The 121896-nt window shown below is 41.0% G+C and overlaps 7 protein-coding genes across 11 annotated transcripts; 5 read left to right on the forward strand and 2 right to left on the reverse strand.

Annotated features, from left to right (window-relative positions):
- The first annotated feature begins 27400 nt into the window (after positions 1–27400).
- LOC121606194 (natterin-3-like) lies at positions 27401–28808 on the forward strand. The gene is made up of 2 exons (XM_041936383.1): positions 27401–27494; positions 27721–28808. Exons 1-2 carry the CDS (start codon positions 27401–27403, stop codon positions 28806–28808), a joined length of 1182 nt encoding a protein of 393 aa, XP_041792317.1.
- A 3851-nt stretch (positions 28809–32659) lies between these two features.
- Positions 32660–33989, forward strand: LOC121607257 (natterin-3-like). Its single transcript, XM_041937980.1, has 2 exons — positions 32660–32771; positions 32899–33989. The coding sequence occupies exons 1-2, from the start codon at positions 32660–32662 to the stop codon at positions 33987–33989; spliced, it is 1203 nt and encodes a 400-aa protein (XP_041793914.1).
- Positions 33990–34863: 874 nt separating this feature from the next.
- On the forward strand, positions 34864–40680 carry ptrh1 (peptidyl-tRNA hydrolase 1 homolog). Of its 4 annotated transcripts, none has more exons than XM_041937361.1 (6): positions 34864–35045; positions 35411–35539; positions 37346–37565; positions 38204–38303; positions 38588–38633; positions 38996–40680. In XM_041937361.1, exons 2-6 carry the CDS (start codon positions 35432–35434, stop codon positions 39275–39277), a joined length of 756 nt encoding a protein of 251 aa, XP_041793295.1. In that variant the 5' UTR covers positions 34864–35045; positions 35411–35431; the 3' UTR covers positions 39278–40680. The 4 variants fall into 4 exon arrangements, with proteins under 4 accessions (XP_041793295.1, XP_041793297.1, XP_041793298.1 ...); XM_041937363.1 differs by having other exon boundaries at positions 35414–35539; XM_041937364.1 differs by having other exon boundaries at positions 35452–35539.
- Positions 40681–61205: 20525 nt separating this feature from the next.
- On the reverse strand, positions 61206–69295 carry tor2a (torsin family 2, member A). The gene is made up of 5 exons (XM_041936561.1): positions 69135–69295; positions 67906–68171; positions 67433–67608; positions 66374–66501; positions 61206–65113 (listed from the first exon to the last, which is right to left on the reverse strand). Exons 1-5 carry the CDS (start codon positions 69253–69255, stop codon positions 64869–64871), a joined length of 936 nt encoding a protein of 311 aa, XP_041792495.1. The 5' UTR covers positions 69256–69295; the 3' UTR covers positions 61206–64868.
- Positions 69296–76324: 7029 nt separating this feature from the next.
- On the forward strand, positions 76325–78025 carry LOC121606323 (UDP-glucuronosyltransferase 2A2-like). The gene has a single exon (XM_041936560.1). The coding sequence runs from the start codon at positions 76340–76342 to the stop codon at positions 77810–77812; it is 1473 nt and encodes a 490-aa protein (XP_041792494.1). The 5' UTR covers positions 76325–76339; the 3' UTR covers positions 77813–78025.
- Positions 78026–82408: 4383 nt separating this feature from the next.
- Positions 82409–117655, reverse strand: sh2d3cb (SH2 domain containing 3Cb). Of its 2 annotated transcripts, XM_041938103.1 has the most exons (12): positions 117528–117655; positions 113762–114509; positions 105786–105825; positions 104401–104529; positions 102573–102964; positions 101726–101829; positions 92185–92651; positions 91226–91341; positions 89826–89997; positions 88670–88781; positions 88314–88517; positions 82409–83929 (listed from the first exon to the last, which is right to left on the reverse strand). In XM_041938103.1, the coding sequence occupies exons 1-12, from the start codon at positions 117544–117546 to the stop codon at positions 83760–83762; spliced, it is 2673 nt and encodes an 890-aa protein (XP_041794037.1). In that variant the 5' UTR covers positions 117547–117655; the 3' UTR covers positions 82409–83759. The 2 variants fall into 2 exon arrangements, with proteins under 2 accessions (XP_041794037.1, XP_041794039.1); XM_041938105.1 differs by lacking the exons at positions 113762–114509; positions 117528–117655 and adding an exon at positions 112699–113740.
- Positions 97969–99997, forward strand: LOC121607321 (UDP-glucuronosyltransferase 2A2-like). The gene has a single exon (XM_041938106.1). It carries the CDS (start codon positions 97984–97986, stop codon positions 99454–99456), a length of 1473 nt encoding a protein of 490 aa, XP_041794040.1. The 5' UTR covers positions 97969–97983; the 3' UTR covers positions 99457–99997.
- Positions 117656–121896: the final 4241 nt, after the last annotated feature.

Genomic DNA, 121896 nt, shown 5'->3' on the forward strand with positions numbered 1-121896 from the left:
AAGTTGCGCCTCGTTCCGGAGCCGGAGATGTTTGAAACGCAGCGAGAAATCTGACAAAACTTTTACTTCACGAGGAACTGTCACCTTCCTTATCTTCCATTCATTTAAGTGCAGTTGTCTGCTTCAGAAGAGAAGGCAGATTTTTCTTTTTAAACTGTCCAAATCAATAAAAAAAAATCCCAGATTCTGAAATATTTCCTCTCCAGGTCCCCAGGTTTTCTTTGTCCCAACAAAATCTCGAAAAAAGAAACCAGATAAGCCGCTGATCCAAACACACATAGGGTGACCGCAGCAGGAGTTGTTAGGAGAAAAGCTTGGGTCCGCTTGTAATTAATTGGGTGATGTTCCGCACGGATCCGGTCTCATCCTGAATGAGATGCAGCGCGTGCACTTCCGATGCTGACCTGACTGAATGTGCCCGTGCGTCACAGCAGCGCGGCAAAAACACCTGAAGGATGCAACTAGGACGCTTCAAAGACCCGTTTTTTTACCCTCTCTTCAATCAAATGACATCTCCTAGATAACTAGAATGATCCGTGTGATTTGAACTTGTTTTCAGGGGAAAATGTAAAGTGTATCTGTGACTCTCCAGTTTCTTTTCGTTGCTTTTCAGTGCAACCTTCAGAGCTGCAGAGGGTGACATGACTGAAGTGCGACCTTCAGTCATGTCACCCTCTGCAGGCCAGAAGATCTGGTCTAGGATCCAGAGCTTTATGAACATTTTTGTGAATTACAGGGAATTTCAACATGTTTTACTGGTTAACTAATCATCACATATGGACATTAGTAACTGACTCAGCTTGTACTTTTTTTGTGCTGATTGTGTGAAATTTGAGGTCTTTCCACTACATGCTGCTGGTGCCCTTCTTATTTATTCACCCCTGCCCCTCAGACAGCCTGCCACTGCCAGCAGGCATGCCTTTTGCTTATTTCTGCCCCCCCACCCCATCTGTGTCCCATGCCCAACCCAACCAGCACAAACTGCTAGTGCAGCAAAGCAAGGCCTTGATCCCTCACTGGCCTCCCATCTGCAAACACAGCCAGGTGTGTCTTTTGTAAAGACAAGCTGGAGGTACTGCTGGAATCAAAGCGCTGATCTCTATAGTGGGCAAACATTCCTAAAGAGGATGGAAGGATGCATGAGAGCGTTCATGCATTATTCCAGAATGGTCCCTCCTAATTCTAGCCTTGTAGTCACACCATGACATAGCCAGGAGCCAGAGCTAAGAGCTTCTTTTATTGTGTTACAAATAATTTTTTAACAGTTTGTTAACAAATTAAACACAATTCTGTTGAGTCAAGACAGAACATTATATCTACTTTACCATGATAACTGTCTCTGGTCCATGTTGTCAGTAATAGAAACTGTAACTTACAGGACCACTGTGTAGGATTTAATAGCACTGAAGTTGCAGACTACAACCAACTAACCAGACTTCAACCTCCATTTCCAAGTGTTAAGGAGAACCTACGGTAAAAATGTGTAAGGCCCTCTGTAGAGCCAGTGTTTGGTTTGTTCATCCTGGGCAATGAAAACACACTCTAATAAATGTTATTTCTGAATATTATGTTCAATTTCTGCCAACAGACCCCCCTAAATCCTATACAACGAAAAAGTAACTCTCCTTTGTTTTCTTCAGAGTTGCCTTGGTTTCTGTTTTGAAACCGTCATTAAAGCTGAAGCCAAATCAAACTGATTAGTTCCTGGACAAATAAATAGAGAGAAAAAATTCTACACCCTGAAACAAAGTTTACAAGAAACAGAACTCTGGGAAAAGTGGAAAATGTGCAATATTTCACAGGATTTCAGACTGTGTTCCTTGCTAAGAGGAAACCTCTGACTGGATGAAATCTGAATCAATGAAATGACTACTGACTAGTGCTGTGTTGTCCAGCCTGCTCACAGTCTACCTCTCTATGCCGCCTCTCTCTCGTCCATCGCTGCGCTTTGAGCAGGGAGGCAGAGAAAGAAAGGATTTTATTGTGTGAATTATTTAGAGGTTAAAGCAGGCTGAGATTCCTCTGTATTGTACGGACAAGGGCGTGTAATATTAATGAGCAGAGACGTTAAAGGTTATTTCTTCTCTTTTCTGCTGCTCCTGCTGTGCTTCAACACTTCAGCATCCCGCCGCTCCCACAGGAAGCAGCAGGAACAGACGTTTGGGTCAAACCTGGACTCAGACTGCAGAACTTCACCTACACGATCAAATATTTGGTGTAGAAGGAGACTCTCCATGACAGCATCTAAAGACAAAGAATATCTTGTCCTGTGTCTTGTCAGTTGGATACCGCAACACCTGCCAGGGAGGAGGCCGGAGACTGGTGTCTGTCTTCCATTTCCTACCAACTTCTGTTTCTTTCAGTCTTGACCATGATCTTTCCCTAACCAAACCTTTATCATAGCACTGGCACATCAGAAACTGCTCATGAATCTTTTGGGGAGGCACTGAGAAGCTGTCCTACCTGCAGGGGCGACAGATCAGATGGCTCATTTTGGAATGGAATTATGAATGAAAGTATTTTGTTGTTTCATTTGGAGGATTTGTTGCTCTTTGATTTGAGAGATTGCTGTTCACATCTCGTCTACAACCACCAGTATATCTTCTTTTATGATCTTGAGCTTTCAATAATCTTAACCAAGCAGTTTGTGCCTAAACCTAAAAGACAGAGATAGTGGATCAGAAAATCATTTTTATAGCAACATGCGTGTGGAGGGCCCTGACAAACTACTTGTTTTGTTTTGTTTTGTCATTTAGGTTAGAGGACTTGTTGGTAAAAATGTTCACAGCTGATTCAATGGTCAGATAAGATTTAAAGTGTGTGAGGGACCCTATTGGATGAAGAACTGCTCACTGTTAATAGAGTAATCTGCTGATTTAGCACTGCACTTCTGTGACATCATCAAAATTAAACCAGATATCTCATTTAATTTCTCCCATTCTTCTTCCTTGTCAAAACCTGCTGCCTACATTACCCACAATGCATCCGTCGACAGTTCAGTCGATGCCAGTAGCGGGTAACGTAGCCTGTATCCTCTTGCCTGCAGCTCCACACCCTCAGACATGTTCATTCAAACATGTAAATCAGCTCCCCTTTCAACACTGCCCAAGCTCCTCATTAACCAAATCTATTCTGTTCTCACAGGAACATCATATTTATTTATGATAATTAATGTTGATCATATGTTTGAAAAAGAGCTGACAAACTCCTCTCCCTAAACCTTTAAGCCCAATTTTCCCTTTCAACTCCCGCAGAAAGCCCCACAGAAACATGACCAAACAGGAGTCACTGTTTGAAGATATGATTAAATTGGTGTCTTTTGCACACAATGTTATTAAATGACACTATTTGTTGGGCATCTGCATAATTTGATCTCTATTCAAACTTTCCACTTTATGTCAGTGTTTCTGTGATCAACTCCAACAATAAACTCAACTTACTTAGTTCCATTTTAAATGTAAATTTAAAACGATGAGCCTGTGATCCTCACATTTTTCAAATGGTTTAAACATTTAATAAATGAATGTGCAAACAACACTGTTAAGGAAGAATCAGCATCTCTTTCTGTCTTTGTCACCCCTCCACCTCTCTCCTCTCACTGCCTGTCCAATGACATCGCTCAATAAGACAAACAGGGTCTCAGTGTAAGTCATCCACTTAGCATTGATTCCCACATCAGGGCGATGGATTAGCTTACAGTGGAGACTGTCCACATGTGCCAAGGTCAGGTAACATGTCAGCACTGATGGGCAAAGTCCAATGCAGACAATGCATTCACTGTGTTACACAGAGCTTTCAGACAGACAGATGGATGCAACCAATTTCAAATAATAAAAGAATAGTTAGTTCTGACAGTGAAATGAGAGGATCCATATCAAAACTTGACCCCACAGATGCATCACCAAACAAAGGCCGGTCCAAAATAAACAGACTGACTGTCATGAAATGTGGTAGAGACGTTCATGGTCCCGAGAGAATAAATCTGTTTGCACAAACCTTTATTGAGCTGCTGACTTTTCATGTACTGCCATCGTCAGGTCAAAAATGTTTAATTTGTCCAAAACTAATGACATCAGCTTCAGTTTTGAATTAACTAAGATGATGACTCTAAGATAATGAACACTGTAAACATTAAATCCGCTTCACATCAGCATGTTAGCATTGTTACCGACCAACATTTTCCTCTGCGTCTAGGCCACTCGTTCACACACAGACAATGTTTTAAACATATAGAGGGGAAAGTCAGACTCTGCAGCAGGGTTTCTTTTTCTGTTGTCACTGAGTGTAAATGTAAAGTATGTATGTGTGTAGTTTCTCTCCTCTTTGGTCTGTTTTTCTGCTTTGCTTCTCTTTCTTCTCAAGCAGGCGAGGATCAGTGTCCTGAAGCCTATTTGTTTCACTCCAGTTCATAAGCCTGACTGGCACAGAGGAGCTGCAGAATCTTTAATGTGACACGTCATGATACCCACCAGATGCCATCGTCCTCCTTTGTATCTCTCACATCCTGACAAGCCCCGTGTTCAACAAACTCTGACTGATCTGAGCTCTTGTTCTCTCAGTCACAACATCGTTCAGGACATTGAGCGAGCCCGCGAGCTGACGGGATGTTTCCACCTCCCTCCGGCTTTCCACACACACTCTGTTTGCAGCCGCAGCGTGACTACAACAAGCTACAGGGCTGGATACCAACTGAAACATACAGTACATGCAAATGATCCGACTTTAGATTTTCACTATATCAAAGTCCAGTTTTTAACTTTTTTTTTTTTTTTTTTAAAAAGCTTGAGCTCCCTCTGGAGTGGACGGTCCTCTGTCCTCAGAAGCATTAGCCCTCCTAAAGATCTGCCCTCCATTGTTTTATTTTATTTTTTTGCAAGAGCGATTCAGTGTTTCGGTATTCTGTAATTTCCTGCTATACATTTATTTACTTATTTCTAATATTATTAATGGATATATAGATATTTAATTTTTACTGGTAGAGTCCACTGTTCCTGCACAGGATTAAAATTTAAAGCTTTAATAGTGTTAAAGCTGAAATTTGAACTGTCCTTATTGTTGGTGCAATGAAGCAAATAACTAAGGAAAAGCTAAGGCAGTTATTCTGTGTATATTTGGAGACTGTGACCAAACCTTGAGCCTCTGATAGCAACCGCTGACTGACAACTGAGAGGTGGCATCGTTAAATGGCACAAAACAGTTTTTCTCTTTTTTGACCAGTCTGCATAATGTTAGGTATCGACCATTGGCATCAATCCCTTCCCTCCATCCCAATATTCAACATTTGGAAGAACTTCATTCAAGTACAGTCTGATGTGGTGAGCAACAATGGACACTCCTTTGAGCTGACATTTTCATCTTTAATCAATGGCTACAGCTGTCGGACTGCCATCTATGCATGCTGGCATGGCACTTTTGATCTCTGAGAAACATTATAAGTACTACGAGGAAATGTTGTCTTGTGATAATGGGTTGATTATCTGATTATCTCAAGATAATATTACTTTTCATCCGCGTTATTTGAACACCTGCTGAGTCATGGGCAACTCCTGCACACTCTTGTGGGGGGTCTAGGCAGTGTCAGCTGTCTTTTTGTTATGGGACCAGTTGTGGTGATGGCAAATAACCACAATGTGAGTCTTGATACATGGCGCCTGCTCTAGCAGATGAGCTACCAGGGAGCCACACGAGACTGACGGCTTGTTTGTTGCAGGGCGGCACAGCTGCAGTGACCAGCGCAGAAGCCTCTGGTGGTTGCTTCAGGGGTCTTCTCCCATAATTACAGCAATAACCGCGATCCATCACAAGAGACAGCCAGGGAAAAAATAGTGGCTCAATATGCATTGATAGACCACTAAACTCTCTGGCCGGAGTGGCCATTGATTTGTGGTGCTGCAGGGCTGAGGTCCTGGACGCTGGGGAGTCGTAACATTTTTTACTAGGGCTTCAGATTGCTGAGGGACGGCTTCACTTCCATCAGAAAGATGAGCTGCTGCCTCTGATTCAGAAGATGACAGGCTTCTTTAAACACCATCACTGCTGTAATCTAAACTTTCCCTACTAATCATCTCCATGTTTGTGTATTTATTGATCTATAAAATGTCCTTTAGATACTACTTGATTCATATATTGGTAATCACATTAAAAGGGTTTTTTCAAACACAACTATAGTTAGTGATTTCATCCAAAAGGCAAGATCGTCCATATTTGGTTTCCCAAGATAACAGTTACATTATTGCAGATATTGAACTAAAATATTTCCTCACAGCTCATCAAAATACAGAATGCAAAACAGCTTCATGCGTTTACAAAATGTAAACTCCATAAGATCCAATTCCAATCACACAAACTCGTTAACTACCCCATATCTATGGTGATCATTTTATAGTGAGCTTGTAAACCAGGAGACTTAAAACCCACATCCGCCCCTCTTCACTTTAATTAAAAATGTCTGACCCAAACATTTCCCATGTAATCATCAAGTTTTCTAACAAGGCAGCAAAATCAGACAATGAAAATGGCTAAAAGTCTAAAATTCATCGAGCTGCACATAATTTTGCACCTTGTGTACACACTTGAGCAGGGACCAACAGCAGTCTGACTCATTCTAAACATAAACAAAAGGTGGACACGAAAGCTGGATCACCGATTATTCAGCCTGTTCTCACTCCCAAAGCGTCACATACTTCTTCAGGACCCCTTGGCATGAAACAATAAACAATCTTAAAGTCTTTTAATGCGATGTGTGTTGATGAGTACTGTGTCTGGTAATGTGGGTGTTTTAACCCTATAATGCCGTGGGTATCATATTTGATACATGCATTTCTGAAACGTTTTGCATTACCATATGGTAAAAACTTTGCTCAAAACGATACAAACAAAAAAACATATTTGCAATTTTTTTTTAATTAAAAAAAATGTTAAAGGGCCAAATAAAGTCTTCAAATTAAAAAAAAAAAGATTTCTCTAGTTTTCAATTAAAAATCTTTAGATTTGATTGTTTTTAAAGCAAAAATACAAAATTAGATTAAAACATAATAAAATGTTTTAGCGTTTCTCCCCATTGAATCATGGGAGTGAGGAGGATGCCTTTGTGAGAAAGTACTTAGGGGCAGTGGGTGATTTGTTAATCATTAACACACACACACACACACACACACACACCTACACTTCCAGTTATAATGTTGAAATTCATTGCTGGAAAAGTAATTTAGTCTTCAATAGGTGTTGAAGCAAGTGTATTAAATGGAAGATAAAGCCAGAGGTTTCCTCTGTGGAGTTCATTATTACCTGATTGTGGACACCTCCACCACCCGAGGACATTGTCCCTCTTGACAAACTGACCAAGTTATAAGCAAGGACCATGCGGCAGTTTAACTCAGTTATACTTCAGTTCCTTATATCTTGTTTTGTTGACTAAAATCCCTTTTTTGTAGCCTGTAAAATTATTGTTGTTTTGGCAGTGTGGTATTTAAAATGTTGTCCTCATTATTCCTGATCTAAGAATCTCAAGAAACCCTTTCTTCAACGTCACTTGATCAGAGCTCAACACTGGAATCACTTAATTCGGTTTAATTTCAAGTACTTACAGACACAACTGTCTTGGAGGTCTTTGTGCAGAAACTTCAACATGCAGAAATGAACTCACACTGGCCAGAAAAAGCCAAAACATGACAGACAGCAGACGAAATATATCAGATATTTGAACATGAAGCTCTCAGTCTCCTCTGTGCAGTGAGTCAGAGTGACAAAGAGTGATAAAGCATAAAGAACAACACAGATAAGTCTGTGTGGCAGTTATCTACCCTGACAGGACTGCAGCCCTCATTAAAACTGCCTCTGTTTTTAGCAGAGATGACTCCTCCAGCTTCTGGCAGTCAGTCTCAGTGAAGTCAGTCCCGACAAACTGGCCTGCAGATTTGAATCGCTGCAAAATACTGGAAGTGGCACTTCCTGTCCCAACAAACCTCCTCACCTGTGAAGAGGAGTCACCAATTATCAATCAACCCACCTGAGGAGACCAAAGACGATGCAACTTAATTGCATTAAACTTAACCTTAGGAGAATTGAGAGCAATCTGTGCTTATGTGTCGATGTCTTAGGAACTTAGATGTCTCTTAAAGGAGCAGTTTGACATTTTGGTAAATACACTTATTTGCACTCTTGCCGAGAGAAGATTGATACCACTCTACCATGTCCGCACAACAAGTATGAAGCTACATACTGCAGCTAACTTAACTGGATACAGGAAGGAACAGTTAGCTTGGCTCTGTAAAAGGTAACAAAATCCACCTTCCAGCACCTCTGAGGCTCAGTTTCAATATGGTATCCTTTTTTTTCAGGAGCTGTTGCCAGACAACCAGAAAACACTCCAGCAAATTAGTGGTTGCGATGAAGAAACTGTGTAATAATGCATATAGACATATTTTGAGAATGTACTGTGTTCACACTGGGAAAGTGACTAAATGAGGCATCATCAAGCAGACAGAATGCCTACTAAATTTATACATGTGAGCCCCTGTAAAACAGCAGTGGTCGTTAACATACAAACAAGATATGGTACATTAATTAGTGATATTTAGAGGGGCTGGTAGTCAGATTTTTTAACCTTAACAGAGTTAGGCCAGCTGTTCACCCCTATTTCCAGTCTCTGTACGAATCTATGCTAACCAGCTAGCGTCATGTTCAGGACTTTTTTCGTACTATACCACTCTATTACTGATCCCTACGGTCTTTGTATCAGTTTTGGTGGAAAAGAAAGTCCACATTTGACAAACTGCTGCTGGCAGCAGCTCTTGATGCCTGCAGATATCGTCTGATCTTAAGTGCTTGCCGTGTGTTTCCTCCAGCGGCGTGAATGTCAGAGCAGACCTCCTCCTTTGATCTGGTCTTTCAGCTTACAGGTGTCTACTGTTTCCTCTGTTATTTAGTCTAGAGATTCCAGTGTGAGAGGTGCCTGTGGCACCCAGCAGCTTTGTTATCATTTCATCAGCCTGCAGGTTGTCTGTGAAAGGTCACACTCCTGGACGGCTACCCGCTGTGGTGTGAAGGCCCTCAGTGTTGTGGTGAACTACAAGGCTTAGCATGATCCGCTGAATGAGGCCTCCCTGGCTTTCCCACTAAACCTCAATGTTTATAAAATATATAGAGTTATCCTCATGTTACGGCCCGTGATGTCAGGCCGCCGCTCCGCGCCCTCTCCCTGCGTCATCGGCTGGCCCGGGCGGCAGAGGTCCGAGTCTGGATCCATTCAGACAGCCGTCTGATCCTGAACACTGCACAAACAGGCCCTCACCTTCAGACAAAACAGAGGAAAGAACATGTATTTCTCTTGTCTTCAGACACGAGCTTCTGTTCTTACTTTGTTTGATTTGTTTGCAGTGGTTAAAGGTGTGTAATATAATTTTTAAAGCTACATAAACCCCCTCAGGGTGTTCACTTTGTAGGCGTTTAGCTGACAAGCCAGGCTTTAGAGCAATTCCAAGTTTCTATCAAATTTTTCATTAATTTAATGTTGAGTCTGACTCTTTTATTCATGTTTGAAGAGACACTACGCTGCATTAGAAATAATAATTCTCTTTACTAAAATAACTTCCACTGCAAAATATTGTACCGAGCAGTTTTCTTGGGATTTGTAATAAATCATGTCTAATTTTTCAGACATTTGTCACTTACAAAAGGCAAATGTATAAACCACATACTAGATCTGTTGTTTTTCTACTTTATGTGGTGGTCACATATTGTGAAACAATACTGCAGTCGTCTTCTACACAGCTAATATTTGGAGTAAGACAACAACCTTCCACATCGTTTCTGTTTGTGGGATCAAAGCCAGAAAACAACCTTTGCAACGTAAAGAGGGAAAAGACCCTTTACTCGTGCTGTAGCAGGCAATCACCCCTGTGACCTTCACAGTTTTCTCGACTCTGCTTCAACACTGTGGTCTTATGATCAAACTCAAATTTTGGATGTATTGGGTGAAAAAAACAAACAAAAATAACTAAATCACTGCAACCAATGGATTTATTTGCTGGGGCGAATTCAATTTGTGTTCAAGTAACGACGATGTTGATGTTGATGTTGATGTTGATCTCTAGAGGAAGCTATCATAGCATCACTTTTAAATAACCCTCCTCTGCTGGTGTATAAGAGGCCAGACCTGTGTTGACTTGTAGTCCAGGTTGTGACCTAGCCATCTAGACTGGAGAGCTACTGCAGCATGTTCCCACTGCTGCCAGCTGACCAGCATCTTAGCATTTAGTTCGCCAGCTACTAGCTTTTGCTAGGTGCTACTAGCTTCTAGCACCGCGTGTTTCATTGGGTTGTGTGGATGAACTTCTCTCTGCCTCGGTGGGTGAAATTCAGTGGGGTTTTATTACATCTTAAACTTTCCTCACAGTTCACACAGTGAGGTCTTTTACTAAGGATATAAAACAGTGAAATGTGATCGTTTCCTCGCAGGATGCAACAGTTTGTGCACAAAATGCTAATGTAAGAGAGCAGCTAAGTGCTCCTGCATGTATTTTTCAAAGAGTAAACAGTTACATTGCAAAATAAGATGAGAAACATTTCAACAATGACTGCTGAGACAAAAGAACAACTAGCTTCAGCTTATTACTGAAATTCACATGTGCACAAAACCTGTAACAGAACAATTGTTTTGTCTTTTTATATTCTTTTTGTCTTTCTTGGGTGGTCGAGTGTACCAGTGTTTAGAAACTCGAAATTGATGAAATGAATGAGTCACTGACACAAAATGAAGGTATGTTTTAGTTGTTGGTCAGAGTAAGGTTACCTTGATTAATTTACAAAAATAAAAATAATCAAAAAATATTGACTGCAACATGAAAACATGTACTGCAGTTTCCTCTGTCTAAGCCAGTAGAACATATCACAACTGGTTACCAAGACACCTCCTCCCCCTCCTGCAGTGCCAACAGCATTATTAATAATGAAACACTAAGATTTCTATTTGATGGTTGGGTCCTCTATCAGACGCTCTGACCCCACTTTAAGAAAAAGAAAAAGCCTTTTTTCAAAGAATATTCCAGCTCATCTCCACTGAAGCGCATGGAGAGCATCTCTGTTTGAGGCTTTTATTGGATATGGAGCGCCTGACTGTTCTTGTCTCCCTACGCCATCTTAGCCTCTTCTATCCCACTAACTGCTGCAGGAGACAGCACTCACCTTTCAGAGGCTGGGATAATTACTTGTTCTGCTCAAACAAAATCTCTTCAGGTGCATTGAGTTTATTTGTCTTAGTGAAAAAGTGAGGTAAGCACTTGGTTGATGAGGTGACATGTGGTAAATCAACAGGATGAAACGGCACACTAATACCTCAACAAGGCTGCATCACCAGGTTTTACAGATGGCACATATACCTGCACAGCTTACCATCACAGGTGAGGCCTTAAGTCCTTAAAGTTGACATAAAAATGCTGCGTCTAGAATCGCATCAAAGACAAGCAATCAGAGAGAAGAGCAGAGTGTGTTCATCGAGGCTGACAACTGTTTTCATCTCTGTTGGATCTACCTCCAGGTCCTCACGCCATTAAAGGATAACTTTCGTTTTTTACAACCTGGACTTTATTTGTAGCATTAAATACGACCATTTAGACACCCAGACAACTTTGGTGGCATTTGGAGTCGTTCTGAAGAAATTAGCCCCAGAAGAGCGGCGCGTATATCCGTATAATGCGAGTAATTGGGGCACCTGCGCGTAGCCTCTATAAACGCATAATCTGCGGCGAAACTTGTTCATATTCCAATATTTTGTTATGATATGCTGACGCTATTCCCCTCTGAGCCCGTGGTGGCATGTTATCAACATCCAGTGTCTCTAGACAACTACCACGTTCTGACGTGGATGACGTCATTTTCGAGCGCCGCGCGCTGCGAGCAACCAGCCACAACACGGCTAACTCTGCGGCGGTCGGCTAGTTCAGCTGTAGTTTGCGACTGTTATTTTTCGCAAAATGGATGAATATTTTTCCGACTCTGAGGTGGTGGACAATGACTTTGTTTACGATGGACGTCCTCACCGTTTTGAGCCTGAGTACGCGGAAGAGGAGCTCGTTGAAAGGAGGATGCAGAGGCAGAGAGAGGAACGGCCAAACAACCACAAACGGCTGCGCGTCCACGAGTAGACGGTAACTGGTGGTGTTCTTGTGGACAATGTTCATCGATGACAACAGAGGATATGTTCATCGATGATAACAGAGGAGGATGTGACAATAAACGTCTGTATCACAACACTGGAGGATTTCCGCGTAATGATAAACCGGGCTGTGGTGGAGACGTTTTTTCGTGTCCCTAAAGTGAACTGGAAGACCCAGCCAAAGCCTGCTGGACCAAATGGGCAACTTTCGATTGAGTAAGTAGCTTACACACATGTATAGATTGTTTATTTGCCTTGGTTTTGTTTGACAGAAGTTTATCATTGCGCGGAAATCCTCCAGTGTTGTGACACAGACATTTATTGACACATCCAGACGCGTATCTCCTGGCCGCAAGTCCTACTCTGAGCAACAGAGGCATTCCTCCTCTGTTGTCATCGATGAACATTGTCCACAAGAGCACCACCAGTTACCGTCTACTCGTGGACGCGCAGCCGTTTGTTGTTTGGCGAGCTGTTCCTCTCTCTGCCTCCTCGTCCTCCTTTCAACGAGCTCCTCGTCCGTGTACTCTGGCTCAAAACGGTGAGGACGTCCATCGTAAACAAAGTCATCGTCCACCACCTCAGAGTCGGAAAAATATTCATCCATTTTGTGAAAAATAACAGCCGCAAACTACAGCTAAACTAGCCGACCGCCGCAGAGTTAGCCATGTTGTGGCTGGTTGCTCGCAGCGCGCGGCGCTCGAAAATGACGTCATCACGTCAGAAGTAGTTGTCTAGAGACGCTGGATGTTGATAACATGCCATCACGGGCTCAGAGGGGAATAGCGTCAGCATATCATAACAAAATATTGGAATATGAACGAGTTTCGCCGCAGATTATGCGTTTATAGAGGCTACGCGCGGGTGCCCCAATTACTCGCATTATACGGATATATGCGCCGCTCTTCTGGGGCTAATTTCTTCAGAACGACTCCAAATGCCACCAAAGTTGTCTGGGTGTCTAAATGGTCGTATTTAATGCTACAAATAAAGTCCAGGTTGTAAAAAACGAAAGTTATCCTTTAAGGACTTTTTAAGACATCTATTTAATTTTTATTAAGGGAAGCAAAGGTTGAGATCAAAAAGCTCTTGTCTCTCTTTTGACTTGCGACCACTTAAAACCATACAAATTCAACTCATGACCCCTTTTCAAAGGCTGCATATTTCTACGAGCTGTGAGCAAATATTGATTTTTCCCACCTCAGATTGTTTGATTTGAACTACAACTCTGAAATAGTAAAACTATCCAGTATCTTAAAAAAGCAAAAGCAAAGACAAATGTCTTAAAAATATGTAGAATATCAAGGAGCAGAAAAATACCTTCCGAACTGGTTGATAATCTTAACTACTTAAAAGACATCTTAAAGACAACCGGAAATCTGTCAACCCATCAGGTAAAATACGTAAGACCAATCTGATACTATCAAACAATGAACCGAGACAAAACATATCAGTTTCAGATTCAAGTTCACTTCAAAGCGTCAGTAGACAGGAGACAAAGCTCCTGCAGCAATGATTGATATAATAAATGAAAGAGTCCATGTCGATATGCTGTATGTTCTAGATGCAGTGTGCTGTGATGCAGTGTGTTGTGTTGTGAAACCTAATGGGATGCTGATTGGTCTGAACCACCTCACTCTGCTTCTCACACATCTGTGAAAGTTGCATCTTTTTCAAAACCAAGGTTAAGATTCCAAATAGGACATGTCGCTCCTCACCAGCTGGACAAATGTTTGTGGAAAGTGAACACTGTCACTTCATTAATACCTGCACTTTCTGCTCTGTTCCACAAAAACCAGCAGGAGCAGACTGGCTGTACTGGAAAGCTCCCAGCACTTTGGCTCCAAGACATTATGAAGTATGACAATGCTGGAAAAGTCTACCATGACTAAATGAAGGTTAGAAACTTTATCACAGCCAAGGTCAGTCTATTAAGATATGCAGATGGGGTCCAGGTGAAAGAAAATCAAGTGTGCAATCACTTTAATAAACCGTGCATAAAACTGAAGCCTGCATAAAAATAAAGGTCAAAACAACAAGTGTCACTTGCTGAGCATGTAAGCTCTTGAACAACAACACATACACATTCCCACTGTTAGCTGAGCACAACATTGTTAGCACTCATTGTTTTTTGTTCTTAATGCTAAAAAAGAAAACGTGTCAGTTTATTTTGAAAAAAAACTTGTGAAAATCAGAATCAAAAACTTGTTAAAATGCAAATCAGAACAACAATTTGCTACATACACATTTTTTTATTGTTTAAAAGACAAATGAGCACTATGAGCATAAAACACACAACAGTATCCTACTGTTGATTGAATCAATGTCAAATTAACTAATGTGAATCATCATAATACGTAGGTGATTACATATATTATGTAATCACATGTATAATTTTCTGTTTTAGTCTATTGTCATTTACTTTTACTGAGGATGGTGGGATAAAAAGGAAGGTAGTGCTGAGTTAGTGCCCTTTAGAAGGATAACAACAAACAGACAAATATGTGCAATTCTAAATATTTACTCGTTTTAAACATTTGAAAGTCATTTAAAGGCCCTGCACAGCTACTGTTAATCCACACAAGTGATATTAATGTAATGGTAATAGGACAAGATGCATCTGAGGATTTCAGAAATGATCAACAACAAAAACATTTTTCTGTGTCTAAAAATTATATTTTTGTTGTTAGGACATTTAGCTTTACTCCTCTCTTAAGCTTTACTTTGTCTGGCCTCTAAAAAAAAATTCAGTTTAACAATGTGAGAAGGTTAAAAAGGCACAAAGGGACTCAGGCACAGTGGTGCTTTTGAGCTAAATGGCAACATCAGCATGCTAACATGTTCACAAAGATGTTACTAACAAATGGACGTTTAGCAGGTAAAATATTTACCTTGTTTGTCATTTTAGTTTAGTGTGTTTGCATGCATGCTAACATTTGCTGATTAGCACTAATGGCAAAGTACATCTGAGGCTGATGGGAATGTCATACATATTGCAGGTAATTGGTCATAAACCAAAGTGTTGGACTAAATGACATTTTAAGCTGCTGATGGCAGGGTATTTACAGATGAAATACCACAAGAAAATTGTAATAAAAGCTTCCTGTTGTTGTCCTAGCTGAGCTTTTCGACCATTCCAGCGCTTTGCATTGTGGGACCCAGAAGATGAGATAGACTGGTGCTATGCATACTGATGATTTTTGCTTAATCAGTATGAGATCTGAGTATTTTTTACACACTGCTGATGCATACTGCATGGCACATGCACCATTTTGAGCTCTAAGCTCATATACATCTGAAACCTTTGATAAGAGCTTGTGAGTTGACTTTGTAACACTTGGAAAGGTCACAAGCTAAAAAGCTTGGAAACCGGCATCGTTGGGAACACATCATTCTGCTAACTCACCGGCCCCGTGTGCCCAGCCTCTCTGGAAATCAAACCAGCAACCTCATCATCAGCCTCCGGCCGCCTGGTGAGTCATGCTGACCGGAAGTTTAGACAGAGCTCTCACAAAGTTTGGATGTACCTTTCCTCCAATGACATTGAGTCTCAGCTCCCAACTGTCATCCTGAATATAGTCCAATAAGTTAATGAATATTCATTGACCCTTATTAGCATGTTGCTCAGAATATTAGCATAGCCAGTGACATAGACATCAGTGTGAGGGGAGCAGATGAACCAGAGGGCACGCAGACAAAGAGCGGGAAGATCGGGCCCGGAGGGCACAGCAGGTCAGCATTCATTACTTTCATGAACTGGACAGGTCACGAAAGACACAGGAAGTCATGACAGGGAGAGGTAGCAGCAAAGGAGACAATTCACAACACTGAGGTTGAAGTAAAGTTGGGTGAGTGGAGCTCAGGAACCACAGCTTTCCTGAACAATATCCAGACTGTGGCTTAACTGTGACAACTACAGAGATCAGACTCAGTTAAATAGAAATTTTCTGTTGGTAGCAAAATACGGGCCTCATAGTCTTAGTTTCAGGTGTGTTTGTTTGTTTTACTGTGTACACAAGATAATTACTTTCTTTTTACTTTGGTTGCAGAAGATTTGGTTGCCTTTATTGTCCCTTTTGTGTATATTAGGATACAACATTTGATGTTTTATGAAAATATAATTGAAGAAATTGTTACGTACTGAATGTCTGGCCCTCATGTATGATCATTTCCAGAGAAGGCTATTGTTCTGTTATATCTGTAGTCATGGTTATTTCAGGGAATCCTTGTTAAAAACAAACAAACAAAAGTATGTTATGTGGCTATGTAAAAAAATAATAAAGGACAACAAATGTATTGTCATCAGATTTATGAAACACTCAGATAACAGCTGACACTTTCCCAGATCTGGAGAGAGGACTGGCTGTGTGAGATTACCTTCAACCAATGCAGAGCAGCTCCTTTTCTGAGAGTTAAAGATGGAAAGGTGCATCTTTCCATCGCTTTGACAGGACTAATGACACTTAATGGGCACACTGTGATGTGGAAAGCACTTGTGACCCTTCAGTTGCAGTTATACCACACACCCACACAGAGACACAGGCAAACGCCATCATGCCGCAGTTGGATGCCAGGTAAGATGAGGCTCTGAAATGCAAATGTACTCAAAGAAAAAGCCCATGCATTTTTCATGGTTAACACGGCAGCTTCGCTCCTCTGATATGACAATGAGTGCCCATCGTCCTCTGTGCTCAGCTGGGCGTGCAACCGCGGGCACAAATGCAATCTGCACCCTGCACAGTGAACAGATTCAGCTCTGCAGTGCAGGAATTATGAAGTGTTGTGTGTTGTAAAGAAGATGATTCAAGATATAGACATGCGTGTTCTTAAAATACGTTGTGTTTTTTTTAATTATGACATCCACCATCTGTAAGTGCTGGGGTCCCACTGTTGCAGGGTCACAGTTCAAATTAGCTGAACTTTTTCTGCACAACCTGGTGGAAAATCAGTCAAGTTTGTGTCAGTGTAGCTCGCACAGATGCTCAGGTGAGCAGCCTCACTCTCCAATGAAAAGACTGCTTGTCTGCAGTCTTATGCAATCCGAATGAAAGCTCAGTTGTCAGCAGTGGTTACAAAGGTAACCTGCAGCTGCTGTCATAGCAAAGTTAATAGCAGCTTCACATTTGACAGTAATTCTTGAGAAATTACTGTTGTGTGTTTGCAGGTTAATCTGTATTACAGTGGCTGACAAGGGCAAACGCACTGCAAAAGCATTTCCATTAGGAGAAATCAAATACAACCGAAATGTTTCGCAAATGAAAAAAAGAAAAGAACACGCTTTGGAAAGCCAATAGAAATGCATTAAAAGCAATCATGCTGCAAATACAGAAACAATGCAAACAACACACAACCTCAGAAAACACATGTGAGAAAAGAGAAAACCGCTGCATTTCCAGTGTGTGTTTGTGTGAGAATGTTGCAGGGTTTCTGTGCCTATACAGCTACGATCCTCAGCTACTGACGAAGCAAACTGTGGGGCATGAGAGAACACAAGAAAGAGGCAGTATGTACACACACGCATGCACACAATTTACAGTGCCTTAGGCTGTTTCTTTGCATGTTAAATTAGCATGTACATGTTCGTGGAGATACAAGCTCTGCATGACTAATATTTCAAGGAAGCCACAAATTATCACAAGCAGACACATGTATAACACTGCAGGACCAACCCGAGCTCTACTGACTGTCGTGGATGGCCTGCAACAACCTTGACCAACCATGATGTTGCATGCAATATTATATGATAATGAAAATGACGTTGCATAATAATGATAGAATGATGCTGCTAAAACAAAGATGAACATAATGTTGGGTAACAGTAACACTGACAAGATCAACATCAACAACTAAAATAAATTAATAAAATGAAATGAAATAAATAAAAAGTAAACACAAATAAAACAAATAAAAACAAAACAATTATAAATATAGAAAAGGGACAGAAAAAAATATCATTATTATTAAAAATAAAAAGTAGTGATGCAATTAAAGTGATGGCTAATAATACAGATTAATGCATAATTGATATAATATTGGAATCTGTCCAAATATATATATTCCAAAATGTTGTAACCCATGTTGAGAATGTGGTAAAACAGTACCAGTATTTTAAATATTTATGTTTTATTTATGTCTTATATGTTTTGAACATATAAGTTTATCAATATACAAACCATGTAGTGCATTTCCCATATGCTTTATGTCTTCTTTTCAGGGAAAATTGGCTTCAGGCACAAAGCTACTCGTTACTGTCAGTATCTCATTAAAACAGGCACGGCCTGGTAGTTCAGCTGCTTTTAATGGGTTGTTTGCATGATCACTGTCACCCTGAGCACAGGCAGTCATCTATCCAACCTCCCCACTCAGAACAGCTCACTCAGCCGAAATGAAGCCTGACAGGACCTTGAAGGGCACAGCTAAGTGCAGGCTCGCCTAAAACTCACGACAGTCACTCTCTCTGACCTTCTGTCGGACACTCTGTGATGCCAGTCTGCAGAATCTGCAGCTGTGATGGGACCTCGCTCTGCAGCAAACTTACACAGCACATTAAGCATGACCTATGAACTTATGAACTTTTGAAAATTTTCTTCTCTTGATTTATCTGGCCATGTCACTAAAAACTATGTTTCCCCCAGAAACTACGCTGTACCTGCATCTGATTACCATTAGTATCCTTAAAAAGTCTCTTTAGCTGTGCCCGAATGCTCCACCTAATGCATGAATGCATGAATGCCTGAACGCGTAAAACGATGCAGACAAATGCATGCAGCAGAGCTGAAATGAGTCCTACAATTTACCTACCAGGCAGCCAGTACCAAAACTAATGACTTTCCCATCAGCCGTTTGTGTTTGCATTTAGTTGTGATTAGCTAATGTTAGCATGCTAGCATCATACTGACTTACTGATACTGATGATTATCTCTGCTGACTTTTGTTTAACTTTACTTTTCTTTTTATTTATTTATATTTTTGGTTGCCCATGTTTCTGTTTATTACTACATCTGAGACTTTTGTGGCAACAGTGATTTGGCCATCTCTCATGTTATTAAGAGTTCAGTAAGACAGTGACTGTATCTATCTATCTATCTATCTATCTATCTATCTATCTATCTATCTATCTATCTATCTATCTATCAGCAAAATGTACCTCAAGTGTCAAAGTAAAAACAATCAGTCTGTAGTAAAATGCTCTCTGAGATGTTTTTTTATATGGTTGAGCTCATTTGGCTACTTAATATGCTGTCGGATAGTTTAACAAAATCACCAAATTTGGAGATGATTTGGGTATGAAAAGTTGTAATCTGAAAAGTAACCAGTAACTGAAGCTGTCAGACAAAAGTAGTGGAGTCAAAAACACCACTGACGGGTTGTATTATTATCACTATTGCTTTGATCTATCAATAACATGCTGAGCATGCTGTGTGTAAAATGACAGTTCCATTTGATTCATGCAGTGAACATAATCCAGCTGAAAGCATGAACAGATAGAGCAGCTGTGTTTTATGTTATAGAAACACTAGAGCTGTGAGTGTATATGTGTGTGAGACAAAGAGACAGAGAGATATAGATAGATAGAGAGAGAGAGAGAGAAGGATGGGACTCTATGTTTTATTTATCTGGAGTTAAGTGCCAGTGAGAGCTGCAGTGAAACTGCTGGATGTTCACTGGAACAGACCGTCCTGTCACCCTCAGTTACCTGTTACTTACAACATGGACGGACTCTGTTTTGTTTTGGTTAAATTAAAACAGATAACTCCTATAATCACTATTGGATTTGTGATTTAGTGCTTTAATGCAATATGGGTCAAACGAATGTAATCAAATCAATAACCGAATAAAATCTTGTTATTGAAATTATAACTTCTTTGCTTTGATTACGAGGTTTTTTATTAATTTATTCACATTCATGACTGGCTAATAAATAATTTTGTTTTGAATTAACTTATATTTCAGGTTAAAGTGAAAGATTTGTTTGTAGTTTTTAACAGTGTTTTACATAGAACGACCTTGACAGAATGATTCATTGGTGTTTGTTTTGGTCTTTAAATTAAATTGATTGTTTCTAAAACATATGAAGTGAAACAAACACCTTAAATGTCAGTGAATAGAATTTATCCAAAATGTATGTATGTATGCCCTCATTTCTCTGTCTATCTATTGCTGCCCTCTGCTGACTATAAATGTAAATAGTGTCCTGAACAGCCCCACACCATCACACCACCACCACCATGTTTGACCATTGATATGATGCTCTTACTGTGGAATTCTGTTACGGATATAACTTTTCTCTGCTCTGTTGTTCCTGATGTCCAGAGGACTGGCTGAGGACAGAGCCGACAGGCCTAGCAGCAACAACACTGACAGCTTCATCTGCAGATGAAACACACAATTAATAATTAATAGCAATAATAATCCAATTTTGAATGATATTTAATTCTCTTGAAATGATGAAAACTAAAAAAATGTAATATTTTTTACATTTCAAGATACAGAAATTCAACTTTCCATGTCACCACTAATAGGGTTGAGTTCTTGAGAAATCTTGTGAAAACTGAGTCACAATTTTACCTGATTCAGATTCACACTGTGACAAATTTAACACTTAATGAACTTGAGGTGAAAATACGACACACAATAAAAAGTACTCACCATCCCAGTATAGGTTATATCACTTAATGCACCTCCAGTCTCCTTTAGGTTTATGTACTGTAGATGCTTCATGGCTGAGTTACTGTCAAGCCAAGTCAGATTTATTTCTATAGCACATTTAAAACAACGAGTTGACCAAAGTGCTTCACAGAAATAGGCAGAAGAAGAAAACAAGGTCAACAGACCAGACAACAGAAATATGAACATCCCCAATCAGAGATTGGGATAAAATCGATGAGTAATGAAATGCAATGTAACTAATAAAACAACCACAAGTCATTTTAATAGTAACAACTGAAGTATATTCAAAAGCCCAAGTAAAGGGGTGAGCTGTGCTTTGAATGACTCAATAGAGGAGACAGATCTGATGTGGAGAGGCGTTTTTTCCACAGGCTGGAGCTCGCAACTGAGAAAGCATGGTCACCCAGAAGTGACCGGTCAGAGGACCTGAGTGTTCGTCTTGGGGTATGAGGGATTAAAAGGTCAGATAGGTAAGAGGGAGCTGATCCATGAAGTCCTTTGAAGTCCTTTAAGAACAGGTAATAAGTGTTTAAAATAGACTCTAAAACCGGCTGGGAGCCGGGAGGTAAGGGAGGGAGGTAAGTATAGGCGAAATATGCTCTTGCTTGAGGGAACCAGTTTGAGACCAAGCTTGAAATGATAAGAAGGCTTATTTTTGCTAATGCTCACAGTTATAAAAAACTGACTCTCACCCCAGAATTTATCTCTGTGTCTTATTTAAAAGTACAAATAAAAACCATTGTAAGGTTTTTTGCATAGCATTTCACAAAGAAAGACAATGGGCTAAGCACAAAGAGTGCTGGTTGATTCAGGAAGGCCAAAGAGCGACCTCAGTTATCAGTTTGTTTAGCATCAAGAAATTCTGGGACACCCACTCTTTAATGTCCTGGAAGTAGTCAAGTAGAAGCTTCAGTGAGCGCGGGCTGTGGCATAGTGGGAGATATAGCCGGGTATATGGAAGGAGATGCCACGCTTCCTAATCAGGGCAACCAGTGGGAGTATACACAGAGAGAAGAGAATGGGTTCAAGAACTTAGCCCTGAGGAACCTCACAGGTTAAGGGGGCAGAGGAAGAAAAAAATTCCCCACACAGAGAGAAAATTTTTATTTCCCAGTTATGATTAAAGGCAATTTAGGCCCTGGGTCCCACCCCAATGTTCAATCTGGTGATAAGTGTCTTATGACTGTATCAGATGCCTTTACTATTTTGCAAAGGATTGCAACTAATGAAATTTTTCATTATTAATTAATCTACTGATTATTTTCTCCATTAATCATTGATGGTTTAGTTTGTAAAAATCTGAAAGTGACACCTTCACGATTCTTCTTTTGTTTAACCAATACTACAAACCTAAATGATTAAGACAATTAAAAGGAAAAGCAGCAACTTGTCACATCTAAGAAGCTGAAACCATGAAATGTTTTATATGCAAAGCAACTCAAACATTTTCTCTCATTTAGTTGATAATGTAATGCTTAATAAATTGACTGATCATTTCAGCTGTACTTGTATATACTGCTGGGTAGTTTAATTCATAGCAAAACAGATTTTATAAGACCTTCAAATATTTTGTATGCAAACATCTTTATTTCTTAAGTAACTAGTAACTACAGCCCAAGCTGAGCCGAAATTTCTAATATATCCAGCAGGTGGCACTGAAAGATCACTCATTTGCTTGCCACACATTGTAGCTGGCATTACAGTCCCCAGCTCATGCAGCCCTGCAGTAATGATGACATGTACGATAAATATAAATGAATTGTTACACATTAAATTACACATGTTCAATCTGAATCGATGTACTCTAATTTCAGTTATCCCCTCCAGGCTTATGCCCATAATAGTGTGTGTGTGTGTGTGTGTGTGTGTGTGTGTGTGTGTGTGTGTGTGTGTGTCTTTCCACAGCTAATCACACATACTGCTGGACCCATCAGCCAAATATTTTTGTGAGTGTATGCTCATGGACTTCTTGTGGTTGTAGTGATACATAATTTTAGAAAAACCCATTTGACTGACTGTTTGACTGTTGACTGTTTTCTATCACTATCGTCACCATTTTTATAGCACTACTGCTGACTCCTCACTCCTCTTAACCGGCCGGTAGGGGCCGCAAGTCTGCTTCAGTTTGGAATCGTGTTTCTGCAACGGATGCTACAGAGAACCAACAGAATTATATATTACTACCGAGTAACTATTCACATTAGATCAATCAGTGTCAAATTTAGAGCAGGTTGTGTCTTCAAATAAATATTGGTAAGATTCCATATGAGCTAATCGTAAAGCTAAGACTTTCAATTTTTCAGCAGTATTTTTCATTTTACGATGCACGCTATGACATAGCAAAAGGCATTTCATAACAAAATCTACATTACCAACCCACTGTCACTCCTGACTTGTCACATATGGATTCCTTGGTGTCATTTTTTCAACGTGCAGGGTAATTCAGTAAACATCTATAGACATCCCATTCTCACTCCCAGTGCGTCAAAGATAGATAGATAGATAGATAGATAGATAGATAGATAGATAGATAGATAGATAGATAGATAGATAGATAGATAGATAGATAGATATTTTATTAATCTCCAAAGAGAAATTTACTACAAATGACGTAGTATAAAGAGCAAGAAAAGTCCACCCATGGGGGAGGTTGGGCTGGTTGGATGGGTGAAGCACAGGAGACCAGGGGTCGCCTCCTGTGTGAATCCAGAGGTGGAGGGTTATTTCCTTTGTAAGTTATTTAATGTGACATACGTAACAATCTATGCTCTTTTCCTAAACCTAACCAAGTAGTTTTGGATCATAAATCTAGCCAAAGTGTGACCCTTTCACAACATCAACCACATGATAATTATGGTTCCAAGCAGGTTTATTTTGGCTGACTTGAAGGCCTGTGCATTGAAAAATGACGGTAAAGGGGTACCAAGTGCTTTAAAACGTGGTGCCATGTATGTGAAGAGTTGGGAGTGAGAATGTGTTGACATTGCAGGGGATTACTTTTTTATATGTTTTTGGTGGAGTATTCCTTTAAGGTTTGGGTCAAGAACTTACCAAAGAACTCACTAAATGTCAAGCTTGATGATAATGGCAAAGGAGTAGCACACTCAGCTTTTCATGGGTGATTACATCTTCATTTTATGATCTGGATTTCTCCGTTTATTAGATGTTGTATAGAAGGAGAGATGACATGTCACAAGAACTGTGCCCGATACACTTAAGGTCATTGATACCGTATGATAGGTTGGACAGAGCAGACTGATAAGTTACTGCCTTATCAGTCTGTTTTTTTACTCGTTAATAATCCTGAATCTTATCCTGGATTTATGTGCTTATTGTATAATGGGTCTTGGCATCAGCTCTAACAAAATAGCATGGTTGTTGTAAAATACGAAAAGTCCAAGTAGACTTCTTCAGATGTGCTTTTCATCACCATCAATTTAACTTCTAAATTTAAAAACTGCAGACATTCTATCCTGGAAGCGGATCAGGTAATATCAACCAACCTTGGTGCGATCTCCCTTATTTGCTGCTGCCTAGAACCTTAGATTGCTCTCAGTCTCAGCTAAAATGCTTTGTTCAGTGATACCTGCCCTAATATTACAAACCTGTTTGGGGATTCAGACCAGCACCCTTCCTACCACGAGTCCCTAATGTTACATATACACCCGCTTTATTTATAAAACTGAGAGCACCCCTATATTAAAAGTCAACATTTTTGGATTCAAACAAATGAAAAGGGTAAATAAGTGAAATAAGATAAAATAAGATACTTCTTTTTAATGTATTGGCTACACTTATTAGTTACAGAAGCAATGGGGATAGTGCACAAGTAAAAAGCATCAGTAAAAAAGCAAAGTATGATAAATAAGTAAACAATTTACTAAGTAAAACAGGTGGTTGAATTCACATTACTGCATATTGGAAATATTGACATTGCCCAGTTTAGTATACACTGATATTGCACATGAGTGAATTTGATAGTTTTAGTGTGTGGTCTGCGGGAGCAGTCTGACAGCAGCAGGAAGGAAGGACCTGCTGTATCTCTCCTTCACACACTGTGGGTGAAGCAGCATGTCATTGAGAGAGCGGCTCAGTGCTGTCAGACTGTCCTGCATGTGGTGAGACGTGTTCTCCATCAGGGATGATAACTTAGCCATCACCCTTCTTTCTCCCACCACCTCTGCTGCTCCCTGGATGTTCACTGGTGTAGGAGGAGAGTATTTGTAACCTCAGAAGTCCACCACCAGCTCTTTGGTTTTTCCTGCATTGTTCTAAAGATGGATCCCCTGGCACCTGCGATGAGGCCGATGATTGCAGAAACATCAGAGATCCTTTGCAGGTGGCAGTTAGCTGACTTGTATGTGAGTGAGTATGAAGGGAGCGAGGATGGTTCCCTGTGGGGCCCACATGCTGCAGTCAACCATGTCAGACCCACCGTCCTGCATGCTCACGTGGCAGTGGTCGGTTTTTGAGATAGTCCATGATCCATGCTGTGTGGTCCACCCCTGTATGTCCCTCAGAAATATGGGCTAAATGGTTTTGAAGGTGCTGGGGATATGGAAAACCTTTTTCCAGGTGAGAGTGGCATCTATGTAGGAGGTGGATGACACTGTCAGCTATGGAGTCTTTGGCACAGGTACGACCCAGGATGTTTTCCACAGCTATGGGGCTCTCTCCACCCTCAGGTAGAACATGCAGTTAATATACATTTACAGTACATATACATATAATGCATATATTTTGACACCTGGAGATTGGAAGCCTCCATATCAATTTTCTGAATTACTGTTACAGCCAAAGAGGTCATTCCTTTCTTTTAATTTGAATTTAAAATGATTTCTTATCAAAGGAAACATGACCCCCTTAAATCTGACTTCTTCTACCACTCCTATGCTGACTACACCCTTGTCATTCCGCCATCTAACACTGGAGGCGTACATAACTGCTTGCAATACCTTGTAGTGGACATAAAGGCACCAGCAAAAATTCAACATGGACAACACTGGGCTTATATTCCTTCAGGGGAAAGGATGCTTCACTGAGACTGGTCCATCTCCACTGATAATGCTGTGATGGTGCCTTGTTCCTGCAGAGGCTGAATGTACTTATTGCAAGTCTATTTGTAAAGCGCAAAGTGCTCAATTACTAATGGAATTGAAGTTTTTAAGTTTTTTAGTTACGGTAGAAAGGCTGAGACAGTAATTGTCTATTGACAGAAATCATAGATTTGGATGTGCCATTCTCATCTTCATATATTACCTGAAGTTCAATCCATGCACTAAATTTAATGGATATCCATCAGTATATCTTTAAGAGAAAAGGACAGGCAAACTAACAGGGGTGAAAAGACTTTTAGGGAAAATTAATCCCAAAGATACTGACGAGAAAATCACCAGACCTGCTCAGCTGGTAACAAACCCACTGCTCCACTTTCTGTCTATTGATCCATGTCATGACAGAAAGAAAGTGCACAGTCTGCTTTATGGTTCAGCCATAAACCAGTATATATAAAGGTGGAGGTGACTGGCTGTGGACTCTGCAGGGAGCGAGTGTAAGGGTGAGTGCTGTTCATTCTCTTTTCACCTTCAGTCAGTCAGACAGACAATCATTGATGATCATGATCAAGTAGCAGTGAATTGGTGATAGTGAATAATTTAATATTTCAAATTTTGTTTTGTCAAGATGTCAAGTAAAGTCTTGGCTGTACCCAATATCACCTAGACAGAATCTGCCATTTAAATGTCTCTTTGTGTGGTTATTTTAAAATATTTTAATATACTTAACTAATTATACATAATATAAGTATACTATATATACTAACTTAACTAAAGATAACTAATTATTGTCAATTATAAAGAAATGTGTGCTTTTAGACATACTTTCTAACTGACCAACTGGGAATAAATACAATCATTGATTTTAACTGAATGAATTGAAGTAATACATCAAACAGTATAAGAAGATATAAATAATGATAATGAAATAATGATTTTTTGTCAGAAGTCTAAATAATTTATGAAAAAAATAAGCACCTACTTAAGTTATTCTTATCATTATATATTCTTGTAATATTCAAAGAATTTAATGGTTTATTTCTCACATGAACAAGTAATATCTGTAGTGAAATGCACTGTAGCGAGCTACTAGGGCTGTGCCAAAATAAAAGTGTGGAAAATGGGTGTTGGAAGAAAGACATATAAAGAATAAAAATTCAAGCTAAAAAAGTACATTTAATATTGTTAAATGCACATACGTCACAAGTGCAAATATGCTAATATTCTGGTGAAAACAAGAGTATGTATTGATATATATTGATGTTACTATTGAAGTTGTGTGTCATCTTGACACCTTTTCGTAAAAAGGTACAGTTGAATGAAAATGGTTTTGTCTTGATGGAGATGGAATAATCCTCTCTAATGTCTAAAATTGAGATCACTTCATGACAAAATGGAAGAGATGTTTGGATCCTGTCTGTTACTGGTCTGCCTTTAAAAGAGTGAAATGTCCTGAAAAGAACAAAGTGTATTTCACATGTTGAGTTGAAAGTTTGAAGATTATTTTGTGTTTCATGTCCAGATGAAGCTGTCAGTGTTGTTGCTGCTGGCCCTGCTGGGTCTGTCCTCAGCCAGTCTGAAGGACATTGTGGAGAAGAGCTCAAAGCAAAAAAAAGGTAAACATAAACATAAAGAGGTATAAATACCAATAGTAGCTTTGTATTACACCTGGAGTACAGTATGTACCTAACCACGAAGGTTAAATTGAATCTGAAGCAGTGGTTTCCAGACAGTCAGGTAATTTTCAGTTTTATTTAGTATCTGGTTTTGCTTATAATCGCATTTGATGAAAAATGCACTGTGATTCAATATGGAAACTTTGTGTCTGTCTCTTTCACACAGCTTCCTTACTGAACCCAGAGCTGGAGGGTCTGGTCCCTGAACCCACTGGTAACAATGTGGTGTCGGCTCCTCGGACTCATAATGACTTGGAGCAGCAGGAGGCGCTACCTGTCTCCTCCATTTTCAGTGATAATGTTAACCTGGAGTGGCTGAAGTGGGACGGGTCTCTACCCAATGGAGCCGTTGCAATCTATAACAGTTACACTGAGCGCACCGACTACGTCTGCAAATACAAGTGCGAGGCTGGTTTCTACAACCCAAGCCTGGGTCCATACTGCCGTTACCCCTATGGAGACAGCGAATACTATGCCCCCGAGTTCGAGATCCTTGCCAACAAAGACAACTTTGAGTTCCTGGAGTGGAAGGAAGGTTCCTACGGTTCAGTGCCTCAACATTCAGTCAAGACCTGCGTGGGTGTTGGCATCTATGTTGGCAAGAATAAGTATGGTCTTGGGAAGGTTGTCCCTCAGTTTGAAGCTTTCTTCCTGCCTTGGGAAGGTGATGAGTATTGGTACAAGAGTTATCAGGTCCTGACCATCAACAGGGATGCCTACACCCAGCACATCTCTGATGTCAAGTACGCCATTGATGAGGTCGCCATCTTCCAGTATCCTCCTGAGACCATGCGAATCTCTGGGGTCACCAACAACGAATGCCAGACAGTGGTAAAGACAGTCACTATCTCAAAGACCACAGAGGTGGAGACCACCTGGAACATTGGCCGAGCCACCATGCTGGGTATCACAGGCAGCATCACAGCTGAAATCCCCTTCATTGGCTCTGGGGGCCTTGAGCTAGGTGGCGAGAAAACACTCCAGTTCTCCAGGGGAACCACCTTGGTGGAGGAACTCAGCCACTCTGTGTCTGTGGAGCTCACCGTTCCACCCAACCACTCCTGCAGAGTCCGTATGGAGGGACGCAAGATGAAAGCCGACATCCCCTACACTGCTCGCCTCAGCCGCACCTACCGAAATGGAGAGACCCAGTGGACATCTATCTTGGGGACATACGACGGGGTCCAGATCGGAGAAGTCCGGGCTGTGGTGGACCGTTGTGAACCTGTGGCCGACGCCAAGCCTTGCCCCTGAAGGACTGACGTAAAAGACACCAAAAGAGATTTTTGAATAACATCTGATGTTTGTAATACTGAAAGCAAATTATGTGTCACAATAAAAACTAATGCTGCATACATGTTGTGTGGTAAATCAAATATGTCTTGTGTTTGCCGGTGTCAAAAAGAAAACATTTAAAAATAACATATAACAATAAAAATGGTTGCTCTCTCCACTTCCATTCCCTCCACTTCCATTCCCCTTCACAGTCTCTCCTCCACTTTGCCAGCACATGAAACTGCTGAAATAGTATTATTTTTTAGATTACAAAACAGAACATACACAAACATCAGAGAAATTAAGCACATTTACCCAGCGCTCAGTTTCTGCTGATTTACTTGAGAAGTTTAATTAATCTTTGCAGATAAACACATTTTAAACATACAAAATAAACAGTGCATGTTAGTAGTTTGATCCCATGAAAGGGGTCATTTTTTAAGTTGAAATATTTTAGTTTGTAGTAGTGAAGAATACTTATTACTATATCATATACATATAATAATTAAGCAATATGTTATTACTTAATTTAATAATACAAGTGAATATTTGTGCAGAGGTGGCCTAGTAGCTGGAGTGCCAGTTCACCTCCAGGGAACTGCAGCGGTGCCCTTGAGCAAAGCACTTGCCACTAGGGGCGCTGTACTGTGGCGACCCATTCCTCTGACATCTCTCCACATCAGTTGCATGTATAGGTTTCTCTGTGTATGTGTGTCCGTAATAACGTACAGAGTGTAAAAATGAATTTAGATGATGAGTATGAGCCTGACTGATGGTATAAATATTCTTATTTATATATTTAATTCCATGTTTCATCCCCAATATATTCCCCAAAGTCGGATCTGCATGGGGATGGCAATGGTGGTCCTTGGTCCACCACTTTCAAGTCAAGTCACATTCAAGCAGCCTTGGCTGAAATTAGCTTAATTTTAGCATGCTAACACACTAACCTAAGATGGTGAACATGGTAAGCATTATGTCTGCTTGATTAACTTTCCGACATCAGCAGTTTGCTCAAAGCACCGCTGTGCCTACGTACAGCCTCACAGAGCTGCTGTCATAGCTGGACACTCTTGGTCTTGCTAATTTGTATAGTAGCACTAAATGTAGTAAATTCATAAAGAAAGAAAACACTGATCGCTTTCCCAGACTGGAATTTCAATATTCAGCTTTGACACTGAATACAGTAAATGTTTCCTTTAAAACTGCAAATCTCACGATCACATTTTGTATGAGAAAAACCTGCCTTGTTTTATGTATCCAGTCAGTGTGCGTTGTGTTTAAAATGAGATGGTCAGAGAACATAAACGACCTAAATTGTGAATCAGACTGAATCGCTGCTTGTCACACTCACTGTATTCCTCTGAATAAAACACTGGAACTGAATAACATAATATGAATTTCTCATCTTGCATGAATGACAAATTCTTTACAAGCATTCACATTCAGCTGAATGCTGACAGCTCAGTTTTGTCAGTGTTAATGACCTCTACACAGCCTCATTTGACACAGAGGCCTCATTCAGGTCCAAATAACTAAATTGATAATAACTTTCTGTCTCAAGGACACACACAGACGGCCATGACATCAGCGATTTTCAGTGATAGAACAATGTCCATGTTGAGCTGCTTCTCCTCTGGTTTAATCTTGGCAGCTAGCAGCATTACGCAACAAGGACCTTCTTAATAAGTGACCCACTATAACAGCGGATCTAATCACTGCGTTCCCTGCCTGCGCTTATCTAAACATACAGTATCTTGTTATTGATGGAGAAAGAGCACCACAGCACTTTGGACATCATGCAATCCTGTATCGCCCAGTAGATACGGGACATTAAATCCAGGCAAATGTATTTATGAAGCACTTTTAACAGTCTCATCAAAGACTAAATTTACAGAAATTCGAGGGGGGACGGCTGTTTTGTAAGCAAGGATCAATAAAGAATCCTGTTATCATTATCAGCACCAATACTCTTTTTACACTCCTGCAGCACTGCAGGCAGGTAGTTTCAAGTCAAGGACATAGTAGCTCAAAACAGCATGAAGATCCTTACCAGAGTACCTGTAGCTGGCTCTGGTTTAGCAGGAAGACGGGCGGTCACATCAAAAATAAGACTAGATGAAAATAGAGCTAAACACACTAATTAGCATGTGTGTTCAGCCAATGTAGCGTCTATAATTTATGTTAAGCAAGTTGATGAAATCTCCTATGACATCCTGTAGCAACACTGTTTAGGTGTACTTGCCAGCTTATAAATTCTCCTCTCAAAACAACAGAAACGCTAAAGATGTGTTAAAATAAAACAGCCTTATTTTAAACAGAATGCACTGAGTTTTGATTACGAGCCCAAGAAGACCCATAAAGCAACTAATATTGCTTAAAATCATGTGAAAGCACAAAAACCAGCCAATTTGGACAAAATTATTATTACTGGGTGGCAGCAACAAAAAAACATTAGCATGTACAACATGTATAAAAGGTGGATGCATATTGCAAAACATTTGCAGGTGTTGGGGTTTTATTCAAAAAGATATGTACATAGCTGTATGCTCCTATTAATCCCACCTGAACATGAATATAAAGCAGAGGCCTTTAGGTGTCTAATGGCATAAGAAATTAGGGACACGTGAATTAGGTCACTGTTTCTTTTGTGTCCTTGAACGAGGCAGTGAACCTGCCACTGACATCAATGTACAGTAGTTCTACCGATCAACTCCCAGTGAGAATACATGAAATTGAGTGAAATAGGTTGGTCAACCTTCCTCCCTCCCCTCCCCTAGTTTCCATCTTATTGATTGGGAGTAATTCATTTCAGAAGCCTAATGTGTGGTTACTTTCTGCTTTGAGCCTTTCCAGTAGCACATCAGATCCAAACTGAGCAGCAGGAGTGTGTAAACACTGGGTCAATGGGCGAGAAGCTGCTCTCTCCTGTTTATTGCAGGCAATAAGTCTGCAGGGAGGCTTTAAAACTCAGCACATACTGCAGGCAGCGTCACTGCAGGAGGACCCTGTCGAGGTAAAAGCTGCTTCTCTAAATCCGAATGAAGTGCTGGTTTGGGCTCATTTTTCTGATTAACAACAATCTGCATCATTTCACTCTGATTTGGAAATAAAATTGATTGACAATCATGATCAACCATAAATAAATCTGAAATATTTGAAACTGAGATCATTTAGTTCAGTTTTTTTTTCTGTTGAGATATTATTGTTGCTATTATTTATACTTGAAAAGCTATTTGGTTATGCTCTCTTAAAGCTACTCTTACAATAATGATCTGACATACATGGAGGGGCATCCAATTAATATTACTGCCTCCTTAATCATAGATTGGCCCTATGATTATTATTATTATTATTATTATTATTTCTGAAGAAACTGGTGCCAAATTTTCTTCTAAACAGCCAACCTCTCAACCATAAATTCAGATGATTTGACATGAACTCATGTTTCACAGTTAAAAAGGTCTTTTTCACCTCCTATTAAAAACAGAAACTCAAAAGTCATTATAGTCTTTAATGCCTGTGATCACAGAACATGAGAGTTTACTTGCATCTTTCACTTCAAACCAGAAATGAATGAGAAAAATGTATGAAAAGAAACATGAAGTAATTCAATACAATTTAACTTTGCTCTCTGTGCTACTAGTTAATATTGACCAACGAAAACTGCCAAGTGCTTCCAAAGAAGGGCGTGACAGAAAAAATAGGAACCAATGGGGTTAACGGTTTAACGCTTATTACTTTTAAAGGTTTTATGAGTTTGCTTTTTTGCTTCATACTAAATTCCCACTGATGTTGACGTGCCATTTGTTTTTTCCCTGTGTGTCCAGATGAGGTGGTGTGTCGCCGTTGTGTTAGCAGTGCTGCAGCTCTGCAGCCCAGCGCTGCAGGCTAATCTGCCGCCCTCTGTCTCCCAGCTGCAGGACGGGCAAGAAAAACCCAGCAGTGAGTCACATCATTGTAATACTGCAGTTTTATCTAGTCAGACACTCAAAGTGTGGAGAGTCAAATTAAAAGATGTGTTTTATGACAAAACCTACTGCCAGTTCCTTTCTGTCTTGTCATGTAGAGCCATCGCTCAAACCCACGCTGGAAGATGTTGTCCCTTCCCGGGAAGTCATCAAACCTCCTAAAATTACAGAGCTCCCAGAAACTAAGCCATCTGCAAACTCCATCCCCATGTTTAGTGAATACACCAACCTCAAGTGGGTCACGTGGAACGGCTCCCTCCCAAACGGCGCTGTCGCCATCTTCAACGGTTACACTGAACGCACTGACTACGTGTGCAAAGTCAACTGCGAGTCTGGCTTCTACACTCCAGGCAAAGGGAGCTTCTGTCTGTACCCATTCGCCGAAAACGAGTATGCGTCCTCCAAGTTTGAAGTGCTGGTCAACGTGGACCACTTTGAGTTTCTGCAGTGGGTTGAAGATTCACATGGGTCAGTTCCCCATTATGCTGTCAAAACATGCCCCAACTCAGACATCTATGTGGCCAAAAACAAGTACGGCCTTGGCAAAGTGGTGACGCGACACGAAGCTTTCTTCCTGCCCTGGGAGGGTGATGAGTACTGGTACAAGAGCTACCACGTTCTTGCTGTTAACACAGCCAGTTACAGCCAGCACATCTCTCATGTGGAGTATGGCATCGACCAGATGAAGCTGTTCCACTATCCTCCAGAGACCCTGCAGCTCGCCAAAGTCACCAACCTGGAGTGCAGAGATGTGGAGAAGACGGTTAAACTGGAAAAAACCAGTACAGTGGAAAAGAACTGGGACATTGGCAGACAGACCCGCAATGGCTCGGTCTCCACCATGACGGCCAAAGTGCCCATCCTTGGCCCCGGGACCGTGGAGTTGACCAAGGAGCAGACGGTGACCTTCTCAGAAGGGACCAGGATGGTCGAGTCTATCAGTCACTCAGTCTCTGTGGAGCTGGTGGTCCCACCCAACCACTCCTGTGCCGTGAGGATGGAAGGCAGGAAGATGACCGCCGACATCCCCTTCACTGGCAGGCTGAGCAGAACCAACCACAATGGAGAAACCCACTGGACGTACATCACAGGCACCTACGACGGCGTGACCATCGGCGAGATCAACGCTGTGGTGGAGAGATGTCAGCCGCTGACTGATGCTGTTCCCTGCTCCCCAGTTCAAGACTAACGATCATTCTGTTGAACTTAAAGCTCAATGGGCAAATGTTAGAAATAGTTTGGCTTCCAAATAAAATACAATAAAAAAAATCAAGGAGGTTTTTTTTTTTTTGCTGTCTTCCTTTAACTGAGATATTTTACATCAGTTTCCATCACAGACTCTACGTTTGAAAGAAATTCAAAAAAATTAATAAAATACAACAAAATATAAGAAATATTACAGGGAACAGAAACACATAAAGACTTCAAATAAAATAGAAAAAAATCTATAAAATTGTTGGTTAAATCCATGGTTTTCATTTATTACTATTATTACAATCACTATCATTACTATTCATCTACTAAAGGTTATGCAGAAGCAATGCAAACACTTGAACTTTTATAGTGCTTGATAGTAGAGGTAAAAAGTGGTATCGATTTGCTAAGTAGTTTAAATATCTTAAGTGACAAGAAAACTAAAATTTCCATACATTTATACATTTGGAAAGGCTGCCACCAAGGCTCTGTTAGTAACTCAATTAAGCAGGCGACTGTGCCCACCCCCTCAGATAGTCTACTGGACCAGGTTAAACAAGTTAAATTCTTCTCTAAAAGCCATTATTGTTCTAATGTATATTGCACTTGCGGCAGTAGGTGCCCACAGATTATTTTTGGGCGGACCCCTAACATTATATAATAAAAAAAAAAAAAAAAAAAAAAAAAAAAAAAAATTCAATGTTTATAAAGCACTTAACACGTAACATTTCCTGTATTTTCCTCGAGTGTGGAGTAACATGCACTGTATTTCTCAGTCACAGACATAGATGGCGCTCTAGCCCCGCAGAGGAGGAAAAGCCTGTTCATGCATGTTGTCTTTCCAACAGTCGTTGACTGGTGTGAGAGAGGCTCGACAGGAAGATTAGCTAATGTCACCTCAAACGAGACTTGAGAATTTATGAAAATTACATCAATTCTCAGTTCAGCCGGTATTATATGTTAGCCTCAGTGGTGCCGGTATTTGAACGTATTTTGTTGATGCTCTTAAGTGAGTCTGTTGCTGTTATGCTGTCCTGAGTTAGCCAACAAGGTACAGTAAACTAAGCTTAGCTCTGCCTGTTAAAGTTACCTTCTCATAACGTTGGTTGTGGCATAAATGCATGTAAAGGCCCAGCTTTGTGTTATTCCGAGGACTTTCTTATATAATATCGCTAATAAATTAAAGGCAAACGCAGATAAAGGATTCAGATATAGTGAATCCCATTGAGAAATTGGTCAAATAGCGCAATGAACATGGATTGTACTCTCATAGAAAATTGTTTCAAGACTGTAAATCATTGTGAAAACCTCCGATATTTACCTTAATGACAAGAACAGTTCGTCTATTTCATGGGCCCAAAGAAGAAAGTCACCGTTTCAAGTAAATTATGTCGTTATTTGTCACTCTTTTTTAAGAAGCTTGTGAACTTCCTCACAATGCGACGACTTTTAACCAGAGTCATAAACCGAGTTTTGCTGTCTGAGCTCTTCACGCCAGCGATGGTCATTGACGCAGAAATGCACACGCAAGGCCGCCGAAGGCTGGTAAGTGTCTGCCCTCACATCATCCTCATTTTGTCTACTACACTGTAGCTCCACGTTTGTTTAACATTAGCATCATAACTTCACTAAATCGCAAGAATCACCAGTTAGTCTTCGCGGTTTGCTAAATCCCACCAAACTCCTCTCAAAAATCTGACAACGTTTTATTGTTTCGCTGTTTCGACAAAGTATCCATCCGATAATATAAGATTAAATACGTTTTCTGCATCAGTCTAAGCCACTTTACAATTCGGCATAAATTTATATTTAATTTGTGTTAGATACAAATTGATCTGTTCTGCTTCAACCATGTGGTTGTTACTAAGCAAGGTCACATTAAATCGATGGCTTTTCAAGATTCAAGATTCAAGAGTCTTTATTGTCATTGCACATGTCAATGAAATTTTCATTGCATTGTATGGTATTTGGCTCGTTCTCTCTGTAACTCTGCTGCTGGTTCAAAGTGACTTTGTGACCCTTTAGTGACACTTTGGCAGTGATCAGTCCCAGTTTGTCCAAAGAGCCTAGCCATGAAAACAAATTTGATGGAGACTGAAAAAACAGGCATTGTCAGACTGCTGTTAGTTCTATTTTTATTGTGTTTCTGTCAGGACAATTTGTGGCATTTCGGTTTTCCTTTGATTCTTTGCGGTGTACTTCCAGTGTGTTATCTTTCACTGTGTCCTGTTCAAGTAAAGATAAATAAAAGCTCAGTGTGTAGAGGCAGAACACAATGTTTGCAGTGTGTCAGCAGCCATAGAGCCTGAGTTCAATACAATGTGGTCTATAGTATTTCTGTTAACAGAGCTGTTGCTGCTGCCAGTGGTTCAGTACCATCAGTGCAAGGGGGTGGCTGTATATGCGTTCTGGTGTTTATGTCAGCCTCATCAGTTGACATCAAACTCTCTGTGACTTTTTATGGTGAAGAATTGGCATTGTAGAAGCATTAATCCATCTTTTTTATTTGTTGGCACTCAGTCATCTGATTAACTTTGTTTAACCATTGAGCTCCATGGCACAGAGGAATAAGATATACTTTTGACACATGAACAATACTTCTTCGTAGAATACATTTGTGACACTTTATATTAAGGTACACATATTCACAATTAACTAGTTGCTTATTAGCTTGCGTATCAGTAGAATATAGGGTCATTATTAGACATTAGACAATAAGCAGCTAATTAAGGGTGAATATGTGTATGTATAAGTGTAATTACAAAGGTAAATTTGTTTACATAGGACAATTCATACACTTAAGGCAATTTCAAAGTCATTTACATGTATTCAAACGAAGGAAATTTATAAATAAAATACTTCAAGTGTGTGAGTTTAAATGAGAAGGTCAATTAAATTGTAAAAATTTAAAAAATAAGAGAAAAATATAAGAAAAAAATGATTATAGGCAATAAACACATCAATAGAAGGACACAGAGAATAATATGGTTTTAAATCCTCACCGGCCATTTGCTTTAATATGCGATAGTCCAAATGTAAAACGATACCTTAATATGTATCTGAAGATCTTTACTGTATTTTTAAATTTTCCATGTCAGCCAGCCAATTTAAGGATTATTAGTCAAAACAGTCAAGAGTTAAGGTACTGGCTGCGACAAATCCTCAAAATAACAATATCACAACACAAAAGATTCTCCGCTGTGTGTGTGTGTGTGTGTGTGTGTGTGTGTGTGTGTGTGTGTGTGTGTGTGTGTGTGTGTGTGCGTGTGTTTTTGTGTGCGTGTGTTTTTGTGTGTGTGTGTTTTTGTGTGTGTGTGTGTGTGTGTGTGTGTGTGTGTGTGTGTGTGTCAGGTGGTGGGGCTGGGTAACCCGGGGATGGAGGGTACCAGACACAGCGTCGGCATGGCGGTGCTCGGCGCGCTCGCCACCCGGCTTGGCGTGGCTGACCGTTGGCGCGGCGACAAGCACGTGTCGGGTGAGGTCATCGTGTCAGAGGTACAACACACACATGTGGTGCTGCTCCGTCCCAGGCTGCTGATGAACGTCAACGGAGTGTCAGTGGCCAAAGCAGGTGAGGTCCCTGTGTGTGTGTGTGTGTGTCAGTAGACTGATCTTGTTTCAGTGTTATGCACTATGTAAAGATGTTTGTGTGTTCATTTCATATTTTATGAACATATTACGTATTTATGAACGGAGGTGAGCTGAGGAACAAACTCTGCTTTCATGTCCTGAATGTCTGTTTTTTTTCTTTATGTCCTTTCCAGCTCTGCACTCTGTCTTTAATTGGTTTTGTTAAAAGTGCTCTATAAACACATATGATTCCTTTGTTTGTGTGTCTCTTTCTCATCACTTTTCTTTGCCATTCAATAAATTACCTTAATGGGACAAATAACGGCAGAGTCACACTGACGTCATTTAGCATCAGTGTATGTTAGTTTACACCAAAGCTGAGAACTACAACTGAATTAGGACTTTGCTGAAATGTGTTGTTGTCCAGTTCTCTACACTGAATACTGTACAATGTTCAACTAAAGAAAGCAGTCATTTCAATTCCAAGTGTTTATATTGGTATTATTGTCATTACAGTCTCTGATAATTACAGCTGAACAAATTCCAGGACAGTTAACATAAGGACATTTACGATAGTTGAAGGATGAAACTGATTCCACATTGAATGTCTGGCCTTAAGTATCTCTTGTCCTCCTGTAGCTGGTAAATATGGCATCAAGCCAGAAGACATCCTGCTGGTCCACGATGAACTGGACAAACCTCTGGGGAAAATCTCCATCAAACATGGAGGAAGTGCTAGGTCGGTTTCATTCATCATGTTCTTCCCGCAGGTTGGCTCTGACTTAATACCTGTTGATACAGCAGTTTGAAGGTCTGGAACAGTAAAAGAAATGCAATTTTTTTTAACCTCTGTGTAAACCTGACTGCTTGGTGTATCGAGTTTCAAATTCACTGGAAATTGTGGAAAGCTTAATGAAGTATTTGGTGTAAAGATGTGCAAGAAAAACTTGTTTAAAATGTTGAAATCACACTGCGAATGCAAAACGAACTTTGACACTAAATGATTATCATTCTTCTTCACAGAGGTCACAATGGAGTCCGCTCCTGTGTGGACTGTCTTCAGACAGATGTAAGTGACTGCAGAACTGTTCACAGCACAAAGTCTGAAGTGTTGGGGGAGGTTTTTATGTGTACCACTGCATATTGTTGTCTGATCTTAATTTAGGTTTACTGTTGATTTTATTGTCTTCTTATTTGGGTTTTTATGTTCTTAACTGTCGGTTAACTGATGGTGAGAGAGAGCTCAGTCATATTTCCTTAGTGGTTAATGATAAGATTTTAAAATAGTTGAAACACTGAAAGAAAGACAAACAGACAAAAAGTTATATCACAAATAAAGCACAAACCCGTAGACTGAGGGTATATCATGTGATTGTGTGTTTAAACCAGTGACCAGCAGGACTGTCCCCTGTTCTCTTGGCTCTCCGGCAGGTGATGACCAGACTTCGGGTCGGGATCGGCCGGCCGAAAGAGAAAACATCGGTGGAGCGTCACGTGCTGGGCCGCTTCTCCTCAGAGGAGCAGAAGGCTCTGGACTCTGTTCTGGTCCAGAGCGTGGACCTCCTCCTCTCCCAGCTCTCGCAGCAAGACTCCCAACAGGATCCACAGTCTTCCTCCTCCCTACCAGCAGGGGGCAGACACGCAGCACAGAAGAGGAAGGAGAGGGCGCACTCGATCCTTCCACCTGAGGACTCTGCTGCTGCTCAGAGCTGAAGCTCAAAGTTTCTGAACTCAAAAAGAAGGAGAAAACTGAACCTTTTACAGAGAGACAATCGTAATTAAGACTGTATTTATTCTCTGGTGTGAGTTAAATGAGTTAAAGGAGATGCACATTTCTACAGAGCACGATGCTCAAAACTCAGGAGCAGAGTAACCACACAATCCTGTGTGAATTTATTTGAAAAAGATCGTTTTACTCAATCAGAGTCATAAATGACCAACATGAGTTGCCAGTCTGAACAGTTCTGATCACTACCGTTTGTCTGATGGTTGAGATTGATCCCTCAAAAAACGAGTCGAATGTTTTTGCTGCGGAGTCAGCAACTTATTAAAGATAAATACCACTGCGAGATATGACATTTGGAAAATTTTGCAATTTTCCGATGAAATACTGAATGTGAATGGAACGAAGCATGATCTGGTACATTAATCCCACAGTTGTCAGTACGTGTATTTTTAAGCACATGCAGATGCAGGTTAAAGATGTCTTTACTTTATTCTGATCAAAATATCAGAGGAAGAGTCCAACTGATGCTGCATTTTGAGGCACATACCAGTATCCATACTTACACAGTATATCAGCTGATATACTTTTCTTTCTGCATAAACATGTCACACAAGCACTTTTGACTGGACCTGCAACAGTATTTTCATATATTCATCCTAAATCTGTTCATTTTTCTCTGAGGTTTGGTATGAATGTGCCAAGTTGGATTTAACAGCTGCATAAACATGAACATATCAAATTGTTGAATACGACCTGTTCATGAGGGGGTGCATGTTAGTGATATTTAATCATAGTATAATCAATACCTCCAAATTACAACACAAAGCTACCTCCTCCACTCTGTTTGTGATCAGTTTCATTCACAAGAATGTTCCCTAGGGGTAAAAAGAAAAAGCTTCAAGTCCTGCTGTCGGAAATCTGCAGCCAAATACCTAAGTTTAACAGTCAGTGGTGTGGACCTGAAACAGTTATTTAGAAAGTTCAGTATTGATACAGTACTGTGGCTCAGAGCAGCACCTCACTGTGGCAGAAATAATGAGGGAATGCTTTGACATGAAGCTAGACTCTTAAACACATCTCTCTTAAACAAACAATCCATGAGTAAGATTTGTGGTGGTTGAGGGTTTGGAGAAAGTTGTGAGGATAGAGGAGAGAGTCTTATAAAGTCGGTCGTGTTACTGTCTAAACAAAGGATGTTACTGGACAAATACCTACAGAAAGACTTAGGATGATTTTCCTAACTATTACTAACTAACTAACTTCTGTGTTTTAGGTCGTATTTAGGTTTTTATTTTTCATCTCTCAAGTGGATTTCTGGAACAACCAAAACCATCTGTACACGTGTAAATTTCATTAGTGCACAAGGTCGTAATTTCTTTTTAAAATTTCTCTGAACATTTTTCTTTTGCTGTCCAGAAGCTATAGTCCAGTGGAGATCCAAGAGGGAAAAAAATGTTGATACACTCACCTGAGTCGCCTCCAGTTATATTGTGTACTCTGTGATGAGACAGGGTTTTTTCCTCCCAGGCTACATGATTGGTGAAGGTTGTTGGATTACAGCATGACATGAAATGAACACCTGAAGACAGGGCGCATGGCTAAAAAAAAGAAAGTGTTAAAAATATTTTAATGTAGATTTTTATTTACAGTTATGCTTAATACTGTCTTCAAAGCTGCTAGAACTGAACATCAGTCAGAATATTTGAAGCTAGACTAGAATTTACCACTATGACAAAGTGTCAGATATCTATGAAGGAATCTAAAGATGATTTTAAGTAGGGTTATAATACAGAGGTCTGCATAGCATGTCCAGTATTAGTGTGACCATTATCATGGCAAGCACATCAGTTTGAATACGAAAAAAGACAATTTATCACAATGAGTGATGAGGCCCACTGTTCTTAAGCTCATCTTTGGCCTTTCTGCGCTGGAATTTGATGTTTCTTATCAGCCGACATAACTGTAATAAGCTGACATATCAGCATCAGCAAACTACAATCACAGCTCTGGATCACTAGCACAGTTAGCAGTAATGTGTGGCCTGTCATACAAATAATCAGGGGACCCTGGTGGTAGACTCACACTGTTGACTGCATGTCGGTCCATTTTTATTACTAAAAAACAGACATTTTGATCCAAAATGGATCTTTGTTGTGTTGATCCTCAACGTGAGGATACATCAGTACCTCATATTTTGGCCTGGTGCATTGTAGAATATACTCGAGCAGTGAATAGTAGAAACATGCTTTTATAACTTTATCATCAACATTATAAGCAAATTAGAAGGTCAAAGGTTGAAGCCAGTGAACCTAGAAACACACATTTGTGTGTGCTCTGTACGAGGTGCTCTTCTGGAGTGTGAGCACTGTAAACGTATTACTGGATATTAAACTGAAAATTACCAGGGGATGCCATCAGGTTTCGTGTGCACACGCATGTGCATTTTAAGAAAGAAGGGGACAACAGAAGTGATGTAGCTCTAACAGGTCAAGAGTCATGAATTGGCATGGGGGAAAAAACAAAAACCTCTTTCCTCAAAGCTTAATTTCCCTTCTTTTGTATCTAAAAGTGAAAGCGAGCCTCTTCATGCTGCTGTCACCCGAACATACGGTTCTCCTCACATTCTGCTCTCTTCCATCTTGTCTTGCCTGATGTGGCTCTTTTGGCTAAAACATATTGATTTCCCCTTCCAATTGTCACACTAATTACACTCTTCATCAATTAGGTGTCTTTAATGAGTTGCATCCAGTCAAGAGGCGCACTGCGTTCTCACACTGCAGAGAATGCCAGAGGAGGGAGGCTTCGGTGGGGGAGGTGGTTGACAAAAAAAGCCAGAAAAGAGCATATAAAACAGCGGAAAGAGGCCGACGAGCTGCTGAATGAGGGAAATCAATACAAAGGAGGCCAGTAGATTGCGATGGAGGACTGAAGAAGAAAGGCAGGCGAGAAACAAAAGGGGCCAAACATTGTTTAGACCCGGTTTGTTTGAGGCCTTCTGTCCTGCTGTAGCTCAGAGTGACAATAGCTGCAGGGACACACTTGTGGACATGGGGGGGGGGGGGGGGCTCAAAGGAAACTTCTGCACTCCACGACACCCCCCAACCACACACACACACACACACACAGAACACCCCTCACCCTTCTAAAACCCCCTGTCTTTCTCTGCTGTGACCCCGTTGAGCCACCCTTCCCCTCCATCAGGCCACTTTCCCAGCCCCTCCTCGCTGGTCAGCTTTAGGAGTCTTCCCTAGCAGCTTCAATAACTTTTCTTCTGCAGGGGTCAGAGGTCAGCAGTGGGGCTGGACACCTGGGTCTTTAGAAGAGACCCTAAATTTATTCAGGAAAGGGACCCCCAACCTCCCCCCTATGCTCTACAGCCAAGCATAGCTGGGCTAACATTGGCCTGGTGGGGGGTCTTCCCACATGTGTGCTAACTCTGCAAAAATGCTAAACAAGCCCACTACCACCACTGACGCTGCGAGGGCTAATTAAGAAGAGCTACATTAATAGAACGTAAACACATTTACACTCTTAAACCTCTGATCAGTGTATTTGAGCCATGCTGCTGTCCAGATCGCTGCACCAGACTAAAATATTTCACTATCGATTGGACGGATTACAGTGAAAATCATGTTCCCCACTGGCTGTGATGATCCACTAGCGCCACCATGAGGTTGATATTTCTGTTCTTAAATTAAATATCTCAACAACTATTGTTCATGGTCCTGAGAGGAAGGGTTGTGGGAACTTAGATTTTTTTAATTTGCATCTAGTGCCATCATCAGGTCAAAGTTCCTGTTGGTTCAGTTTATGAGCAAATACCTGAACCAGCTGGACTTTAACATTGTCACTGCCAGCATGTTAGCATGCTGACATTAGCATTCACCTCAAAGCACACTTCCTCACAGAGGTGTGAGCATGGCTGCAGACCCTTGAGTCTTGTTGTAGTAACATTGAATCAAATGACTCTTTAACGAGCTGGAACTGAGCTTTTTATCCTCTGTTAGCTCATATTTTTGGTTTAACAGCACAGTCTTTTTAAGCCTCAGTGTTTCCAGCAGCAACAGGCAGCTGTTTTCAACAACAGCCCACTGTGCATTACCCACCCAGCAACACATGGCAGATGAAAGTTCGAGACTCATCAGTGAAGAAAGTGAGCAGTGGGCTGGTAGTGAACAGTATATCTGTGAAACGTGGGGGCTCATCCTGTCAACATGTCAGTGTGTTTGTCTGTATTTGTCTCTTAAAGCTATTCACACAATTAAGACCAGCCTGTCTTTTGTGTTACCGGTTTTCCTCGTTCCATATGGCACTGGCATCATGAGGCCAGCTCCTGACCGTAGTTACCGGCCCTGTTATGTCGACAACCTGTTGCACCACCAACCTGCTGCAGAGGCATGTGGTGTCAGAGCTGTTGACATCTGAGATGGGACAAGTGACTCTTGTTATGTAGCCTTACTTCAAACGGTTGAGGTCCAGGCACACATAGAGACCCATTAAAAGTGGATTGTAGACTCACTTCACCACATCCTCACACAACTTTTTCATAGTGGAGGAAGTGAGGTGACAGTTTTGTTTCACAAGTTTTACCATTCTTCTTTCAGCTGACAGCCTTAATTGGCTGATATCAAAGCCCCCAATTCTTAACATATTTCCAGTATGTCCCATTTATTGGGCTAATCCCAACATGAAATCATAGACGATGACAAAATCTTCAGACAATTCTTTTTGGACAACAACTTTATCTCATCTTGGACTTAAAGGTTTAAATTTAAAACACAAAGTACTGTGTTACTAACTGGAGGTGTTTACCTATTTTCTGGGTGTTTACCAGGAAATAGGGCTGTCACTTTTTCAAAAAGTCAATTTCCACAAACTCGAGCCAACACGTAATTTTGTCTAATTAATTTGAATGCAACCGATGTAGGTTAATGCCATATGCCATGCAAATGTTATGTTATTGGTGATGGCCTTTGTGCAAGCTTCTGGTGAAGGTAGTGGATGGTTGTGGCGAAAAGTAGGCAGTCAGACGAGGTTGTACAGTTGATGTTGTTCCACCTGTTTCTAGTGCCTCTGGTGCCTCTGCTGCCTCACTTGGGATCCAGCTAGGTTAGCTATGAGTCCTCAGATTTGTTGTGGTTGTAGAGAACGGCAGCAAAAGTGAAGTGCCACTATAATAGTATTTAAAAGCACATTGTGATCTCAGTATATTATTTTTTCTACATATTGTGCCTACAGTCTTTATATATTCATTTGTACTCTGTCTTGTTCTGTAATTGTCATCTTTTGCAAATACATACAGCAAAAATAAGGTTATATTAACATTTTACAATCATTTTCCTATAATATTTGTAACATTGACTCATATGGTCTCTATGGCCCAGAATGGTGACCTTACTGTGCTCCATGTTATTTTTATTCCCATTGGTCTTCATGCAATCCTCATGATGTTGCTATAATATTTCTGTAAGGACTGAACACTAATTTTAATCATTTCTAATGACCTTAATGTATTTTACCTCTTGGTATATTACTGCAATGGTCCAGTAGGGACCTGTAGTGTGTCTTTCATTATCACGGCAGTTTTTTTCATTTTTTTTATGAGGCTTCTGTTTTTTTTCCTCCAGCATCACAGAATAGACTGAAGTCGTCCTGGTTTCCCATGGCAGAGCCGTGTGTTACAGTGAATCCAAGCCGTTGGGGATCCTTTTCTCATTCGTCTCTTACCGATGAGCAAGCATTAATAACGCGTCCTTTTCCCCTTTCATAGCCATAATCTCCAGTGATCTCGGGCCTCCCGCACTAAATTATTCTTACAGGGCCATGAAAAGGCAGCAGCGGGGCCCTTTAAGAGGCAAATGAGCATCCAACGTGCAAGGATGTTCCCAGCAACGGAAATGTTAACTCACCGTACAGAGCGGAGCAGGGCAGAGGGAATCCACTGACATGTCTGATGAGAGGGGAAGGAAGGGTCCACCATCGCCCTGAAGGCAAAGCCTGCTGGGTAATTTATCCTTTAACCCCTTGTCTAACTGTTTACATTTGGCTTTAAGCCGATGGTTTTGTACAGGGCGGCTCACAAGGAGTGCAACAGTACAGATTCACATGCTGGATAATCACCCTGGGATCCATGGTGTGGGCCCTACAAGGCCATACAGATACCAGTCATTTCAAGGTTTCACTGTTTACTGTTTCATGACCAAAAGGACAAGTGACATGACAAAACCATGGTCTCATGAGGCCTCATACACAACATTCAGACCATCCCAGGACAGTTTAACTCACAACTGAAGCCCACGGAGAGGAATTTCCTTCATGGTGGGTTTGAACCAAACTGTGTGTCTGTGTTTTAAATTAAATTAAATTAACTGACACCTATTTTGTTAATCATTTAAGTCATTTTTCATGTTTAAAAAAAATCCCTGGTTCAAGATTTACAAATGTGAAGATTTGCTGCTTTTTTGAAGACTTGTAATAATTTGGAGGTTTGGACTGTTGGTTGGACTGAACAAGCATTGTGAAGGTCTCACTTTGGGCTGTGGGTGACTACGACAACATTTCTCACTATTTTCAGTCTTTTGACAGACCATACAATTAATCAACTAATGGAGAAAATAATAGATTGATCCATTATGAAAATAATGATTAGTTGTAATCCTACACAAAATTGTTGAAATGAGCTCCATCACAACCAAATGCAACAGTAAAGTAACATGTTTGATTCCTGATCTTTACTTGTAACAGTTTTTTTCACAGTGTGGTTACTTACTTCTGTTTAAATAAAGGACCAGAAAACCATATTACACTATTTTGCTTCATCTGCATCGACCTCTTTGTGATTAGTATTGATTTAATGGGGGAAATCAACAAAGGATATTGGCTTTGACCCTGTTTTCACCTCATCACTGGGCTCATGGTGTTTCTGTCTTCACCTGTGTTAGTATTTGATAGGTAGAAAAGTTCAGAGAGGCTGAACTTGTAATTTGCCAAAAAAAAAAAAAAAAACTATGTCAGATGGTTCAGATGATATCAATTTCATCTTTGTGCGTCCAGTGCAGAGATAGGTCCAGAAAGTTTTTAGCCTAGCCTAGCACAAAAACTGGAAGCAGAGGGAAACTGCTAGCCTAGCATCATTAAAAAAAAAAGTTACTGTCTCTGTTCTTAACTGAATTTTGATTGACAAACCAACATTGTTTCAGTCTTTTCATTGGTCTTTTTTTAACTTGTGAAACACAATCTATTAAGTAGTAACCTGATCGCTTCATTTTAGCTTCAGAACAAATACTGTCATAGTCCATGTTTAATTTAGATCACTGACATCAGTTTGCTCACTTCCGTCAAATATTTAGATTTTTAATATTGAAGAGCTATAATGATAATATAAATCAATGTAAGAAGTGTTACAATATTTTTTAAACAATGATCTTAAGAGATTTTTATTATTAATTTAACTCGATTCTGTATACAATTTAATTTATGTGTAAATTTATCATATACTATATATAACAGTTATAAATTACATACTTACACACACATAGTATTTCCCCTGTTTATCATTTAAACTAGTTGACAAAATAAAAAAAAAAAGGTCAAGCTGTTCTGGAACTTTCGATCACATCACATGATCTTCATCAGCCTATGAAGTTTGCCAAGTCCTCATGGAAACTGGATGTTCAAATATTTCTTTTTTTTCCTTTCAGCACTGAGGACTTCTCCTCCATGGCATCTGAAAAGTGGTGTATCAGATTAATGGATCAATCAATCAATTAATTATTTGGCAATACAAATGAAAAACTTTTGTTTATTGTTGTTATTGTTGTTATTGTTTTCCCACCATCACATCATCAGTGAGGGAAGCCTCTGAGAGCTCCGACTGTCTCTGACAGCAGCAGCGAAGAGGGAAGCGTCATGCTCAGTGTGTGTGTGTGTGTGTGTGTGTCTGTCTGTGTGTGTGTAACAATGCTGTGTTTATGTGTCAGGGTTAACAGTGTTTTGATTGTAATTGGAAATGAAGAAAAAGCAAAAGAGAGAGAGGAAAAAAGGAAAAATAAGACCGTTGTGTCTTTAAGAGGTTTGCTGCTCGTTCATTCGCAGCTGCTCTCTCTCTCTCTCTCTCTCTCTCTCTCTCTCTCTCTCTCTCTCTCAGTGCAGATCCATTACTTCTTCTTCGTCTTCTTCTCCTCCTCCGGGCACAATGGGCATTTATCATCACCCCCGCGGTGTGTGTGAATGTGTGTGTTTATTCAAATCTCAGTACCAAGAGCGGACCGGCCCCACTCCCGAGCTCTCTCTCGGTGACACGGACGCACCGGGTCTTATTGTTGGAGGAGCCCCAGAAAAAGCCCCCCAAATCGGCCGGTAGTGGAGGAGGCGCAGGAGACCAGGACCATCGGAAGCCGGAGCCGGCGGCGGCGGCGGGCTGCCGTGCGCTCGCACCCCAGTCCTCCCTGCGACCATCCGGGGCAGCATCCAGCCTGCCTGGCCGCCTCCCTCCCTCCATCAGCAGCCTCTCCTTGCTGCTGGAGTAGCCTACATCGCTTCAGTTTGTCTCCTGGAACTACACGCGGAGGAGCAGGTGCATCATGCAACCTGCAGCACATTTCCCGTCGTTTTTCTTTCTTTCTTTTTTCCCTTTGCAGGTTTGTGCGAGGAAAAGGTGAAACGCTGTTCGGCGAAAAGAGCGGTACATGGTAGTTGCATCTTTTTTCTTTTTTTTCTTCTTTTTTTGAGCTGTTTTTTGGGTGGGGGGGACTACAAGGGGGAGGAAGGAAGAAAGGATGGAGGAGAGAGATGCGTCTTAACAGGTGCAGATATGGCGGAGAGGAGTTTTGGTCAAAAACTGCTTTGATTGCCAGGATTCCTCTTTTCTTCTTCCCCCGCAGATAAACTCAAAGTTATTGTCTGTGTGATATTTCTGAATGGAAGCTGATTTTTTTTTTCTCGGCTGCTGTTTTTTTTGAGGGGGGGAAGATTATTTCTGATAGGCTAAATTGGAGAGCGGCTAATTAGCGGCTGTAATTGGATAATATGGCTGATGTGGCCTCTGATGTGTAGTCCGTTTGGATGTGAACGCGCCGCTGCTCGCTTCGGTTTGAGCTCAGGTTGGATCGTGATGGAGATGATTCACTTGTAAACACACGGATCGACTCCTTTTAGGCTTTTTTATTATGATTATTATTTGGAAAAAAAACTTGCATGTTGCTGGGTTTTTTTTCTTTTCGCGTCTGCTTTAAAGATGATTTTATTTGTATTTTGAGCTCTAGCTGCTGATTGTCCAAACGCAATTCTTGTGAAATTTCAAATCCAACCCGAGAATTGTGCCTGGACATCTGTTGCTGGACGCTCGCGTCCTCCTGATCCTCTTTTACCTGATAAAATCTGCTTTTTACTCTCTGTCCCTCATCCGAGTCCTTGTTTTTTAGCCCATGATCATCTTGTCTGTGTTTCTTTGGTCTTCACATGTTGTGGGCTTTATGTTTCGGGGCCTCTGCTGGGCCACAGGCTTTTCCTGCCACCTTAATTTCACTCCAATTTCCTTTTTAATGAACTTTCAGTCTCCAGAAGCGCTCATTTGAGCTCCTTTAACTGATTAACTGAAGCAGAAAAAGTCCACACTCACTTTTTTTTCTTTTTTTCTTTTCTTTTCTTTTCTTTTCTTTTTTTTTTTTTTTTTTTTTTTTTTTGCAGATTTGGTTTCATTGCAAGCCTGCAGGAGAAGGAGGCCAACCAAAAAATAAAGAGTGATAATTAAGTATTTTACAAGCTGGGACATTTTTTCTAAGTTGTTGGAGTGAAACTAATATTTCCCAGGCAGGCCCAGCTCCACAGCTTCTCTCTTTATTCGCACTTTTCCTGCTGAAAACCTCGCAGGGAAGGTTTATTGTCGCTCCACTGGTGAGCTTTTGTTGCCGCCTTTTGTTGGCGTTTTGGGGATTATAATTTGCATAATTCTTCAGGAATGTATCATTTTAATTTTGTTTAACAAACCGTGACCTTTTCCAAGCCCTTTATCCTTTTGATAAAGGATGCCATTACAAGCCAATAAAGACGGAATTCGTTTGTACTGATTCTACTGTTGATGAATAATAAAGAATTAATTATCATTGGAAGCTTCAGATTTTATTTTCCCTGCTCCACGTTTTCTCTTCTTCTGGTCATTTTTATTTGATCTCATGTGCATCCAGATTTCTGTCCTCTTTTCTTTCAATTTTATTTACTGGTGCAAAAGTTAAAGTTAAGCAGCTGAAAGGTTACATCTTTTTAAAAATGATTATTTTGGGGTCTAACAGGCCTCATGTTTAGTTTTCTTTGGATGGACTTTCGGTTGTGTGACCTCTACCATCCCGACATTATTCTTCAGAAATCAAATCATGAATCATGAATGTGATATTTTTGCTTTTTTTCATGAGAGAAGTAATGTTTTTAGAAGTAGGATTTTGTCTGTTTTGTTAAAAAAAGTAGTTTCTGTTCAAAAAATGTATAGATAAAAAACCCCTAGTATTTACAGGAGAATTGATGTAAAAACATCTGCAGAAAGTATAAAACCTTCAACAATGTGTAACATTGAATTTCAATTTTTTGTCTAGAAAAATATTCAAATGTTTTAATTCGTGAAAGCATTTGCTGAAAATGTCTGTGTTTTTATTTGGTTTTAACTTGGTTTAGTGTTTGTTTTTTATAAATTGGTACAGAATGACTGGCTGTGGCATGATGAGAAGCTGTCAGCAGCAGGGTGAACCAAACCCTCAGTTTGACTTTGGCCTCCTTGGGTTTTGGGACAGGGGTCTGTTTGATTTTCACACCACAGCATCACCCCGGATCTGATGCGTCGGGTCTCCTCAGACTAATTTGCTGCTGTAATCCGCTCTCAGCGTGTTGCCCGAGGAGCCGAGCAGCTCTGGGACAGGGCTCAGCCTCAGAACAGTGGATTAAAAACTTGGGGAGGTGTGTGTGCCGAGTCCAAACACCACCACCCAAGTTGGGGAAAAAAACACACAGGTCATCTGTTGACCAAGTGCCAGTGAACGCCCCATCCTGACTGGCTCTGTGGGCTAAAACTGAGAGGAGACACTTTCCATGTCAAAGTGATTTTGAGTTAATGAGTAGAGCTGAGTATTGTTTCAACACTAGATACATGAGTTTCAGTACCAAATAGCTATTTTTTGTTGCCTTACTTTCAGACATATATAAATATCTGTTTCTACAAAATTGTTTTTCATTTAACAAAGAAACAGAAGTTCTCAAATGTTAAATGTCCAAACACAAGAACAGAGCACAGTCTTAAAATTCATAAAATTTTGATTGAAGTCTGGAACCATCTGATCAAACATTAGGCTCTGGTGACTTTGGTGTGGAACTGTAACAACATGAAACGTTTAAAGGTTTTTGGAAACAAAATAGAATTGCAAAGTCTTAATTTAGGGATTAAGACCAAGTATTAATCCTTAAATACACATTAAAAGGTCAAATTTAAAAAAGTAGCTTTTATCTCTTATCGAAGTGGTTACCGTATTTTTTGCTTTAAAATAAAATGAGATTTTAGTTGTCATCCTTAATCACAAAAAATTATAATTATTATTACTATTTTTATTATTGCTATTATTATTTATCTGTGTATTCATTTACTTTATTTTTTGAGGCCTGAAGATTCAAAATCATTCAGTACCTAGAAATGGCAAATAACTATAATATTGTGTAGAAATATATGTTTTTCTGTTCATCATCTGGAGACCCTTCAGATGTCTCTTGTAACTCCTTCTGGGGTTTCTGACCCCTCGATTTGGAACTGCTGCCTTTAGGTCTTTAGTTTTCAAAAATTGAACATTTAAAAACTTCTGAATGTTTTCAACAAATTTAGGTGATGAAAGATGAAATGTTGAATTGAACCCTGTTTAATTCCCATCCATTTATAAAAACAGTCAGAATTGTTTGCAATTTTACACCAAATAAAATCAAAAAACCTCCACAGCAGGAGTGGTGATGTAGCTGAATCTTTACTCTGGCAGTGAGGCTTTCTTCAGGCTAACCGAGGAATTGATCAGTATCGACAGTGATATTGATGACAAAGATATCTTGAGGAAACAATTAGGAGAGCAGTGTAATGATTAGAGAGATCATTACAGTCATTTAACCTCGCTGGCATCTGCTGATGAGGTATAGACTGATCACTGGGATTTTCCAGTCAGCTTTGAGTCCTAAAAGCTAAAACCTGTGACTCCTGTGTTTTGTGTACAATTTAACTATAATATAACCTCTCCTCCCGCTTATTGTTATCAGTTTTTTTCTGAATGCATCTTTTCTCATAAAATCGCCTCCTGTGAGGCAGTTTTTCTCTCTGATTGGAGACTTTATGAAGCATCTGCAGCATCACATTTTTTTTTTAATGAAGCTGTGCACATACATTCACAGTGAAATTTGGCAAAAGTGAATATTTTCCCTGCCTGAAAGCCCGTGCTCTGTTTTAAGTGGACATCTTTGGCAAGTACCTCAAAAAGAAAAGCACAGATTCAGCTGTGTCTTCATCTCCATATTTGGTCAGAGGTCTTTATGTCTGTTGAGGGGGGCTGACTGAAGACAAATGTGATTACGGATGTTGACGCAGCGTTAAAACGTTTGAAAACGCCTTCCCTTCCGGTTTCGGCCTCCATGTTGGACGCCGTCGAGCAGCCACTCGTCATGCTGTGTTCTGCTCCGGGTCACTCACTTCCTCCTTCATGTCCTTCCTCCTCCTCCTCCCATCCAAGACCACCACCTCCACCGTCACATGACCTGGGCTGTGTCATCACTGTGACACACACACACACACACCACCGCAGAGTAAAAGGCAGGGAGGATGGAGAAGGAGATGATGGGAGGGGACTGGATGTAGGCGCAGGGGGAGGAGGGGGAGGTGTGGGAGCATCGCAGGGGTGACGTCACATCACGACCTCCTTCCCAGCATCCCTCCCTCCTTCCTTCCCACCACACACGCATGCATGCACGCACGCACGCACGCACACACTCCAGCAGCAGCATCTGAGAAGCGTGCAAGAATGTTGAAGGTCCATCGTTGGAAATGACCTCCTGTAACTCCATGAAGCCGTGTGACGTCTTTTTTAGCAAAGAGCGAGGAGGCCATTTTTGTGTGTGTGTTCGCATACAGTATGTGCATCATCCACAGTCAGCTGTTCGCAGGTACAACTGCAGGCGAATCGCCACTGAGTGCTAGCTAGCTAGGCTGAAATGGGTTAATGGGGTTGGGGGTGTGAGAGGGACTGCAGATGTCCATATGATATAGCACTCCCCCTACTCTTACTCCACCACTCCCCTTCCCTCAGCCACTCACACACACACACACATGAACACTTGCATCATCATCACTAACCCATCACCTACTGCAAAATGTCACCGCCGCTCTGCTTGCCAGCACAGCTTGTTCTGCTGCGTTTCGCGGTGGATACGAGAACAGGAGGCCATGTTTGAAGCTCAAACCACCAGAGCTGACAAATGGCTCCTCTATGACACCCCCATACATGACATTTAAGCTCATACATGACTTAAACGTATGTGAGCGGGAGTTTGCATTCTTTTTTGGCCGCCATTTGTTCCTCCCTTTCGACTCCGGCTTGGGGTTGCCTGGGACGTCTGCACCCGTCTCTGACTGAGCCGCCATCAACCCCCCATCACCCTATTATTGGTACCAAACAGCAGCCGGTCCCCCCCACACTGCGCCACTGTTCAGCCCCAGCTGCAGACGCACAGCTGCGATTCAGCAGGGGTGCTCTGACATCAGCACCTCCTCCCGGCCAATCATCTGCATTGTTTATTTTAAGCAACACTTACTGTCTGGCCAAAGGAGGACATGTTGGGTGTTTTGCTGGAAGTTGCTATGCCTCCGCTGTCGTCCACAATTCCAGGAACAAGGAGCAGAGACGCTTTAACAGAAGAGCGGAGGAGACAAACATCAACAAGTTTTTCAGTAGTGCAGAGAGAACAGTGCATGAAATGTAGACTTCTTTCCACACACACAGTGGGAATACTGTATCAGGGTTTAGTGGCAGCAGCGCAGGAACAGTCGGAAAACTCATCACACACTGGAGACATTTGGTCTAAGTGCAACAGCTGAGACTGACCTGCAGCTGACAGGCCAAACTGAGGTTGTTCACTGCACCTTCTCATTAAACCAGTGCTGGTTTTTGTCTGATGGTTCATACTTGTGTAATAATAATAATCTTTCAGCAGAGCACTTGTTGATCTTTTCTGAGACCTCGAACGTCTCTGGGCTTTTTGAGTGCAAAGCAACAATTAAGGATGTCACCACTGTCAAAACCTAGTTCTTGATTCCGTTTCTCTAAAACACCAAAGATCTGTGGTATGCTGTCTGGAACAAGACACTGAAAGGACACAGTTTCAACATGATACATGAACTGAGGTGTGCAGAAAATATCAAAAGACAAAGGACTTCAGAGTGAACTCAAGTACCGTGCATCTGTCATTTAGCCCAGTGTTGAATCCTATCCTTATCTTTTCTTCCACAAGTCTGCAGACACAAGACAATTTACACACCACCCAATTTCTTTCATTTTATTTAATTTCTATTTTAGGTTTTTACAAAAGAAAAGTCACATAAATAGATAAGTTAAGAATGTTGTCATTTTTTCACTTTTCAGCAAGTTTTCCATTTATCTGCAAATTGAATGCAAAGCCAATTTTAGAAGCAGCACGACTGCAGAAGAACACAGTTCAAAGACACAAGTGGACACAAATAGACACAAATTCACTCTGCACTCTGCACCAAGTAAAATTCATCTATGAGTTGGAAACTTGAGTGAAAACTTGTCACTTTCTGAAATTACTCCACTTTATTAATGTGGGGAGGCAGAAAAATGCAAGAAAACCTTGAAATTCTGCATGTAGGAGCATGTTTTTGGAAAACCTAGCAAAAAAAAACAAAAAACAAACTTGCTAATATATGTTTTATTCCATTGCATTTCATTATTATTTTAAAAGCCTGATTTTAAATGCCTGGCTGAAAACAGAGTTGTGCAGAGCAGCTGCAGAGTTGCAGCTCCTCGTCTCTTTCAGCATTATTACCATAATTTGTGGTGGGAAAGGAATTGCTCATCAATCAGAAGTGTTGGGAAAGTGACCACGCCAAAGACCCAGGGCCGCTGTTTGAGCAGCGGGCTCACAGGGGTCAGTCGGGGTGCTCTGTGTGTGTGTGTATGTGTGTGTTTTGTCATTAATCACTCCCGGTTTGAAGAGAGCGAGAGGCGTCACAGCCTTTATCCTTATCCTCTGCATCCCCCTCCCTCACGGCCAGTGGCCTTCGCACCCCATCTGACCACTGCACAGAGGCCAAGGTCATCCTGACCCCCCCCCCCCCAATCTCATCTCCCATCAGCCCACTCCAGGAGTCACCCTTTACCCCCCCACACAGCCTCCCTCCTCCCCTCACATTCCCCCTGCCGCGTCTCCTTTGTTCACCTGTTGTCCTGGAGACTCGATTGCCACTGAGACCCCCCCTCTACTGTGTACGCTGGCTGTGTGTGTGTGTGTGTGTGCGTGTGTGGCAGAGGTCAGAACAGAAGCTAAAATAACAGATAATCCCACAGAACACTGGTCAGGCCATGACACCATGGAGGCCACTCAGCGACAACATAAACAACAAAAGTGAAATCACAGACCTGAACCTCACAGCTTACACATGGAACTCAAGGTAACCTCATACAATATACGAAAGCTTTTTGAAGTAGCAGTCAACATTACTAAAAAAGGAAATGCCATTTCACCCAATCAGCAAACTAGGATATCGTTGTTGTCTTCATTAACGCAAAATGGAGGAAACTAGCCAGAGTGTGCCACCTCATTATCCGAGAAACAACCTGTGAAATCACAGATGTAAACTTATGTAGCCTGTGAATGTAAGACAGTTTGCAGCAGACTAAAGTCTATGCAAACAACAATGCATTGAGCTAAATGCTAATGTCAGCTTGGTAACATTCTCACAATGACGGCGCTACATGCCGACCATACACAGGTAAAGTGTTTGCAATGTTCCGAATCTTAGTTTTTCTTGTTGGCATGCTAACATTTGCTAATTAGTGCAGCTGAGGCTAATGGAAATGTCATTAGGTTTGCAAGAAACAAAAACAAAATATTGGACAACATAACACTTTGACCTAATGATGGCGTTAAATTAAGTTATGGGATCAGCGAAGTGATTACGATTCATCCTGAGCGGGAACATGAATATTGATACAATGGCAATCCATCCAATGGTTGATTTCACTGAACAGAACCTCATGGTGATGCAAGTAGACATCTTTGGCAAATGTCTCAAAAATAAAAGCACAATTTCACCTGTGTCTTCATCTCCATATTTGGTCAGAGGTCTTTATGTCTGCTGAGGGGGGGCTGACTGAAGACAAATGTGATTACTGACGTTGACGCAGCGTTAAAATGTTTGAAAATGCTTCCCCTTCCGGTTCAGGAAAAGCCATGGGGTCATGAAGGTCACCATGAACGTCTGAACCAAATTTCATGGGCATCCATCCAATAGTTGTTGAGCTATTTCAGTCTGTTGTTTGTCAAGAAATGAGTCCACGATGTAACCATCCATAACCATTTCACATTTCTGTTAACTTATGGATTGGTAGGATAGCTGTTTCCTCTGCTGAATTTTGACTCAGCAGGCGATGGTCATTCACCTATTCTGTACCTTGACATTCCCTCATGTTCATCAGTTGTCCTCAGCTCTTCCCACCACATGACCTGACACCTGCCTACACACCTGCTCTTCATTCCCCTAATCAGCTTCCCCAGTATAAGTTCAGGCTACCGCCACTCTGTTTCTACTGTGCATACTATTCTATACTTTGTTTTCCCCTTTTGCCTGCCTGCAGCCTCTTGCCTATTGCTTTACTAGTCTGAGTTGACTGACGTTGGGGATATGTTCAACCTTGCCAGGCTTTCATTGTGTGAGCTGTGATAACCTGAAACACCAGCCAGGGGTAATGGGTGTCATGACGATGGTTATCAAGTGTCTTTGTTAACCCAGGTTTTCTTCATCAGGCTCAGTGCATGTTCCCATAAAAAGGGGCATTTTATGTGTCACTTGACCATTCCATGCAAAATGGACCAATCACAGGCTGCCTACTTCAATCAAGGGGAAGAGGTCATTATAATGGAGAGCTGTGAAGAATATAAAAAATGCAACAAAATTTTCTGCATCAACAACTGAATGCATGTTTTTTTTTTGTGGGCAAAAAAAAACAATATAATGAAAACAGTGTGCTCTGCTGTGATCACATGGCTTTGTCCGCTCGTAGAGAATATCAGTTAGTAATTAGTGAAACGGTGGAGCTTTTCATAGCTGATTTAAAGCAGAAATTCCAAACAGAACCTTCTCCGGAGCAGGCTAGGTGGACAGCAGGAGTTACCATGGCGATGTAGCCAGGTTAAAAGAGAGACACCATCATGACACACCTAAACATACATCGCCAACCCCTCAAACTCACTTCTTAATATACTCCTCAGCAGCTGATAAACCCTGTTTTAAACTACTGACACAGTAAAACGTTTCGTTCTGTTACTGCCAAACCTTTGCAACAACATCCGGCAAGTAAAGCATGATTAATGTTTTTATGATCCTGGTAAGGAAACTTAAATCACTTCTTAAGTTTAGGTAAGGTTGGAAGAAAGAAAGATTTCAACAGTGGCCTGACACTCCAGAGAGCACATGATGATTTTTTCATGATTTAACTAAAACCAATCTGCCTGAATTCTAGTGGAGTCTGACCTAGACCGTCATGTGCAGATGTCGTGGAGAGAAAGAAAGAAAAGTTGTCACTAAATGTGATCCGTGGTTTTGTGCAGTGGTCCAGTGTTGAGGTTCCTGTCTCGTGTAAGGTTGGGGACACAGAATCCCACTCTTCAATGTCAGCGACCTGTACTTTGTACATTACGGTGGCCCTGAGGGTCAAAACACAACAATGTTTCAGAAAACATGACACTTCACAAAACACATTTCATAAAACATTTTAAAAAAACACAATTATTCATAAAGCACGACAACAGTTGACAAAACACAAAAATTTACAAAACACATACCAGAAAACAAGACATTTCATATAAAACAGGATGTCTTAGAGCAGGCATGTCAAACTCATTCCATAAAGGGCCGTGTGGCTGCAGGTTTTTGTTCCAACCAAGGAGGAGCACACCAGGCCAACCAATCAACATCAAGGGATCACTTAGTTATCAGCTGAAGACTGAGATCAGCTGATTAATTGATTCCAGCCAGGTGTGCTCCTCCTTGGTTGGAACGAAAACCTGCAGCCACGCGGCCCTTTATGGAATCAGTTTGACATGCCTGTCTTAGAGGTTGCTGTTTTTTGTGTGATGGTGGACCGTACTATGTCCACCATCACACTTATCACCTCCCCATGACTTCTCTACAATACAAGAACGCAGCACTTTGTGGATTGAAAAAAGTGTATGGCAATGTTGTTCCTTGTCTGTCAGTCAACTCTGGGATGAATTTCCATGAAATGTTGTATAGACATCATCGCCTTTGTTGATCCACTTACATTCACAGAGCATCACCCTTACATTTGACCACACAATTTCAATTTGTCAAATATTTTGCTTTGTGACCTGCCAAACTAGTGCCAATTAGCAAATGCTGGAATGCAAACAGGCTAATCTAAGATGTTGAACCTGAATAATATCACCTGCCAAACATAGTGTTCTCACTGTGGGCACGTTAGCATGCTGATGTTAGCATTTAGCTCAGAGCACTGCTGTGTTGAGTGCAGCATGGTCTTGTTTAGGAGACAGTGTTGCATACGTAAACGCTGAAATGATTATAAAACACACCATCGTCATATACTTGAGCACCTATCATAATGGGGTGTTGCATGTTATGGATTGCAGTGTTATACTTTGTTATGCTATGCCAGGGGCCTCTATACACACTAATTTGCAGTGCGTGCACAACTTCTGACTGCCTAGCTTTCAGTGGTCAATCCACCTCAGTCCCGTTCTCTCCATCCTGCTGGAGAACGGCCGGCTGCAGGAATGTGAGGCGAGAGCTGGGCCCGTCCCAACCGTCCCAAATGACTGCACACACAAAAAAGGATTTAACTCTTTGTCACAATTGTCCCCTCACACTCCGGCCTGCAAGAAAAAACAGCACAAGACTCCCTAAACCAACCGCCCCCCTCCCCTCGCCACCCTCAACACTGACCCACCCCCTCATTGTATACACACCCCCTCCTCTCCTGCCCCTACCTTTCTCCTGACCCCGGCCGCATGCATAAAAGACCCATCAGAAGTATCGCTGGCCACATTTACAAGTGAAAGAGGCCCAATAATGGAGCGGTTAGGGAGAAGAATGAGGAGACAGAGGGGCACTCACAGATGTGGAGGTGGATGGGGAGGGGGGGTTGGAGAAGCAGCGTCCCATTGTTGCCACCCCACCACTGATGGAGAGGAGGAAAAAGGGAGGGCTGGGAAGGGGTGAGGAGGTAAAGTAGGAGGTGAAAGTGGCTTTTTACACCCCGATTTTTGATGGGGGAGGAGAGGGGAGGAGAGAGAGAAAGACAGGGATGAAGGTGGAGGTGAAAGGTGAGAGGAAGAAGAGGAAGAAAGGAAAGGAAAGAGGAAAATAAAGTGGACAGAGCAGGCGGCCACGCCAGCTTCTCTTTCTGCTTTCTTCGTCAACTTCCCCTCTCTCTCCCTGCTTTCAGCTATCCTCGCTCGCTCGCTCCAGCAGGAGCAGAGAGAGGCTGGTCCAGCTGTTCTGCAGGGAGCGTGTGAAAACAGGCTCAGAGGTCAAAGGAGGTGTGTGTGTGTGTATGTACGTGTGTGTGGTGGTCATCATGGCATTATTATGTATGTGTGTGTCTCATTGTCCAGAAGCATGGAGATGACGATACAGCAGCTGGGGTGAAGAGGCCTCTAAGCTGACCTTCGAACCCCTCCTCTTCCTTCCACGTCTGTGTGGTGGTGGTGGTGGGGGTTTAATGAAGTCATCACAGCGGGATCACGCAGAGATGTGGCATATATAGGAGGAGACGGGGTGCCGTCAGAGGATGAGGTCTTTCCAAAATGTTGCTAGGTCACCTCCAGCAGGTAAAAAGTCGACATTGACGGCTGTGAAAGATGGAGTCAAAGTAGCTGCTGAAGTCTAGCAGTAACTTAGAAGATGTTTATTGTCACCAATCCAAGGCGTTTCTTGATGTGGGGCGATCAACTTTAATTTTAAAGGACCAAACCAGTGTTTTGTGGAGTGGAGCATTAATTTGCTTGATTTATCTCATGAAATAGCAAAGCAAAAGACGAGGCATGACGGGCTACACAGGTCTCTAACAGACCTCTCATCCCCAAACCAGTGTTTTTGCATGCCATAACCTTTTTAGCACGAATCAATGTTGCAAAGATCTGAAAAAAATTAAACTCCACTTCTTTTTTCTAGAGCCTCACCAGCAAATAGACTCTGAGGTAACATGGGGAAAAACAAAGTAACATAATGTAACATTACATTCAACCAAAACTGTAATGTAAAAGGAGAGTATAAAGTAATGTAGTGAAATGTAAAATAGAGTAGTTTTAACAATCAATAGTTCTTTTATCTTATCTTAATGTGGTGTGACTTATTGTAACAAATTAACATACTGCAATGTAACATTACATTCATGTGTAACATAACTTAGCATAAGATAAACTAACAAAGTTACATTCGTATGGCAGACACCTTTGAGTTATGCAGCGTACCTTAACGTAGTGTAAGACAGAACTAAGAAACGTAACAAATATAATGGTTATGATAAACTGGTACAATGTAACGTGATGTAATTCAGTATGAGATGACATAATATAGCATTACAGTTGTCTGGCAGCCTTTACATACATACACATCATGAGCAACGGCACACAAACTCACCTCTGTGGTCTGTACTCCGCCGCTGGCCAGCCGACTCTATTCAGGCGTTGACACAATCATCAATCACGAGGGAAAGCAGCGAAGAAGCAGGAAAGCTGGAAAAGTCCCACCATGACCCTTTGGGGGGAGCCTGAGGTTTCCTTCACTAGACACTTTCAAGACCGAGCTAAAAAACACACCAGGATAAGTTCTGAAACTGTTCAGCAGGCTCTGCAGGTTCCATCTCTTCCTGTTCCTCCCTCCTGAGTCTTACTTCCTGGGTGCACCTTTCAGCAGCATTTTCTATTTTAAGGTACCCAGAGGGCTTGAGGGTGTGGACCTGAGAGGATCCTTACAGATTCAATTATATTTTGAATCTTGTAGAAAATAGCATCTAAATGTCTACATGACAGTCCAACCAAGAAACAACTTCACTTTTTGAGGAAGCGTTTTCAACTAATGTTCAGTTCTTCATCTATATCCAGAATACCTAGACCTCTGACATCTCTTCATTTCCGATGGAGAAACTATTAATTTCCTGCTGAAGCAGATAGCGGTGCTACGAGAGATCACATCTCTTCTGCTTCCTGTTCAGAGCTCAGAGGAGGCGAAAAACAGCACCTACACTCATTCTCCATCAGTGACAGGTGGAGAAAAACAACATGTATCGATACTGCACCAGTTTTCAGGTGTCATTATCCCATTTAAGTCTTGATAAAATACTCATTCAGGCCCAAGCAAATGCTTTGAAATGCTGGATATTGATGACATGATCTGTTCTGATCATCAGCACTTGTTCTTAAAAGCACAGCATGCAATTTCTGCGGCTAGGGGCCGCTCAATCAAAACAATGACAAAAGATGCCGTTTGACGACTCTGAAGTAGCATGGGATCATGGGAGTTTCATGTCTTCATTTATAAACAACCACCAAATTTGGGATGGAAATGAGGAGTGATTAACACAAAAAATTGTAAACAATAGCAAGCTAGTTCGCAGACTTCTTTACTCGCTCTCTCAGGTATCATCTGTTGTTTCACGGGTTTTCCCAGAAGTTATAGCAACTACAGGAAGTAAAGGGGATATGACGCCATTGACAGACAACCAAATGAAACCTTGAATAAAATCACAATTCTATGGATTTGAATATTGTGGGAAACATTTGGGATATTGTAAGCACACAACTCAACAAAATATGTAACAGAGGTATAGTCGTGTTTAGACACTTTAAAGCAGAAATGTTACATATTATACCTTTAAAGTAAAGATGGGGTGAGTTGTTCTGCAGAAAGATTGTTGATTATCACCTTGTGTGTGCACTGTAATGATGCTAACCCACCACCCCGACCTCCTCACAACACCCTTGATCCCACCAGGAGTTCACTACATGTACAAAAGAATTTTTAACAACAAATCTTTAAACTGAATTGCCTATACTGAAGCTGTCACGGACTGAATCAGTAGCTGCTCTAACTTCAGCTGTGACACACAGCTGGCTACTTCTGCATTAAAACTTGATGAAAAGACCACGGAAGCTATAAAACCTAATCTGGTAACTGTTGTAACTAAGTGGGTGCTGAACTATGACCACAGTGCAGGGCCTGTATAGGCTAGTTTTTCATCTTGTGTGATCTTTAAACTGAACTAAATGTAATTATTCGAATCAGCAGAGTGATTCCAAAACTACTTTACAAATGTTCTGATAAAATATGGAGAAAAACTGTTTATAGAGAAAATAAACAGAATGATGAAACTGTACAGTACAAGCACTTCTTTAAAATGATCATTTCAATCAAAGTGCAGAGAAAATCACAACCACAGTGTAGACAGAAACATCTTATACAGTGGCATGCAAAAGGTTGGGTACCCTCTGTCAAATTTCTGTTGCTGTGACAAGCTGAGTGAGTAAAGGATGACCTGTGACCTGAGAGATTCTTGGGCTGTCTTGCATGCACTGCTCTTTAGAGGTCTATCAGATTTTCCAGGAAGTTTAGGCTTATTGGTCCTGCTTAACTGTTAGAAGGGTCTTCTTTTCATAAATTCTGCACCATTTTTTCTCAAAACATACCAAAAAGTTCTGTTTGAACTGCATCAGTCCACAGGACTTATTTCCAAAATGTATCAGACTCAGTCAAACTGGCAGTTTGATTTGCCTTTCTAGCAATCCGAGCTCTCTCAGGAAGTTCTTGGTCCTCTAGAACTCAATTTGACCTCAACTGTTCCTGTAACTGCCATTTCTCAGTTAAAATGTTGAGGAGGACCTTAACTTTATTACTTCTAGAGATCACTCCATCCTCTACTCCCTTTACTATTCACAGTGATAGAGATTTTGACCAGGGGTGCCCAAACTTTGGCGTGCCACTGTGGTGTGTTTATTGGACATTTCTCTTGACAGGTCTGAAAGAGAACAGAACTGTTTTGCTGTCTATTTTTTTTATTTTCACTTTATTAAACAGAAGCTGCATTTGGCTTTAGAGTAAGCTTCAGTCACCAGCATCCAGGCACTTCCGTGGCTCAAACTGGAAATTCAGTGGTCATGTAGCACTGGAAGATGCCGGAAGCTTAAAAAACAGACACAAACAACCCTAAAAATAATGGCCGCTTCTGATAGTGACTTTTGTGGCTTGAAAGGGAGATTGTCCATTTCCCACGGCAGGGCAAAAAGTCTGATTACCACTGATAATACACTCACTGCCTGGCCTCTGAACACAGTGAAACCTACCTGCCAGAAACAACTGATATTTGCATGGAGTCTGGTGAGGTTCAGAGGTGACCATCTTTGTGTACTAGGAGGGAAATCAATCTAAAACCTGACACAACACTGGCTGAATAGTAAGAAGGCTTACTAAAGGTTACTGTGCCCCTGTGTCTTTGCTCCAATGAGAAAAATCACCTCCATGTACTGCACTTGTAAAATCAATTAAGCTTGATTTTCACTGCGTTTTAATTGAGACTTGCTGCAGCTGGTCTGACACAGCCACCATTCAATTCCACATATAGCGTAAGGTTGCCATTCATTAATTGGTCAGAACAATTCAAACTTGTGACAATTTAAGTATTCATTTTGGCAGATGACTACTGACTTCTCATTGCATACTTTGCCTTCACAAAGACAGAGTGAGACAAACTTCTTCACGTCATTACAACATCAGGTCCATTTTCTCCATCATAAAAGTAAAGTGCACTTTGGCCAGAACATTTTACATTAAAGAAACAAAACAGAATGAACAGAATTAAGATGCACTGAGCTGCAGGTGAATTCTGCTTCACCTCTTCCACTCTTGGCCAAATGAAGTCTTTACTGCCACCTGATGGCAGAACTGATGATGTGCTCCAATGCAATGTCAACCCTTCTGGACGGTAGCAAAGTGACACTATTTTCACGGAAAATCCATCTTCTGTTTCAGGCTTCCATTTTTTAAAAATGGACATGGCACTCTTTAGACAGTACCATGGTATCACTTGAATCTCGATGCAGCCTTCTAGAAGAAAAACACTTCAAGACGTTGTACATTTTCAGTACATACTGAATGTATTTTGATGGATGCTGTTATGTTCATTATTTAGAGAAAAGCTAAAAGGTGCTGAATGAAGTCAAAAGAAACAATTACTGAGGGAGTTATATTTCAGTTATGAAACAATTCTTATTTAAGGACTTGTATTGGTAGATATCATTGTAATTATTGTAAACTTGTTATATTATATTGGTTAGATTTGGTGGAAACCAGCGATGGCACAATCTAGGTATTGGTCCATGGAACTATATTGCAATCACTCAAAGTGAAAACCTTGTATTTCTTATTCTAGTGTTTTTTTTTTTTTGTTACACTTTCCAAGAAGCTGAGTTCACTTTACACTCTCTTTAAAAAAAGAGAAAAGAAAGCCAGAAATGCATCACCAGCAACCTAAAATACATTTTTCTCTGAAAAGTTGAAATTTTGGAGATACAGTATGAGATACAAAACAAAATTAAAACTCCTTCTTTTAACTGCTATTCTTTGCAACTCTGACCATAAAGATCAAACCCCCCTGCCCCAAAAGTAAAAAAAAATTGCTGATCCCTTTTTGTAAAACTCTGAACCTGAAAGAAGTCAAAACTGAAAGTTTGCTTCAGAGGCTGAGCTCCTTCCTCCTTGTCTTCCTGTGGGCAAACTGGAAGCTTCCCGCAGTGAACAGTGTGACTGTATACAAGTGAAAAGAGGGTGGTATTAAGAAATAAATACTGGATAAATAGACTTTAAAACAAATTAATTCATGACCTTCACAACTGCAGCTGAAATCTGAAGCCACACTGTACCAATTCAAGAGTTCACGTAGGAAAAGGCAGAGTTGGGTTTGAAATACAGTGTGGTACGACTCCTGGTTTAGACACTGAACAATCCTCAGGGAATAAACCATCCTGTGCTCACAGTTGGACATGTACCGAATGCTCCAGCAGCGACGTCGTCAGGCAAACTCACCACTGATGGCACAAAACTGCTTTGAATTCATTCGATGTCAAGTGCATGAGACGTCCTCGATTCTGAATCCCTGCTCCCTCCAGAGATGCTGCTCTGACCTCCATGATGGAGAAACTGGCCGAGACGGACTCAGAGAGCTGTTTGTTTTCATTAACTCACCTCAGAAGGGGTTTTCCTTTCATTCCCAAAATATCATGAACAGCTGCCCCCTCGACTCACAGGAAGAGGTTGATTTTGGCAGGGACAGCCTTACAGCCGGTAGAAGAAAAGTATTGTCCCTGGACGGGAGTGTAGATCATGTCGCGCCCTACTGCCTCAACCACGTCATTCCGGGCGCAGATGCCCCGTTGACAGAGCTGTGAGTGGACACAGCGCTCCACGTGCCGTCGACTCAGCGGCAGGAAGGGAACGAAGCGGGTGATGAGCTTCTGTTGGATGATGCTGGAGTGGAAGAAGCCACCTGGAGAGAGAAACTCACTTCAGTTTCCTTCCTCTGACAGTAATGTAGCACTAGCTGGGCCTGCACAGCAATATACTGGTAAATTAGCTTGTTTGATCAACTGAACAAAGACAAGCAGCTGTTTCATCCCTGTGTCCTACATTTAGCTCATTATTGTGCACTGTACAGTGCACTGAGGAGGCTGAGCATCATCTCCAAAATATTATAGTATACGAATTACTGAATGTGGAAGTTAATTCACTATTCTATTTCTTAAATTTCTGAGCTTATATTTTTAAGAAATAGAAGCTGATAAATCTGTGGAAAAGATAAGTGATGTCACACATATTCCAGTTCAATCAATCGTTCAAAAAACGCCCAAAAATAGTCACCATTGCCCATGACAATTTCCTCAAGACCAAGATGATGTCTTAAAGTTGTTATTTGGCACAACCAAGGCCAAAGATATTAAGTTTATATCACACAAGAAAAAGACAAGCAGGACATTTTGCATTATTAATATTACAATATTAACGTGAGGCACCACATGTCAATAACAGAGCTCTAAAAAAAATTCTCTAAACAACCCTGATACAGAAATCACTCACAGAATTCTGATAGTGTAATGGCCCCAAATGCTTGTTTTTTTCTCTACTTTATATGCTTTACAAATGTACATAAACACACAAATTAAAAAAAAAAGAAAAGCTTTCTCAAATTTATGAAAAAGAAGACAGAGCTTTGTGCACAGTGCCTACCACAAAGTAAGACCGACTATTAACTGCAAGATAAACCCCAATTAATCAGTGATCAGTGATCTTTTCTTATTATTGGTAGAAAGAACGCATGGATTCAATAGCACATTTCAATCAGAAACTAGCTCAAAACTAGCCTAGTATATGGCTCTTCCATGTATGGTCAGTGTTCTATATTACGGTCAAATTATTAACGCAGATAGTTAGTGATATGCTCTATAATGTGAACTGCTAATCTGCAATTTTCTGTAGTGCTGCCAGAAATATTTAGTCTTAAAGTGTACTGAAGTAGCATATCACATGACATGGTCAAACTATATTTGAGGCAAAAAACACTGTATAGAAATAAAGTTGCAAGAACAATACTTTGATGTAAAAGAGAAATTACTTGCACCGACTCATTTTGAAAGAACAGCCAATGGGAAAACGCCAACATTCGACCGACCAATGGTGTAACTCACTCGGCTTTTATAAAGTATGCACTAATCGTTGAACGTTGTGCCGTCAAATTACAAAAGACTCTTACTTGTGTTGCTGTTGTACACTGTTTGTGCGATGGCTTCCTGCAAGTCGGCAAGCTTGATCTCCTCTCTGTCCCGTCCAGCCTGCCGGTTCTCCAGTGCCATTTTGTTAATCACCTTTTCTCCTGTGGTGCTGCAGGGGAAACGTTGAAAACACAGTCAGGGTCCATAAACACTGGCTAATGCTGCTGTTTCTGATGTGGAATCTTTGTTTTCTGTGTCCCTCAGACAGAATTTCCCTCCCTGAATATTCCACTTGATCAAACAAGAAGCTCGTCCTCCTCTTTGTTTCCTTTCATACCAACTTCAACTGAGTTTCACACAGTGATGAGAGGATACATTCTGAAGTGGTAGTGAAGTCTAATTTCTGTGGTCCATCACATTATTCATTTGTGGAAAAAAATCACCCACAATTCTTAAATTTGCTCATTTAGGATTTCCTCTGTTTTCATGGTGGCTGGTAGATTTTGGGCTGCAACTGCAGTTGTAGAGCAGTTTTCCCTGTTCAGATGCAAAAAGCTGACTGACATGACTGTGTGGCCAATCAGATGCTCTGCATGTTCATGTGCTTTGCAACGTGCAGGATGCAATTCTACTGTGTCTGGAGAAAGAGGAGGATTGAATGGTCGTCACTACGATTACTTTCCAGAGCTGTGAAATCCTGTCTCATGGTACTGTGCAGTGTTTTGGCGTCTGATAAACCTCCAAACTCAATCTCTTGCTCCAACTGTACTTCCTGTATTGTATTTCATCTTCTCACCTGTACCCTGAGCACCATGTCCCACCAATGTAGCCCTTTTTTTTCCAACCGGAACACCTTGTTTGTATGTATGTGCGTCTGTTTGTGAGTGTGTGCTGCTGGCCACCGTCAAATCAGATTCACCTTCCTTATAGAGGCAAATACAAGTCCCAATAATGTAAATCATTAAATTTTGGGGTGAAGACTTGGGTTAAGGTTAGGGTAAGGGTTAGGGTCATAGAGTAAGTCTCCAGAAAATTAATGTAAGGCCATGTAATGTCCCTAAAAATGATGGAAACACGACTATGTGTGTGTGTGTGTTTACCTGATGAAGACATAGATGGCCTTGCGGTAGTTGGTGCGAAATACAACGTGGGAGGGACCCAGGAAGGGCTCCAAGACATCAATGAGACCTGGAGGCATCTTCTCCATCTCATCAAAAATGAAGACAGAGCGAGCACACTCTGTCAGGTTCCCCTGCACCCAGCTCTTCAAGTCCTCCTGTGAACCAATGGAGGGAAATTCAGCCCTGACAGAAGTTTCAAAGGTGGCAAATGATTAGCACATTTCTCTTGCCCCCACCATAATTTTCTTTCAGTAAGTTCACAAAATTAAGCATTCAGTAAAAACCGAACAAATTCAACTTCTTGGCATCTCATTTTATCTCAGGACATATTCAAGATGATATTTGTTTCTTATTTTCGATAAAGTATTTTGACACACAGTAATTACTCATTACTACTCCTGTAGTAAGTACATTAATATTAACATTGCCCTACACAATAATCCCTAACTTACCCTGTAGTCCTTGACCTGGTCAGGTGAAGGGAAATGCAGCGTGGGAACAAATTGGTGGACATACGGGCTGCTCATCGCCGAGCCATACAGATGATTTCCCAGCATGGAGCTGACCAGCGTCTTTCCAGTTCCAGAGGCGCCATGGAAGGACAGCACCAGGGGCCGCTCAGGGCTTTTATTCTGAAGGAACCGCCCCACCTCCTCTGAAATGATGTCCTGGGCCAGATGCTGTCCATAAACATTCTTGTAGAGGTCCCACTCCAGGTCTGGTCAGGAGACAAGGACACCTGTGATGTTACTGTTACCAGACATCCTCAACACCTACTTGGCTGACAGATTATATCACGTTAACATGTGCCCCTTTTTAACCACACTGGTCCAGGAACTGGGAGCCACAGGAACTAAGGTCAGAAACTAAAAGCAATTTTGCAGTAAAAGCGCTACTTCAAGCAAATGAATGTTTTTTGGGGCTAGGCAGTGTGGCTGAGAAACTTAATGTAGACCCTGGTTCCTTCAGTCAAAATGCAGGTGTGGTTCCTCAGTTCCAGAAAAGGTCCTCAGGGCCACTGTGGCAGAAACAAGCTACAGGACTCGTCAGACTCCAGCCATGCAGATGGGTACTCATAACTCAACATGAGAAAATGATGAAATGAAAGATCGAGATATTTTGGACTTTACGGCTTTGATTTTGAACTCCTTTTTTTTATCTGTGCAGTACTACATGGCAGGAGTAGGGTGTCCTTTAGCATTAAAAGTAAACTAAAAACAAAAATATAATTTATTACCCTCACGAAAACAGCTGTGATGGGCTCTGGTCTGTCTTTGTCAGGACTGAATTAAGGAGTGAACTTGTAGAAGCAACTAAAAAGTAAAAAGCAGCTTGCAATTTGAAAAAACATCATTTATTCCAGCCTCTTTAAAACGTACATTCAGTGTTTAATAGCAGAGTACACTTCCCGTGTTTTGCTAGTTAGCACAAGGGCCAACTAGCAAAGCAGTTATTACAGTAACAGTATAAACTAGCTCTTCGTGAACACTGTAGACTAAAACGTCAGTTAACCAACTCTTTCTGGCCACGAACAAAACATGTCAAAAATGTTAAACTCACAGTTTGGCAGACAAACTAGCTGCTATACTTCATCTTTTCAGCTTAGCTACCTGGCTAACAAGAAGCGGCACCCGTTAGTTTACGTTCGCTACCTGCGTACGAGAGAAATATATTATCTTACCTCTAATTCTGGGTTTAAAATCGCAGTCACAGCTATCTAATAATGTGCAGTAAAGTTCCTGTAAAACGCCACAAACCGGATTATATAGGTATAAACACAGCATACACAGGATTGCCAACATTTTAGCTGACTGTTGGCAGACAGAGGAATCAAGTGGAACGTCTACCCTCTCTGTTTGTAGTTTTTCTACTTCAAGGAAGGCGTCCAGAAACACGTAATGAGTGACGGAGAGGACTACATTTCCCAGAAAGACAGTAAGGGGCGTACTGTGTCGTACACGTTGGAGGATCACAGTCCAAAAAGCACAGCGTTAAGAGCAGCATCTACAAAAATACTGACTCGTTTTTACCAATATATATGCAGAAATTAAGTAGAAATATGTTTAACAAACGTAACTATGCTCGAGATATTTACAAAACATGTCAGTTGGGGCTGTATGTTAGAATAGAATAAAATAATGTGGGAAACAGCTGTTTTCTAAGCAAATAGTTCAAGAGAAAATAAAGGTCTATGCACTTAAACATTTGTATTTGTAATGAACTCTGATCTTGCATGGAAAGAAAGTAGAGTAGAACAGAACATCCTAGAAAATGTCATTTGTACAGTAGAGGGTGCTGTTAATGTGGAAATGATCTAATATGGAGCCATGGTGTAATTAAGTAAAGTAGCCTCAGTATTTATAGCGAAACTGGCCACAGCTGAAAAAGTGAACCGAAAAAAAGTTTGTATAGTTTTCTTTTTTCGGTCATGACACACATGACAGTAACACAACTTGTATTTTGTTATTTACAGTATCCACAGTAATCATTTTTCTTGCAGTATTCAGTCAGCTCACATGAGCACTGCCTCCATGAGCACATACTCTATCATAGTGACAGCTCTCTGTAGAAGATCTAGGTGCCAGATTATCACTCCACTGCTGTATTCGTATACTTCTGTTTTCATTCTCACAGTCCTGCATGTATCTGTATTTCTTTATGTGTCACATAAGGTAAGCTTGTTGTGTGTGAGAAATCTATATGGGTTTACTATTTCTCAATACGCAGCATGAGTTAGCTTTAGTGGAGGCTGAGAAATAAGCTTCAGGCATGTGTGTGGCAAAAACAGACTGTTTCATTTCATAAACAGGCTTGGCAGTGAGGTAAACATATTTATTTACATTTCAGAAAAATATTAGACATTAATACTATGTTAAGTTATAGACATCTTCTGTACCTGTGGGCTGTATTTGTGAAAATGAGGTCAAGTCACTCACCTCATTCAAGATTTCAAGATGGCACAGAGTACAGCTTCATTACAAGAACTCTCTACTGCTAGTACCCTGACTCTCTCTGATTTTCAGTGCTTGCTCCTGCATGATTTAGAAAGTTCAACCTGCCTCAACAGTTGCTGATCTAGCAACCACCCTGATGAATAGTTTGCTAGGTGTCACTGACCCTCTGACACCAAGACATCCACTGACTGGCCATTTATCATCCAATAATGCAGTTTTTACTGTGTACATTCATCGCTCACTTTCACTGTCAACATAAATCCCTGCACATTGCAAATTTTATTGGATACACTGTTTATTGAATCATCATTCTTTGTATATATTGTTTGTTGTTTCTTTTATACTTTTTCACTATTTAACTTATTGTTCAGTCTTTGTTTTTCACAGCTTTAAATGGTACCATGCAGTCAGCCTTGGTGATATGCTTGGCTGCTGTCCTGGGGTCAACCTCGGCCAACAGCTCCTTCACCCTCCGCAGGATGCCCAACTCTAAAGGTTTACTCTCTGTGGGCATTAGTGATGACTGGTACCTGCTCAGTTTGAAAGAAGAGACCGTCTTCACTACCGGCGAGAAGCACATATTCCCGTCCTCCACCCTCAGTGGATCAATGCCCACTGACCTTTCATCCACTTGCAGCCTCTCAACGTAGCTCTGAGGGCCCAGGTACAGCTCTGAGTAGCAGCAGCCACCTGCATCTGAGGATGGAGAGGCCTGGTTCGGATAAGGTTGGGGTCCATCATTACACTGTTTGTGGAGGGTCCTGTTAGGAAAGGGCGGGGATGGAGCCACACTGGCTGCCTGGCTAATGCTAGGGCTTCTAGTCTGTGGAACTTTTTCCACTTTTTTCAAGACCAAATATTCTGTTGTCTCATCAAAAAGATAGATGAGAAAATTGTCCATTGCCTTAAGACAAATTAATTAAAAACAGCTCACAAAAGTTTCATTTTCCTGAGAAATGCTCACCACTTTCCTAAAACTAGTACTTGGTGAAGTGTGTGTGACTGAGACAAAAGTAGGTAGTGTGTGTGGTCATGGTAAATATGTAACATGTCACCCAGTGCAAAGGTCTGGCTCATTGATATGTTTTTAATTTTTGGACAACAATGGAGCTCTGTGGCAGTAAGATACAATAAGATATTGCTTTGGTCTTTTCATGGAATTTCAGACAATTAAAAAAGTATAGAATATCAACAGACTTATCCATTAAATTAGGCTTAAATTAGGCTAAAGTGTAAATCACATGATTTAAGATATTCCTTGATCACAATTCTCAGCATTTGAGAAATTAAGTTTAGAAAAGCAAAACATTTTCAACCCCTTTGCGTTCATACAGTTCATCTTTCATTTTTTGAACATAGATTGTCCCTTTTCTTTGCATAACCCTTTACCTGTTTTAAAGTCAGTGAACAAGGTTACTTAGTTCATGCACATCTGGTATGAGCACAATGACCTTCAACTTACATGACACTGACTTTACTATCATGACTGACAATACTCAATGTATGTAGGAGCAATATTAATATTCTTTACTATCAGTTTACTTTATTATCAGTTTCCGTTATTATATATTTCTTTTGTTAAGTTTAAAAAAAAATCAACTCCAGCTTTTTAAGATCTTTTTTTTGCTCTGCAAAATAAATGCTCAGTGGATGTGCTGAAGCTGAGATTCAATTGTAGAAATAAAAAGAAAAACCATCCACACTCTTTGATCTGTGCATTTTTCACTTATTGATGCAAGGTTTCTGTCAGATCCTCATCGAGCATCCTTTAAACTATGAATAACAAACTGTAACAGTCATAGCAGCTATTCAAACTAAAAATGGAAAGTGTTTACAGAAAGGACAAAAATCAGGAAATGTGATTAAATACAGAATAAAAGAAATAAAATAATTTAATTGTTATTATTAATAATCATCATCTGCCTTTGCTCCACATCAATCTGCAAACACAGATCAGCTTTATCTCAGAAATACAGCATTACCTGCTGCTTTTAACACAATTTGCCCCAGCTGGGGATTATCTTATCTTATCTTAAATTCAAACTCAGAGTTTGCCACGTGAGACTCAACCGGCTCTCCCTTGTGTAACCACCTTCTGCTGCTGCTGCTGCATACCACACACACTCTGAACTTTAGTCCTGTTACTTCAGCGCCAACACCCTCCGAGCTGCTCTGACCGCCTGTGCTGGACGACAGGCAGTCAATGAAGGAGGGAGAGTGAGGGAGGCTGGACGCACCAACAACAAGCTTTTGCTGATTCATCCAATCTGTTGACTGACACTGTCTCGGTAAGTGATGATATCAAAGAGTGAAGACCAGTGAAAGAGGTTTAGAAGCTAAACAGGCTGGTGGTATGTTAATACAACACTAAAAAAAACTTTTTAATGATTTGTCAGTGCAGTTGTTTTTGTGTTTTGTTGGATGGTGTCAGTAGGAGTATTACTGTCATGTATATGTGCATGAATGGACTGTTCAGCTGAGTCAAATAGCAACTTCCAGATGTTTCCTATTAACAAGCTCAACAACACAACCGGACTCTATGAACGCATCGAGCAACCGGACATCAAACTTTGCCCATTCAGAATTACAGCATTGCTGAAGTTCAATTTAAAAACAGTGAGAAGAAAATCAAAGTGTATAGGTTTGGATGAGCAAAGTCATGGCAACAAGAAATGAGACCCAGATACCACCACCAAAAAAAACAAAACAAAAAAAAAATCAAAAAAGGAAACTGGAGAAAGTAATTAAAGCAGGAACATTGGGTAATTATTTTAGAAACATTTGCTTATCAGCTCACAAATTAGCTTCATGTATCCTGTGTGTGGACGCCCAAAATGTGGACCAAAATTTAAGCCATCTTTGCATGTGAGAACTTGTCCATGTATGCAGATGCATAATGCAGTATATATAATAATATATAATGCGGTAACAGAACCACATGTATGTCTGCTGTCCATGGTCATTCTGAAGTACTGTATATCCAGCCCTTTACACTTGATTAGATAAGTGCCTTTTTCGTTTGAGTTGCATCACTTTAGCTTATGATTTTTAAACTTTTTCCAGAAGTCAAATTTCTTCTGTGTTTAACTTCTGCTAAATTGTCCATCAAACTTGGAACAAATCTTACGTGACAAAAACACTAGTTCACATCTGCAGTACCTACAGATCATGCTTTCCAGACTACAATAAGAACTAGTGCTACAGGCACTGCAGATGTCAAATGAAACATGGTTCTGCGACCATATGGTGTTACTAATTTAATCACATTACAGACTAATCTAACCCACAGTTTTAGTTCTTCATAAGGTTCAGGAGCGCTGCAACGCCGTCATTTTATAAACCAAAAACCAGAGTTTGTGGTTGATAAAATGGTTTGCAAATGGAGGTGCAAATAAGAATCAGATGCAAAATAAGAACAATAAGGGTGCTAATAAGAACAAGGTGCAAATAAGCAACAATGGAGCAAAAAAAATAAAAAACAGCAAAAAAAAAAAAGTATTTGGATGTTTATATTCAGAGAAGAATAGAAGTTATTGCACATAATAGCTATACATTGGATTGTACAGTCTGACAGTGGAGGAATGTGTCAGGAAGGTGGGATTTATAGGGAAACTATGGGGTGAAACCCAGATGCAGACTCGAGGTTGCTTGGTTCAAATGATTATATTTATTAAAAACAAAGAGAAACACTACTAAGGGAACTATGGTTTAACACACACACTAGGGATAAGGGCTATACATGCAACAAGGGCAACACAGGGAAAAACTGAACAATAACACACTAACACAACACACAATGATGGATGAAACAAAGACGGCACAAGAAACAAACACAAACAGGGCTTTTACAATGACGAGACTTGGAACAAACAGGCTGTGGCGTGGGTAAAAAATAAACACAAGACTTGACTAAGCACTACGGCTACAAAAATTAGAAAGCCAAAAACGCTCCCGAAGGAGGAAGAAACAAACGACTACGAGAGATCAAAGAACTACACTAACAAAATAACAGAAACAAAATTCACTCCTGAAAACTAGGAGGAAAATAACACTACTATTAAATAAAACAAAACCAAGGGACAATCTAACAAAGAACTGAAATTCGGCAATAACTAGCGAAAACCCAAACAAAGCTTGACTATACAAATTATAATAAAAGGAAAACTCACAAGGAACACGGCACAGACATGAACACACATGAACACAAGACACAACGGAGCTGGGGACAAGACTAAGACAACACAAGAAACTCACTAACACAAAACGTGGCGGAACTGTGACAAGACAAGACTAGAAACTCAATTACATAAACTGTGGCAGAACTAAAGACATAGACACGACTAGGAACAAACTATCAATGAATAAAATAAAGAACAGAAAACGCTCCCGATGAAGGAAAACACAAAAGCTATGAATACGCAACTGACCAACTGAAAGAACACGATGAGAAAAACTCAAAATACACTCCTAAAAATGGAAAAAACAAGAATCTAGCAAAAGTAAGTAACAGAAAATCACTCTTAAATGAGGAGAACAATTTGGCAAAGCTATGAACTAGGAAAAGAAAACAGAAACTAAGTTATTAAGGTTACAAACAAATAACACGCACGACAAAACTATGGCCTGGGAAACTCAAAAACAGCTAGGGAATAGCAGACAACACTAAGGACGGGGACACTACATAAAACAAGACATGAACATAAACGAAGACAAGAACAAGACGTTAAACTAACTAGAACTGTGGCAAATACAGACAAAGACGAACCAAGGAACAACTCAGACCTGAACAGAAACACAGACATGAAGAAAGGCAACGCAGCAGTCTGTCACTGAAGCTGCTCCTCCGCCTGGAGATGGTGCTGTGCAGTGGATGATCAGGATTGTCTATTATGGACAGGAGCTTGTTCAGTGACTGTCACTCTGCCACAGATGTTAGACTGTCCAGCTCTGTGCCAACGACGGAGCCTGCCTTCCTCACTAGTTTGTCCAGGCGTGCTGCGTCCTTCTTCTTCAGGCTGCTCCCCCAGCACACTACTGCGTACAGGAGGGCACTCGCTACCACAGACTGGTAGAAAATCTGCAGCAGCTTCTTGCAGATGTTGAAGGACGCCAGCCTTCTGAGGAAGTACAGGCGGCTCTGTCCTTTCCTGCACAGAGCGTCAGTGTTGGCAGTCCAATCCAGTTTCTCATCCAGCTGCACTCCCAGGTATTTGTAGGTGTGAACCACCTCCACGCAGTCCCCTTTGATGATGACCGGTTCTGGACATGGCCTGGGTCTCCTAAAGTCCACCACCATCTCCCTGGTCTTGGTGGTGTTGAGTCTATGTGTAGTCTATGACTATGACACTGACTATGACTATGACTATGACTATGGTAAGGAACGCAGACAGCGAAATAACACAGACAACGACCCGACAAAGACTGGGGGAAAGACACAGACTTAAATACACAAGGCAGGAACACTAATGACACACAGGTGAAACACATCAGACAATCACACAGGAGGGAAAACACAGGAAGTAAAGCAACACAAAGACACATGTAACCAAAACCAGGCAAAGACAAGACACAATGGGAAACTTAACAAAAAACCTACGTGAAGAGCACGGGTCATGACAGAGTGAATGAATGACCTGCAGTTGCGCTACAATAGGAAGAACGAGAACAATAGAGGTGCAAATAGGAACAAACGGAGCAATAAATTACAACTGTGAAAATTTATAAAATTAAATTTGTTAAGGTGATGCATAGTCTTGAACTCAACAATTGTAAAGCTTTGACAGAACTAACGTCCTTACATCCCTTGTCAGAATCTCTTTCAGAGATGCAGCGACCGACCTTGGTAGCACTTGTGCTGCTGCTCGGCTCTTCACCCTTGGCAAATGGAGGGAAAGTCCTGGTGTATCCTTTGGATGGAAGCCACTGGGTCAACATGAAAGTCCTCATTGAGGAGCTTCACTCCAGAGGCCACGAAATCACAGTGGTACGGCCATCAGACAGCTGGTACATCAAGCCAGAGTCCCCACACTACAAGTCCATCACTATAAATTCCGCTGCTGGATTTGATGAGAAACACTTTGGGTCATTTGTAACCAAAATGCTGAACATGCGGCGGGAAGGTGCTTCACTTTGGCGTCGGATATCTCTGGAATATGAACTAGTGGAACAGTTCTATCAGATGAATAAGCAGGTGCTTCAGATGGTGGAGGAGATGTTTGAGAATACTAAACTGATGCAGAGTCTCCGTGATACCAAATATGATTTGGTTCTGACGGACCCTGCAATTGGTGGAGGGGTGCTTCTGGGTCACCGTCTGGGTCTCCCAATTGTCTTTAATGTAAGGTGGACTATTCAGGGTGAGGGGCATCATGCAATTGCCCCATCCCCATTCTCCTACATCCCAATACCAGGAACAGAACTGACTGACAAAATGACGTTTCCCCAGCGGGTCAAGAACGTTCTTTACTATTTCTTCACTCGTTTTCAAATTTGGTATGTCACAGACCCCAATTATAAACCATTTGTTCATCGTTTCTTTGGAAATGATGTACATTACATGGAGCTGTTTCAGGCAGCAGACATCTGGCTGATGAGGAACGATTTTACCTTTGAGTTCCCACGGCCGACAATGCCAAACATTGTCTACATGTCAGGATTTCAGTGCAAACCCTCCAAGCCCCTGTCTAAAGAGCTAGAGAATTTTGTTCAGAGCTCTGGCGAACATGGCGTCATCATTATGACTTTGGGAACCTTGGTGGAAAAACTTCCTGAGGACATTGTTGAAGATATTGCTGCTGCTTTTGCCCAACTTCCTCAAAAGGTGATCTGGAGGCACAAAGGCAAAAGACCATCCACCCTTGGCAACAACACCTTACTAATGGACTGGCTGCCTCAAAATGACCTCCTGGGACACCCCAAGACCAGAGTGTTTGTGGCCCATGGAGGCACCAACGGAATCCAGGAGGCCATCTACCATGGCGTCCCCCTGGTCGGTCTGCCCCTCATGTTCGACCAGCAGGACAACTTTTTCAGGATGAAAGCAAAAGGTGTGGCCAAAGTCCTGGACATTGCAACTGTGAACAAAGACATCTTCCTGGAGGCGTTGAAGGAGGTACTCCATGAACCAACCTACAGGGAGAAGATGACAATGCTGTCCAACCTGCACAGAGATCAGCCCATGAAACCATTGGACCGTGCCATGTTCTGGATCGAGTTTGTCATGAGGCACAAAGGAGCGAAGCATCTCAGGACGGAGTCTTACAAGATGTCCAACATCCAGTATCACTCCATTGATGTGGTGGCATTTCTGCTTGCAGTTATTTTGCTGGCATTTATTGTTTTTATTTCAACAGTTAAGTTTTTGTGGCGGAGAGTGATCTCGAGAGGCAAAGCCAAAAAAGAATAATGACAGTGCTCCAAGATTTGTTCCATTTTCTGTATCCTGATTTCTTGTATAGAAAACAGTAACATTCATGAGCTGTTATGGTTTCCATATTGAGAGTCCTGATCAGGATAAAGACAGTCCTACATTGGTATAACATTCCTGAGTGCCTGTAGCTGACTCAACACACAAACTTGTCTAATGACATCAATGTTTCTGTTCTGTTCTCTGTTTGTTTGCTAGCATGATGTATATATAACAAATACAATACAACTTGGGGACAAGTTAGTTCTTGAGTCAAGAAATCAGTTTTTAATCCTTATCCAGCAACATTTGGAAGGATTTGGTGCAGGTTTTTAAACATTTTTCTTATTCTCGTAAATTATTGCATTTCCTTGAATAAAATCAAAAAAGATAAATTTTGTAAAAAAAACTCACTTGTATCTCGTGGTTGTCTATCACTTGGGCTGGGTGATGATTCAATAGTGCTTATGACTTCAGGTGATGTGATGTCATGTTATCATTTCAGAAATGAGTGTTGTCCAAATGATGATTTCAAGCGAGCTGTAAATAAAAACTAATAAAGGGATTTAGAACGTTTTTTTGAAGCTTTGTTTTACACATATGAAGAGTTTGGTCTTGTGCACTGCACAACACTAGAACACAGTCTGATTATTTTAGATGCACTTTGGCACAAGGACAAGAACATTTTGTGTAAATGCTTAATAATTTGTATTGTCTCTGTTAAATCAAGGATAAATAAATGGTGTGTATTGAATTACTGTTGTCTGCCTTGAAGTAGGTGGTGTCATTGATGAGAACCACCAAAGCTCAGCAGCTTATTGGTATCCTCTTACACTACACTTCTAGTGTTAAATTAGTTTTGGGTTCCTGTAAAAGGAAAGCACTTGTGGGAAATTACCATTGTTTCAGTTTTTTCTCACACTTACTGCTTTCCATTGCAGTAGACTGTTTCACAGTTATATACTTCAATATTTGTCCATCTAGTATTTTTCTTATATAATTATTATTTGAGAGCCGACAGTGTAGATTGGCAAAAAACATGGAGAGAGACATGTATGACATGCAGCAAGTTCTGTTTTTCACAAAGATTGTTCATATATTTATCCAGCCAAGAAAACAACAACAATTTAAAGCTGCACTTTAATCTTGATAAGATATCCATGAATACTACAAACTACTGCCATGAAGGGTGTCGAAGCTTCCCAAGCAGTATGAAATTGAATGGGACTGAATGAGACTGAAGAGTTTTGCCAAATATGGACATAATAATTCAACTACAGTCCAGAGTACATATAAAGTATGTGTGTGTGTGTGTGTGTAACAAAACAAAAATAACAAAAATAGAAAAGATTTACCCACACAATTAGCGGCCTGCTCCTTGTTTACTAAGGATTTAACTACATCATTATTATACAAAGAGGAGACAGAGCGTTGTTTGGTATTACACTAACTGTTGTTGTATGGAGTCGAGAGCTGGGATTCTCCACTTGCCAACAGAGGCCGGTCGTCCTGCTCCCTATTTACATCTGCCTCCCTCTGGTGGAGAGAGGAAGGACTGCATGGAGACACAAAGAGAGAGAGAGTATTTGTCCAAACTAAATTCTGGTGGGGAGTACAGTCACACAAGGGAAAAATAATTCTTTAAACTTCATTCCTGTTTATTATATTTTGTGAAGCTCTCCACAGAGTTTGTTGTTTTTCTAAATGTTGACAAATTAAATCTTGCGGGTATCACTTTACTGGGCATTTTCATTTTCTTCTTGATCTTTTACTGTGTACAGAAGCACTCACAGACTTAAACACAGCCATCACTCAGACATTCTGTCTGCAATGCCATCAGTTTTTGTTTTTTGTTACGATGATTACATGATGGATCTTCATAGTTTCATGTGGCCTATCTCCATCTAAATGTTTTGATGCTCATTTTAAATTTGTGCAGAGAACTTCCTTGCAAAACACTGAAATCCTTTAATCGAAAAATTTAAGTGGAAAAACCACAAAGACAATGTATCAAATGTTAAAACTGAGAAATTTAATTGGTTTTGAAAATCATATCCTCATTTAAAATTTGATGGCAGCAACACATTTAAAAGAAGCCGGGACAGGGTCATGTTTATCACTCTGTCGCATCACCTCTTCTTTTCAAACCGTTTGCCATTTTTATTCTAGTATGGCCATGGAGCACCCATTGTGGCAGTTGGTATTTCCTGTGTATTTATTGTGAAGGTCCACTTCCCGTTTTGTTGTGTGGTGCGCTAACTTCTTTTCTGTTTCCGGAGGCACCTTTCCCCCCGCTGCGTCAAGGAGTGATTGGGCGCACCTGGATTCACTTACTGAATCAGGACGCCTATTTATACTCTGCTGAGATGCTCCTCGACGCCAGAGTATACTCCTTCGTACTGTGGTACCAGTTGGCTTCGTGTCTGCCTAGTGGTAAAAGTGTTTGATCGTGTCGTTTGAAAATCTTCCAGTGAAGTAATTGTTTGTCTCTTTTAATTTGTTTCAGTGTCTCCCGTGCCCACACAGCCCAGCACTCTCTGGACCTTTTTGTGTTTTTGTTTTTGGACCGCATGCTTCGAGTGACTGTTTATTTCCCCTGTGTTGTAAATAAACCTTTGTTTAACCCTCTCCGTTTCCGCTCCTGGGTCCCTCTCAGCATTAATCGCCACACCCATTTGAGTATGTGAAAATGAAAAGGGTAAATTTGATCACTGCAATTTCATTTTCACCCAAATAACATGTACATAAATGCAAAATCACTATGCTATCATGGAATTACATTTTCAAGTTTGCAATATCTTTTTCATTAAGGCCCCTCTGGGTTTCCATACTTACTGACAACAGTTTACTTCATCTGCTGTGGTGTTAAATGTCTACTGAAGTGAAATGACCTAAATTCTTTGGTTCCTTGACCTAAATTCCAGACTGGTTATGCCCTACACCTTGGGTGTCACAACCTTTTCTGGTCTATGAAACAGTTGTTAAGCTTTCATGTAAATTTGGGCCCTCATTTGTATTCATTTTTCTAAGTGATTAACAAGAAGCTTGTCCCTGCTGGAAGTCAGAAGACACTTTCACTCTTTGTTTCCTTTCATACCAACTTCAACTGAGTTTCACACAGTGATGAGAGGATACATTCTAAAGTCTGATTTCTGTGGTCCATCACATTATTAATTTATGGAAAAATCACCCACAATTCTTAAATTTACTCATTTAGGATTTCCTCTGTTTTCATGGTGGCTGGTAGATTTTGGGCTCCAACTGCAGTTGCAGAGCAGTTTTCCCTGTTCAGATGCAAAAAGCTGACTGACATGACTGTGTGGCCAATCAGATGCTCTGCATGTTCATGTGCATAGTGGTCACTAACATTACTTTCCCAGCATGGAGCTGACCAGCGTCTTTCCAGTTCCAGAGGCACCATGGAAGGACAGCACCAGGGGCCGCTCAGGGCTTTTATTCTGAAGGAACCGCCCCACCTCCTCTGAAATGATGTCCTGGGCCAGATGCTGTCCATAAACATTCTTGTAGAGGTCCCACTCCAGGTCTGGTCAGGAGACAAGGACACCTGTGATGTTACTGTTACCAGACATCCTCAACACCTACTTGGCTGACAGATTATATCACGTTAACATGTGCCCCTTTTTAACCACACTGGTCCAGGAACTGGCTGTCAGATTTTAAAACTCTGATGTATCTGTATAAGCCTGAAGCCTCGACTACAACACTGGAGACTAAAGCGTCAGTTAACCAACTCTTTCTGGACACGAACAAAACAAAATGTCAAAAATGTTAAACTCACAGTTTGGCAGACAAACTAGCTGCTATACTTCATCTTTTCATTGGGTCACAGCTGTCTAATAAGATGCAGTTCCTGTAAAACGCCACAAACCGGATTATATAGGTATAAACACAGCATACACAGGATTGCCAACATTTTAGCTGACTGTTGGCAGACAGAGGAATCAAGTGGAACGTCTACCCTCTCTGTTTGTAGTTTTTCTACTTCAAGGAAGGCGTCCAGAAACACGTAATGAGTGACGGAGAGGACTACATTTCCCAGAAAGACAGTAAGGGGCGTACTGTGTCGTACACGTTGGAGGATCACAGTCCAAAAAGCACAGCGTTAAGAGCAGCATCTGCAAAAATACTGACTCGTTTTTACCAATATATATGCAGAAAATAAGTAGAAATATGTTTAACAAACGTAACTATGCTCGAGATATTTGCAAAGCATGTCAGTTGGGACTGTATGTTAGAATAGAATAAAATAATGTGGGAAACAGCTGTTTCCTAAGCAAATAGTTCAAGAGAAAATAAAGGTCTATGCACTTAAACATTTGTATTTGTAATGAACTCTGATCTTGCATGGAAAGAGAGTAGAACAGAACATCCTAGAAAATGTCATTTGTACAGTAGAGGGTGCTGTTAATGTGGAAATGATCTAATATGGAGCCATGGTGTAATTAAGTAAAGTAGCCTCAGTATTTATAGCGAAACTGGCCACAGCTGAAAAAGTGAACCGAAAAGACTTTGCTTCAGTCATGTGTGTGGCAGAAACAGACTGTTTCATATCATAAACAGGCTTGGCAGTGAGGTAAACATGTTTATTTACATTTCACATTTCAGAAAAACATTAGACATTAATACTATAATAATAACGTAAAGTCATAGACATTTTCTGTACCTGTGGGCTGTATTTGTGTGGATGAGGTCAGGTCACTCACCTCATTCACATCGTGACAATGAGAGCTTCAGGATGTGTGATTATGCGAAGAAGATGCAGCTTTTATTTTGAAGGAACCAGGAAGAACATGACAGACAAAAGGGGAACTTAAAAAACAAAAAACAAAAGGACTGAACTGAAAGTGAACTGACCCCAACACTGACTACAGCACATTTAATCTCATTAAATAGTTGCTTAATATTAGAAAATCCTAATGATTAACACATGGAGATAAAAATAAGACAAAATCTGGAAATGTGGATACAATGTTATTCTGTTAGTGGGTTGTACAATATGACATACAGTTGGTACAGTTGTAGATTTAGGGAAGGTCCAGCCTTCAGACAGACATAAACACATTTCTATACATTTACCAAACAGACTGAGGCACAGCCTCATCTTAATACACTTTTTCATGAAAACAGATCTCAGGCTTCCTGGAACAGAGAAGTTGTTTTTCTGCAGAACAAACCCACGGCAGCACAACAGAACCTGGTGCAGTGCTGTGTATTTACACTGATATCTGACCTTCACATTGGTTCATTGTGGGACAGATCAAGTCCTCTGGTAAGGAACTTTAACATATTACTGAAAGATTCTTTCAGGATAAAGTTGATTTCTGACTCTGGCATTGGCACACTGAAATCTCATAGTGGTACAAGTCCTCAATTAAAAATATAAATAGTGGGAAATGAGACTGTGATGAGGATGGTAAATGAGAATACAATGAGCTGTGACAGTAGATTTTGCGTCTTCCTGGTTTGTGATGTTTTGTCCTCCAGGGTGCAGCACTACCTCATACATCCTGCCACCACTCTGCCACACATCTTCAAAGGTACTGAAAACACTGGGATTAGAAATTAACCATTTATCTTGACAACATATTAGAAGCTAACATTCATCCCGCTGATGTGCTTTTGAACAAGAATCTGAATCAAGCTCCACAGAACCACATGAAAGGTTAGTTTCACCAAACTGTTTGAGTTCAGTTTAATGTCTAGAGTCTAGATGCTTATGAAGTGTGTTTGTGGCTGGAGCCTCGCTGTTTGAAACAACATGTTCTCTCTTTTAATGCCTTCAATGCTCAGGGGCAGCTGGAAGGCCATCAGAACCCCAGCTGCTAGAAGGAACTGCTCAGTGTTCAACAGGCTGTCACATGTAGGAATGAGAACATGACAGGGAGCTCATCCTGAAAAAACAAAGCTATTCAAAACAGGTCTGGGGTCAGCGTGGTCTGACGGGTGGCTCCAGCCTGTTGGACAAGGCGGTCAGCACCTGGTCAAACTTAGCGTATCGCAGAGCCTGGCTCTCCTCAGCTCCCCTGCTCCCCCACAGCAGCCTCATCTGGAAGTCAGTCAGGAAGAGCTCCAGGACCTCCGCCTGCTCCTGGAAACCTGCAACATCACATCACCTTATCAGTGTATCAGCAGCAGAGTTTGCTCACAATAATTTCGTTCCAACAGATTTTTTTTTCACTTCGACCCCATTTAAAAAACATGTTTCTCATTCAAAGGAGCAGCTTCAAAATACTCTCACTCAGTGGGTTTGAGGCACATCTGCATTCATACAGGGAGAAAACTAAGACTAAATTTCTTTTAAAGAACAACAAATTAGTTGGTACTCGTTCCCAATGTCAGTCTGTCTCTCATGATAAACAATGCACACAATGAAGAATCAAAGCATACAAATCTCACAAAACTTTAACAAATCCAGGGTTACCATCTAGACACGACCATTCTAGTGCATCGCTGTCGGCCACAGACTCTTGTTTGATATCACTGCTGGGAGGCACCCAGTCAGAAAGTGTCAAATCCTACAAACAGTAGCATTAAGGCTAAGTCAAAGTCAAGTCAAAGTCAGCTTTATTGTCAATTCTGCAGTATGTACAGGACAAACAGAGAATCGAAATTGCGTTACTCTTCAACCCTTTGTGACAGGACATATATTAGAAAAGGGATAAATAAAAAACTGTACAATCTAAATAAAAACTGTACAAACTAAGTAAGTAAAAACTGTACAATCTAGATAAAACTGTACAAACTAAGTAAAAATTGTACAAACTAAACAATGAAACATTGAGAATGTAATAGTGCAAATGTAAACGTTAGTGCAAAGAGAATTAGCTTAACAACTGGTGGTGATAAAGTGACAGTGTGTTGTTTTCCTGAGGCGAGGGGTTCACATCAGTGAGAGTTCGTAGAGTCCAGGGTGTATACGTGTGTGTGTGTGTGTGTGTGTGAGTGTGTGTGGTGGGGGCATATCAGAGTCCAGAGTGTGTGTGTGTGGTGGGGGGCATTTAGAGTCCAGGGTGTGTGTGTGCGTGTGTGTGTGTGTGTGTGTGTGTGTGTGTGTGTGTGTGGTGGTGGTGGTGGTGGTGGTGGGGGGGGGGGGGTATTTCAGTGTCCAGCCAGGGAGTGAGTGAGTGTGTGTGTGTGTGTGTGTGTGTGTCTGTGTGTGTGTGTGTTGGGGGGGAAGTTATAGTCCAGGTTGAGTGTTTGTGTGGAGGAGGGGGAGGGCAGGGAGAGAGTTCAGCATCCTGTGAGCCTGGTGGACGAAGCTGTCCCGCAGTCTGCTGGTCTTGGCCCGCAGACTCTGCAGTCTCCTCCCTGATGGCAGCAGGCTGAAGAGGCTGTGTGACGGGTGGGTGGGGTCTCTCGCAATGCAGAGGGCTTTGCGAGTGAGGCGGGAGGTGTAGAGGTCGTGGAGGGAGGGGAGAGAAGCACCGACGATCTTCTCAGCTGCTCTCACGATGCGCTGGAGGTTCTTCCTGCAGGACGTGGAGCAGGCGCCATACCACATGGTGATGCTGCTGGTCAGGACGCTCTCAATGGTGCCTCTGTAGAAGGTGTGCATGATGGGGGCCGGGGCTCTAGCTTTCCTCAGTTTGCGGAGGAAGTAGAGGCGCTGGTTCGCTTTCTTGGCCAGCGATGTGGTGTTGGTGGTCCAGGAGAAGTCCTCAGTGACGTGCACACCCAGGAATTTGGTGCTGCTTACCCTCTCCACCGTAGCACCATTGATGGTAAGGGGGGCATACTGGGGGCGTCTTCTCCTGAAGTCCACAACAATCTCCTTCGTCTTCTCCACATTCAGAGAGAGATTGTTGTGTTCACACCACGAGGCCAGGCGGCTCACCTCGCTCCTGTAGTCCGCCTCGTCGTCGTTGCTGATGAGACCCACCACAGTTGTGTCATCGGCGAACTTGACGAGGAGGTTGGAGCTGTGGGACGGTGTGCAGTCGTGGGTCAGCAGGGTGAAGAGGAGGGGGCTCAGCACACATCCTTGGGGGGCCCCCGTGTTCAGTGTGGTGGTGCTGGATGTGTTCCTGCCGACCCGAACTGCCTGAGGTCTCCCAGTCAGGAAGTCCAGCAGCCAGTTGCACAGGGAGGTGTTTAGTCCCAGCTGGTCCAGTTTTGTGATGAGCTGTTGTGGGATGATTGTGTTGAATGCTGAGCTGAAGTCTATGAACAGCATTCTGACGTAAGAGTCTTTTTTGTCCAGATGTGTGAGGGCTGAGTGGAGGGCAGTGGAGATGGCGTCATCGGTCGAGCGGTTGGGCCGATAAGCAAACTGTAAGGGGTCCAGGGAGGGTGGGAGGACAGTCTTGATGTGTTTCAACACTAGCCGTTCGAAGCACTTCATGAGGATGGGGGTGAGTGCTACCGGACGGTAGTCGTTGAAACAGGAGGGCGACGACTTCTTCGGGACAGGGATGATGGTGGTGGTTTTGAAGCATGTGGGGACAACAGCTTGGCTCAGCGAGATGTTGAAGATGTCTGTGAAGACATCCGTGAGCTCTCCGGCACAGTCCCTCAGCACGCGACCAGGAATGTTGTCAGGACCAGAAGCTTTGCGAGCATTGATCCTGCTGAGTGTCCTCCTCACACTGTCAGGGGACAGCGACAGCACCTGTTCGCCGGGAGGGGATGGGGATTTTTGTGCCGGTGTGCTGTTGTGTGCTTCGAAGCGAGCAAAGAAGTCATTCAGCTCATTTAGCAGGGGGGTGGAGCTGTCACAGGTCTGCGGCGGGGGTTTGTAGTCCGTGATGGTCTGTATCCCTCGCCACAGGCTCTGCGTATCCCTGCTGTCGCTGAAGTGATGAGCTATCCTCCTGGAGTACACCTTCTTGGCCTCTCTGATGCCGCGTGACAGGTTGGCTCTGGCTGTCCTCAGGCCCTCGTCGTCTCCTTCTCTAAAGGCCGTGTTACGGGCCTTCAGCAGCCTGTGGACCTCACCTGTCAGCCACGGCTTTTGATTGGCCCGGACAGTGATGGTCTTTGTTACTGTTACATCATCGATGCATTTGGTGATGTAAGCAGTGACGACGTCTGTGTACTCCTGGAGGTCGGTGATGTTGTTGTAGGTGGCACCCTGTTTAAACACGTCCCAGTTTGTTGTGTTGAAACAGTCCTGAAGTTCTTCCAAAGACCCTTCGGGCCACACTCACACCTCTTTCAGAACTGGTTTGGCGACTTTAACCAGTGGTCTGTATGCTGGCATTAGCATAACAGTGATGTGGTCAGAGGCGCCGAGGTGGGGGAGGGGAAGGGCCTTGTAAGCTCCTCTCTGGGTGGTGTAAACCTGGTCCAATGTGTTATGTCCACGTGTTGGAAAGTCTATGTGTTTGTATAGCTTCGGAAACATCCTCTTCGGGTCTGCATGGTTGAAATCCCCAGCCAGGATGAGGAAGGCATCTGGGTGGGCAGTCTGCTGCTCACTGACGTGTTGGTACAGTTCATTCAATGCCTCGCTCCTGATGTTTTCATTGGAGCTTGGAGGGATGTAAACAGCCACAAGCAGTATGGCTGTAAACTCCCTCGGGAGGTAAAAGGGTCGGCATTTTATGACCATAAACTCCACCAGTAGTGAGCAGTGCTTGCAGATCACAACAGCGTCACGACACCAGTCATTGTTGATGTAAACACAGAGTCCCCCGCCGCGTGTCTTACCTCCCTCAGCGAGAGCTCTGTCTGCTCGATAGCAGGTTAGCCGCTCGAGCTGAATGGCGTGGTCCGTTACGCTGTTGTTGAGCCAAGTTTCCGTGAAAACATACACACAGCACTCTCCCGCAGACTTCTGGGTTGTCCGTAGAAGGCGTAGGTAGTCCAGTTTATTGTCCAAAGAGCGTACGTTGGCCAGCATGATGGTGGGGATAGCCGGCTCGTGTGGGCTAGCTGCTAGCCTGGCTCGGATACCTCCGCGCTTACCCCGCTTCTGCTTCCTCTGACGCCGCTTGTGTCGCCTCCACTGTGGGCGAGGTGCAGGACTGGGGGGCGGTGTTGTAGTAGGCCTCCGGAGCAGACTGCAGTCTCGTAGCTCTTCCTCTTGCACGGGGTTTAACTTGTGAAAACTGGTCCTGTCGACATTTAGTAAAAACTCCCGACTGTACGTGTGCTTGTAGACAGGTAGACGCGACGAAGACGAACAAAGACAGTGTCTCGCACGACGAAAAACACAAAAACTCTGTCACAGTGAGAGAGAGAGAAGCCGCTGCGTGTGCACGCGCCGCAATCAAGCTGATTAACACACATGGATCACTAGTGATTTAGTGTAATAGTGCAGGTGTGTTGTGGTGCTTCCCTTTACACAACCTTGATTACCTCATCTATCAAACTATGCAAAGTGGGGCACAAAGAAAGAGGGTATTGCAAACTATTTAATGTCTTTAATTAAACTAATAATTGAATGTAGTTATTCAAAAATGCATTTATATTGTCCTTCTGACAAGTATTGATTGAACAACCAACGCCAAGCAGTGTTTTCTGCTCTGTCTGCTCTTACCGTGGAGTCTGCTCTCAGCATTCGAGCGGTAGATGCCCCCCAGCTGAGCGATGGTCCTTGCCGCCCCCAGGTGAAACATGACCACGTCCACCCCAACTTCCGTTTCCCACGGCTCTGTGCCCTCACCCAACGCCATGCTCTTCTCCAGCAGAGACAGGAGGGGTAGGACGTGGGGAAAGGTGGTGTTGGACAGCGGACAGCTTTCTGTAGGACAGACACATAGACATAATCAGTGTGTTTTGTATCGAGGAAGGTGTGCTCGACAAAAGGACCATCAGGTATCAGTATATAACAAAGTTTTGGGTGTTGTTTTTAGTGCTTGAAACATGTGGTGTTGAGTGTAGGAGGACCCGTACCCCTCCCATCATTCAGGCTCTTCATAAAAGGCCTTAGAGTTTTCTCGTACAGAATGGCACCCTCTGTGTGTCGCTGCCTTAAGGCTGTCCAGGTCTGCTCCAAACGGGACACCTGAGAGACAGAAAAACATCCCCATTAAAACCTGGCAGTATTGGTGTCCAGATGCAGGAAGCCACCACAGTGGCCAGGGGTGGCACGGGTAGCACAGTTAATGATGCATGCATTACTAGCCATTATTTGACATAACTTTACAACTTTATTTTTGTCAATATTGTTTTTGTTTATCATTCTCAGTTTCCCACTTGAACTGGCATGTTGTGTGTAATACGAGCACCCTCTGCTGCACGGGTGTGCCCCACATTGTGCTACCAGTCTTCTGTATCCTGTCCCTGAGGTAGTTTCATCTGAAATAGGTTCTGTTAAAATACTTAAATGTTTGTTTTTGTTGGTAAAATTACATCTTCTGATTCCAATTTCCATAGCTTTGTGATGATATTGACTGAGATTGATGGGACTTCAAATAAGAATATTTAAAGCATTCCCATGTTACAGTAAATAAACACTGTGTCTATTAATGACGTAAAGTGCATCACTGCAGGACCAGGGTTTTAACAGTTTTAACAACTGTGCCCCAGTCTGATCCCTCCACTCAGAAGTTTCTAAACACAAACAGTCCAGAGGTGACTGTTTTACACTGCCAGTTGCCCTTCGACTTAGACAGGAAAATGAATGACAAGGACAACTATAGAGTTACTCCTGCTACTGGTTATAAAAAGACAGCATCTATGATACAGTATCTAACTTGTTAGGTCATCCTACCAACCTTTACAAAAAGGACACAGGACAAAGGGTGCCTTAGTGATCACTAATCTGTTTACTCTTTTACCACCAGTCAAAGATAATGGAATATAATTGTGTCATGGAGCAGTTTTATCAATGCATAACGGTGCTCATTTTTATTTACAGAGGGTGAGAGGTTATAATGCAGGTTTTATTGGAGATGATTACTGATTAACTACTAACTATAGCCTAGTTCAATTGCATCCAGGAGCACTGGTCTCTGTCTCCTCATGTTTCTTGTTTGTCTACACTATCTCTGTCAGTAAAAGCAAAAGATAGAAATCACCTTAAAAAGTCTGGTTGGTGCATGTTTACCTGTGGCAGTTCTAAGGCTCTCATGACCGCAGCGAAGCCAAACATGTTGCCCATTGTGCTCTTGAGCTCAGCAGCAATTTGGATGATTTTATGCAGGAGGCCGGCCCTTTCCTCAGTCGTCCCAGTGCAGCCCAACACGTCCACGGCCAACATGGTCGCCATGGTCTGGAACCTGCAGGAGGTTGGGGGATGGGATATCACAATCATATCATTGTACCACCAGTGAGAAGAATGACACAGAAATTCACAAAGTCTACTGCTACACTGGCAGCAACACCCCCACCCAAGACTCAGCTTGAGGTTATGGTGTAACCTCTGTACTGACAAGCTGAGTCTGAGATCTCAGTCTCAGCTTGTCAGTCTCAGTTGTACAGTCAAACTTTGGCTCAACTTAAGTCAGTTTCCATCATTCTAAGCTGTACTTCAACACATTAGAACAACTGAGTGACATTTAATTGTAACTGTAGCATGTCAGATTGTTAACACATTTATGCTAATAACCTAAGTTAGCATGTAAGCAGGAGTTCTGAGCAAGTTCTGGGCTTCAGTCAAGATTCATGGACCAATAAAAACTTATTGTGTTTTTACTAGTTTCACCACCATCAGTGGTGTCACATTCTGCCACATGAATTTTGCAAAGCTGTCACTACCATGATAAAAGTTTTAGCATTTTAAAAATAATGTGCTTCACTGTGGCTGTGATGACACACAGGTAGAGGGCAATGCACATACTCATAGAACTGGAGTTGTATCCAGTAACTACTTTCCTAACTATAACACTGACTCCGGTAAAGATGTGGAAGGCAACATTACGAGCAACTCACTGCAATTTCTCTGTTGTTGCCCAAACCAACACAAAAGTCTTCATCTACTCCCACCATCCTAGGAAGTGTAGACCCAGTGGATTAACTAGACGGAAATGACAACCGTACCATATACTTTATATGCTTCTGTGTCAAAGTGCTTTGAGTGGTCAGTAAGACTAACCTACATTAACCTACATTATGGGGGAGGTGTGGATGTGGGCCTATTCCTCATTTTCATCCCTATTGGAGCCAATAAATACATCCGCTTTTTTAAACTTTTTTTCTTTCTTAAGATGTGTTCCCTTACGGAAAATACAGAAAACTACCGTGATATAAATTTTAGGTCACATTGCCCATCCCTACTGTGTACCTAGAAAAGTAGTGTTTGTTACAGTATTTTATTGGTTAAAATGACAGATGTTGCCAGCATCGGCTGCAGCTAGTTGTTATTATGTTACTTCCATAAGCAAGTAACAAAAGATAATAGTAATGAGACAATAAGAAAGACCACTGAATGATTGTGGGAACTGTTGGACATGATTGTCTTCATATTTGAGGGGTGGAAGTGTCAAGCATTACTGAATCTTCACTCACCTCTCCAGCAGGTCCAGTCTCAACTGTTGGCCATGTGGCAATGTGAGCAGCTCCATCCCAGAACTAACTCCCATCATTCTTTGCACCTCCAGAGTCACCTCCAGGATCCTGGCCACCTGGGAAACAGAGACTCATGATTATTGGCCTCCTCCTGGCTGTGTCTCTTTATATTTGGTGGTTGATTTAATGCACACTGTTGGGCAGCATCATGTGTAGATTTTCACAGCCTCATATGAGTGCAATGTATTTAATTTCAGATTTGTATCTCCTTTGTCTCAGTGTACGTCATCATCTCCTTTGTTTACTAAGACAAAGGCAGGTCATTGCCTCCCCATAGTAGGATCAGACCTCTTGTTGCAGGAAGCCTACTGGTAATAGCTTGTGTTCAGGCTTCTGATCAGCCAACATGGCTTAACGGTTATATCAGCACCTTTTGGTTTGGCACGCTTTTGACAGAGCTTCAATTGTGTTTCTGCCTTTTCATATGGACGGAGAAGTTTTTTAAAACAGTACTTGGGTGGACAGGATTTTTCCTTTTGTGAGCGCAGGAGGCAGAAGAATTTGTGCAATAAAACACAACTATTATCATCTTATAGTTAAGTTGCTAAGGCTAATGGGTAAGCAAACAAACAGCAAACTCTTCAGCTGCTTGATGTTCCAGTTTCTTCACTAACTAGTCTTTAACTGTGTCTGTCTGCTGTTTGGTGCTGAGCAGGTAATGAACAGAAGGTTTATCAAAACTTCTTCCCTGAAAACAGCTGCATGTGCATCTGAACATGACAAAAGCAACAAGTGGTTAGACTTCATCACAGCAGAAGAGTTGCAGGCCATAAAGTGAGGGTGGCTAAAGCAGTTAAAAAGTTCTATAGAGTTGAAATAAATGGTAATTCCACATTATAAATAGTCATTTCAGACACTGTTAATCTGAAAATATTGATGAAAGCAGCTTTAAATGGTACCATGCAGTCAGCCTTGGTGATATGCTTGGCTGCTGTCCTGGGGTCAACCTCGGCCAGCAGCTCCTTCACTCTCCGCAGGATGCCCACCTCCAAAGGTTTATTTTCCGTGGGCATCAGTGGCGACTGGTACCTGCTTGGCTTGAAAGAAGAGACCGTCTCCACCACCGGGGAGAAGTACACGTTCCCATCGTCCACCCTCAGTGGATCAATGCCCACTGACCCTTCCTCCGCTCGCAACCTCTCAACATAGCTCTGAGGGCCCGGGTACAGCTCTGTGTAGCAGCAGCCACCTGCATCAGAGGATGGAGAGTCCTGGTTCAAATGAGGTTGGGGTCCGTCATTACACTGTCTGTGGAGGGTGTTGTTGGGAAAGGGCAGGGGTCGGGAATTATCCAAGCGCCTGGAGAAGGACGGGGATGGACCCACGCTGGCAGCCTGGCTAATGCTAGGGCTTCTGGGCTGGTGAGCTGGAGACAGAAGAAAAAAAAGGAGAATATTTATTACTGATTACAGACCGAGTAGCACTGACTCAATATGAATTACATTACACCAGGGAGAGAAGAGTAATGGTTGAGTTGATGATCCTTAAAGGGTGCATTGTTACTGATTTGTTGTTTTAAACTGTACACTTTGTAACTGTAACCTAAGCCGTCCACCAGCCTAAAAGTCCTGTAGGTGCAGGTCCAGTCCCGCACCTACAGGTGAGTCAAATCTGTCACTCCCAAGCCAGGAAAACTGAACAAACAAAAGAAGAAGAAACTGGAACATCCTTGCAATTCTAAGTGCTTCCAAAGGCAACTAGATTTGCTTGTGGTACTAGAAGACATTTCACCTTTCATCCAAGAGGCTTCTTCAGTTCTGAAGATGCAACATCCTTGCATCAAAGTGCAACACACTGTTATAGTGGAATTAAAGATCCTACAACATTTAAGTTATTCCTTGATCAAAAGCATTACCATTAGAGAAATTAAGTTTAGAAAAGCTCAATTATAAGATATATGTATATATATATAGTTTTTTCAACCCATGCATTCATACAGTTCATCTGTCATTTTTTAAAAAAAAGATTGTCCCTTTCCCGGACAAAATCCTTCACCTCCGCTTCTGTGTCAAACACATTTGTTTTAATGTGTAACATGACACTGACTTTACTATCACGACTAACAATACTCAATGTATGTAGGTGCAATATTAATATTCTTTACTTTCACTGCCTTCTGCCTTTTTTAAAATCGTTATTATATATTCCTTTTGTTAAGTTTAAAAAAAAATCAAAGCTTTTTACGTTCTTATTTAACTTGTAAAATTTAAAGTGTATTATTGCTGCTCCTGTGTTTTTATTGTTCTTGTTTAAAATCATGAATAGATAAAGAGAACTTCTCACCAAAATAAAGGCTCGGTGGAGGTGCTGAAGCTGAGATTCAATTCACTTTGATCTGTACATTATTCACTTATTGATGCAAGGTTTCTGTCAGATCCTCATCAAGCATCCTCCCCCCTGCCTCCCACCCCTTGCATGACACAGTGGGGGCCCTAAGCAGCTCCTTCAGCAACAGACTGCTGCATCCACTCTGTAAGAAGGAACGCTACTGCAGGTCCTTCGTTCCATCAGCTGTCAGATTATTAAACTCCAGCATCACATGAAACTGTGTTGATGTTGTTTGCCAATTAGTCTGTTGTTTTTTCTTGTCATTTATGGCAACATACGCTCATATCCTTACATTTTGTGCAATATTACATATTTCCTTGACATTTTGTGCAATATAACACATTTTTTACTGTTTGTATATTTTATTCTTCTGTGAAAGTAGTATTAACACTATTTATGATTATCATTAAGGCAGCATTCTTTTTTCCAAAGTAATTGGGGCAATACATATTTTTTATATATTTTTTCTACACATTTTTTTCTTCTACATAGTTCAAATTTAATTTTACTTGTATAATATGCACATATATATATAGTCAACTTTTTTTATTTTGTATTTCGCTTTTTGAATTTCTCTATCTCTGTTGCTATTTTTCTTCCAACTGCTATTACATGCTGCTGTAATGCCCAAATTTCTCCGGCTGGGGATAAATAAAGTTTTATCTTATCTTATCGTTAAACTATGAATAACAAACTGTAACAGTCATAGCAGCTATTCAAAATAAAAGTGGAAAGTGTTTATAGAAAGGACAAAAAGCAGGAAATGTGATTATATAAGGAATAAAAAAAATAAAATATTTTAATTGTCAATAATCAATAATCATTTTGCCTTTGCTCCACATCAGCCCGCAAACACAAATCAGCCTTATCTCAGAACTACAGCTTAAGTACAAACTTTGCCACGTGAGACTCAACTGGCTCTCCCTTGTGTAACCACCTTCTGCTGCTGCTGCATACCACACACACTCTGAACTCTAGTCCTGTTACTTCAGTGCCAACACCCTCCGAGCTGCTCTGACCACCTGTGCTGGACGACAGGCAGTCAATGAAGGAGGGAGAGTGAGGGAGGCTGGACGCACCAACAACAAGCTTGTGTGGATTCATCGAATCTGTTGACTGACACTGTCTCGGTAAGTGATGATATCAAAGAGTGAAGACCAGTGAAAGAGTTTTAGAAGCTAAACAGGCTGGTGGTATATTAATACAACACTAAAAAATCTTTTTAATGATTTGTCAGTGCAGTTGTTTTTGTGTTGTGTTGGATTGTGTCAGTAGGAGTATGACTGTCATGTAAATGTGCATGAATGGACTGTTCAGCTGACTACTTGCAGATGGATGCTACGTCTCCAAGTCTCACAGAGTCAAATAGCAACTTCCAGATGTTTCCTATTAACAAGCTCAACAACACAACCGGACTCTATGAATGCATTGAGCAACCGGACATCAAACTTTGCCCATTCAGAACTACAGCGTTGCTGAAGTTAAATTTAAAAACAGTGAGAAGAAAATGCGGAACGTAATTAAAGCAAAGGCAGAGGACATGCATGCCTAACCCGGCAAGAGAAGAGGTTAAAGTCACCAGAACAAGACACCTCTCCTCTGCTCTGCTTTCCCCGCCCCATCTTCTCGCTCTGCCAATAGGAAGAGAACCAGGAAGAGGAAGTTTAGATAAGGTGGGGGTGTGGCCAGCTAGAGTCTCTCTTTGGGACCATGCGGCCTGTTCAGGTGAGTGTGCGTGGTAAGATACAGAGTTGGCTTGTTTTTTGATCTTTTTGGTTGTTTTCCTGTTTTGTTTGCTTCTTGAAGGAAATGTTAGGGTTTGTTTTCCTGCTTTGTTTGCTTTTTGAAGGAAATGGTAGGGTTTGCTGCTTCTTGAAGGAAATGTTAGAAGAGGCTGTTAAATCTAGTCTGTGGTTTAGGCCTCCACCTTCAGCACCCTCTAAATTTTCCACCCCCTACCCGAACAAGGGTCTGTATCCAATCCCTGCTTTCATCTTTTGACTCTACCTCTTTATTTTCTATCCCCTACCCGAACCAGGGTTTGTATTCCCACCCCGCTTTTTCTTGGTGCAGTTGGTGAGAGGCAGGGGTAGATGATGGTAGTGTGGCAATCGGCAGTTACATGTGGCATCTAGGCCTGTGGTAGCATTGTAGCAGCTAACAATAGCTAAAGCGGTGAGAGTATGATAGTATCTTAGCAGTTAGTATTGGCAGCTAGCAATTAACATTAACAGTATAGGTGAATCTAGCTTTATTGTCTTCTTCTGTTCCTCTTAGCAGGTAGCGGTTAGCACGTAACATTAGCTAAATGGTAGCATCGGAACTGTATTGTCTTCTTCTGTTCTTCCTAGCAGTTAGCATTAGCATTAGCAATAGTTAAATGGTAGCATCGGTACTGGCCACTACCTGGAGCATCTCTGGGTCAGTTGAACGTGGCGGTGCTGTTTGGATTGTGTAGGAGCAGTGAAGGGAGGTTTCCACCTGATGACCCCCAGAGACGTGTTAGGAATCAGTGCTCTTTGGCAGGTATAGAGGCAGATTAGAGCTCCAAGGTTCTTCACTGAGAATGAATCCTCTTTTTGAGCACAAGTATCTTGTGTTTAAATTAACTAAAGCAGGAACATTGGGTAATTATTTTGGAAACATTTGCTTATCAGCACACAAAATCGCTTCATGTATCCTGTTTGCAGAAATGTTGGAATGGCACAAGGGATTGGAAGATTTTTTCTTTCCTTGCACAGAGAGAACGTGTACATGTATTTACTACAGCCAATCTTGAATATTTACTGTATTGCTCATGAACATGAAAAGCTGAAGTAAAGGTAGTAGCAGTAGTAGTCGTAGTATTAAAGTATTATCTTTAGCAAGATAAACTACTTCTGTTTACACAAAATTACACAATAACATGTTTGAAGCACTTTGCAAAGCTGACCACTTAAATACAATAAGCAGGTGCTATTCAGTCCCTTTCACAGTTCAAGATCTTTCACTACTGAGCAGCATATTTACATGAGCACAAAACCCAAGAAAGGAATTTCAACACCATGTAGCTGAGTAGTCAGGAAACTGTTATTAAGCTGTATTATGCAGTTATGCAAGTCTTGGAGCAGTGTTCCTCAGTTTGCTGAAAGAATAATGAAACTCCTCTGTGGAGAGACTTGTAGTGGTGTGCATCCGGTTTCTTTTAGCTACACTGAACTAAAGCTTTTAACATACATTTTTTGCTCTCAACAGCGAGTAAGTTGTATTTATTTATCTCAGAACAGCGACATGTTTCTGTTGTGTAGAGTACACAACAACAACCAATATCAACAAGCATGCTTTTTTTTACATTGCTTAGCACACTACAGTCTCCCAATGCCAACTGAACCCTCCTTCAGCTCAAATGATTCTTTCAAATCTGCGTAGCCATCAGGATCTATGTGACAAAAATTTCATCTGTGAGTGCACCTCTGTGTGGACACCCGAAATGACGACCATGTGGCCATCTGTGCATATGAGAACTTGTCCATGTATGCAGATGCCCAATGCAGTATAAACAGAACCATATGCATGTCTGCTGTCCATGGTCATTCTGAAGTACTGTATATCCAGCCGTTTACACTTGATTAGATAAGTGCCCTTTTTGTTTGAGTAGCATCACTTTAGCTTGTGATTTTCACCATTTTTTCAAAAGTCAAATTTCTTCTGTGTTTAACTTCTGCTAAATTGTCCATCAAACTTGGAACAAATCTTACGTGACAAAGTTCAAACACTAGTTCACATCTGCAGTACCTACAGATCATGCTTTCCAGACTACAATAAGAACTAGTGCTACAGGCACTGCAGATGTCAAATGAAACTTGGTTCTGCGACCGTATGGTGTTACTAATTTAATCACATTACAGACTAATCTAACCCACAGTTTTAGTTCTTCATAAGGTTCAGGAGCGCTGCAACTCCCGTCATTTTATAAACCACAAACCAGAGTTTGTAAACTCTGGTTTGTGGTCCAGCTTCAACAGGCTGTGCACAATCAATGTGGTCCAGACTAAAACTTTAGTCTCTTGGTAAAATATGAGTCAAATCTGAGAGGGCGACTCATAGTTGGCACAAACCTTTCCAAAACTATGAAGAAGCTGAAATTAGGCAACTCTGTTCTCTATTTTTTCCATCGTTTGTGTTCATTATTTGTTAAAGTGATGCATAGTCTTGAACTCAACAATTGTAAAGCTTTGACAAAACTAACATCCTTACATCCCTTGTCAGAATCTCTTTCAGAGATGCAGCGACCGACCTTGGTAGCACTTGTGCTGCTGCTCTGCTCTTCACCCTTGGTAAATGGAGGGAAAGTCCTGGTGTATCCTTTGGATGGAAGCCACTGGGTCAACATGAAAGTCCTCATTGAGGAGCTTCACTCCAGAGGCCACGAAATCACAGTGGTACGGCCATCAGACAGTTGGTACATCAAGCCAGAGTCCCCACACTACAAGTCCATCACTATAAATTCCGCTACTGGATTTGATGAGAAAACCTTAAGCTCATTTGTAACCAAAATGCTGAACATGCGGCGGGAAGGTGCTTCACTTTGGCGTCGGATATCTCTGGAATATGAACTAGTGGAACAGTTCTATCAGTTGAATAAGCAGGTGCTTCAGATGGTGGAGGAGATGTTTGAGAATACTAAACTGATGCAGAGTCTCCGTGATACCAAATATGATTTGGTTCTGACGGACCCTGCAATTGGTGGAGGGGTGCTTCTGGGTCACCGTCTGGGTCTCCCAATTGTCTTAAATGTAAGGTGGACTATTCAGGGTGAGGGGCATCATGCAATTGCACCATCCCCATTCTCCTACGTCCCAATATCAGGAACAGAGCTGACTGACAAAATGACGTTTCCCCAGCGGGTCAAGAACGTTCTTTACTATTTCTTCACTCGTTTTCATATTTGGTATGTCACAGACCCGAATTATAAACCATTTGTTCATCGTTACTTTGGAAATGATGTACATTACATGGAGCTGTTTCAGGCAGCAGACATCTGGCTGATGAGGAACGATTTTACCTTTGAGTTCCCACGGCCGACAATGCCAAACATTGTCTACATGTCAGGATTTCAGTGCAAACCCTCCAAGCCCCTGTCTAAAGAGCTAGAGAATTTTGTTCAGAGCTCTGGCGAACATGGCGTCATCATTATGACTTTGGGAACCTTGGTGGAAAAACTTCCTGAGGACATTGCTGAAGATATTGCTGCTGCTTTTGCCCAAATTCCTCAAAAGGTGATCTGGAGGCACAAAGGCAAAAGACCATCCACCCTTGGCAACAACACCTTACTCATGGACTGGCTGCCTCAAAACGACCTCCTGGGACACCCCAAGACCAGAGTGTTTGTGGCCCATGGAGGCACCAACGGAATCCAGGAGGCCATCTACCATGGCGTCCCCCTGGTCGGTCTGCCCCTCATGTTCGACCAGCAGGACAACTTTTTCAGGATGAAAGCAAAAGGTGTGGCCAAAGTCCTGGACATTGCAACTGTGAACAAAGACATCTTCCTGGAGGCGTTGAAGGAGGTACTCCATGAACCAACCTACAGGGAGAAGATGACAATGCTGTCCAACCTGCACAGAGATCAGCCCATGAAACCATTGGACCGTGCCATGTTCTGGATCGAGTTTGTCATGAGGCACAAAGGAGCGAAGCATCTCAGGACGGAGTCTTACAAGATGTCCAACATCCAGTATCACTCCATTGATGTGGTGGCATTTCTGCTTGCAGTTATTTTGCTGGCATTTATTGTTTTTATTTCAACAGTTAAGTTTTTGTGGCGGAGAGTGATCTCGAGAGGCAAAGCCAAAAAAGAATAATGACAGTGCTCCAAGATTTGTTCCATTTTCTGTATCCTGATTTCTTGTATAGAAAACAGTAACATTCATGAGCTGTTATGGTTTCCATATTGAGAGTCCTGATCAGGATAAAGACAGTCCTACATTGGTATAACATTCCTGAGTGCCTGTAGCTGACTCAACACACAAACTTGTCTAATGACATCAATGTTTCTGTTCTGTTCTCTGTTTGTTTGCTAGCATGATGTATATATAACAAATACAATACAATTTGGGGACAAGTTAGTTCTTTAGTCAAGAAATCAGTTTTTAATCCTTATCCAGCAACATTTGGAAGGATTTGGTGCAGGTTTTAAACATTTTTCTTATTCTTGTAAATTATTGCATTTCCTTGAATAAAATCAAAAAAGATAAATTTTGTAAAAAAAAAAAAAAAAATTGTCACATGTATCTCGTGGTTGTCTATCACTTGGGCTGGGTGATGATTCAATAGTGCTTATGACTTCAAGTGATACAATGTCATGTTATCATTTCAGAAATGAGTGTTGTCCAAATGATGATTTCAAGCGAGCTGTAAATAAAAACTAATAAAGGGATTTAGAACGTTTTTTTGAAGCTTTGTTTTACACATATGAAGAGTTTGGTCTTGTGCACTGCACAACACTAGAACACAGTCTGATTATTTTAGTTTGGCACTTTGGCATACATTCAAGGATTCAATCAATGTTTTCAAACAATAATCCTGTACCACCAGTTGGCAGATTGTTGCATCCTAGCTGCTCCCTGGACAGTATACAGAATACCAACATAATGATACGCAGTTACATATAAACAAATATTATATACAATGAAAACATCCTTATTAATACCATAATAATGACTACAACTATACGGTTGAACCCTATCAACCACTTTGCTTGTTTTTTTATGCATATAGAACATTTCTATTATGAAATAGTTACCAAATGTAATCACCTGTGCGGATTTGATCAGGGCACAGTACGCACTCTCCAACAGCTTTTAGTCTGTAATTTGCCTTTTTCTTACTTTAATTCTTTATTATTTTTAAGAGAGTTCATTCTTAGTTTACCCATCCAGCAACTTAAGTAGTCATCTTTGTCCAGTTCTGTACCAAAAATCTTATAACCTCTTGTAATTTTCACTCTCTAAGTTGTATTTTCTGCATTACAACAGAAAACACAGACAGACCATACAGCTGTATGTGTTTACTGGAAGAACATTCAGGCACAAGGACAAGAACTTTGCAATTTTTTGCAATTTTGTGTAAATGCTTAATAATTTGTATTGTCTCTGTTAAATCAAGGATAAATGAATGGTGCGTATTAAATTACTGTTGTCTGCCTTGGAGCAGGTGAGGAGAACCACCAAAGCTCAGCAGCTTATTGGTTGTTATTTGAGAGCCGACAGTGCAGATAGGCAAGAAACATGGAGAGAGACATGTATGACATGCAGCAAGTTCTGTTTTTCACAAAGATTGTTCATATATTTATCCAGCCAAGAAAACAACAACAATTTAAAGCTGCACTTTAATCTTGATAAGATATCCATGAATACTACAAACTACTGCCATGAGGGGTGTAGAAACTTCCCAAGCAGTATGAAATTGAATGGGACTGAATGAGTCTGAAGAGTTTTGGCAAATTGTTTTGGCAAATATGGATATAATAATTAAATTACAGTCCAGAGTACATATAAAGTCTCTGTGTGTGTGTGCATGTGTGTGTGTGTGCATGTGTGTGTGTGTAACAAAACAAAAATAACAAAAATAGAAAAAAAAGTAGCTATATAACTATAATAAACTACTTCAAACTAAAACAGTCTTCATTAATAACATTAAATCTGTGTTTTATTTGCTGACATATCTTTACTGAAGTATCTTGTTCCATATCACTAACACATACGCAAATACACTTATAATATCTGTAATGAACTAAAACCATCACATCAGTCATGTCGTTGAATCGGTTAAGCTGTATTTGACAAAGATGAAATCAATAAAATCAGAATACTCTGAAATATTTTACTATCAGCTCACCATTTGTGCTCCAACTGTGCACATGTTGCACCAAAACACAAGCCAATGAACTGACTTTGGACAAAGGGCAAGTTTAGAATCTAAAGTTAACTCTGACTGTATCCTGTAGCCATGGCTAATACATTTACAATGATTTACCCACACAATTAGCGGCCTGCTCCTTGTTTACTAAGGATTTAACTACATCATTATTATACAAAGAGGAGACAGAGCGTTGTTTGGTATTACACTCACTGTTGTTGTATGGAGTCGAGAGCTGGGATTCTCCACCTGCTAACAGAGGCCTGTCGTCCTGCTCCCTATTTACATCTGCCTCCCTCTGGTGGAGAGAGGAAGGACTGCATGGAGACACAAAGAGAGAGAGAGATGGCAGATGGATATCATAAACAGGTAACAGTATCTCATTTTCAGTCTCTATCTCATCAACAGGAAGTTATGTCTGAGTATCATGGTGACACCAAATTATAAACAAAATACAACTTATCACCCTTTATTACAAAAAGGACTGTAACAGAGAAGGGCACCATGTCTAAACTTTCTACACTAACTTAGATACTTGCATTGTATTTGTCCAAACTAAATTATGGTGGGGAGTACAGTCACACAAGGGAAAAATAATTCTTTAAACTTCATTCCTGTTTATTATATTTTGTGAAAGTTTTTGTTTTTCTAAATGTTGACAAATTAAATCTTGCAGGTATCACTTTACTGGGCATTTTCATTTTCTTCTTGATCTTTTACTGTGTACAGAAGCACTCACAGACTTCCATCACTCAGAGCTATCACTCAGACATTCTGTCTGCAATGCCATCAGTTTTTTTTTGTTCCGATGATTACATGATGGATCTTTATAGTTGTGTCCGAATGTTTTGTTGACATGAGTTCACACACCTAAAATGTCCCCATTCTGATTCAGGGTGGTTCTCCAGTATATACTAATGACTGATTGTATCAGTCATTAGAAACCTCCTGTGAGTAGATGCTATGTTAGTTTCATCTCATAGTTTGTACTCCTCTAAATAACACAAAACAAATGAAACAATTTATGAAACAAGTCCTCTGTGTTCTTGTATGTTCTTACCTTCTCGGACAGACCCTCTCCTCGCTGCTCACGCCGTCAGCCCGCCGTCCTGCCACAGAGGGCTGAAGAATGGCAGCGCAGAAGGCCGTCTCCAGGTAGCTGAGAGGCAGCGTCCTGTTCACCGGCCGGTGAATCTGAGCGCCGCTCCACTGGGTCAGAGCCGCCTTGCTCCCCACGTAGAAGTGAACAAGAGCTGGTAAAGACTCAAAGGCTTCGCCCTCCAGGCTGTACTGGACCCGAGTGTACGTCTCACCACACTGAACCATTGTCTTCCTGATGAGGAAGTGAAGTGTCCTCTGCTCCCAGTGGCTGGTGAGGACAAAGTCGCCCTGACTGGACTGAGAGTCTCTGATGAGGAAGTCACCGTGGATCACCACCAGGCTCTCTGACACCTGAGGAGACATTTTAATCCTTCATTGTTGTCCAAATTACAATGTGATTTTTTTTTAGTTTAGTTTTTAAAGTGAGTTATAATTTTGTAGGTAAAGCATTTGTTAGATTATTGTCATTGAGGTTAAGTAAATAATTTCGGGTTAGGTCTCTGTTATGGACTTTTTAATCCAACACCAGACAAACCCAGTCTAGTTAAGTCATCACTATCTACCCCTCTGACAGAAACATGACCTTTATTGCCAATTAAATTAGTAGAAAATCAGAGGAGGCTGACATAAATCTAAATGTATCTGTTCGTAAAAAAAGCAATGCCAACTATAAGGTTTCCAGTTTATGAAAGGTTTTACAACACCTCATATGTACTTTCCTGACACACAAGAGATGACATATTTTTCCAAACAAAGAACAGGCCCAACATTAATGTCAACCCTCCCGCCTGAGCACTCAGCCATCAAAGATTGTTGGGTCAATCCAGAAAGGACAAATAAGTAAAATCAGGATATTTCATATTCATTCCACCCTTCTGACATCTGAAATTCTCAGACAGAAAAGCCAATCAGGTATTTTAGGATGATTAAAGGGTAATTAGATGATTCCTGCTACATCTGGATTCACCTGCTATGTAATCTAACGGTAGCACCTGTAATATCATATCTACTAAGTTATTTATCTATTCGTCTAAATCATGACTGTTTACTGTACTGTAATAATACTACAGGGATCCCTCCAAATTTTATGAATCTATATTAACTAAACAAGATTTTATCCTGAGTCAGATCAGGTGGGGTTTGAACAGGGCTAACTAATGTGGTTGAACCACTGCATGATTTAGATTCCAGAGATTTTAAAGGAAAACTCCACTCTAAAATACGATTCAGTTGTGTTATGTTAATGTAAAACTCAATTTGAAGGTTAGGTCCCTATATCTAGTTTTATTTTGGAGCTCCCCTTCTTAGCAAAAACAATGTAGAAATTATTCAGATGATAAATTACCTAAATAGCAATAATGTAAATTAATTGTAAAAAGCTGAAAATTCTGTCAAAGTTGCTGACTTTGTACGATTTTATAACTTTGGCCAAAACAGGGGTGATTTTTATCTGTATTGGTGTCTAGATTGCTTGTTAACATTTACAACAAGATAGCAAGAAAAGCATTTAAAAATTAGTTTTCTCAGGGTGTGTGTGTATTAGTACATCATGGAGACATACCGTAAATCTGGTCACTATGGGGACTCTGGGACAAGACACATGTCCTCACACACACTAAACTTTTAAATTGAGATTTGGGTTAAGTTTTTGGTTAAAATTGAGATATGGGTTAAGGCTTTGGATTGGAGTTAGGCATGTAGTGTCCAGGCAATGAATGTAAGTAAATGCAACGTCCTCCTGAGAGACAAGCAGATATTGTGTGCGCAATTGTGTGTTTGAGGCAGACCTCCCATGGAATACGTCCGTGGTACCAGGCGTGGCTCTTCAGGTTGTTGCCGCTCAGTTTCAGCTCCTCCTCCAGCTGCTTCCTCAGTTTCTCCGATGGCGGTTCCAACCAGAACTTGTCTTTGGAGAACTTAAAGGGCATCACAGGTACACAATCAGAAAATCAGCAAAAACCAAACCAACAAACACAGAAAACAATAACAAGACTTTAAAGCATCACGTAGCAACTACCAACAGAGGTGTCTAAAGTCTGCTGCAATTCTGCTGCTTCTTTCCTCTTTCCTGCCATCTGTGAAACCAAACCAGACTCTCTTTGTCAAAAAAGCTGCTTGAAATTTTCTCCTCAGGGAAAAGAAGCATTGTGGGTACATCTAGTCAAACTGCAGCCTTCTCAGCTCTGTTTTTGTATGAGCGAGTTAAGAGGGGACAAAGAGGGGATGGGGGGAATGGACAGTTCTGGTATTCCCACACTGGCATCCACACTGGCGGCACCAGGGGCCCGAGACCCAGACCAATGCTAGAGTCTTGGCCTCGTCGCCGTGGCAACGTCATTGTGTGATGGGGGTCATCACTCAGTAGTGCTTTGTTTGACATGTCATTATACAAACATACACACACATACAAAACAAAATGAAGATACTGTATATCAAGAGTTTACACTGACGGGCTGGGAATGCCTTTGTTAGACACACACACACACACACACACTCACACTCACAAGTTACTGTTATTACACTGTTAAATAGGTGACATGTTGTTTTTCACGTCCCTGGTACCTCCCACCCCTCGCTTCTTTTCAGGATGGTTTGTCCCACTGGACTGTGAATAAAAGGCTGGGCACCAGGCCAGGAGCACTTCAAAACAAAATACGAGTGTGTGTGTGTGTGTGTGTGTGTGTGTGTGTGTGTGTGCGTGTGTGTGTGTTGGAGGGGGAAAAGACCTGGAAGCATCTACTGAATACCTTTAATTTCATTAGCATTATCATTCATTGCCAGCTTGTCCCATTCAGACAAGTGTGTTTGTCAAGTATCCAATTATAGGTCAATGAACTGGAAATTCTCTCACTCCACCTTTTCCAGGCAGAGCTGCCGGCTGAATCAAGGCCGCCGCCATTACCAGCGGCAACAGATTCAAAGTATTTCACTGTAGAGGACCACACAGTCACTCATCTTTATTGAATTACAGCCTGTGTGCTGTGTGTTGAAGTTGCAGACAACTTTTAATTTAAGATTAACTGAAAATGGTGCCACTGCTGGGAACAGAAAGTGGCTTCTCTAACAACAGGAAGAGTGAAAAGCAGCATCACCGTAAAAGGAAGTCACACATAAACAGGATAAGCGTTTTTAAATGAAAATAGATTTAAAGTCATGTATAGAGGAAGCCTACCTTCACATATTCTCCACTGCTGTCTGTCCGCTCCTGCAGACTGAAAAGAAAAGAAACATATGAGAAATTTGGATCAAAAATACTCTAAAACTTTATTATAGGGGTCTGTAACTTAATATTCTTGTTTTAGCCACTTCTCTATGCCCACTATGGGCATTTACTTTCATGCATGAATCTTCTCAATTCATAGCCTTTTGGGTTACAGCAAACAGCAAGACTAAGAGTCTACAACCAGTGGCTGTGCTAATGGCACTGTGAGGCTGCACTTAGGCACTGGAGTACTTCAAGCTAAATGCTAACTTCAGCATGCTAACATGATGCTAATGTGTAGTCACACTCATTGTTTAGCATGGTAGCATGCTAAAATTTGCTAATAAGCAACAAAGTAGATTTTAGGCTGATGGCAATTTCATTACTTTTTACTTTATTTGGTCATGAATCAAAGTGTTGGACAAAGTAAAATTTTGATATTTGGCACTTGATGAAAAGCGAGGCGGTTACCAAAGTTAATATTCATCCTGAGGAGTCCATGAATATCTGAACTAATCTGGTACCAAACCAAGAAGAAGACACTGGGATATTTCATAAAATAAGAGAAAAGTTTGATGTGCTGGTGGCGAGGAGAAGTCAGAGGATCATCAAAGTCATTAAGATACATTTACATTTGATGGAACTTCTTTGATGGAAAAGCTGAAATGACACTTTGTGGCTGAACTGACTACTTCTCGTTTTCCTCTGCAATTTCCCTTAGGGGATCAATAAAGTATCTATTTATCTATCTAAGATTCATTTTCTGGACACCATCGATATCTGTACCAGATTTCATAGTAACCCATTCAATAGTTGTTGAGATGTTTCAGTCTGGGTCTAAGGGGTGGACCAACATGACTCTTCCCAGGATGTATTTTTATTAAATGCCTGGAACCTTCTGAAATTTCTTGTAAAAAATGGTCTCTCTGTATGCTTTCCTCATTCATGCATTTCTAACTGTTCTGTGTTTGAATCAGTGGGACTTGTCTGGTTAAATAAAGGTTAAATAAATTAAATACAAGGAATAAAAAACAAGAAACTCAGATCTTATTAAATTAAAATAAACATTCATTCAATATTTGTTCATTATTGGCATGGACACTACATAAAATAACTAACGAACATTAGCAATGAATTCTAATTAATTAAAATTAAAAGAATATTTATCTATTTTGCCTTTAATTACAATCAAATCACTGGAAGCTCTTTGTAGGGAAACTTTCTAGGACATTACTGGGAAGTTGTGAGTCTCTTAAAAGAAATATGTTATATCACATTTGTGATCACACAAGTTTGGCATTCATCGTGCTTCATCGTGATTGTCCGGGATCAGATTTGATGGAGTGTGACAAATCCCTGGTAACTAAGCAAACAACCCAAACAACTGTTTAAGTTCTCGTTTTTATATTACCCAGTTCTGGTTGATATGTGGGAATGTCTCACATCCCCTCCTCAGCTCCCACTTCAAACCAAAAGCACAGGTATTAGTAGCAGCAGTAGAGCTGCATGCTGTTGAAGGTGCACTAACTAACTTCTGAATATGAGTTTTTTAGTAACTTCAACCACGCCACACCACCACCCATGTACAAGCAGCCATACAAGAACTTGAAATGTTGATTTAAATCATAAACTATCTAATCAGATAATAACTTAAAAATATTACAACTATATAAGAATCGTTTTTTGACGTGAAAATGTCGACCTCCTGGGGGCTCTGGAGGAAAAGTAATTAGGATTCATCTTCTGGGCATCATGAATATCGTACAAAATTTCATGGCAATCCATCAGAGGACTGTTGGGATATTTCAGTCTGAACTAAAGTGGTGGACCGAAGACGTATTGAGGAGCAATACCCAGTCCTAAGTCTTGCAATAGCAGTACTGATAGTGGCTGTAGTAGCAGTAGCAAGAGTAGTAGTACAGTTTTCTGTCTCCTGTCTGTCTATCTGTCCTGTTGCACAACTCTCTGACAGCTGCAGTGTGTTAATCTGCCACCACCCAGCAACAGCTTGCAACACAACATACTTCTCCAGGGAGGACGGGGAATATTTCTACTGCTGTGTGAAACCTCAATCTGCAAAATGGTCTGTTTTTCAGGACTGAAGCAAAGGAAACTTCTTTCCTCTCCAATGTCCAACCAGTAATCACACCAGCTGGCTTCTCACCAAGTCTGAAGGCTCTGGGAGTCATAAAACTCAGCTCCACACATCGGGGAGCGCAGACGCTTTCAACTGACGTTAGACAAAGGGAAAAACACTGCAGTTGAGTGGTTTTCACAGCGGTGATGTGTTGTGTCAGTGAAACTACACGTTGGCGATGGCTTTTCTTTTTCGGTCACTCTGCTCTTCCTCTTCCCCGACACATGCATATTTCCATGAGTAACGTCAAGGGAGGTGACCTTTTGTTCCCAAACACAAACTCTGAGAGCAGACAGCAAACTCGCACACACAAACAGATGTGAACACGCAAGTAAACTTTATCCAGTCGATTTTATGTCCAGAATTGCTGCTTGTATCTGTGCGGAGCTTATTGGATGACACCATAAAAACAATTTTTATCAGGGTAAACTCTGGTTTACTCTCGTTTAGAGGGGGAGGACAGGATGTGCATGTGTTTATTTCTGACTTTTTGTTTTCTCCAAACAAGTTGTGTTTTCCTGTAATTATGAAAAATGATTTCATCAGAAAAAAGATTGTGAAATAATAAGAGTTTTAAAGAAAACAAGTTTGAATTATTGAGAACATGACACACTGTACCTTCTTACGATCATGAGAAAAAAAATTCATCTTCTGGACCTCGTTACAAGTAAAGCACTGGTCCAACACAGAGTATGAGCTCTCAGATAACGTTAAATATTGCTGCACATAAACTATAGACAGTTTAATGTAGGCCTATCTTACCTATATTTTATAGTATAGGCTTGTCTCGTGTTTGTATTTCACATTGTCTATACTTTTAAAAGGCAGTAGCCATGCTAGTTGGAAAACAGTTCTATTTTTTTACTTAGCTGCCACAATTTATGTAACCGCATATTCCATATGTTTTGTGAATCTGGGCGGCAATATGATAAAATTGTTGCTTTTCTGATGTCGATGCACATGGATGATGGGAAACAGGACAGTGGAGTATCTCGATGATTTGACAAGATGTCAAGAGGCTGCCAGTAGGTGAGCTCACAAAGAAACCAACAGGTGCAGGTGTTTTAAAGCAGATTTGACGCACATTGTTTTGACATTTATTCAGCATTTAACATGATGAAATTTTACTGAGAAATCAGTACATTTCATGAAATTGCCATAGTCACACTTCAGCTCCAGTGAATTTTGGTGAGAGAAATCAATGGTACATACACTTTTGAATAATCTACGTCCGATTAGCGACCTAGCTAACAAGCTGCAGTCAGCAAGCTTGTATAGCTTAGATAACTTTAATAAAATTGGTTAAATACTGAATTCAATTCCCTGTTCCCTGGCTTACTATTGCTGTGGATATCGCTGAGACCATGACACCAAACCACAGCCACAGTAAACCTCTCCACTGTGTGTTTCTGACACGTCGTCCACAGGATCTCAGAGCTGGTCTCAGAGCCCAGCGAGGGGAAACTCCCTCCACCTGGGCCTGCGCTCCCCGAACCAGCATCAAATGTTACAGCACTTCCTGCTCCTCCAGCCAGAACATCTAACACCACTGCATTAGGCACACTCATAACATCCACACAGAGAGAAACAAACACTAAGTGGAGAAAGAAACACAGGCAGTGAGTCTGTCTGAGTTTTAAATAAAGGTCAAGGTTAACCTCAGAAACCACTTTTGCTCTGAATGATTCATAAACTAGAAAAGAGAACAAACTCTCTTATCATGACAGGAGTCCAACTCAACTCAGACACTGTGGACCAGTGAATGCTGATCTGCCACATGTAGGGTTAAGAAGTTTAGGTAACTGAAGCTACATGGTTTTGTGTATTATTTGACAGTTCAGAGTAAAGCGACTGTCAGGAAACACAGGGGGAGAGTAAAAGAGATGACACACAGTACAGGTTGCCCGCTCAAATCAAACCTAGGACACTGCGATGACATGATACACGTCTAAGAAGAGGTGCCGTTCTGCTCTGCAGAGAATACACGCCAAGTCTATTTTTGATGGACGACATGTTAATTTGCACAGAACAGATCGAGTCAGACAGGAAGACAGACACAGGAACAGTGTAGAGATTCTACTGCGCAGACTCACAATCATACATCAACATAAAAATGTAATTAAAACAGACAAAACATTTAACCATTTAACTACAAAGCCTACGTACTTATGGCAGAAGCATAAAATACCAAAGAAAAATGATCAAATCAGCAAATTATGAGCAAGTCAACAAAATCAGGCAGGCAAAATGCTCTGCTTCTGACACACACCTGGTGTGCTTTCACTTTTGTCTGGTTTCACGGGACTCTGAAACACTCAAGTAGGTGAATAAATTCAAAGAGAAATGTTAAAGGTAATATTAGAGATGTCATTTTTTCTTCACATCAAAGGAAAATACAGTATTTTAGAAATATTTAAGATGTGTTGTGAATAGGTTTAATATTTCTCCTAATTCTACTTTTGGTATGTTTGAGAATGCCTTGAAGAATGGAGAATGTCATGACAGAGAATCTCAAATAAGATCTTTATGTTGTCACTGGAATATCTGTGGAAGCATCCAAAACTGACTGTGAAACAATTTACGTCAAGTTGAGAGAAGCCAACTTTGAGCATATTACCTTTTCTTAGATTTGTTTTTGAGGTTTTCAGTGAAAAGATCTCGTCTAAAACTGGAAGAAAACTTTAATTCTAAATTGTTAGACCAGTAAATTCTTAGCATGAAGAGAGTTTAGTCTCTTCTGAAGTGTAAGTTTAGTCGTCAACTATTAAATTAATCCCCAACAATTTTGATATTTTCTGGTTTCTCTTACTCCTCTATGACAGTAAACTGAATGTATTTGGACAAAACAAGACCTTGTAGAATGCAACTTAGGAAAATTTTGGATAGGATTCATCATTTTATGACATTTTATTGACCAAACAACTAATCAGTTAATCGAGAAAATGATCAATAGATTAATCAATAATGAAAATAATCGGTAGCTGCAGTCCTACTGCTAAAACTGTGTGGTTTACATGATCACCTTGCTCAGTAAATAGATGGTCTTTGAACCCCAGCTCAATTTTTTTAAAAACTCATAAGTCTCATATTATATTTCAGAAAATTAAAATACTTTCTTCCCATATTAGATGAGGTGCTTTGCCTTCTCTACAGGGTGGGAAATTAACTTTGTAAAATGTGAACATCTAACGGCTACTGAAAGATAAATGTTTAGTGGCCGCTAACAAGTATAATTGTACAATAATATAATAACAAGTCCTTATTTTGTGTTTGAGATCTCGGACCACCTTCATATTTCACCAGCGTTTGGCTGCTGAAATACGAAGCATGACATGATGTCATACTAAGGTCAGAGAACTGGAGAACTGCATTATGCTACCGAGCCACAGCCTGACAAGGCAGAACATATTTGGTCAAAATTATAACCTGTGTCTGACTTTTTACTGCATAAAAATAAAAAATAATACAATAATAAAAAATCTTAAATACCATAGAGTTGTGCAGGGTCTAGTTTGTGAAAACAGCTTTTTAAATTGCAGTAACTATCGTTACAAAACGGATGTAAAAGGCAGCTAGCTAGACCACTAACTAAGAGGGCTACCTCGAGTGAAAGCTAGTTTGTGGGCTAGTGTTAGCCAAAGCTAAAGCTAAGTTTAGTTGTGGATTTTCCCCTGACATTAGCTGTTATCTGCAGATGAAAAACAAATATTTTGATGAACTGACATTTTGGTTATTCAGTTTGTCATTCCACACAATTAAAAAAAGGCAGTTCTACCACTTCATGATGGAGGAAGTAAAAAAAACAGCTACACTCCTGCTAAAGGTGGCTAGCTAAGCACATCTCAGCAGCTGCCATTTCATTTATTGACCGCACAGTGAACTTTGTTCTATTTAGTGGTGATGCTACGTTTAAATCTCATACTTAAATTGATGATATCAAATTGTAAATTATTGTATTTTATAGATTTCAATATAAATATTAGTAGTGCTTGGGCAGCTTTCTTACATAATGTTGCTGTGTGGTGATTTTTGGGTAAAACAATCAGCCTAAAAATAACTCAAATGAAAGAATTTCGACTTATCTATCTGTTTGACAGTTTTGCTGTCCAGCTTGAACACTTCAGACTCTTTTTTTTTTTTTTCATCTTCACCGCCTCTGTAATTACTCCACTCTGCCTTGGCAGAGCAGAACAGGCAAAGGTCAAATTCAGGTGTAACTCTGGGCAGACTGACGCAGGTAGGACAGACAGGAGAAAATCAAAAAGGCTGTTGCATCTCTGCCAAAAAAGCCTTATCAGTGGTCTGAGTGGAACCAGAGCCGGATCAAATTCCTCCTGTTATGTAACAGATTGAGCATGCACTCCTCCATATAACACACAGACAAACAGGCGGACAGACAGACAGACTAAAGCCCAGCCTGGCAACCCACTGACTTCAAAGTCGACTAGCTGTTGTAAATGTTTCACTACCAGCTTCTCGTGTTTTAATGTCACTAACCTAAAACATGTGTCTGCTTCCTTCCGCGCTACAGGCATAAACCACAGACCGCCACTCATTAAAGTGGAGACATGAAGACAGTGCTTGAAAATGTCCCAACTCGTAGCAGAGACAGGAGCGGTGTACCAGATGACAGGGACACCGCGCGCACTCTTCCTCTGACAGTGAGATGAAGAGTTTCTCAGCACAAACACAGCACTGACTTCCACATACTCGCCGTTCACGTGTCATTAAAAGCAGTTCTCTCACCTTGTCGCCTCACCCTCCGCGGAGCGGGATGACCGACACTTGCTGCGCCCCACTTCGCACATCTTCTCCGGCGCAGTCCGGCTCGCAGCGCCACTGAGTTTGAAGCCGCTGACTGACTGACCCACGGCGGCAGGCGGAGCGCCACTGCGCATGTGCGCTGCTGCCCCATCCCGACGTTATCACTTTTTCTTTCAGTTTTCAGACTTCACGCTCGAAATAAAGCAGCATTTACTCTTTTCAAATCACACCACTTGTCTCATTACAATACGGCTTTTATGAAAAGTAACTTTTTTTTTTCAAAGTTTTTCAAAGGCAATGATTATTCAAATCATCTGACTAGTGTTAAAATACTTTAATAGTTTTAAAAGATTCTTTTTTAAAAAAGTTTTATAATAGTTATTTTAAATCGTATTTTTTTATGTTTTCTGTAATGAAGCATGGCTGTGGTAGAAGAAGTACTCGGGTCTTTAGTCATAGATAATAGTAGTAATAGTAATAGTGTAGAAATACTCTCTCATGAATTAAACATTTTGCTTCAGTAAAAGTACAAGTATTAGCATCAAAATATATCAAAATACTCATGAAGCAGAATGGGCCATTTTAGAATAATGTAATTTAGTGGATTATAATTACTGATGCAGTCATGAGTCATCGCTTAAATGCCACAGCTGGCAAAGGTTTAGCTAACTTCTATTACTTTACATACTGTTGGGTAGATTGTGAATTTAAACCCCCCGGAATCAATGACGTTTTATCTTAACTTATATGAATACATATTTGATATGATGATTATATTTTGAAAACTCTTGAAAAGTCTATGAACAAGTTGATTTGTAGTGGAAAGAGGTTGAAATAATCTCACCACAATGATTCTTAGGAAAATAAGACTTGACATGTGACAGGATGGAGATTTTTTTTTTCTTTCCTTTTTTTCTTTTCTATTTTTTTTTTTTTTTTGCAGCCATCGGTGTTTTAAACAGCTTTTTTCTGATATCCTTTGACCTGAAGTTTGTAGGGCAGGTTGAAAGTGGCATCCAAAAGTGCCTTGAATCAATTTTCTCACCTGTCAGAGCTATCCACTTCCTGCAAGCCGTTCATAGATTTTGTGGTTTCCTGTTTACTCGTGATGCCTCGCTGTCTGTCTGTTTGCTGGTCCACGTGGCTGTGAGCTGCTTCTGCTATCGGGTCCATCGGCACATACACATCCTGCGACGAAGCCACTTTGGAGCCTTTAGTTGCCATGTTTGAAGGCTCTCTTACAGGTCTATCAGGATCTAAAGCATCCTTGGTCCTTGACAGTGCCTCTTGGCTCTTGAAGGGGTCCACAGAAAGATCACTGAAGCAGCTTTCGGGTGCTGAGGTCAAAGGTGATGCTTGGCTGCGTGCTGGGAGGGTGGGCAGTGGCCGGTCCGGTGCAGAAACAGACAGAGGCTGGTCCAGACTCGTCAAACTGAGGGCGGACAGGGCACTTAGCAGAGGGGAGTCTCGGACATGCTCCCCTGAGTTCCGCTGGCTCTGCCCTCCACTCATCCCCTCCTCCTCCTCTTTCTTCTTCTTCTCCTTCAGCCCCTTAAAGCTCTTCTTCTGCTTCTGGCTGCGGGGCACTGTGCCCACATGTGTGTACATTTCACTGGAGTGGGCATAGCTGGGGCTGTGGAGGCAGGGCTCCATGTCATCTGCTGATTGGCCGCTCGCTGTTGATTTGGCACCGTCGAGAATCCCATCATGCTCTGGGGCTGTCTTGATGCCTTGACGCTTCTCTGAAGAGCGGCGGGTGGAGAGATTGTTGAGGCTCCCAAACCATTTGAAACCTGAAGAGGAGGAGGTGGTTAATTAAGGGTGCCAGAAACATTTCAACATCATTAGGGGTCCTCTTTAAAATAAATTTTAGTCTCAGTATGTAAATGATGACATAATGAGTTTATGATTGCAAAAATAAGAGATGCAGAACAGACATCTGCTTTTACACAAACGGCGAATACAAATCAAACAAATTATTCTCGTTTTTTGAGAGTCAGCTGTGGAGAGATTTCTCTCTAAACTCTGTGGTTCAGAGTGAAGTATCTCTACAGCTGTTGGATAAATGATCTTGAATTTGAATTTGATGTACATGGCCCCCAAATGATAAATGTGTCCACAGATTTTAGAGGCATCACATATTCACGTGAAGATGTTAGGGGACATTAGTTTGCCTCTGATGATTCAAGGTGAAGACCCTGGATCTCACAGAGCACAGGACCCTCTGTGCTGAAATGATTTGATGGTTTGAATGGTTAGAAAAAGAAATCCCGCCATTTCTAAAACTTCTTCAATTTAAATTATTTAATCAAAATTATAAATGTCCAATTGCCCGTGACATGTCTGCATGTTGGGCTGCCCTACCAACCATTTTGATGAGAGAGACTAATCTGAGATACTGAATGGTGAAGTACAGGAAATGCCTTCCTGTTCTTTCAAAAGATAAGATGTGTCAATCAGTAGACCAGAGAAACACAAAATATGACTGTTAGCCTTGTTATCAGAGGTGTTTAAACCGGCAAAAACAAGATATTATAAAAAAAAAAAAAAAGTGATCCTGAAATCTGACGTTGTATCCATTATTTGTTCCACCTGCTTGTTCCTGCTCAGGGTCAGACTCAGGTAATACATTATTCCCTCTTTGAGATGTAGTCGTACATTTTTAAGACAATGAATGATTTAATGTGGGACCTTTAAGTCACCAGCAGCTGCAAACAGTTAATTTTCACTTTGTCCTGTGAAAAACAAAAATGTTTTCTTTGCCTCGGAGTCATGTGAGGAATGTTGTTGTACCCTCGTCTGCTGAAACTCTCCTTGTTTCTGTTGCAAAGTGCAGCCCCTCCAGCTCTCAGCAGTGTTTGATTATGTTTCTGCCCCAGGGACCTATTAGACTCTGAAAACACTGATGGATATTTATGTCCTCAGCCAAAGATAGACTAATGATTTTGAGAAAGAGGAAGAAGTGAGGTGGTGGAGGTGCAGATGCAAAGAAGCTCCTCGTGTTATTTTCATGTTTTTGTTCATGTTTTTGCTGTATAACAAGGAAGGTTTCAGGACCAGGAAAACATTAATATTTCTATCACAATTCCAGATCTTTAAAGAAGCAAGAGTTTCAGCAGACCACAGGGTTACACTGGTCTTCACCCAACGTGCACGATTCCTTCTTTAGGCCGTTAAATATCTGAAAACTGTTTGAAATGAGGTGTCGACTTTCATCTTGCAGCACATTCTTTAACGTGATTGTGGATTTGATAATGCATAGGTCCAACACAGGCGCTTTCAAGATTGTCAGGACAACTTTGTTTGTCAGTGACTTAAAAAATGATTAATGTGCCGTTTTCTAATCTGCCTCCTCGTTGCTTAGATGTTAGATGAGAAGATGGATGGTACTTTCATATCTGTCCACTAAATACATGTAAGCCCTCAGCCAACAGCCGGTTAACTTACTATTAACCAATTGACAAACAAGATATGATGTGTTGATTAGTGAGCTTTAGAGGTGCTGGTGGCTGTTTTGTAGCTTTGGACAGAGTTAGGGTAGCTGTTTCCCCCAGTCTCTATGCTAACTGAACTGAATGAACAACCTTTAAACCTTCAAATAGTGAATAACTATGGAGTCAAACAGCAGAAGAAGAGAAGCGCTGTGAGCTGCTGTCCTCTCAGACATTTGCTGTCTTTTCTGAGCTCAGCTCCGTGCTAAACTCTGCACTCAGTCGGGCTGCTGTCCATTCAAACTGCACAAAGACGCGTCTATGTTTCATTTACAATGGACCAAAAAGCTGTTTGTAAGTGGAACAGTGAACAAAGAGGCAACACACACAAACACACACACTCACAGTCAAACAAGTGTCAATAGATCACATTCTTTTATCGGATTACACAAATAAACCCGCATCAGCCTCTTTTCCCTGACTCATCATATAACACTAGGCCTCTGCTAAAACTCATTTTCCACTGGTGGGTAGTAACTAAGTAGCTACATATACTCAAGTACTGTACTTATGTACATTTTGGGGTTCTTGAGATATCCATTTTGTGCTGCTGTACACTTTTACTCCAAAATATTTCAGTGGGAAATACTGCAGTTTTCACTCTCCTACATTGATCTGACAGCTATAAATACCATCTACTGTTTAGGTCAGAATTGTGTATTCAGAAAAAATATTTTAAGCGTCTAAGAGTAAACCAGTGGCTCTCAACCTTTTTGGCTTGTCATATTTTAAATGTCAATGGGCTGCTAGCAGCAGTGGTGGAAGAATTACTCAGATCCTTCATTTACAAATTTTACAGCACAAATAAAAATCCTCAATTCAAATCCAATCTAAGAACAGACGTCCTGTTTACTTCAAGTATTACGAGTAAAAGTGCTTGTCACAGGGTTGTCACTAATCTTTAGTTGTTTTTTTTTTTTGTTTGTTTTTTCCTTTTTTGAAATATTGGAATGTTGATTCTTTTTGGGCCCAAACATGAAACCATATGAGAAGTTTAGAGGGGAAATGTCTCTTTGGTGGAAGTGCTAACAACCCATACACATCTGAAATGTGATAACAAGAAATACAAGCCACAACTAGACACAATGAGGTCACAAACCAAAATTATTTGGCATAGAGTTTTGTCATCATATGTTTTTAAAGAAACTTGATGTCAAATAAATGTAAATGGAGTAAAAAGATGCAGTTGAAATACTTATAAAAGTACCTCAAAATTGTGCTAAAGTACAGGGCTTGAGCAAACAAAATTGCAACAAATGTAAAAAAAACCCAAACTGTCGTATTAATAATGCCTCTAAAATAAAGCAAAACATTACTCACTCAGTTTTCGTTTGTTCATGTTTCAGACGTTCAGTTTGATGACTTTTTGACACATTCACAGGCATAAAACGGTTATAAAACTCTTCCACTCGTTGCTGCAGTGTGCCAGTTAGTCGCATGCTCTTTACCCAACAGAGTGAATCTGCTTCCTGCACTCTGAACACAGCGGAAGTGTTGGGGGTAAATTTCAGGCAGTTATGTTGATGCAATCAGGTGACAAGTCATTTTCTAGACCTCACCCTGGAACTTCACACTGAGACTGTTTTTTGACAGGATTTAGTCTAAAACTTCAACTCAAAGGCCAAATCAAACTTTCTTCTATTTTTTTCTTAAGAGATCATGGATTAAAAATGGATTGATGACATCCGAATTAAACACACAGGGACTCAAATGCTTGGACATTAAAGGACTGCTAACAATATTCAGCACAAGAGTCCAAATCCCCTCAGAGCAGCCACACTGTTCTCAGAAAAGATGGCTTGACAGTTGGAGGCAGTTTCACTGCTGTAAAACCTTGTGTCTTCAAAATGTGGATTCGTTTTTAATGTATCTTGGTGACACAAGACTTTACGAAATGCTAAAAATCATGAAAAAAGATAAATTGTTTCAGGAAATTTCCCCAGCTTGAAGAGCATCATGTAACCTTTTAGGTGATGTGATGGCAGGAAAATCCAAAACAGTGAAAATAGGAGGTTTAGCCCTGATTGCAACGACATATATCAGTGTCATGATATTGTCAGACACAGAAGTTCTATTACACATAAAGATCAATTGTAAAGCAACAATAATCAATCATTAATTCATCAGTGATTTAACTGTCTCTCACAGGGAGAGTTTTACCTCTTGTACGTGTTTCATTTTACTGCAGTAAAATGTTTAAAGGCAGGACTTATGCTTCTACTTTAAACACTTTTTCATCATGGTATTGTGAGTTATACTTATATTTAGAATTTGAATTTCCTACCTTCCATCAGGTAAAAAGTATTATGTTTAATGCCATTTCCATTTTCTCAAGTCACAATTGCTGTGCTGGTCTGTCATATTTTGATGTAAAAATGTTTAATCATTAATTGCTGGTTGACACATGTAGAAACGTCAGTCTTTGAAAGCACAGTCTGTTGATCGATGTTGACATTTTAGCACAAATTGCTCCTGTGAAGGAAGAACTGGAGCCTCTTTGTGTGAAGCTACATGTCACTTCTCTAAAGTACAGGAGAACATATTAGTTCATGAAATGATTTTCATAAACATTCAACCAACAACATATCTTCATACTTTTTATCCCCTTCCAGACTCCAGTAATAAGGAAAGATATTAAAAGACACAGCATTCCCTAAAAAACACACACACACATTAGAGCAATTTCACTTCCTGTTTCATTTCTTAAATTTCTGGGTGGAGCTCAGCTGGGTTCAACCGGCTCCTTTCTCACTTGTATGTTAAACCACAGATGACGCAGGGATGACACGAGCCCCCACTGACTGAACATTTTGGTTTGTTTGTCAGTCATTTCAAACGTTTGAGGACGTCTTTCGTCAAATATTCTGTACTATTTCATAGACCTGTGTACTGTGTGTACTGACGTCATCTTTTCAAGGATCAGAACAGAGAGGTTAATTTAAATTAAAATAAAGGAAAAAAAATTATATATGACTATCAGTCATTCCACAAAGTCAGTTTTTAGTGTTTAGTTTAGTGTTTATTGTTAACTTCTGGAATGAAACTGCTCAGTAGTGCACAATTAAAATCTTGGATCTGTATGCATCTAAAGCTGTGTGAAGGTTACTGTGAACTTGCTGCTGTTGCTGTGTCTGCTGCTGTGTTTCTCTCTCTGTCTGCTTGCTGGAGAGCACAGCGGGAGAGCATGTGTCACTCTCCAGGATCTGTGAGTGGAGGCAAAGAGCTGTCAACATCTTGCAGCATTACCCGCCAACGTTCGCTGGTGAACAAGAATCCCAAAACCAACTGAGCAGATTTGTGCACTCAACTAAACCACACAGTCAAGAAAGCTTTGTTTCACTGAGATTTAATAAGTCATTCAAAGACGCAGACACACCGCATCCAACAATGAAGAAAACAACGAAGCAGAGAACACCACAACAACAATACTGATAAATACTGATGATATGCATAAGCTGATGCAGTATAAATACCACCAGAATCACAGCATAAATTATTATGGTGTGTATTTGTGTGCGTGCGTGTGTGTGTGTCTGTGTGCACCCTAAGTAATTGTTACTATTGTGTAAATCACTGTAAATATCTACTCTGATGCATCATCTCACCAAGTATCCACAAATCTGAGAAGTGACTCAGCAATTACAGCCTTTTAAAGTTGATTGTCCAGGAAATTTGAGACTTTCAGTGATCAGGGCAGCTTGAAACGTTACCTTAATGAGTGTTGTAACATTGTTCTTTCTTACACATCCATCAAAATCAAAGAAAAACAATTACACCTGCAATTATTCTGTCTGTGGACCACAGTGCCAAATTCTATGGAAGCCTATTTATGCCAGGGAAAAGAAGAAACGTTAAGAGTGAGAAAAATAAAATCTGTATAAGTTTATTTCAAGTGCACTACTGTGCAGATCAGTGTTTTAACACACTGAAAATATACTAAAAAAGTATTTTTTAAAGTATTTTTTTTTTCAATTATCTTAAAAGTGCACTTTAGGGAACATTTATGTAAATGTGCAAGAAACACACTTGGCAATATTTAAATGTACTTAAGTACGCTTAAGTATATTTTTACATTTGGGCGTCTCGACACAACTCAATCAAATCAATATAACTTGAGCAGAAAAGAACACAGTGGATTGTCTTTCAAAATAAAAGCCTGCTCTTGTTTATTCATATCTTGAAATTGTCTCACATAGAATTTATCTTCTGACTTTCTTCTCGCTGTTTCACTTTGATCAAACCTCCTAATATGTATTAATGTTATTAATGCACCTGCCCAGTGATAAACCTTTTGATAGTGGAAACAGTCTGAAAATGAATGCAGAGTCTGAACATAAACCCGGCAGTGAGCACGTTTGTCAACACAACTTAATAATGAATGCAAATGAGTTCAGTGTAGTTTGTAGGAGGCAGGGCTGTTCGAACAGGTTCAGCTGAATCTGGACTTGATGTGTGTCAAACTGAGCGCACTCACTGTAATCGTGCAACCGTCACAATGACGTGAACACTGGCACGACATGGGAACCTTTTCTATCTCTGCCATCCGTCACATATGTTGTGAACGTGGCAGAAGGTGCAGACTAGACAGGTGTTCATTTCACCACCAATGAGATACACAGGAAACCAGAATCTAGTTCCAGTTCATGGTGAATCTCAGGGGAGCGTGTGTTCTGTCGGCAGCATCATCAATGGAAAGTGGTACATTTGTACAGCCTCTCACAGGCAACTGACCTCAATATATGAGAGTCTATTCCTGACCTCACCTTTTAACCTTACCTTTAAACTGAGACAGTGACACGTGGCCCTCTAGACACTGAATTATGATGTATTTGCTTGTTATTCACAATGCTGGAGAAAGTTTTAGTTCTTCTTAAGCGCTATGTTTTCAGGTTGTCCGTTCATCTGTCTGTACATATGTAGCGCAATATCTCATGAACACCTTAAAGGAATGTCTTCAAATTTAGTTCAGTTAGATTTAAGATCACAAGCTGGTAATTCTTGGTTTCATCCTGGAAAAATCTGCAAATGATTTTCTCCATTAATTGATTGATTGCTTTGCCAAAATTTTTTGAAAATAGTGAGAATAGCTGTCACCATCACCCACAGACCAAAGGGACACCTTCACAATACTTGTTCTGTCCGACCAACAGTCCAAACATCAAAGTGATTGAAAATAAACTGAAATTATTCAAATGATTAATATGACACGCAGCATGGCCTCACACTGGTGTATCCATGATTGGGACAAAGGAAGAGGGAGGATGAGGGATGAAGGACTTCCCTTTTATAAATGACACCAACTCCAGAAGCTCTTGTTCCGATGGTTTTCCTTTAAGAGCACCTGAACAGAGAAAGGGGCAAAAGTCTGAAGTCTTGTGAAGGATGAGCTCAGGCAGCGTACCTCCTGCATGAGGAGCTGGATGTCCTCTTTCATTTCTGCCTCCTCGTTGTTCCAGACCTTTTCCCATTATGAGAAGCTGACTGTGTGCTGCTCAGCAGGGCCAAGACGCTCTCTAAGCTGGCTAACGTCCGTCTGCCACCTCTCCTTCATGCTCGTCTGAGGGAGTCCATCCTCTCATAAACAGAGGCTCTCGTCCTCATAGTTTCCTCCTTCTGAGTGTGGAGGCTCTGACAAAGAGAGGTGATCTCTCTTCTTTATTTCCACCTTGGCCTTCTCACACTCTTCCTT

This window comes from Chelmon rostratus, chromosome 5 (genome assembly GCF_017976325.1).
Source record: "Chelmon rostratus isolate fCheRos1 chromosome 5, fCheRos1.pri, whole genome shotgun sequence".
Taxonomy (NCBI): Eukaryota; Metazoa; Chordata; class Actinopteri; order Chaetodontiformes; family Chaetodontidae; genus Chelmon; species Chelmon rostratus.

Bases quoted from the DNA above. Each gene is read 5' to 3' on its own strand.
- sh2d3cb (XM_041938103.1), bottom strand. The intron at 104,530-105,785 runs GTAGGCTTCCTC...ATGCCCTTTAAG, and splicing joins GCAGTGGAGAATATGTGAAG to TTCTCCAAAGACAAGTTCTG. The intron at 92,652-101,725 runs GTGAGTGTAATA...TTCTGTCTCCAG, and splicing joins CTCGACTCCATACAACAACA to CTCACCAGCCCAGAAGCCCT.
- tor2a (XM_041936561.1), bottom strand. From the start codon at position 69,255: ATGTTGGCAATCCTGTGTATGCTGTGTTTATACCTATATAATCCGGTT. The intron at 67,609-67,905 runs GTAAGTTAGGGA...ATTGGTTCACAG, and splicing joins ACCAGGTCAAGGACTACAGG to GAGGACTTGAAGAGCTGGGT. The intron at 66,502-67,432 runs GTAAACACACAC...TTTCCCCTGCAG, and splicing joins GCCATCTATGTCTTCATCAG to CACCACAGGAGAAAAGGTGA.
- ptrh1 (XM_041937360.1), top strand. From the start codon at position 35,345: ATGGGCCCAAAGAAGAAAGTCACCGTTTCAAGTAAATTATGTCGTTAT. The intron at 35,540-37,345 runs GTAAGTGTCTGC...TGTGTGTGTCAG, and splicing joins CGCAAGGCCGCCGAAGGCTG to GTGGTGGGGCTGGGTAACCC. The intron at 38,304-38,587 runs GTCGGTTTCATT...TCTTCTTCACAG, and splicing joins AAACATGGAGGAAGTGCTAG to AGGTCACAATGGAGTCCGCT.
- LOC121607257 (XM_041937980.1), top strand. From the start codon at position 32,660: ATGAGGTGGTGTGTCGCCGTTGTGTTAGCAGTGCTGCAGCTCTGCAGC. The intron at 32,772-32,898 runs GCAGTGAGTCAC...CTTGTCATGTAG, and splicing joins GGACGGGCAAGAAAAACCCA to AGCCATCGCTCAAACCCACG.
- LOC121606323 (XM_041936560.1), top strand. From the start codon at position 76,340: ATGAAAGTCCTCATTGAGGAGCTTCACTCCAGAGGCCACGAAATCACA.
- LOC121606194 (XM_041936383.1), top strand. From the start codon at position 27,401: ATGAAGCTGTCAGTGTTGTTGCTGCTGGCCCTGCTGGGTCTGTCCTCA. The intron at 27,495-27,720 runs GTAAACATAAAC...TCTTTCACACAG, and splicing joins GAGCTCAAAGCAAAAAAAAG to CTTCCTTACTGAACCCAGAG.
- LOC121607321 (XM_041938106.1), top strand. From the start codon at position 97,984: ATGAAAGTCCTCATTGAGGAGCTTCACTCCAGAGGCCACGAAATCACA.